The 106,584-nt window shown below is 39.7% G+C and overlaps 5 protein-coding genes and 2 long non-coding RNA genes across 10 annotated transcripts in view; 3 read left to right on the forward strand and 4 right to left on the reverse strand.

Annotated features, from left to right (window-relative positions):
- Positions 1 to 3,004, reverse strand: part of rtn1b (reticulon 1b) — a 32,177-nt gene extending 29,173 nt beyond the window's left edge. Inside the window, exon 1 of the mRNA XM_081717487.1 lies at positions 2,534 to 3,004. Coding sequence (XP_081573613.1) covers positions 2,534 to 2,747 — 214 coding nt within the window. The 5' untranslated portion in view covers positions 2,748 to 3,004. The remainder of the gene's footprint in view (positions 1 to 2,533) is intronic.
- Positions 3,005 to 12,565: 9,561 nt separating this feature from the next.
- On the forward strand, positions 12,566 to 24,887 carry ppm1ab (protein phosphatase, Mg2+/Mn2+ dependent, 1Ab). Of its 3 annotated transcripts, none has more exons than XM_081717839.1 (6): positions 12,566 to 12,632; positions 13,637 to 14,530; positions 14,687 to 14,804; positions 20,300 to 20,411; positions 21,344 to 21,401; positions 22,144 to 24,887. In XM_081717839.1, the coding sequence occupies exons 2-6, from the start codon at positions 13,652 to 13,654 to the stop codon at positions 22,189 to 22,191; spliced, it is 1,215 nt and encodes a 404-aa protein (XP_081573965.1). In that variant the 5' UTR covers positions 12,566 to 12,632; positions 13,637 to 13,651; the 3' UTR covers positions 22,192 to 24,887. The 3 variants fall into 3 exon arrangements, with proteins under 3 accessions (XP_081573965.1, XP_026858754.1, XP_081573966.1); XM_027002953.3 differs by having other exon boundaries at positions 12,580 to 12,995; XM_081717840.1 differs by lacking the exon at positions 20,300 to 20,411 and having other exon boundaries at positions 12,580 to 12,995.
- Positions 24,888 to 46,865: 21,978 nt separating this feature from the next.
- six6b (SIX homeobox 6b) lies at positions 46,866 to 51,815 on the forward strand. Its single transcript, XM_027002973.2, has 2 exons — positions 46,866 to 48,216; positions 49,318 to 51,815. The coding sequence occupies exons 1-2, from the start codon at positions 47,645 to 47,647 to the stop codon at positions 49,472 to 49,474; spliced, it is 729 nt and encodes a 242-aa protein (XP_026858774.1). The 5' UTR covers positions 46,866 to 47,644; the 3' UTR covers positions 49,475 to 51,815.
- An 18,909-nt stretch (positions 51,816 to 70,724) lies between these two features.
- Positions 70,725 to 72,900, reverse strand: six1b (SIX homeobox 1b). The gene is made up of 2 exons (XM_027002939.3): positions 72,140 to 72,900; positions 70,725 to 71,289 (listed from the first exon to the last, which is right to left on the reverse strand). Exons 1-2 carry the CDS (start codon positions 72,697 to 72,699, stop codon positions 70,995 to 70,997), a joined length of 855 nt encoding a protein of 284 aa, XP_026858740.1. The 5' UTR covers positions 72,700 to 72,900; the 3' UTR covers positions 70,725 to 70,994.
- A 6,395-nt stretch (positions 72,901 to 79,295) lies between these two features.
- On the reverse strand, positions 79,296 to 85,993 carry six4b (SIX homeobox 4b). Its single transcript, XM_027003009.3, has 3 exons — positions 84,881 to 85,993; positions 82,269 to 82,900; positions 79,296 to 80,440 (listed from the first exon to the last, which is right to left on the reverse strand). The coding sequence occupies exons 1-3, from the start codon at positions 85,663 to 85,665 to the stop codon at positions 79,944 to 79,946; spliced, it is 1,914 nt and encodes a 637-aa protein (XP_026858810.2). The 5' UTR covers positions 85,666 to 85,993; the 3' UTR covers positions 79,296 to 79,943.
- Positions 85,994 to 86,756: 763 nt separating this feature from the next.
- On the forward strand, positions 86,757 to 89,319 carry LOC145658780 (uncharacterized). Of its 2 annotated transcripts, none has more exons than XR_014124645.1 (3): positions 86,757 to 87,294; positions 87,745 to 87,933; positions 88,392 to 89,319. It is a non-coding gene; the product is annotated as an uncharacterized LOC145658780 (long non-coding RNA). The 2 variants fall into 2 exon arrangements; XR_014124646.1 differs by having other exon boundaries at positions 88,395 to 89,319.
- Positions 89,320 to 92,509: 3,190 nt separating this feature from the next.
- LOC145658683 (uncharacterized) lies at positions 92,510 to 93,819 on the reverse strand. The gene is made up of 3 exons (XR_014124399.1): positions 93,727 to 93,819; positions 93,163 to 93,300; positions 92,510 to 92,914 (listed from the first exon to the last, which is right to left on the reverse strand). It is a non-coding gene; the product is annotated as an uncharacterized LOC145658683 (long non-coding RNA).
- Positions 93,820 to 106,584: the final 12,765 nt, after the last annotated feature.

Consider the following 106,584-nt stretch of genomic DNA (forward strand, 5'->3'; position numbering starts at 1 on the left):
GAGTCATCAGAGACAGAACGATATGTTTATTGGAACACAAAACAAAGACCGCGCAGCACACTGGCTAGCGGTAGATCAAACACAGACCAGGCAGCAACGTTACCACAAGACCTCATATACACGTACATTAATGAACTAGGAACAGGTGTAATACACAGGGGGGCGTGGCCATACACACGAACACACACAGAGAGGCGTCTAGGAAGTGGGGGCCATACCGTGACAATATGGATGCCAATAAGAAGCATTTAAAATTAGCACTGAAGCAGTTACTTTTGCTTGTGGTTTGAACTGCTTTATACAAATTTGGCAGCAGCTCAGCAGCCAATTCTAGAACTCTCCTTTTCCATGTAAAACAGCCATTTCCATGTAAAAGACCCAAGTTGAAAGGGCATTGCATAATCTTCCTGGCAATTGGTAGTGCTCTAGCCTAATAGCCAACTGAAATTGAAGGTCACTATACTATAAATGGTTCTTAAGATAGTTCCATTTATATCAAAATAGCAGAAGCAGGTGTTATTCCTGGACAACTGTAGACCCAAATAGATTTCTTAAATCCACCGGTTTATTATGATCTGCTTTTTCTACATTACTCCAAAGCAGCATTAGTCACTGTGTAGAATCTCTACACTGTGCTGAAGACCCTGATTCAACTCATTCAACAGCATGATAACGACTTGACTTAGCTATGTAATAAAAACTAACATGGGTTGAGCTACATATAACAAAATTATATTTGTAATATGTAATGATAATTTAAAATACTTACAACAAAATCCTTTATTACTCCTTTAAAATAATCGATTTCATATCATAACGACAGCCTTCAATTGCACATGAAGCAGGATATGATTATTTAATGAGTAATCAATATTACCAGTTGGAGTCACTTCCTATGAACACCATCTTGAAGGAAGAGAGGCAAACCATAAGTTTAAATTCATGGTCTTTAGTTTCCCATTAGCCACTCTTATAATAAAACCAATACAAATCAATCAGCACAGCCTACGACACAGAAAAGCAGCGAGAGGATGAGAGGATGTCCTAAACATACTAACTCAAACGCAAGGACCTCTAGTGTCTTTTTTGTATCTGTGAAAAACCTTTAAGACTTCTGTAGGCAAACGTACAAAAGCCATTAGCTTTATTTTTTTATGGACAATATTATCATTAGCAATTAACGGCTCAAGATATGCAAGATATTAGCGGCCCCTTATAGCAAAGCTATTTCAGCTAATTCCACCATAAAAGTCAGTTCTGGTAAGAGCCTATGTAAACTTTGAGTAAACGTATTATGCGTTTGAAAGAAGCTTTAGAAATGAAGTGTCAATCGTTACAAAGCGATGCAGATACACGTATGCACCTGTATGATATGAAAAGGCGGCTATCTTAACCTCGATTGAACGGTAAAGGAGAAAAAAGTCACGGTACTTTACAAAGAAAAGACTCAAAAATGAACATGTTCTCTCGCTTTCTGAGCTCGACTAATTCTCTTTAAATATTTGCTTTCGTATTCTTGCTCTTAATTTTCGGAAAGACAAATAAGTACACTTGAAATATAGGAAACATAGTATCATAGTATACTGACATTTCTTTTCATACAGGGAAGGCCAGATTTTTTTTAACCATTAACTAATTCTTAATAGAATTTATGGATTGGGAGACGTTCAAGTTCAAGTTCGGTTTATTCGTCACATACATAGTCATACACAGTATAACTCGCAGTGAAATACACGTTGAACATGTATCAGCTAGACTCAAGAAATACATTAATACGGTTAGCACCCATTAATGAATAAATGTTGAATCTTAATGAATGTTAATGAATGCATGTTGTTCGATTACAAATTTAAAGGATGGTTTACGCGTTACTTTAATGTATCCCCCAAAAAGCACGATGAACTGATGCAGACAAACCCCTATTCACTAACTTAGCAATCGAGTAAGCTAACCCTAGGTTACCTAGGTTGATGTTATAACGTTAGTCAACGTTATCAGATGCGTTACTCAGAATAACACAAATCAAGACGCGTTACTCCCAATAACATCTATGGACTCTAAACTTGCAGATTTCAGTATTACGCTATTGTGCGGCATAACGTAATAGGTTATAACGTCCTGATATCGGCTATCTAGTTAAGTATCTAGCTAACCTAGGTTACCTAACTTAGGACGACCTAAAACCGGGTTGTGCAGACAAAAAGAAAAAGAAAACTCTTAGCTCGTTACTTTTAAAGTTATATAACGCTAACTTAACTTATTTAACCTAGCTGTCTTAGATAGGTTAGCTAGTTTATGTAACTAACAACCTAACTTGCTAGCGTTAATGGAGTCCTGTCCATGGGCCTTAGGCGAAAGACAAACTTAAGACAGCAAGCAAACCACTGTTATTCACCGTAGTTCTACATAAACTATCGCAAGTTTTGGCATTTGCGAAACGCTGCTATTAGCTACAGCTAGTTCTGTTACATGACCAACTAAAACAGAAACATAACTTAAGATAGCCAGGTTATCCATCTTACTAGTCGGTTACCTGTAGATGCAGTTTCCATGGCAACGGGGAGCGGCTGCCGGTTGCTCTCGGAATTGTTGAAGTGTTTCTGCTCTCCTGACTCGCCTTTCAGCTGCCGCTCACCCTCCAGATCCTGAAACCGGCCTGCGGTATTCCCAAATCGACCCACCTTCTGGAAATCGTCTCCGTACCACCCTCCGTCTAAACCCGGCTCCTCAGTTGGCTTCACGGACATGCTGCTGGAGTTGCTAGTGAAAGTGTATCGCTGCTAGCAAAACACCTCAGACGCACTGTTTTATTGGAGCAGACGACAAACACACAAAGGACGGTTTCCAAGACGAGCTGGCTACCTATGTCGCCGTCGCCAGTGTTTTTCAGAGCTCTCTCTCTCTCTCTCTCTCTCTCTCTCTCTCTCTCTCTCTCTCTCTCTCTCTCTCTCTCTCTCTCTCTCTCTCTCTCTCTCTCTCTCTCAGAAGCTCAAGGAGGTGAAAACGGCGTGTTTAGTTCAGGGTTTCGCACTGACGTAATCCTGTCTAAGGATGGGCAGTGGGGCACGGATTTAGGATGGAAACACATTCCGTTAACTGTTTGCAAACGGAAAATTGTTAGCTAGTAGCCTACAACTTTCTTTCCATTTTAAGTGTCTCTTTGTTTATGTTTTTGTTTCTCTTACATTTTCCAAAAAACGAATTACAGAGGAGAGGAACGCTAATAAAAGTATACTCAAATATACGACAAATGGGCTTTTGTAGCGATCTATTTGCCGACTTAATCAAGTATCAAGATAATTATATTTCAAACTGAAGCCAAAATGATCGTTAATTTAGGATTTTTTTTCCTAATCATAATGCAGTCGCTCTTATATTAGTATATTTTTATAGTTGGAAGTTAAAGTTGAAAGTCATTGAGGGAATGGCGCCATCTTGTGATTACGTGCAAACAATAGCATTGCTTTTGGAAATAATCCTGGTTATATTTCTTAATTTTAGACTATATTTAAAAGCTTCAGTCCTTACGAACCACAACATAGTTTGTAGTCTCACCAGCTAGTTATCAAGTCTTTCACTAGCTGAACCACATTTCTTAGAGCAGAAAAAATATAACCTGTGCAGAACTATCACTTTCAAGAGCTATAGCCGGAGAACCCTATAAGAAGATATATTAAACAAACTGTAGTGTCTGGATGTTTTCCAGGTTCACTATAGTGAACATGACAGACATGGGGTGTGTTTACACCAAAATGTGTCAATAAACATTTGTTCTGTTAGCCTAATTATATAAAATGCCTTTTAACAAATTATAGTGTTTTTATGCTTTAAATGTTCACTGTATTTTTACACTACAGTGTTTTTACACTAGATTGCTTGTACATGTCTATGTACATGTTTGTTCTGTTAGCCTATTTTATTAAACCACAGCCAAAATTGTGCCTTACTTCACAAAGTGTCAAGGTTATGAAATCCATTAACATAGCTGTCACGGAACGCTCCCCTCGCCACTGGTCACGTGGTACGGCCCGCCGCGTCTTTGTCACCAGGCCCCCATGATAGCACACACCTGCACCTGATTTAATGTGTGTCTGTGGGCATCGGTGTTGGTTATTGTTCGTGTCGATGTGTATCCATGTATATATGTTCGTGTCGCATTGTTAATATCTACATTGTTCTAGCTAGTTATGCGTATCCATGTTCACTGATTACGTTACGTGTGAGTGCCACCGTTGTCTGCGTTATATGTCAATACACGTCTGTTTACGTCGAAGGAGTCTGCGTCCTGCACCCAATAGCTTGTACAAGTGAGTGGTTTCAGTTTTAAGATAAGCTCGGAAATGGAATTTAGTGAGTGAACATTTATGCCTTCCTGACAGCCAGTTACTTGTTTAGAATAATCAGGAAATTAAAGTAGTAATCACCTTACCACTAGGCTCTACCTTTGACTTCAGCAGCAAACACATTGGACTGTGGACTATTCTCATATGTACTGCCTTTTTGTATAATTGACAAGCATACAGCAAACACACATGTTATTGATCTCCAAGTCAGTGTACCCATAGGTACATTATAATTCTAAATATAATGCTATTCTCCATTGTCAGTCACATGTTTTCAGGATCTAAACGAACCCTTGGCGAACTCACCTCTTCTGAGCGAATACACTTCCCTGACTCTCATCATGCTAGTGTTTTGGCCCAACCTATATTATCAGGACGTCACGATTTCGTTCTCTGCATCATGGCTCCCATGGCACTCATGCCACTTGTGTGTTTTTGTTTTAGTTTAATCTCCGCCCTGTCTGGTGGTATGTAGGCTGCTCTGTGCCCTTTTGGGTCCTCTTCTTAGCCCCTCGTTAGTTCATTTCTACCTCTGGTGTCCCTTTTATTGTAAACGCAGGCAGGGTTTTTTGTTTTTTGTTTTTTTAGTTTGGATTGTTTTCATGTGTCTACCTTTTGGTTTGTTTGATTTTTCTTGTTTTTGGCTCAATCCTTAGATGTTTTTTTGCTTCCTTGCCATGTACTGGCTTTGAATCTTGCTTTGGATTTCTCTCCCTGTTGCTCAAACACTTGCATCCTGTATGTCATCATTAGGTATTTTCATGTTTGTTGTCCTCAGGCCTATCAGAGCATTAATACTCCATTCATTATCTTTGTCTTTTTCCTAATTTCCTCATAGTTTATTTAAGGGGTATTTCAGGTTCATTTAAAACATTTATTGTTTTAATCTGTGATGCTTGTGGCTTGATATTTATGCTAAATCAGTGGCATTAAGCAATTAGAAAATCTGTTCTCTTATTATTAAGGATTCTCAAAATTTTTCATGTTTGTACTCTAATACCAGGGTTGGAGTATGGAATGAGTTCACCAACTGATGTTTTCATTGATGCTTCTTGCCTTTAGGCAATGATTTGTCGGCCTGTTCCCAGATCCAGCCAAAGATGCCGTCAGAGTTTAACCTTTTAAAAACCACTGGACACTCACTTTTTAAACCTGGACACCCACTTTTTCGATGCTGACACCTTATGCTCATTACATGACATCATCTCAAATGGAACTTGTGAACCTCAACTCCACATACACATATCAGTATTTTGAGACACCACTCTTTTGAGAGCAATACTGAAAAAAGATCGGACAAGTGGGAGCTCTATGGTGGTGCTACGATTGTAGACAGTGCTATAATTCTAGACAGCTTTTCTTTCAAAAAGTTCACTTTTTTTCAAAAGTGAATACATTTGCATATTCAATTGTTGAATCCCATGTCTGTCTGACTGGACATCAGTAACACTAATTAAACTGATGCTGGGACCTTTCACCTCCTCCTCAAGAGTGTTGATGTTGCTGTCTGAGTCATGTTCAGCAAAATACTGCTCGTAGGCTTTCTCTTGTCTTTCCTTCTGTATAAAAGTATCAGATCTATTATTTAATCTAGTTATTAAATTCGTTCCTGTAGGTCCAGTGATTGGACTACTAAGACAGGGAGCTAGCTGTTTGGTCCAGTGGTCAGATCTCACGTCTACCTCCCTGGGTTCGAGCCCTGGGTAGGGTGGCTGCCTTCAGCCTTTGTTACATATGGTGTCACGCGGGTTGGCAGTAAGAGCATTGGTAGTGTGCCCCAGGTTGATGAACTGTGAGAGGATGATGTAGCCAAGTGTGAGGACCCCTGATGAGGGGCATGCGAATGGCCCTGATGGAAAGGGCAGTTGTGTGTGGAGGAACATGTGGACTTCTGTCTGATCAAGTGACCATCTAACAAGTATATAATCCAGCTTTAGTACATCTCTCTTGGGACAGATGCAATTCTGTCTGTATTCCTATGAGAGCATAATCTGAAATGATATTAACATGGATTAGCAGAACCACTTTAATCCCTGCCCATGTTCAATCCCTCGGCCCAATAATATGTAGCACTGATGATCACATGATGATTTTAAACATGAGAATGAATCAGCAAAAACACTATTATTATAGCATAAAAAGCTATATGTGATGAATTGCAGCATTGCAATAGTTGATAGTTAATTAGGTTGATTGGAAAAATGTTGAGACAAACCATAAAAATATATAAAATGTTTTTATAAAACGTAAAAATCATATTAATGATTCATTAATTATTAATAATAAGTAATTACTAATTTGTACAGAAACGTAACGTTTTGCTGACCTATATAGGTATTTTGTAAGCACACTGCTATTAGGAGGTATTAGTACTACTCTACAAATTTAGATTTTCAGACAACAGTGCAGAAACGTAAATGTCCACTAGGTGGCCCTCTTACATGACCTTGAAGAATGCCATAGCGTTCAACAATTATGAATCAAAGAGCAAACTGTTTCCCGAGGAGGTCATGCTGGTATTTACTCATTTTTGTGATGTACAGCATGATTGAGTTTTTTAATAAGCAAATTCTCTGCACTTTGTAATTAAAAATTCCTATATTCTAAAAAAAAAAAAACCTCATGCAAAGGCATTAGTCCAACATTGCTTGTATAGTGTATATTCTTAAAAGTGTCAGAAAGATTTACATTAGAAAAATGATGATTAATGGGAATAAGATGTTGCTTATGCATCAAGGGGCATCAGTGTAAGTGCACATACACACATACCCACACCTTCTAACTTAATTTGCATTTAACTCTCTTGAAATAACCACACTAGCTAATAACAGAGAGCACATTTATTTCACATTAGTGGAAATGAGCAGACAGCACATTTTCTGGTCTGCAGTCAAGAGTTTCCCTGTTTAGTTAGAGCAATGATAACCCATCTTAGAAGGGGCTGCAGCCAGAGCTAATGACCAATCAAGTGAGAGGGCTCTGAATTAATTCATGCATGTATGCCTACACTTATGCAATTTCATGCTAAGAGTGTTCATGTGGAATTGTATGTTGTATAGCTACTGGTTTTACCTGATTTAAATACCATTTGCATCTAGAGTCTGAACAGCTCACTCATCAGTGCCCACAGCGCAACAACGGTGCTCTTTCTCTGCCTCTCCATCTCAACCTCCCGATTGCACAGTGTTAAGGACAGGGATCATCAAGATACATTTAATGATAAGGAATGTGCCAGGCCATATTTACATTTCCTTGACCCCGGAGGTCAGAGGGAGAAAAAAAGAGAATTTGGAAGGAACAAATATAAATGCAAGAATGAACCTCTTCAAAGGTGACTGAAATATTTGATGATGTACCGATTTACACACACAAACCTTCTTTTTCAGAATATCTAAGCACACTTAATTAAGTACAAATTGTGTGTTTAATTCTGTCCTTGATGGTTAAACAGTAAAAAGCGCTTCCAACCAAATCCTTTCAAAACTTATTTGAATGACAAAAAGAAAGGCAAACCTGTGAATGAAGAAAGTAAAGCCTGATGTCTAAAATTAAGGTTAAAGCAGTAATGGTAAACATTGTTCCATCATTTGTTTCACCTAATGATGAAAAACAGCTTTGTTAAAACAGCTTTGTTAAATGTGAATAAAATTTGTATGTCAAAAAATCCTGTTAAATCAATTTGAAGGATTTAGTTAAACTACATTTCCCATTACATATTGTCCTAAATAGACTAGATCCTCTAAATCCATTGTTGAAAATGTTTTTTTTTTCACTGAAGCTGGTCTAATGGAACAAATGACAAAAAACTTTATTTGATGTGTAGGCTATTACAACAATTAAAAAATAAAATCGAGCACCAGTTAGGAAGAGTGAGCTGTTTTTGGAATTAAGGGGACTTTGGGGAAATGACATGAGGGAAAGATAGAAAATGATTAGATGACATCGTGACAGCTCTGTCCCATATAATAGTAGTCTCATACAGGAAGTGATGCTCCATTGTTTTTTTTTCCCCACAAGGTAGAAAAACAAGAGCTTAGATGTCTATTTTTGATTGGGCCTTTAATCTTAAAAGGAATTCAAATTGCAATATTAGCAATACATTTGGAATTATTATTTTGCTGCTATTGCTTATCATCCAGCATGGTCTGCTGAGAACAGGTTACAGCATTTGACAGTCATTATGAGAACAGGTTACAGCATTTGACAATCATTATGAGTTAAAAGCAATGTGTGTGGTTTTATATGTGATATGTAATGCATCTGAGTACATGCTGGTGCTAATTCTGACCATAAACCCATAACTTGTTTGTTGTCAATTTCCCATAAACACAATTTATGCATTTAATCCATACCTAAAGTAACTTTATAACCTATAGTTATTGGAGAAAATGACAGCATGTACATGCTCAACAGAAATACATAATAAAGAAACAGAATAAAGCATGCTCCCATATTTTGCTAAAAAATATCTAGATGACATAAAAGCCCAACTCCCACATTATGAACTTATGAACCTAAAATCTCAAGTCTGCATTATGAATTGAATGCCAGACACAAATGTTCTTCTGAACCAGAAGGTCCTCCTACAGGGACAAGTTGAAAAACAAAAGTGTTTGTGTTTGTGCGAGACTTGTGTATGAGAATGTGTGGGTGAGTGCACAGTTGAACCAGCTGTGTATTAAAGCACTATGGCCTAAATCCATAGATTCATCTAAAACAGATAAGAGCGCAACAAGATTGCTCATAATGATTCAGTCCATAATAATCTATGCTAACTGAGAGGCAGCCCACAGAAAAGCACAGCCACGACATAATGACAGGATGTACCCAAAAGCTTAAGAGTACAGGAATCGAGGGGAAAGAGATCAGTCTTCATGAGTCTTTGTCATGTTAGAATGTTCTGGTACATTTTCTCTGCTGCTATATGCAATTATGCAATATTTTTTATTAACTACTTTTTATTGCTAGTATTTACTGCTAAATTTCTAGAGCCAGAGTTTCAATGTCTACAGTGCTTGTGGCTCACCTGGCCTACCTAACAAACTGAATTGGTTGTCTGTGTTGTTGGGGTAGATATTTTTGCCTCAGACAGGTCAAGTCAAAATACAGGGAATTTTAGCAAGAAGGTGAGAGGAATTAATTGGCATCATGGCATAATAAGTACATAATAAATAAAATATTGAATACTTAAAAGAAATATATTTGGATGACAGTAGTAATATGGATTGAAAATATGCTTGAGTAAAGGTAGAAATCTAAGAAAAATATCAAAATGTATGCATACAATTGTAACTTGTTATTTTTGATTTATTATTCTTTGCCAATATTCTATGTTTTCTGTTCTTTGATTTTGTTTTGTTTTGTGTTTATAAGAAACAGAAAGACAGAGAGAGAAAGAGGGAGCGAGCTAGAGATGGCCTTGGGGCTTTATAGTATATGCTTTATTACAGCAGAAATGTGAACAATGATCTCCGAAGAAGTCTAGCTATAACAATTTCTCTCATTTGGTATAATGCATATGCTCAGAGCAACAAGTATTTATTCCAAGTGCAGACACGATTACAAAACACACTTTCATGACACCCTGTAGACAGTACATTTTTTAATATAAGACTCTTCATTCGAATCTTCAGCTCAGAATTAATGAATTAATTTTGTAATCAACGTATAAGTAAAGTACAGCCAAGCAGGACACAAAAACATACAGTCTGTGAAAGTAGCTGATCATTATGCACAGTTGTTCCGAATTCTAATTCTAGGTAAGCCTGCCAAACCATTGTGCCCAGGTGCTCTGCCAGCATGCTTATCCACTCTTCCTGTAGCCTCCACCTCTCTGAAAGCAGTCATATAGCAGATAATGCTGTCACAGGCTGTGCAAAATGTCACCGGAGTGCTGTGGTCAGTGCTGTGTCATCATGCTGCTCTGGCAGCAGATCCACAAGCACTTGCACTCCCTCCCCTTCCAGGGCCAGACGTGGCTGCACCCCGGTAACAGCTGCCACCCAGTCCTTATGCTGAGCAACCCTTGCAGCTGGGCAGAGTATAGCCCTGAGTACTTTTACCATTGTAGTGTGGTAGGTGGTTGTACTTTGTCTCTTCCATCACTGTCATCTCTCTTTCAGCAGACACTAGCTGGGCTCTGCTGGGCTTCTTGCTATCTTCCTTTAGCCTCCTCATCTTTGCCATCCACTCTAAAGTTCTTCAATGCGCAGTTTGTTAAGCTCCCAATATATATAAAAAATGCTTCCATCGCATGGGACTCGAATAGTCTCTGACACCTAAGCCCATCTCCTAGCCTTCTCCTCCTAGCTTATATAAGCCTGGGGAACAGTTGCTTCAGGCAGGTGGGGTTCATTAGACTGCCAAAGCGGCTCATATAGGAGAGAGAAAGCTTAGATTTGAAACCTCTGATGCCTTGTGGCCATACCCATCTATAGGAAAGACTTCAGGAGTAATACAGAGAAAGAATCTGAACCTGGGGCCCATAAGGCAGTCTGCTCTTGAACACCAACACCTTTCTGGCAGCTTCTGCAACTCTACAATTGCCAAATTGTATTGGCACTCTGACAGTGAGAGGGGCCATTTTGCCTCATTGGACAACTACTGCCTGCCTAAGCTGTTCTGCCACAGTTCGTTTGATTCACCGGGTGCATGGAGCTCAGGGCTCAACAGCCTGAATGGCAAACTAATCCTTGCACCAGCCAACAAAAAGATGAAAAGAGAGAGATCAGTACTCAAATTAGCCTGATGGAATTTACAAACAATGACAACAGTTATATTAGAAGACCTTCAGAAGTTAGGTGATGCATGCAAGACAAGACGGTAATAAATAACAAACTGCTGCTGCTCTAAGTGGACTTAACAGGGTCAGGTTGTATGCATGAATGAGACTCCACTTTCTTCTGGCAAGGGAAAGACACAAGCAAACCAAGAGAACCTGTCCTGGCTCCCAGATGGAGGAACTTATGCTGCATAGCTGGACTGCTTGTCTTGAAATGCAGACTGACAACTCATCTATTTGTGGAGTATTTAAATGAACTTTAATCCCACACCTTATTTGATGGTATTATTTGGTATTTCACTTACTATTTTGATATAGAATTTATGCTTATTTTGCATTTCTTCTAGGTATCAGCATTTATTCCTGTATTTTAGCAGTATTCTAATTCAATGGTATCTTTGATTCTAACCTACTGTACTGGCTAGGATAAATTCCATGAGGAAATGACAAAGCACTTTTGCAAATTGCTGTGGATAAGAGTATCTGCTAAATGCTGAAAATGTAAATGTAAAATGAGAGAATATGATGTTAGCTTCTCCATAAAAAACTTGCTTTTGAAAATAATAAAGTCTCTTGAAAAAAGGACAGAAAGAATCCTTTCCTTTACCAGACTCCAAATGCCTGAGGGGTCTGTCAGTCTTGTAAATGCGTGAGTGCCCCACCATAGAGGAACAGAGAAAGGCTACTGACTGCCTACCTACCGGAAAGGCCCTGGGGCTGGATGGAATCCCAGGGGCGGTCCTCTAACGCAGAAAAAGTGTTATGTGGAGGGAGAAGTATCTCAGGATATGAGGGATTGCAACATTGTCACCTTGTATAAGAGCAAGGATGATAGAAGTGACTGCCACCACCATTGCGAGATCCATATCCCTCTGAGACTGATGGATACAAGGATGTATTTGAGGACCTTTTTTGTTTTTTTGTTTATGCCATTACATGTGCTGGGATTCTAAAGATTCTCTCTCATTATTGCTGTTGTTAAATGTATTTATTATTTTTGTTGTTGCTAGCTGTCAAAGTAAATAAGAATAGTTGTAGTTCTAGTTGTAGTTCTGTTTGGGGAAGAAAAAAAAGAAACTCCGGGCACACTAGGTTTATTTGTTTTCAAAATAGTTTTCCATGTGCAATACTATTATGTCTCACATTTCCATGCACTGTCAAAGCAAGGATCAGACTCTGTTGGTTTTAAATAATTACCAATACAATAGCCTATGTACATACATTTGGAAGCCCCAGAAGCGATTTTAAAAGTCATGGTGTTAGCCGCTAACTTTTTTTTTTTCAATCTCAATTATTAAGTAAAGAGAATTTCGTAATTTAAAAACATGATATATGATAAGACTTTTTCCCCCCTGAAATAAACCCATTTGCACACGTCCACACCCGATGATGTAATTGAAGCATATGCAGCTTTGCAGCCTGCAGCCGCTGGATTCGCACATCCGGGGACTGGCCGTCGTTGTCAAACTAGGTTTCAGAGATGTGCTGGCGTGAGTTCGGAGTCAGCGGTAAGGTTCCCTTCCCTTAGCGCAGCCAACAACCAAATCAAATACAAACGCTGAGATGGACCTCATTATAGTTACTCTTATTAGACTCCAGTGATAACATCGCTTGAATTTTTTTTTTTTTTAGCATTTTATCTTTTCTCGATACAAAGAGAGCTCGAGTTTCCACATAGCGAAGACAGCTAGCTAATGAGGTATCTTGTAAGCTGGTTTCCAGCTTTGCCGTGTACTTTTAAAAATAGCTACTGGCTGTCCAACCTAATAGATACTTTAAAAGCTGGTTTGCGAACTAACGTTACTATTAACTAAGAGTATTTGCTAGTTAAACCGTTGTCTTTCGGCATCTTCTCATTCCTAAGGACACTGGTAAGTAATGTATAACTGTTGGCTAGTTAGCTCACCTAGCTAGGTTATTTGATTAAAATGCTGCTTTTAAAAAGTTAACCTAGCTAGGTTAGCTTTAGGTTAGGTTAATCAGCAAGATTTGCTTTCAAACGCTAACCTAGCTCGGTTATCCTTGTATTGGCGTGTTGGCTATGTAGTTTAACTGTTAGCTAGCTTGGCTGGCTCGCCAGCTAGCTAACATCATTAGCTAAAAAGTTAGCTAACGAAAGGTACGAACACGTTTGAACAGTGCCTTGTGTTTCTTTAGTGTGCTTTTATTGAGCTTTTTACTTGCTGGGGACAAAGTTCGTTAAAATACGTTAGTGAAACATTTGAAGCGTTTGTGGTTGTTAATTACTACCTATAATGACCTTATTTATGCCTAGTCTTGTTACTAGGCAACATATTTTGGGCGTGGTAGTTGTATGACAGGTATGACAGGTGTTGAATGTTGTTATTTGAAGTGTTCCTTTTTGCTTATTTGACGTCGGTACATTGTTTAGTTCCGAACATTTATGGAGAGAAATACTGTAAAGTAAGCCAGCTATTGTACATTAACGTTCTAAAAAGGGTTTTCTCTCTTTTTTTTTTCTTTTCTTTTTTTTTTTTTTGTGCTGAAACAGGTGAAAACTAAGCAAATGGGTGCTTTCTTGGACAAGCCAAAGATGGAGAAGTATAATGCCCATGGGGAGGGAAATGGCGTATGTTATGGCCTTAGCAGTATGCAGGGCTGGCGGGTAGAGATGGAGGATGCACACACTGCTGTTGTTGGCCTACCTCATGGCCTTGGCTCATGGTCATTCTTTGCCGTTTATGATGGACATGCAGGCTCTCAGGTGGCTCGCTACTGTTGTGAACACCTCTTGGAGCACATCACCAGCAACCCTGACTTCAGGGGTGGGGGCCCGGGCGGAGGCGGTGAAGATGGGTCAGAAGCTGCAGTCAGTCCGCCTGAGCCCTCGGTGGAGAGTGTTAAGAACGGCATTCGCACAGGCTTCCTGCAGATCGATGAGCACATGCGGGCGATTTCAGAACGCAAGCACAGCTCCGACCGCAGTGGCTCCACGGCCGTGGGCATCATGGTCTCACCAAGCCACTTTTACTTCATCAACTGTGGTGACTCTCGGGCACTGCTGAGCCGGGGAGGGCGGGTTCACTTCTTCACCCAGGACCACAAGCCCAGTAACCCTCTGGAGAAGGAGAGGATTCAGAACGCAGGTGGAGCTGTCATGATTCAGCGGGTTAATGGCTCTCTGGCTGTGTCTCGCGCCCTTGGAGACTTTGACTATAAATGTGTACATGGCAAGGGCCCCACAGAGCAGCTGGTGTCCCCTGAGCCAGAGGTTTATGAGATTGAGAGGGTGGATGCGGAAGATGAGTTTGTAGTGCTAGCCTGTGATGGCATCTGGGATGTCATGACCAATGAGGAACTATGTGATTTTGTGCGCTCACGGCTGGAGGTGACTGAGGACCTGGAGAGGGTGTGTAATGACATAGTGGACACCTGTTTGTACAAGGTGAGGCCTATTGCTTAATAGCATAATGGGTTTGATATTCAAACAAAACTCAAACTCTCGTGTGTGTGTTTTACAGTTCTGTTTATATATTGTTAAGCATTGTGTGTAGCTGGACCTGTGTGATTTATTTCCCTTTCTTTCTTTCTTTCTGAACAGGGTAGCCGTGACAACATGAGCGTGATACTGGTATGTTTTCCAGGTGCACCTAAGATCAACCCGGAAGCTGTGAAAAGAGAGGCGGAGCTGGATAAGTACCTGCAGAACAGAGTAGAAGGTGGAGCATCTAAAAAGGCTAATAAATAATATTACAGTAATAAGCTATTGATTATAGAGAGACAAAGAAATAAACAGAGTGAGCAGTTACACTCTTGTTGGATTTTCTAAATGGCATTGTATAATTGCTAAAAAGATGTTTTTAAAGTTCCAGTCAAAAAAATCCCCATATTTTGAAGAGAAATACAGGTTAGTATTTTAATAAACCCACATAATTGGACAGTATCTGGTTTCCCAAAACTGCCATGCCACAAATATCATTGTAAGATGATCCTTACACATTGATGCTTTTGGGAAGTCCAACCCTAACAAGGCTCATCTAACAGGGTCGATAAAACATTGTGAGAGTAGAAGCTCTTCATAGAGGCCTTTGATTATTTGTTGCCAAAAGCACTCTTAACAATTGAAACGTATTATCTTACCAAATGATTTTACTATAGTATGTAGAGTAGTGTGTCTTCATGACTCCGTATAATGATCATCATGACTCTTCACTGAGGAAATTGTATGAGAGGATTACAGAAGGTTGATTCACCTTTCAGTTCAGTACTAAATTATGAATGCTGCTATATTTAGAAGTATCTAATATAAAAAAAAACAAACCAAATTTGGAACTACCATTCTTGTGTTGACTGTCTTTAAAACTGGAAGTATAGTAATACATTCTGTTAATGTTAGCAAACTCTCTTGGCCTTATCATGTAATTCATGTTCACTTGTATAAGCATGTGTTTGAATTTTGAACCAAGTTCATTTGCACGTTCCAGAGATTTTGCAGCCATAAACTAAATGTGCCGAGAACGCTGAAACAGAATGTCTGAGATTCACTGATGTAGTGTATATAATTATTACTGACACAGTATGATATGTGAGGTTTAGCAGTGCATCTGTAGCTGTGACTCCTCTGGGTTGCCTTGATATTCATTTTCTGCATGATTTCTGTTTTGCACCTATAACGAAGAATGCCGTTGCCTTACCCTCAACTTTTGGAGCTGACTGGCTAGCCCTTAGCACCCAGCCCCAAATATAATGCTTTAAAGAGTTTATTGAATACCATTGCAGCGTAGTCCACAGGCATGTTCAGATACCAATAGCATGATGATTTTGTATGTAGTCCTGCATGCAAAGCAGATTTTTTTGGTAAACAAACACAGGGACTATTCTTGGTCATGAATTGCTTTTGGGGAAAATTCAAATTTACACTAATTTTTCACTTACCTCAAATGTAGACGATCAGCCGCATCATGTTTGATGTGCAAATTTTGATTCCTTACATAGTTGCACTGGGGCTATGAAGCTAATGTAGCTAACAAGTAATGAAAGTTTATGACCACTTATTAGCATTATGCGTAGTGCTTGCATTTAATTTTCCCCACACATTTACTTTTTTTGTTAGATGAGTCTAGTAGTACTTGTTGCTCTGACTGATGTCTACTATAAGTGTTTTTAAACATGAGAAATTCTGAGTTGAACTCAGTATTTGAAAGATCATAGATGTTTTACAGTTCTTCTATACAGGGGTGGAAAAAGTACACAAATATCTTTCGTTAGTAAAAGTAAAAATAACTATGTAATATTACTGTCTTAAAAGTTTGGCATTCAAAAATACACTTGAGTATTAAGGTACTTGCACTAAAATTTACCTAAGTATCAAAAATAAAAATAAAGCTTAAAGTTAACCTGCAAGATATATGTAATGTTTCCTCAAGTGAGAGTGTAAATTTAATTACAGACAATGGAAAAAAAAATAAAATAAAATATATATATATATATATATATATATATATATATATATATGTGTGTGTATGTGAGATGTGTATATGAACATTTAATTTATTATCAAAAGTAAAAATTTAATTAGTGGTGTTCTGTCTGTACATACTCTTTGGACTCTTCAAAATAACTAGTTGTTAGACTAATATTACAGAGTCATAAATAGGCTTAATCTTTAAAGGTATAGAAAAAAATAAACATGTCTCCACATGTGTAAAAATACATAAACAAGAATACCCAAAATTGAGTAAAAATATTCAAAAATGGTACTTGTGTACAGTAGTGGAGTACTTGGCTCTGTTACCCTCTGCTCCTGCTGGTAGAATAACAAATGTTTACTACTTATTGCCTCAAACTGACATTTTGTTGGTCATTCTGTTTTTTTCGTAATGTAGCTATATAGAGAAAGTTTTGAAGCCACTAAAGGGTTTTGGCATATATCATGTAGGTTGTAAATGAATGTATTTGTGTTTCATGTTTTTCATTTGGTAAAATTTAACATGGGTTGCGCAATCATTCAATGCAACCAGATGGATAACTTTATATTTGAACTTTACCTGGCCAGTCCCTGATGCAATCTTCCTGTTTCCATGTTGTGCCATTCACAAGAACATTAAAGCTTTGCATGATTTTCAACAGCATTAAGTCATATTTAGTAGCACCTGCACAGGTTGAGGTCTTTTCCAGGCAAACTTGGCCTTCCAAACTAAAGCTATTGTCTATTATTATTTTGTTTGTATGTCTTCATTTGGGTACCTTTTAGTTCACAGGACTGTGCAATTAGATTAGAATTTATTTTACTTTCCTTATTGAAATTATTGACAAAGCAATGTGGCTGCTCTTAGAATGTTCTTGTGCATGTAACTGTGTCCACGGCATTGAGTTATTCTAACATGTAGAATCTGTGTTTCAAATTTGATCTGATTTGTTTTATTTTCTCTTTTCATCTCCCCCCCGCCCCCCCCAAATAGAAAGGCTACATGCAAAGTTAATTTAAGTTGCAGACATTATTCTTCAGAGTTACCAGCTTTGTGAAGCTGGCCTAGATGCTTATGCTATGTATGCATGTGGTATGCACATGTGTGTTTGAGTGTGCATAGATTTACTTGACAATAGCTATAGGTCCACCGTTGTGCATGAGACGATGCACTGAGCAGAAAGATGGTGACTCAATTGCCAAGCATGTGTGGATGCTTACAAAAAGTAAAGACTAAGTAGTTACTTGCATCAAGAACACTAAAATAAAATGAAAATTTTAATGTTATGCCGCCCTTCTCCACGTTGTGTCTGTTGTGTTTTGTTTTGCTTTTGTTTTTTGTTTTTTTTTTGTAGAAATGTGCTAAATAGGAGCGAGATTGTCTGGCTTGTTATAGATGTGGTGGTGCTCATAACAGCTTTGAGTGCAGTCAGGTGTCCTCGTTTGCATCGTCAGATATGAATGAATATATGATTACTAATTTTTTCAGATTTATTTTTGTGAGATTACAGCATAATTATATTTCATGGCAGCTCATGCAGTATTGAGTACAAATGTGCTGGTATAATGTATTTGAAGTAAATAAAGTAGTTTCATTATTACATTTAACTTGGGTTGCAGATGCATAGTTTAAGTTGCAATAGTTTAAATAGTAAATTGTACTCTGTGGCTTATTGCTTGTACCATCATTAAATTCATTTAATAAAATATTTGCCACAAAGTGCAGTTGCTCTGCCCAAAGATATATTTCAGCAAACCCATCAAATCCTAACTCGGCTTTAGTTTAGTTTAGTTGTTGTGAGGATAAAATGGTTAAACACATGCCACATCAGTTATGTTAGTAAAGCTCCTATGACTTAAAAAGCATTATTACTATTCTTTTTAATGTTGTACATGTACCCATAGTTCGTTCGTTCGTTTGTTCTTTTCATTCCCACCCCTGTCATCTCTCTAGTGATCCTGGCTACAATTATGTCCCTTAATTTTTTATTTTTTATTTTTGTAAATGGATTTTGTTACTGGCGTGTGCATATGGTAATTGGACAATATGCCCATGCATCGTGCTCAGGTGCGATTTATCAACTGACAAGGCCATTTCCGCACAAATCAGAGTTTTATATGGCTTTGATAAACCCCACTTTAAGATTCTGAACTCTTTTTATACTGACATGTACACTCCCATTTGGTAGTTATTGAGAAATGAAACCCATTGTCTTTTTGGTTTTCTGAGTTACTCAGTTTGCTAATATTTGTATTTATTGTGGCTGTCATGCCACCGTTTTGTTAGGTGTGTCAGATGTTAAAGCAGCTTCTGTTCATCCTGGAACCCTAGTGTTGACTTATTTTGACAGTTTCTGAAGTTGTTTGGTTACCTTTATCTATAAAGCATACCTGTTGTATTAACTTAAAAAAACATTATTTGATGGAACAATTAAGTTCAGGGTAGAGACATTATTGACACTGCATGGAGAGAGAAAAAATTCGCATTAAGCAGAATAGTAGACCCACTCATCCTTTGTGTACATCTCAGGTTATGCTCATGAGCAACTGAAGACACGTCTTCTTATATTTATCTGTATTATTTATTCTTACATAAATATTTACCTTTTTCGAAGAGAAACCATCAATGCATTCCGTTTTATTTAGCCAAATAAGCACTACTAATGCAAATGAACCAAGTTACTTTTTCCCTGTGTTTTTATTATTTCTAAATTATGGAACGGTGTCTTGAGTCTAGTTCATGTAATTTTAATCTAAAGGTTTTGTGAGTTGGAAGAAGCATTTAAGTGTTGTCAATCTGCACAGAGTAAATTTCACATACTACATTTCTTGTGAATCCCATATCATTATTTTCTATTTAGAGTTATCCATAGGTTGTGACAAGGGTTAAAGTCTATGGTTGGTCCTTTCTTAGTCCAACAGTCCATGTGTCTGTATTAGATCAGTCCCCCCCCCAATAGGTAGCTGTTTTATAGTGCTCATTTTACATGATTTTACAGAACACTTTCATAGAAAAGTATTTCACTATTAGTGGGTCAAGCACCCTATGCTTTATTTGTTTAATTTTAATTTTTGTACATTAGCACCCAAGTCTTGGTAATGTAGAGACAAACTGTGATGTTATTCTTAGATGTTAATGATCGTTCAAATAAAATTTATTTACTGAACCCTTGAGATTGTCAGCTCTTTTATTTAGTCGAAAAACTTTTGCAGTTTTGTTGTACCAACGATTAGCCTATTGTTTGGTTTTTGTGTGTGTGTGCACGTGTTGTTGTTTTTTTTGGGGGGGGCGACATTGAAACAATTTTTGATGCATTAACATCTATAGTAAGCTCTAGTTTTATAGGGTCATGACATCAAACCTGAATGACCTCTAAACAAAAGAGGGACAATCTTTTCTTCTGTTAGAACCAAATGCTTTTGCTACGAAAGCACGGATAAGTAAAAAAGGGGATGAAAAACCTTTATGAAGAGCGTTTATTCATAGCACTGTAAAAGCAGGTCGAGGGTAACATGAGTCATAGATGGCAATCTTTTATAGGCTTCCTGCAATGATTAGACTGAGTGGTGACTCATCCACTAAAGCATAGGCTATACATGCTATTTCTTGCAGTCCTGCATTCTGATTATATGATATTTACATATGAGTGAATGCATTTTTTTCAATTTTGGAATATATGTAAAGATTTATAATTTTACATGCCTTCCCCCAACAAGTCTTACCCAAAAGTCCTTGTGATTCCTCAGAGCTCATTCAGAAGCAGGGTGTGGAGAGCATTCCAGACTTAGCCCATGTGATGTGTGTGTTAGCCACGGAGAGCATCCCGAACCTCCCACCGGGGGGAGAGCTGGCTAGCAAGTGAGTGCTTGAACTTAAACAGACACAAACTCACACAATTTTGACTTTCTGTGCGAGTGCATGCACCTGATGGCCTAAAAATGTGCTCAGCATTTTTGTTAACTCCTGTCTTTAACCCATTTCAATACAGTTCTGTAAAGACCTGTGGTGAAAAGAGGTGAAATGGTAAAATCTGAGCTTGCACATTGTGCCTGTTTACACTGAAGTACCATGAAACACAGCAGAGGAATTCGGATACTAATAGAACTGTAGATTTAAAGGTTTTCTCAAATGCATGGGCAAATATAAATGTCCATCAAAATAAATACAAAGATCACTTTACTGGCCTGTTTCCTTTTTACTTCTACTCAGCTCTTCCTCTCTCCTTGTTAACTCCCTAACTTAATTATTCATGTTCAGCTGATGCATTTTTAAACTCTTGCTGGATGGAGCTGTCTTTTATATCTATACTAAATAGACAAATGACAGCCCACCTCACAGTGTAGTCCTCAGTCTGCTTGACTTTCTCTTCCCATGAGTACAGTATATATGATATATAGAAACCCTGGTGAGATTAAAAAAAAAAAAAAAAAAGCTCTGTAAATTTTGTGAGGCTTGCATTCGGACTGTGTCCAAAGTAGTAGGAATTCTCCTCTCATCTTTCATCCACAGCAGGTTCTTTGTGAGTATCAGCTAAATCCATGCAGGACAGTACTCTTTCAGGACACACCAGGAATCTTTACACTGCAAAGCGTGGAAACAGCTGTAGCTGAGAAAATTAGTGCTCACAGCACTCAAAAATAGTCCAACTGCTTTTGAAATGTTTTAAATCTAGGAGTCTCCCCATACTTTTTTCATTATAACTACAGTTAAGATTTTTAGCTTTGAAAGTTTAAAAAAAAAATGCTTTGCATGTTCTGTAACTCATGCCCTTTCCTGTTATGTCCCCTTAGACGCAACGTTGTGGAGGAAATGTACAATAAACTCAACCCCTACCAAAGTGACAGCACAGTGAGTACCTCCAAGGCCAGTTCATCGGCTTCAGCGCAGGACAAATAAATATCTGCCTATATTTTGCACTTTTGGTGGTTTGTTTTTATTTTGTTTTTTTTTATCATGGCATTCAGTAATAACTATTTGCCAACATCACAAAGGGATCTAATAGAATATAGTTGTTTCAGGATGTAGTTGCTTGAATGTAATCGCTAGTATTGTCATTTTAATCATTATCATCATCATAATTAGCTAGCAGTGCTTTTATCAGAGGAGCTTTCCCTAAATGTTTACAGTTTGCCATCCATTCAGTCATATTTTATTGAGAGATTTGTTAATGTAATGCTGCACTACATTTGGGAAGCGTAATTTGAAATTGTGCCTAGAATATAATAATAATAATAATAATAATAATAATAATAATAGAAATTCTATATAGAAAATGTTGCCAAAGAAATTATCTTAACGTCAGTCCTTTGTCCTAAATGTTTACTGTTGCCTCTAGTGCCCAGTTTTCCTGCTCTAACGCATAATGATTTAACAGTAAGCCAGAGAAAAGCATGGGTTAGTGATCACAAAATGTACTAAATGTATTAGTACAGAAAACCCAATAAATGTTGTGCATTGTAAGCTTCCCCTGCAATAAGCCTGTCTATTCAAAATGTCAATCACTAAATCCTTTATGCTTACTGCTGGCCACACATAACCAGCCATTCACAAGCATACCCAGAACTTACTGCTCTTAACCATGCTTTTTCAGTGTGGAGCCACCAACTGGGGCAATGTATGTGGATCCTCCAGGCTCTAAGCAGGACCCCTTAACCCTTCCTTCCTCACATCTTTTGATGAAGAAAATTCCATATTGACTCATGAAACAATAACTCCGGGGACATCCAGTTTTAAACTCAGATAATTGACCAGTCCATCAAGACAGACTGCTACCTCTAACCATGCACCTCACGCACTGCCTTAAATGCTGTCAGTTGCAAAGATAGTAAAATATATACAAGATCAAGAAAGAGGACAGTGGAAGAAGAGGCAACTTATAAACACAAACACCAGCTGGGTAGCTACTATGTCTTTTTATCTACCTGAGAAACTTTAATTTAGCCTTAGCCATAATGAGTATTTCCTGTTGGTTCCATCTATTTTGGTGGAGTTATTTTCTGGAAATTAGTGGTGGAGATGGTGTTTTCTGTTTTTGTGGTTATGGTGAGGGGAATATAAAATGGTTAATGCTGCTGTAAGTGATTTTATTCTTACAACACTAGTTAACTGCAGTTACATCCTGATGGATATCACTAAAATTGTTCCTTTGAGAATATAAAATGTCACTGTGACTGCCTTCTGGCTCAACAATCAACAGGTAAAAAGTTCAGACATGGTCTGGTATTAACCAGCTGGACCGGGAGACTTCTTCATGGAGGCAGTCCTACCGGCCTGTCACTTTTGGGGTTTATGTGCACACACCACGTAGAATTGAAGGCTAACTGCATGGCTATAGAGGGAGAGGCTTCGGAGAAAGGTTTGGACAGATCAAAGGAGATTGGGTTTGAAGGGGGCTGGTACATCTTTGGTGCCTAAATTTGGCAAAAATTATCAAGAACAGTAAAATCAATTACAGCAGCTCTAAATGGGAGCTCCTGGACACGGTTGCTACCTTGCCAGCATTTGATTCTTAATAACATAGTATGCACTGAATCTACTAAACCCTTTTTTTGTTTATTTTCCATTGTTTGATGAATAGTATAGCCATGAACATTATGCTGCATAAGCATTTAAATACTGTAATTAATCTCTTGGATTATCCCTCCCTTTAAGGAGGAGTGTTTAGTCTGTGATCTGTGTTTGCTAGGGGGTCCTTGGAGTCCATAAACTTGAGCAAATATTTGACCCCATGCTGAAAGCAATTCTGTATAGTTCTTGTTCATGTAAATATGACTTTGCATTATTGAATTGGCTTTCTGATCCTGTGTGTGGATGTTAATGAGAAATCCCCTCACTCGTGTATAACAGTTCCCATTGCATGCTGTAAATACAGTGAGACGTATGTGTGTTGGGACAGTGAAGTGAAAATGGTTATGTTTGGTGCTCATTCGCAGTTTTTATTTCTGGGTAATCAGATTAGAGAAATGTAAAAATACAGGTTTTTAATCTTGCCCGTTTTAGCTGTTTTGTTTTTGTTTTTTTAATGTTTTTCCAATTTTACTTTACTGTCCCAATATTTTTGCTTTTCATTGTATGTTTATTTTAAAGTTTTTCTGTATAAAAGTCTAGGTGTTTGAGGACTTGTAGGAAATTTATATTCATTTAACCTTCTTATTTAAAATAACTGACTCCTTTCTCTTCAGTGTGATGCAACAGTTCCTCCTGTTAGAGCATAAATGTGAGTAAATCAAAGTCATTTAAAAGGGAGGGAACCTGATGCAGTGCCAGATACAGGCATAATATAACAGTATATTACCTCCCCATACAAGTGCTGCTGTCAAGAAAAGAGCAAGCATTTGTCAACACAATTACTAACTGTCTACTCTTTATGAAATTTCTACCTCTCAAATTGTCTCTATGTTCTTATTTTGTCAGCATTCTTGGTTTACTAAATGCAAATCTTTTGGTTGATGTCTTTTTAAACAAACAAGCAGTTTTCTAAATGTTCAGTAAACAGCAGTGTCACTGGTTGTACTTGCTAGTGCATTTGTTGCTGACTCTTATTTGACAATGATATAAATTATGCAGGTGAGAATTGGTCAGATGGAAGAGACACAAGGATCATACTGAGTCTGTTTACTTACCCTTTGCTTTGAACATCAAAGGAAGGAACTTTGACTCACAGTGGATAAAACAAGCTCAGCTTCCCTTTGAGTGTTTGTCAAAGATGTACAACCCTAATTGACACTGACAGTGTTCTTCACACTGCCTAATAATGTATGGGCTCCAACTGCTTATTGGGGGAAAAATAGCAGTCATAAATGTATTTGACTTCTTGTAAATATACAGGTATTAGGCCAATCAGCATGTATAACTATATGCAGATTTTTCACTTAATTTTCAGCATTTGGTTGCACATATTTTATGAGTAAAATGTCCTACAGTAATTCATTAGATGGGGTAAATAACTCTTGCTTTCTGTCTTCCTTATGAACTAATTTCAGTGCACTACAATCTTCAGTATATCTGTGTAAAGTACTTTATGAGCACAACTGCTCCCCAGTGCACATGCCACCTGAAACAGTGATCTCAGTAGACATGTATTTATCAAATGGAATTGTGATTGCATTTTGGTACACTTATGCAGTATATCTGTGTGGATGTGTTTAATGGAAATGAATATTGGGTGAAGAATTTATATAATTAACAGCATGACATTTATTTAAATACATAAATCTTTCTCTTCTATGTATTTGGCTGTTTGCTTTCATAATTATTCCTGTATACAAATACATAAGGTTTCTTGCTAAGTAGTGTGTCACGATTATAAATGGACAATAGAAAAGGAGTTTGCAGCCATAACTATAAAGGAGCATTTCAGCCAAAATCAGTAATGTTATGTAATTATGTACTGTATAGTCAGTTTGGACGTAGCTACTTATAAAGGCAACATTCTGAAAGAATTTTATTATTTCCAGTCCTTTGAACCTCTTGGAAAACTTTCTGACCTTGATTTGAATAAGTTAAAACAAAACTGAATTCCTAGTCTTTTCATCTCTCTATCTTTTTAATGCATCTGTGTGATTTGCTGCAAAATTCCAGATTTCCTCCTATGCACTGTTGATTAAAAGAGGTTTTGCTAAGGTCATGTCAGTTTTTTTTTTTGTTTTTTTTTTGCAAAAGCTGGCTTTGGGAATGAATGGTTCAGATAACCTATTACGCATTAGCCACTTATAATTAATAAAATGGTAAAATTAAAATGTTTTTAAAAAACTAATTTAACTGTCTTGTTCTTTTTACATGAATTCTTTTTTCTTTAGACGTGCACAGCTTTCATTTGTGTAACTTAGTGACTGATAGTGCTGGTTGCCTTTGCCTCATATCAAGATATCCACTCTTACATTGTTACAAGTTAAATTATGAGTTACATGTCAGGAGTTAAATTACCATAAACCAAGACTGTTTGATTAGTGTGGTACTTCATACGATCCAGGTTCTTCAGTTCTTCATTAGCTGACAATTATTATTTGGTAGAAACAATTAGTTAAAAAAGAAACTATTAATGCTGTGGATGACCTTTTTTAATTTCTAAATTGTTAAGAAAAAATAAATGGTTGTTCAATGTGTATGCATCCATTGTATTCTGTGCTGTAAGCATCACTCATGAGGCTGCAGCATCACTCGAAGTCTGAGCCCAGCAGGTCAGCTGACCTGGCCCTGCCTGTCTAATTACAGCATTAGTGGCCTCACTGATCACCCATGCATGAGGGCGTGCACTATCTGGAGCAGTGAGCTGCTACTGTTTGCTGCAGCCATATGGTGGCTTAGTACTGAGCAGCCCTGCCCTGGAGCACCTGCAGTAGGGAACAGAACAAAAGGGAGCGATGTCAGCTCTAGCTCACGCACATGCACAAACATTACCATACGAACATGCTCAAACACATCTGGTGAGCTTGAAGGGTGTGACCAGTGCAAGAATATTCGAGAAGAGATTCTAGACTGTAAATGCAGTTTATCAGAAGTGTGGGTGTGTATTAATTTTTTTAAAAATCATACGCAAAAGCCACTCACAAGGTGTGCCTACCTTGTAGTTACACATACTACCTTTATTAGTTTATTAGATTCATGTTTCTTACATTTATTGGTGTTCAAACTGTTACCCATCTGTTGGCATGCACTGTCAGTCATCCTCTACCCTGTTCATCGCTGGTCTACAACCACAGGTATACTGCTGATAGTATATTATTTAGATGATGGTGTCATTCGCATGAAAAGCATTGACCCATAGTAGTTTCACTGTTGGGTTAGTATAAACAGGTGCAAATCAATCTCCTTAATACAGTAGGTGTGTACACACTGTGTGTGTGTGTGTGTGTGTGTGTGTGTGTGTGTGTATATATATATATATATATATAAACTGAGTAGGTGTGTACACACTGTGTGTATGTACATATATATATATAAATGCATAGTATACATGCATACTGTATTCTAGATATTGATCTACATCTGTGTGTGTTTCCATTTTCTACAGCTACACCTCAGGCTTACTGTACTACTGTAGCCTGCCATGGCTAGAGGGCGCCAGAGCTTTTCTCATTGTTCCGCCTTTCTCTGAGGGTGCTCTCTCTAGCTCTCTCTAGCTCTCTCTAGCTCTCTAGCTCTCTCTAGCTCTCTCTAGCTCTCTCTCGCTCTCTCTAGCTCTCTCTAGCTCTCTAGCTCTCTCTAGCTCTCTCTTGCTCTCTCTAACTCTCTAGCTCTAGCTCTCTCTAGCTCTCTAGCTCTCTAGCTCTCTCTAGCTCTCTCTTGCTCTCTCTAGCTCTCTCTTACTCTCTCTAGCTCTCTCTAGCTCTCTCTAGCTCTCTCTTGCTCTCTCTTGCTCTCTCTAGCTCTCTCTAGCTCTCTCTTGCTTGTTCGCTTACAGTATTTCTACTGCATTGACCTTTACTTTGGGTTCCTGTCTTGCCCTTAGGGTAGTCTTTGAATTACTGATCTCAAGAGTTGTTTAATTGAATGCACTTATTCAGTCCTCTTTCTGTTTACTCTTGACAAAGTAGTCAGTGATTTCAAATTTTGCCCTTAATACTGTAAAAAACAGACCACGGGACCCAAATGTATTGTTTGGCTTTGGAAGTGTTGCTTTTAACCAAACCACAGTAGAGTCTTGACTATGACGCTGTAATTAAACCAGAACAGGAAGAGTACATGAACGATAAAGCTATACTGACACAATTCTTTCCTTTGCAGTCTCTCTGGTTCTCTGCCAATCACATAACAGTACATAAAAATGCTCTTTCACTCATAGTTTTTCTTAGGGTGAAACACTTGTTGAGGAAGTTGGTGAGAGGCTGATGTACTATAATTAATGTTTATAGTTGTGACTATCGATGGTGTTTAAAGGCAGGCTGGTTGAGGCTGTCCATTTTCCACAGGCATTTGAATTGATATCAACAAAAGAACAGCTAACAAATGTCTCCAGTGTGCTCTTCTTACTGTACTCCTCAGCCTTGGTGCCTACCAGTTAGATTCATACAGCAATAGCTTATCCATTCTAATATTTATATACCAAACAATTTTTTTTTTGTTTTTAAGGCACATGTTTGTTGATTACTCTATACTAGAATATAATTTCTATCAAATATAATTTCCTGTTCATACTATAATACTGATGGTTAAGTTGAAGTTGATTTGAGATTTCACATTCTACGGAGATTCTACCTGTGAAGGACATTTTATAGCTGTTTCACATACAAAGATATTGTTAAAAGAAAAATGTGCAATTTAATAAGCCTAATAATGGCCCTTGTTATGTTCTGCAGCAAGTCGTCCACTTGACACTGCCAAATTAGGATCATGCACATTATTTTCTACATTTCTCATTTGACGCATTCTTGGAAAACTTTCCTTTACTCTACAAAATGCATTGAGACCAATTACCAGTACAAATGAACAATTGTACTATGGTAGCACTTTTACCCAGAGGTCTGAGATGAATACAGTAAAGATGTGCTCTTCCCCAGTCTGCACTCGAACCCTCCCCCCTCACACTGTGCTCTGTAAAACCAGCTGGATCAGCAGGGCTCAAGCCTATCCTCTGCAGCCTGTGTCATCTAGCCCATGTCATCATGCTCTGTTTGTCTCGTTGAGACCATTAAGTGTGACTAACGAGGCCATGCAGCAGTTATCCTGCTCCACCCTGGGGGGCCCTGGGATCTGATGTCAGTCCTCATCGTGGCGGTCCACTTCCAGTCTCAGGATACGTTAAATCTTTTTTTAATTTAAGACAAGGAGAACAGAGCTCTGTGAATTTGTGCATCCTCTCACTGTGTGTGTGTGTGTGTGTGTGTGTGTGTGTATCAGGTAAATTCAATACCATCACATTCTTCTAACGCTGGGTTTATTCAGCTTGCATCCATTTGCACCCAGTCCTTTAAGTCAGGTTCTGATGAGTTGACCTGCACTGCATTGTGTGTGTGTGTGTGTGTGTGTGTGTGTGTGTGTTTGAGAGACAGACAATAAGAAAGAACTACTGTTCATGCATGTTTTTGACCCTTAGGTCACTGCATGAAGAGAGGACTGACTTGTGTTAATTTACCACAACTATGCCAATGTTGGTTTTACCTAATGGCATGACAAGCTTTACCCAGTGGATAGAAGTTGTTCTGGTCACTCTAAGCAAAGGTTATTGTTGTGGTTGAGGAAAGCTGTCTTTACTCCGCTATTCACTTGAATGCCATTCCCATTGCTCATTTACTCAAGCTTCAACATTTGACGGCATGCTAACAGCAGGTATTGGTCCGAATGATGGGCTGCTCACCTTTGATTTGGCTGAATGATGTGGAACCTCTGTAACCCAATTTCCTCAACAACACTCCTTTACTCACCGTATTCCAACCTAAAATAGTGGCCTAATGGTGAGGTGTGACCTTCTCTAGTGCTCTGCACATCAGTTGTGCCAGGCCCTCTGACTCTCACTCTCCGCCACTGATGGACAGCTCTGGGGAGGCAGCTGGTCTGCTGACACCAGCGCAAGCTCTCATTGCAGATCATTATCCACTCTCTTTCCTCCTGTGAGACACCGAACTCCTGTTAAGAGCACAAGAGAAAGCGAGAGAGGAAGAACAAGATAGCGCCGGGGCAGCTTGCATACCACTGGGCGAAACTGTGGCACAGGCAGCTGACTACACCACTTAGTGCATGCTCCACAGAGCCGCAGCTGAGCTCCATCTGCATTGCAGAGGCTAGAGTCACCTGTACCACCTGGACTGAAAACTTAAAGGTATGGAGAATGAAATGGAGTTGCAGATCTCTGTGTGATGGATCGTCCAAACAATGGTAATGCTATCCTATTCTGTTTTTTCTCTAACAATGTCCCAGTTATAAAATAGTCCCAGAAATAAAATCTACAAGCTGCTTGTTGGTCTAAATAGAGAACATTTAGTGTTGCACTCTCCCAGTTTGAGGGTAACAACCCAGTTACCCAGTTTGGTAACAGCCCTGATCCCATGAGCGACTCTCAGCTAGCCTTTAAAGAATTTAGCTGCTAAGCAGCTCAACTTCACTTAGAACTCACTTGGTCATGTTTAGCTGATTTGTGCATGAAACTGGCAAAATTATTTTTTCCTACATTCATATCACTATACTCTCCTCTACCCTATTTTGTCTCACTTTACATTAGCTCTGTGTTTTCATCTGTTGTAAAAGCTGATGCTGCTGGCTGATGAAGATGCTCTAAGCCATTTTGTATCAAACACACACCTTTTGATAAACAATACTGTTAAAGCCAAGCCCAACTTCTAAAAAAATCAAGTGATTCTTTACACTCCTGTTCACTGTATGGGACTATTTCTAGTACATGTGCGACCCATGTATTGATGCTTTTTAATTGGGGACCGTGCACCATTGACCCCTGTCTGGTGCTACCACTGCAAGAAGCATTGCACTAATTCCTTTCTCTGCCAAAATAATTCAGTCAGACCCCCTTTGATTGGTTCTGGTTGGCTGCACAGGTTAAAGTGGGAAGGGCACATCAAGGGTCTTAACTCTGCACAGTGACAAAGACAACTTTACTAGAAAACCACTAGTTTATTCTTGACAGCACAGACTTCTCATGCATTCACTTACTACTGCATGGGTTGGCAAAGATCTCAGACTAATCCAGAACCAGTAAGGCATTTAATCCTAATCCTGGACTGGGAAGCATGCCACTAACCTAGGCACACACACACACACACACACACACACACACACACATATATATATATATATATATATATATATATATATATATATATATATATATAGAGAGAGAGAGAGAGAGAGAGAGAGAGAGAGAGAGAGAGAGAGAGAATTTACCATCGTCATATAAGTATGACATAAGTATGACACACGTACACACACGTACACACAGTGTAAGTGTCGGACTGAACAAGCCAAATCATAATTCAATTTAAATATGCGCGGTTTGCGTAGATATGTTTTTGTGTGCACTATCGTGTGCATGTATGTTTGTGGATTGTATCGTGATGGACGAGATGAGATATCGCCAAGCATTTCTTACTGTGCTTGGCAGACATATGCTATTGTTTAGTTTACTACTATAAATCAAATGCATGACCAAACTCATTCACAAAAAGTTTATATTATCAGCAACAATAGAGATTTTTTTGCGTAAGTATGGATGTAATCTACAATTTCTATTGTAGCCATTTCTATCTTTACAGCTGTTCAGGTTTTTTTTGGATAAAATTATATATAAAGCATCTGAAGAGATCAGTTTCATTTTCAAATAATTCATTTTCAAATAGTGCTTCTGTAAAACAGGTAAAAAGAGTTAAAAACGGTCCAGGCGGTGTCATTCGTCCACGGTGGGATGTGCGATGTATCAAAGGTAAGAGAGCCTCCGGTTGCATTTGTGGCTCATTTTAGCCTTGACAGTACTGAAATAAAATCGAATGAATTATATCTGAAATCGTAGCATAGAAATCTCCATTTTAAATTAGTGAGGAACTCCTTTGTTCTTTCATTCACTTTTTGTACCCTATACTGATTATTTTTCGTCTCTTGTTCGAGTCTTTGAGGTACCAAATAAACATTTCATAGCTAAGAATAATTTAAGAACAATTTTAAAGATAGTCCTATTCACCAAAAAAATCAAGGCAATAGGCCTACGCAAATGAAATAGGTTGCCACGTCGCTGTAGTCTAAAACTTTACAGCTCGATTGTTTCGCTTATTTCACGTGAAAATTCAACACAATTATTCCCTGAAAACATTTGTATTTTTTAGTCTAAATCGACGTTCTCCGGATAATATTATTCAGTCAGGGTGTACAACGACACACACACACACACACACACACACACACACACACACACACACACACACTGCTTCTACGATAAGCATATTATCTCGATAAGCAAAAACGAGGAAAAGAAAATTAAGACATCTTTAATAATTATATTAATTAATATAAGTAATTTATTTACTATGCATGAAAATACATATAAACAAGTCTTAATTGCCGTTGTGTTTGGATTTCTCGTTAACCATAGGCCTCTATTTACTACCTAAAGACTTGAGACATTTCCGATCAAAGAAAAAGATAATATATTCATATTATATTATACTGTACAGTGGGAATTGGGTGGATGTATGAATGTTGTTCCTGAATTAATAAGACGTTGTGAGTCAATTCTAAAATTACTTAAGAACGTTCGTGTAGGTATAACTTTTCTTCTAGACATTTAACGCGTGAAACATTACGATATTTTGACTAGTATATTGAAAGACGTCTACAGTCAAATTATTATACATATCTCTGTAGATAAGTTCAAAAAGCTTAGTATATCTGTGGTTCTTCTGTAGACTGTATAAACCAGGAAACTGGGAATTTGTCTCCTCTGAATGTGGAAAATTAAGTGGAAAAGTGGAAGTTAGTTACTACTGGAATAAGATATTTCATATATTTTATGCTTTTTAATGTGCACTTTATGCATAAACTTTCATCATGAAATTTGCTGAAATGTTTTTTCTTATGTAAATATTTTTTCCTTTATGAAAAGTACATCCATTTCAAAATCCAACAAAAATGGTTAATAATAATTACTTTGTAATAACCATCCCTAACGTGTATTGAAAAAATTTAATAGATATTTCCAAAATATATTACAATTACACCTTTACTGTTGTACTTTCTGTTGGAAGGTTGTACTCACAATTCAACCTTAAATGTTTTCATTAAATTTTAGTGAAAGGGTCTATAAACTGTTCAAGAAATATGTTCAGAAAAGAAACTAAATTAGCACAGAACCCTGAGCTTCAGTGAATGTGGCCTTTGGCAGTAAACAGTGCACCTGGCTCTTGGCTGCCCATTGAGGTATGAGTGCTGGACACGATGGAGCATCCGGAGGTCCAGCATAAAGACACTTCCCTAGGGGTGGATTTGACTTGTTGCTTTCAGCAGCTGGCTGGCCACTCTTAAATAGAGGACAGGAAGTGGCCCTTTATTCACCAACCCAAAGTAACAAAGGAGGGGTTTGTGTAAGCAGACATCTTAGAGGTGCCAATCCCACATAATGCTGCACTGTGTCTCTGAATTTTAAACATCTGTAAAAGGTTTCTGGTACTAGGAGGTTTTCTTGTGGCCTACCTTTTCACATCCTTGTCCTTTTGTTTCTTGGTGTGTCGTGCTTCACTTTGAGGTGGTTTGCACAAGTCAAATGTTTTGGCTTGGTTTGAGAATATTTGTGAAAATAATACTCTGGGTATTGTTCTTCATCTTTTCTGCAGCTCTGAAGCAGAAGCAAAAAGGGATTACCCAAACCTTATCACTGCATAGATTATGACAAATACAGTATTGGCATGGGAAAATTGAACTGTGCTGCTGAAGTGAATGGCCTTCAGGAAAGGAAAAGTAAAACTAGGAAGTACCCCTGTAGCGCATGGTTTAATGTGTGTCCATCTGCTTCTCACAGATTCCTGTAATAACTGTTTTACACAGCATACTGTGAAGGATTGTAACATTTATCCATAATGAAAATTGATCAACAGTATACCTGAAAACTCAACAGGATTCTCATGCTGATTATTAAGAGCTATTTGAAATGTCTGGTTTTGAAAACCTTTATGTTGTAAGAACATAATAATTATTCATTGTTGTTTTTGGCCTGCATAATTGGTTTTAATGAAAAACAAAATGAACTCAAATTAAGAGATCTGTACTTTTATGATTTTAAAAGTTCCAAACAAAAAAATATAATGTTTTAGTAACTGTAATTTTTTATTTACTGACAAAATTGTTTTTCAAAGTATATATCAACCATTTAATAATTCTTAATTTCTCTTAAAAGCTACAACTTCAGACCCTCAAATACCCATGTAACAACATCAATATTCCATTTTGGTTTAAGATAATAAAAACACCGTTTATATCTAGAGTTTGACAGTCAGTGCTGCATGAAATTACATAGCAATAAAACAAAAACAAATGTTATATGGTACCAGAATTGTGTGTGTGTGCGTGCGTGCGTGAGTTAGAGAGAGAGAGAGAGAGAGAGAGAGAGAGAGAGAGAGAGAGAGAGAGAGAGAGAGAGAGAAGAGTGAGTGAGTGAGTGAGTGAGTGAGCGTGAGCTTTTTCTAATGTTTTTTTCTTCATTTATTATTTTGGAGAAAGGATGGCATGTACATCTTTTCCTCGTTCTCTTATGATCAAAATCATATTTCAAGCCATAAAGCAATTTGCTGTCAGAAAAAATGACCTTGGCATGTATAACTGTATGTACTAGGTTTATGTTGTGTTAATGAATAATGTCTATTCAAAATAAACACAATGAAACAGTTGCTTGTGGTAGGATTCATGTGATTGATGTAGATACCTTACTGTATTTCCACACACTACAATAATTACATATGCACCCTTTCAGTCTCTGAGGCTAATGACACAAACCAGTGTGCTTTAACGTTTGGGCTGGTTAAAACCTTCTCAAGAGAGCACAGAGTGTCTGGGAGATCACACTGTATCCTTATTACCTGGAATCTGGTGACCTTTTCATGTATGATCACCGGTGTGGGAGACTTCAGCTCACTTTTTAAACCAAAATGGCATCTTTTTAATTAGCATCAGCCAGGGACTTTTTTGCAGCAGAGGAACACAGCGAGGAGTTTGGAGTTTGTCGCATCTCTGTCACCTTCCTGCTCAGGCTCCAGAGAACTGTCATCAATCGAGCCCCTGTGACCTTTCCATCTCTGTCACCCACCTCTGCGGATCATGACCTTTTGATCATTCAAAGCTCCCTCTTAACCAAGTCAACCGCAGATTACTGGAGCCACTGCAGATGCTGGTTATTATTAATAATCATGCAACGTGTGCAGTCTGTTTGCCTACAGTTATCTTCCAGACACAAATTAGTCATGGTCCTTTCAATGAAAAAAGCAGAATTTCATCTAATAGTCTAATTAAGTCCAAGATGGACGCATGTAGTGCATACTCTGGTACCTTTGCAAGAAATGAAAAATAAACAGAAATGGAAATTCCAGCCTTAAAATAGTGCAAGGAAATAAATAAAGAAATGTGCGAAAAGGAATGTCATTTAAAGGAATGTCTCCATGGTCTAAACATTTCAGAGACTAGGGTACACTAGCAAAGCCCACTACATATTGACCTTGTTTGGGTAAATGAGTTTTTGTCAGAGCAAAAGCCTTAATAATCATTAAATAATTGTCAAGATTGCTCTTAAGCCAGTATACAAAATCATTTTGGGGGGGCCAAAGGCATGATCTTAGGAAACATTCTGTTTGTGTAGGAACATTTTTTTCAGGTGTTAAGTACTTCCGTGCAGAAGTTTAAAATTGTTCTCACTTACTTATTACCACTTCAGCTAAGATTGTTACCCACTCTCCTCAAAAATGTTGAGGATGTTTTCACTGACATATTTAATATTTTGAGACATTTTTCAGTTATCCTAGATATGTTCTTGCATGTGGTTGCTTTCTTGTTTCTTCTGACCACAGGTTAAGTATCTTAATGTGAAATCTCAACTGTTTCAATCTCCAACTGATCAGAGACACAAAAGGTTTGAGGAAAAAAAAAAAAAGATTAATTAAACTATGATATCTTTTTACCTATTCATCTTTTTAGGGACTTGACCATAAGTAAAGACTTCTCTGCCTGCCACCATTCAAACATATACTGCAGAGAGCCAGTCCTTTCAAAAGTAGCTTTGAGGATGGAATCAATGCTTTTCATTTTAAAATGTTCATTTTAAAGCTTTCATTTGCTTCTTCTTATTAAATTGCATTGCTCCACACCTAAGGAGAATCTCAGCTAATCTGGTTCAAAGTGAAAAATTCCTGAGACCAAAGAGCTCAATGCATGCCCATATAGCATACTGTACATTTCCCATATGAGCCCCCATTAGTGCATGATGTGTCTGCTGTACACCTCCGCGCCTGGCCTTTATGTGCAGCGTATTGCCTTCTCTGGATGCCCAGAGGTGCGGGACAAAGGGGAGACACGGCACACACAGCCCACTGATAGAGGTGAGAAGAGAACAGTCGCCAAGGTGATCCTGAAATTGGAAAGCAGTGAAAACAAGTCGACCTTCGAGGGGGGCATGAATGTCGCCCATGAGGCCCACCAGGGTGGGAATTTGATGGCAAATGCCTCAGATTTGCTGTTCTGAAAGTCTGAATTGAAGCCTTGCTGGAGGCAGAAAGTGGCATTTGGTGTGTAGGCAATTCTTCTATGTGTGCACACAAACATACACACATACACACACACACACACACACACACGCACACACACACATAAGCACATACCACTCATTCAAACTTCAAAATATTACAGATCTCCTCAAATGAGTACTTGTACACTATCAAACTTCAATATTTTCTTCAGTCCTGGCGTGCAGCTTAGAGTGAAGTTAAGGAAGTCTCCCAAATACTCCATCTGTGTGTGTGTATGTGTGTGTGTATGTGTGTGTGTGTATGTGTGTGTGTGTATATGTGTGTGTGTGTGTATGTGTGTGTGTGTGTGTGTGTGTATGTGTGTGTGTATGTGTGTGTATGTGTGTGTGTATGTGTGTGTGTGTGTATGTGTGTGTGTGTATGTGTGTGTGTGTGTATGTGTGTGTGTATGTGTGTGTATGTGTGTGTGTATGTGTGTGTGTGTATGTGTGTGTGTGTGTGTGTATGTGTGTGTGTCAGCTTGCACATCTCCCCCTCCCTGTGTCATTCAGTCTGCCTGGCTTCTTTCATTTGTTTCCCCACAACTGCCTGCTTCTCTCGGACGCTAAGTGTGAGATGGGTGAGATCCTGCTGCATTTTTGTCCTCGTTGTAGAAACACTTGAGGAGGCGCTTCGAGCTGCTCCTGGAGCGATCTCAATATTTGCCCCTCTTCCCAGCAGGAACGCTTTCTCCTCATTACAAGGTGACAAAGTGCAGGCTTTAACAAGCATCTCTCTGCCCCTCCCCAGCGTTTAGAGCCCCCCTGCGAAAAAAAAGAACATCATTTTAATTATGCAGTCAATCACAATTACAAGCAAATGTTTTCCCTGTTGGGCCAGCCCCTCTTTTCAGGGCTTTGTCCCCGGCCGCATTGTGCTCTGGGAGAAAGGCCTCGGCGGTCAATGGGGCGGCTGAGTGCTTATGCGTAAGGTGGAGGCCTGTGTCCTTCAGTCGACCTCACAGCGCGCTTTGTCAGGGGCAAGCGATGTGGGGGCAGGGGGGAGGAGGGGCGTACATCCGCCGCACATTTGCTGAATTAAGGAGCACAGTGGGGAGACTTTGGAAGAGAGGCTGCCGGAGCGTGTGTGTGTATTTGGGGAGGGGGGGGGGCTGATGGAGGACTTGTTGCTAGGTGACTAACAACTGCTGCGTGTCATTTTTCCCTTGCCTATTTTTACCCTTCAATTCTGCTTCTTTTTGCTTCTAGCGAGTTGGGTGGCTTTGTTCCACCCCTTTCCTTCGCCGCACACCCCACAGATGCCACTTATTCTGAAATAAAAAGGTGCAGAGGGGGAAGAAATTGTTTTAACATTCCCTTCTCTCCACCGCGTTCCCAGCAGAATGAGCTACAATAGAATTCTGAACTGTAGCGCCCTTTACATATGAAGCTTTCAGAGACGTCGTTCTAACAATCACAGTCGCAGCTGTGTGAAGACTGAGCGGTACGGCACACGTCCTTCTTTCTTGCTAACGCTTCAGGTTGATATACATTTTAACGAGTATTATTAGAAGGGTCCTGCAAGCATTATTCAGGCAATCTGTGACAAATACTTTTGCGCAAATATGGACGCTAACCTCATTCAGCCTAAAGTGTGCACAGCTTATTATTACCTTAATGCTCATCTTCTATTTTGCTTGCCTTTATGTGTTTCATTTCATTCCGCCAATTTAGGCCCTTCACTTGAAGTGTTACCCAAAATTTTAATGACATAATAACACAATAACATGGTAGGACTCATAAAAATTCTAATAATTTCTGAGAGAAAGTATGTTTTACAGCCAAGATAAAGCACTACTGTTAATCATGATATCAGACTTGTGGCACTGTCTCCAAGCTGATGGCATGACCTCACATCCTTACGGCCAGCATTGTGTGTGTAGCCCACTCATGTGCTGTCTTATTTACAGAGCTCCCCATGCACCCTCTGCAAAAATCTAGAAGACATGCTGTTACTGTACTTTATACAATAGGGAGCAGCAAGATACACACAACAAAGGGCATCTTATTAGGGACGCAGCTGTTGGATAGCCCATCCCTTTGGGTCATACATCTGTAACTTGGTCACTGTGATTTTGTATTGTCAGGCCAGCAGCAGGATATGCTGGTCATGCTGTACGCTGTTACATGCTGATGTTAAGACAGAGTCCAGAGGGATTTCTGACTTCTCCAAGCAGTGTGACGGCATCCGACAGCCAGCATATGATTGGCAAGCTCAGGCCTGGGGTGAAGCCAGTCATGTAGCACTACGGGAGCATCCCAGCTCTCTTGGTGTAGCATACATTCCTATGATGTTTGCTCCTGATGTGCCCAGTCATGCACAGGTCAGTGACTTCACTGCAAACAGTGTTTAAAGGATCGAAGTTTGTTCTAGGTTAGTTGAAGCGAATCCTGTGTCTGCATGTTCACATACAACTGGCCACTCTGCCTTGTTGAGCACCCCAAAACACTTGGAGAAAATCACTTGATTCCACCATACATTCATACAGACAATTTGTATGTCTCTAAAAGAGGAGAGAGGGGCCATAGTCAGATGCACTGCAGAGTTACTCTGAGTCACAACACAATAACAGAAGGTTCAAGATGATTAATTATCTGGTCTGGAGGCACTATTTGTGTTGGAGTTTCCTAATTAAGAAGATGCCCAATAGATTGACCAAGCACTCTGTGAGACCTATTCACACATCCATAACAACAGAAGAGTACAGTGGGGTTTTTTCTGGAGTATAGCTGCCATAAGGTCATGGCCGTTCACATGGCGATTAAAAAAAATGCCTGGGTGTGTAGGCTAAAGGTGTGGAGAACACTGGCAGCTACACTATCAAGGTGAGTGACTGCCTGCTGCACGCACAAATGGAATACTGACACATCTTATTAGTAAAAGCAGAGCAATATAACTGTAAAACAAGTGCACAACTCCTTATTCATTTGTTAAACTTTGTTGCTGTGTTCATGTTCTTTTAGTTACGATAAGATGGCAAACACTCACGCACATGCACAATGCTGAAGTTTCCTCTTGCCCCGTTCCCCCTATGCATGCTGTGTCTGCCAGTGTTGATTAGTCACCCTCCATTAGCCTAGCCTAGTGCATGTCATCCAAAAGCACACAGATCTGTCCCTGCCAGGTGAAGTTTCTCCCTCCAGAAAGAGCCATCTCTTAAGAGTAGGACCATAAAACAGGACAGAGGACATCCTGGCATCATGCCAGGAAATACATCCTGACCTGGAACGACCTGACACATCCCGCTGGACTAGAGAGTGTGTGTTTGTTTGTGCCTGTGTGTGTGTTTGGGTGGGGGTATGGGGTGTTTATTAGACAATAATGGCTTGTTTATGGGTCTATTCGCACATATGTCTGGTTAAGATCTTCTGATCATATTAACCAGCACCCAGTCCTTGCATAACCTGCAATGCCTGTGTCTAACAGAGTGTTCTGTAAAACTGCAATTCACCTGTTCCAGTTGCACTAGAAAAATTTCCACTCAAAAACGGGGTCACCTCCCTTTTTATGTGTGCATCTATTGCTTCTCTGATAGGCCAAATCGATTTGCTCTGTTTATTGTTTGCTTGTAGCTCATTTAACTTAAAATCCATAAAGCCTGTTATCGGTGTTCAAGCTGCTACATGAGAGGCACGCTGAATAGCAGTGAAGACACAGGCTTTTGTTCCTTTGTGTTGCTGTTTTCTTTGTTCTTCCACTTCACTTCAAGGTAAACATACACACATTTGTACCTGAACTGTCAGAAAAACTATTTAAAAAAAGAAAAGAAATACAGCTATGTACTTTATTCTTTTTATGTCATGCCACGTGTGTATGTCTATTGTAACATTTTGCATATTCATAAATCAGTTTTTTTTCTTCTATTTTTACTTGTGGCAGATATGTTTTGTAGGTTCTTTATCCTGAAATCACCTGGTCACCTTTGATTCCCATCTATACTTTAGCCTGGTCTTTTGAGAAGCACATGTCACTCATAAGAGGCTCAGCTGCAGTAAGATGGCACTATTGTCCTTTTTGGCAGACTGGGGTGGGGGGCTCCAAGTCACCCAGAGATCAGTGCAGGTGGTTGAACTGGCAGCCGCAAACAACAGATTACACACTCGCATAGAGGGCTCCACTTTCACAGTCCACCCTCACAAACTCACACACCTGGGGTGGGCAGTGTGGCCCAGTTTGGGTTTTCAATGAATAACAACACACTACAACAGGTACATTTGGCATTCATGAGTTAGATCTGCTTGTTATGCTGTTTCAGATATTCCTGATTGGAACTTCAAGACATTAAATCTGCCAGTAAAGTAAAATAAGATAAACCCAGGCTGCTACCAAAATAGCCTCTTCTCTGCATGTCCAAGCCTGCAATAACTGCACTCCACCTGTGCCCAGTGCCATGTTTGAATCATTGTCAGGCTGAGGTAGCTTTTACAACCATAGGAAAGAGAATCAACTAATCAACTCTCTGTCTGAGAATTCTCCTGTATACAAGATGAGATGTTTACATGATGCTAACAACATCCCTTGGAGCATTCACATAATGTCAAATGGCTCAGGTACAGTCTGAACAGATACCAATGCGCTCTTTAGCTCTTGTGTTTGAACATGGCATGTGTGACAGGCAGACGTTCCATTGCTTTGAGAATATACCTGAATGCTTGTTTCTTTTAAAAGGCCCTGTCCTTGGCTTTTGAAACTCTACTTAGCACATGTAGTATACAAACATTTATTTCTGACTGGCAAACAAGATGCAATTCCACACATTTCTTATTTAGTCAACATTGCCTTAGACATAATTAAAACATTTTTTTAAAGGCAGAATTTTCTATGAGCATCATATGCATAACAGCCATATACTATAGCTGTGCATTTCCTCCATAGTACTAAATCACTTATAATCCTGGGTCCTCGTAAGCTTTGCTTTGCTATTTTTACTGTTGCTTTGCTAAGGCCTAACTCTCCATGCATTAACTGGAACACCTCCAGCTTGACTTCCCAAAGCTTTTCAGGGATGTCAGACTGCATACGACAATCTCATCAGCTAAGCTCATACGTTTAATGCCTTGGCTCATTAAAACTGAGTCATGAAGCAGAAGAGGATACTACCAAGCATGTTTATAGTACAGAGCCATGTAGCTATGCATCTGGCTCATGTGCGTGTGTGCGTGTGTGCGTGTGTGCGTGTGTGTGTGTGTGTGTGTGTGTGAGTGACTATGAGGGCAGGAGGACTTGGGGTCGTTTTGCCAGAAACGAGAAAGTGCTTGTGTCCTTTGTCTGACAAGCTGGCACCAATAAGGTTGCATTCCAGTGCCGAGTGCGGCTCAGCTGAGCGGGCATCATGAATCATGTAGGCTTACCCCCCACAGCACACCCTCCATTATTCAGGGGTCTCATAGCCTCGCTGCACTTTCCACCTCCTATTAAACTTGCATAGCAGATTTTCTTAGTGGGAAGAGATGACATAGAAAGGGCAGATGCACATTTAAAGTAGAGGTACTCATCTCAAGATGGCAGGACAGAAGAGCTGAAGATCTTTTGGCAAGAAACAATTTTTCTGTGTTTCTCATCGTGTAAATGTATTGGAGTGTGTTTCCCAACCATCTATTCTCCAGTTCAAAGTAAAACTTTGTTTGTCATTCACTGACTGAGTCATAAATGGAGGTTGAAGAATTCCCTTGATGCTTATATGGTACACACTGGTAATCTTTCAGAAATGGTTGGGAATGGCCAGAAATAGTTAGTCTCTTTACAAACATCCAGCCACACAACCCTTGTGATGCTTGGCCCACCAAAGTCAGGAAGTGACCCTCTCTATTTCTGCCTCTACTTTGCTACATTTTCTCCTCTGCTTTCTGCTATATATATATATTGATGTAATAGCAGATGTATATAATTGGTACAATATAGCATGCTACAATATATTTTAATGTTCTTTGCTTCATGAATTTGCCCTTAAAATTGAACTACTTCATACTTCTTTCAAAATACACTGATAGGACTAGTAACTGTCTCTTGAAGCCACCCAGGACCAATACAGCATAATCCAAATGAAAACACTTTTCAGAAATGACTAATGTCCTCCCATGAGTCTTGACCAGCCAGAGAACTGGTCAGCCATGCACAGATACATTTCGTAGTTCCCTGGTATCTGAACGCTTGTAGGATATATATCGTTGTCTCTGCCTCTAACTGAAGTGGATGTAGGAGTGGACTGAAACAGCACTGCTTCTACCGTGTCCCTTCGTCTCAGGCACACACTCGCACTACTCCAGAATCTAATCAGTGGGGCACATGTGTTTACAGGCAGTAGACAGCATGGGTCAAGACTGAGTGTGAGCTCAATTCTGCATGCCATTAAGCTCTAGGGTGACTTTGTATGCTTCTTGAGTGGCTGGAGCTCACAACGTCATGGCTTCACAGCACCAGTGCCCTTAGCGACTGCTATTATCTATCACTTCTTATGCATTACATTTTCCAGAAGCATCCTCTACAGCTAGGGCATATAGACTATGCTATGTGAAGTATTTTGTATTTATGCATTTACTTTATATTTGATTGCAGTACTGCTACATATCTTACGCTACTAGTTCTTTTGCGATCGTGGTTTTCCTGAATATACTGTGGAAGGAAGAATTCTGGCATACCTATTTGTTACAAAAAGAAGTATGAAGGTCTCCAGAATCCTGAACTGAGCTTCAGATCTATAGAGTGATTGCAGGTTGTCAGTAGAAGTGCCTGTGCTGTGGTAGCTCAGCTGGTCATAAGACATAAGAAAAGGATTATTCTTTTACTTGCAGTTGTCCTTGTGAGAGATAAACTGGGGAGTCTTAGAACTAGTCAAGCTGTCAGTCTGTAGAGAAGTCAGAAGATCACATCAAGGTTCAATATTCTTTGACCCACCAAACCCACTTTTTTTTTTTCCATAGCCAAACTAATAATACCCCTATACTCATGACATGTCATATGTTCATAGCTTTCAAGAGGTCCAGCATGTGCATGTGCATGTGTGTGCATCAGTGATTTTATTGTGGGTGGGAATGTAGTCAGAATTTTGTGGAGACCAAATGTTTCCAGTATGTATTTCAGTATGATTTACAGAAAAACGAAAAAAAAAGTAATATTGCAAATGCATTTGTTTAACCTTTTTTAGCTTCTGACTTTAAGATTTTAATTAAATATTTTCACTGCATAATTTAGCTATTGCACAAGTAAATAGAACCTGCACACAAAGCAATAGTATGAGTGTATGCACCCACATGTAGACAATGTACCTAAAAGATAAATGTTGTGTTCTATACAAACACCATTGAAATATAAAGCAATCTATCAGTAATGACGGATGTTCTTCAGTTCTTTAGAACCCAATGTAACAATTTTCAGAATATAAACTTGCAAGGAAAAATGACTGACACTTATAGACATAAAGGATGAATACAGACATTGATACACTACCTGTGTACTTTTGTGCATGTTTAACAATGTGTTGTATGTGTGTGTGCACTTGCCTGCAAGAGTTGTACTCTCTTACGACCAATCTGTTGATTATAATGCATGATAGAGCCTAGCATAAGAGTCTTATAGAGTTGAGTGACACCATTATCTCCATTATCATCCTTTCTGTACAAATGACCATGGGATTTATGTCACTTAAATGCCCGTTCACAGCTTACGCACTGCAAGTCCTTAAAACAAATGCTAGCATGATACATTAATTACAAGCCACAGCAAATCCACCTATAGCATGGTCACTAAGAATGTAGATTATGAACTGACACTGTGTCATTCATAGCAATCCAAAGCCAAAAATCTAAAAATCTGAGTAAAAATGCACATTTGCTTAATCTACTCCCTTGCATCAGATTCTGTTTAGCTGGTTTAATGGGGTCTGATGTGACCTCTTTGATAAAGAGTATTGAATCATTTATTTCTGAATTCAAACAGCCAGACATGAGAATAGATAAATATTTGATATGATATTATGGGCTGGCCAGCATACAATGACAGGTTGGCTCCAATGAAAGAATAAATACATGACGACCACCCAGGAAGGTGGTGATGGTGGCTCACTAGCCTGCCTTCTCTATTGGCTGTTCTGCAGATCCAGGAGAAGCTGGGCCAACTAATGGCCCCTCACCCACTAGCCCCACACTTTCCCCTGGCCACCCTGGGACGTGGTGTGGGAATCTGTTTCCCACCACAAAAGGGGAAAAAAAAAGAAGGGGTAAAGGTTTGTTTGTTTTTTTTCTTAATTTTGCAGTACAACACAACCTTGCATGGATTTTGGAGCTATATTTTAAAGATTAAATCATTTTGGCTTATGACGTTAGTCAAACTTGGTTAATGAAGATTTACAGAACACCTGTCAATAAGTTGACAGTTTGGTGACAGTCATTTTTCAGAGACATAAAACTCGCTATGTAAAAAGAACATCATTGAACTAAATGTATTTGCTAAATTAGTTGGTTATCACCTCTTCTGTAATCAACATATTATTTGTATTTAATCTAGCATTCTTTTCCAAACATTTAAACATTTCACGACTATATAGCCACCTGCAGTGTGTGTGTGTGTGTGTGTCCGTGTGTGTGTGTGTGCGTGTGTGTATTTGTATTTCCTGTTTCGTCAAAAAATAAATAAATTATTAAAAAAAAAACAAACAAAAAAAAAAACAGGCTGTCTACAGTGAATTCAATGCTCTTGAGGGTTTTAAGGCGTTGTGTTTTAGGTTATATCTGTATGCTAAACCCGAGCCCAGCGTGCAGAATGGACACATTCCTCATAAAATTGCTTCAGACAGAACAACTTTTTAAACTAAAAATAATACTCGAGGGAACTTTACTTCCTTTTAGTAAAGCCTATATATTCCATTAACTAGGCTACACATTTGGTTGGAAACTTCAGTTAAGCTTTTTATTGGCTACGTTTTGGACACTTTTATATGGATTTGAAATAATGTTCGTGCTGGATTTATATTCATATACTAATGGGCAGTTTACTTTAAAAGGTGAGGTTCAACGTTCGAAAGGTCGAAATGGACTGTATGGACAACCATACAGTAGTTATGATTAGCGTTCATGGACATTTTGTAGTCTATCAGCGCGCTTGGGTTATTCTTAATGATAGTGAAATAATCGTTAGTCTTCATTCATTTTTATAGGCCTTAAATTATTATAATGACGGCCTACAACTCTAGCCGTGCTGATGTGTTCCGCGGTACATATTAAAAGTAAAATCAAATTCATTAATTTGAATACATGAAAAAGAAAGAAAGAAATATTACAGCTTTATTACAGCAATTACAGCATAAAAGGATATATACATGAAACTGGTTTCATGTTTGGTTAACGGTTGCAGTCCAAAGGCCTACAAAAGCCCGGTTATTTTGTTGTAAGGCTACCGCGGCGTATTCTTCTTTCCTTTGGCGTGGTTACTTCAAATGTAGGTTATAAGACATCTTATGAATTATTAGTATGAACAGGCGTTTAAATGTTTAAAATCTGAGTTACGTTAAACACTTGACACTCCTCAAGTCATAACCTTTCGTTGGGCTCTACAGTCTGTGTTTATTTTGTGGGCTAGTGTACTTGATTTCTTTATATAACAAGATACAATCTTAGCCCCGTTACAATGCGACTTCCTTTCGGTAGGCTACTTTGTCCTTTCTTAAAAAAATATATGCGTATGTTAATATTGTTATCTCATTCTCGTAATATAGGCTACACTGCACAAAATGTAAAATATTAACCCATAGAGTGACGAATAAATTAATCTTTGCTCGAAAAGATCATCTGAAATCGCATCCCACCATAGAACTATATTTTGAGTAGCCTCTGCAGCAGATTCAGTTTAGGAACATGTCATCTTTAGTTTTCTGCAAATTAACAAGAACAACAGCAATAGCCGGAGCAACGACATGTTGTTGTTGTTGTTGATGATGATGATGATGATGATGATGATGATGATGGTGGTGGTGGTGATGCTATCCTAATCGTAATAGTCTGAGTAATATTTTACTGTTAATTTTAGGCATGTACATGTTTAAGACTCGTAGAGCTAGAAGATTTACTGGCCTGTAGCGGTGCTGAAATGGTCCCTGCAGGCTTATGACAGTCTGTTATTCGACTATCACGTGATTATATTTTAGGCAAAGGCAAAGTCAGCTCGCCTTAAAACTTGGTCAACGTAGCGTGAAATGTCAAAATCATCTATACTAATAAAATGACTAGAGATTTCGTTATTGTACCCCAAACAGTGGTCCAAAATAAAAACCACCAGAATAAATATGGCGCATGAAAATGAGCATTTTCTATGCACACAGTTTGATATCAGGAGTTATAGTTCATATATCATGCAAAAAAAAATGGTCGAAGGGCTTTCTTCAGTTGTGGATTCGTTCGTGAAAATAATATCATGGGCTTTCCGTCAGAATGAACTTTTCCACTGTGGCTAACCGTTAAATAATCTGACCAGACACATTAAATCATGTGTGCCATCTATCCGCTGTCTTACTTACCCTTAATCTTGCACACAAAGATAACGGTGGCTGATATTAAAACTGCTGAGCAGTGGCTGGTCAGTGATGTTCTCACAAGACGCGCCGACATCCGTTTTCATTCTATATTTTCAGTCTACAGAACTGACCAAATACGTACACCAGAAAAAGATGACAAATATATACACAGTATAACAAAGCTGCACGATTAGACCTATGTGGATATTTACTCACACGTGTTCGATTGCACTAAACGAACGAAGAAATGTATTTCAGAGCGTATCGTGTGGAACCACAGAAAGGTCGAGTGTGTGTGTGTTGTGTATCTAAAACAGTCAACAACTTGTATCTAATAACTGGTATTGTAAGCGGTTCTATACGCAGCTGGAAAATAACAAGGCAGAATGACTGATCTTCTTACAAACTAGATCCATGTTCCGTGCTGTAGCCTACAGTACTTTATTAAATTTGACCGACCAATGAATCGTTGCGCTTGACGGTCAGACGTCTGCTGCTCATTTTGTTTAATGCATAATTGAACGAATCTCATTTTATTTGTTTTCAGCCTCAGTCGGTCACTGTTATTCATTTTCAAGCATCGTTGATGCCTGCCTGGACAATTAAACAACAACAACAACAACAACAACAACAGCAAAAATGAATGACTTATTCTCATTGCCTACATCAGTTTTAATTTCGCAACTTTTCCTTGCCAATGTATTTTACTCAGTATGTATACTGCAAAAACGCTTCTACGCATGTATCATTTTGAGTGACAAATTGGCCATCGCTATGTCGTGTCAGTTATGAACTAGACTACCTTACATGACAGCTGAGCTCTACTTTTGATAGATAGGCTACTGTGTTGATGAAACAAGACGATTTATTCCGAAAACGGTTCTCGACAAAATTGTCCCTGAACGATTTTAGATAAACATTTAGGGTGTTCACAAAACGCAACCGAACACAATTAAATGAGAAGCAAACACAAAAAAACGTTGGTCGGAAATGTTTTCATTCTAAAAAGCGCTGTTGAGATCTGGGAGGTGCTGAAATCTATTTGCACTCCATTTCGCGTGATTCGCACACTTGACAGTGATTGACAGTAGTCCATGGAATCCACGCAGCCAATCTGCCAGGTCCAATAGAAAATCAGCCTTGGATAGGACGTCTTTTCCCTCCTCGAAATATCTCCGTTCTTGTGCTATATTCTCGTTCACTCGAGCTCTCGATATCGTCTACCAAGGCTGCTACGGTCAGTTAGAGCATCGTTTAACGGTTCATCTGCTGTCTCTGGGATTGTCTTTCCGCCTGGATTCGAGAGGGGGAGAGAAGACGAAACAAATCGCAAAATTGTGAGAACGAGACATAGCGAGGACTGGGAGAGGGAAACAGAAGCCTTCATGTTTCAGTTGCCAATACTGAATTTCAGTCCCCAGCAGGTAGCGGGGGTATGCGAGACATTGGAGGAAAGCGGGGACATCGAGCGACTCGGCCGATTCCTCTGGTCGCTTCCCGTCGCCCCCGCTGCCTGCGAGGTCCTTAACCGAAATGAATCGGTACTACGCGCCCGTGCAATCGTGGCCTTCCACACTGGGAATTTTCGTGAGCTTTACCATATTCTGGAAAACCACAAGTTCACCAAAGAATCCCATTCTAAACTGCAAGCGCTTTGGCTAGAGTCGCACTATCAGGAGGCAGAAAAGCTTCGAGGCCGCCCGCTAGGTCCAGTGGACAAGTACAGAGTGCGAAAGAAGTTTCCTCTTCCCAAAACTATCTGGGATGGAGAACAAAAAACTCATTGTTTCAAAGAAAGGACCAGACATTTGCTTCGGGAATGGTACCTCCAGGACCCTTATCCGAACCCGAGCAAAAAGAGAGAGCTTGCACAAGCTACGGGACTCACTCCCACCCAGGTGGGGAACTGGTTTAAAAACCGAAGACAAAGGGACAGAGCAGCAGCAGCTAAAAACAGGTGCGTTCTTAAAATGCGAAGTAATATGCCTTTTGTTCAGATGTTATTTCATGAACCATTTCACACGTTACATAATAAAAGCCGCTAAGCTTTGTTCACGTTGGAAGCGAGCTATAGCCATGTTTTCCAACAGATTGCACTCTTTTAGAGTGGTTACTATACTATCCATAGTTTCATGCTGCAGTAAACTACTCATATTTATTAAAAAAAAAAAAAAAACCGTAAATGAACAGTCGTTGTAGTTTGAAAGTCCAGGGTCTCCGTAACATCCAATTACTAAAATTTGCGCATTTTACGTTACTTTCAGAGCCTTATAATTAGGTATATGTGTGGACTACATTATAATATAGAAGCTTAGGCTAACTACGGAGTACATTTTGTTTCATAAAGTAGAATGCAACAAAAATAAATAAGCCAGTACCTATAACTGTATCTTAAATAAACAATTAACACTTTTTATGCTCTGGTGAGATACTAATCTGTTCGTGCTTTGGACCGATTACATCTGTATTAAGGTCATTCTACCGGAAGGTTAAGCGCCTGTTTTGTTTGCGGTGTGTCAGCTATGGAGATGCTATAGAGAGGTTAAGAAGGGGTTTCTCTGGAGTTATAAATCTACCCAATCTCCGAATAGTCCATTTTGCTCCAATAAATAGGCTAACTTAAACGAGGTATAATAAAAAGCCCCACATTAACATCCCCCCCCCCCCCCCCAAAAAAAACCCAAAACCACTAAGCACTGTTCACTATTTTTGGTTGCGCCAAGTAATGTGTAGCTGAACATTTTATGAACCAGGTTATGCGATTATTTCGCATGCTAAAGGTGGAAATTCATTGGCTTGTGCTGATGAAATTCTTCTGATGCTCTCGGTCTGTTACACTGTGTTCTTCCGGGGCATTCTGCTTATCTTATGATGAAGGCTGATGCTTTTTCATCACACAATGTTATGTTAGCATTGCACATATAGACAATACCCGAAACATCAAATAGATTTTGAAATTTATAGGCAATTGTTTTAACATTTGGATGGGGCCACCCAGGTATAGGCACTGACATTGATGTAAACCTTGTTACCAACCTCCCCACCCCCATTCCCAAAGATTACAACAACAGGTGCTGTCCAATGGCTCGGTTACTGGAGAGGACGGCGCCATGGATCGACTCGGAAACACATCTAGCCCAGAAGCTAGCCTCTCTAGCAAAGCTGCTGCCTCGGCCATCTCCATCACATCGAGTGACAGCGAATGTGATATCTAACGTCGCACCACGAGTCAGGAAAACGACGAGAAAATTAACACGTTACGAAGGAATTCGAGACAGACAATCCACAAGACAAACACGCACATCAGTGCCTGCCTTAACGTATCAAAGGCCGTGGTTTTTGTTATTAGATGATGGCTTCACACCAGCCAGGGATCTATGGGATGCTCTATCTTTAAAATGTATTCATCTTTTTCATAGCCAAGTATGAAACATACGAAGATGTGACACTGGAAAAATAGATAGCCGTCCTATCTGTGTTCAGATTACTTTTCTATGACGAAAAACCGGATGACTCAAGGAAATAAAAAAGTCAAAACATCTTTTTCGCTTTGCAAAGGACTTCATATTGAATCGACATTTTACCTCCCACGTTTTCTAAGATGTTTACGTATTAAAAATCGATGGTCTAATAGAAAAAGTTTGATTTGCTTGCTCATTTCAAGTCCGGTCATTGTTGATGTACATCGATGGACTTTTAGACTTCGCGGAGTAGTGGACGCAATGAATTAAGGACTTTAATAAAATGATTGATGATCAGCGACCTATTCTCATTAATACTCAAAATTATTATTATTATTATTATTATTATTATTATTATTATTATTATTATTATTATTATTGATGTTATTGTTGTTGTTGTTGTTGTTGGCATATACCTTTTTGGTATTCCTGCTCGCCCTAAAATATAAAATCGAAAGAAAAGGAAGTTTTTTTTTCCTGCTTGAGAGAATCTTTTCTTTTATCATTTTGAGGCTGAGCACTCAAGCGATTGAGTTCTTGTCTCCAGCAGCAAAGGCGTGAGATTAGCCTATGGAAACCGAGAGTCATTTGAGTTGCCTTATAGCCCTCGTCTACCTTAAAACCCGAAAGCACTTGCGGGGCATGTTGAAAATTGTGAACGCATTAAACCTGACACACATGGCTAAATCGCTTGAACCTTTGGCTCAGAGTTACTGAAAACAATGTTTAAATAGTGTATGGTTCAAGCACAGGACTGAATGGGTAAATGTGAGCTATAATCGCGTGTTCAACATGATAGCTTGCTGCGTGTCCGATTGCGTTGATTGCAGTGGTGTCAGCCTTGCGTTTCTTAATGTTCTCTGACAGCACAAGGTCAAGTAAAGGGCGGAGCGCCTTGATTTCAAAACGAGCAAGATACAAAAAGCCCTAGATATCCTATAATATTCACATGTAAATAGTATATCACACTGGTAGGCTATATATGGATACTATTTTTATGCTATGCTGATTTGATTGTATTGAACCAATTAATGCGTAATTTTTTTTAGAAATGCTAATTTTTCTAGAAATATCATTACACACGTAATTGCTCGAATTCATTTACTAATCATTTCTGTAATGCATTTAGGACTATGTGATAAGTGTTAAACAGTATTAGCTGCAACGTCTTTGCATAGCTTGTTATATAAGTCCGTTAAGTGCTACACTAATATACAATGGTTTTTGTTTTCTTTTTCCATGGTCAGGCTGGTAGCCTAACTTTAAAAATAAAATTGTTTTTAAATAACACCATCTTTACGCCCCACATCCGTGGCATACTGCAATTTACCCTAGATATTCAATGGGTCTATCCTAAACAGTTTTCTTCAAACTGCAGCCTTTTGTTTGCGCTATAAAGGCAATAAACGATCCCATAAGTGCACACGTAAGCAAACTCTGAAGATTTCCTGAAACCTGTAATTTTCGAAACTGGAAAGTTTCCACTTTAGCAGTATACACGCTGATAGAATATACAGCAGCAAGTATCATCAACCCAGAGCAGGCAAGATCACGCAGACTGCGGGTTAAATGTGTTCAAATCATGCAGACGTTTGCTTCTTTGTGTCGAATGCCCTAGAAGCCCTTATTGCAAAAGTTCCGTAACAATCCTTTGTATTTGTATATTGTTTTAATTTTTGTTATCTGTTAATTTAGCTCTGTCATTAGTCACTGCACGCCGAGAGCTTCATTTATGTTACCTTTGTTACTGGAATTGATGGCAGGCTGTGCACTTAAAATATTCTAACAAGTGGTAAACTAATTGTCAGTGCGACAATAGAGGAACGGTTCATTCGAAGTGGGAGAAGGAAGAAAGACGCTCCGTGAATTTGTACATGGACAAAAGCGAAGAGGTTAGCGGGAAAGAATGTTTCTGGCAGTCAATAAGGTTGTCAAACTGCTCAGCGCTAATCAACGGTAATGACGGGCTCTCGGGCCCCGCGAGAACAATAGCAAGCCCCTCGAAGTTCTGGGCGGATTAGGAGGAGGGTAGTCCCAATATTCTTTTAAACAGCGTATTGTGAAATCTAGTCTACACGACTAACTGTTCCAGTTTAAAAGATCCTGCTCCTAAATAATAATAATAATAATAATAATAATAATAATAATAATAATAATAATAATAATAATAATGATAATAATAATAATAATAATAATAATAATAATCTTCATCATCATCATATGTTTCTACCATTTTCCCTTAAACATTTGGAAATGATCAGCCCTGGAGATTCTCAAAAGGTACCGTAAAGTTAAAATAATCTTAAATGGCGGAGTCTTCAATGTAATACTTGTTCTACCATTTAAAGATCATCTGTGAGTTGCGATGCTTGTCGGAAACCCAGCCCAGGTCGGATAATTAGATTCATGTTGCTCATTAGCAGTTTCTTCGCCGTTTCTTTTTGTACTGATAGAAAATAATATCCAATAAAGTAATAATAATAGCACCGACAGCCTGCAAGAGACCTCACCAGTGCTAAACCATTTCTGGAATCATTATTTTCTATAAAAATATTTTTAGGTCTATTTTGACGCAAAAAACAATAGTTGCGAATATGACATTTTGTGCGAAGTGGAAACTAAATTTCAATTGTCCTGTTTTTTTTTTTTTTTTTTTACCTTTGTTTTTAGCTAATAAAAGGTATTTCTAAGTTCTCTGTTGTGGCCTGAACTGAAAGACCAGGGTATGATGAGAAAGTGTGCACTTATATTACAACGTTGAATTTCCAGATATTGATTAACGAGCCATTAACGATGAAGGCGCGAAAAATATGTAGACCTACTACTTTTCTGAAAACCATTGTTGCAGAACCTATTCGATTTTTTCCCTTAAATTCATCTAATAATCGATTAAGCATATTTTGGCCGCAACTATAGGCTAGAAACAATATTATAATTTTAAGTAACTATAAAGCTAATGCAGAAAGCACTGTACGTATTGCGATGTTTTAATGCTGCACCACGAGTTAGAAAACACTGGACACAAAGTCCAAAATTACTGTACATGTTTAAATTAAATGAAACACTGATTTTGTATTATTTTATAAGTGTTTATATACTGGTATTTCCCTCTTGTGTTAATATTACTGGTGTATTAAGGTGTCTTTTTCTAGAAAAGGTAACCATAATAAACACTGAACTATCTGAAGTTTCATAAAGACTAGTCTATATAATGATACACTATAAGCAATCATAAGCCTACAATGACCTACATCATATTTTAAAAGAATAAGAACTGCAATAATAATAATAATAATAATAATAATTATTATTATTATTATTATTATTATTATTATTATTATTATTATTATTATACTAGTAATAATTATTACTATTATTGGTGGTGGTGGTAGTAGTAGTAGCAGTACTGTTTATTTATTCGAATGAAACAAAAACGTAATTTCAAGGGTTAAGAGTCATGACAAACGAGGCACCTGTTTGTCAGCAAGAGCAGAGCACATGTGATTGAGAAGTGTCTCAGGAAACGTTCGTACCTTAACGTATAGCCGTAGTTTAAAACGTAGTTAACGGAGCTTTCGTCAAACTCACTCCTGTGACTGAACATAACCTATTATTTATTTGATATAACTATTAGACGATTTATTACACCGGTGTACTTAGTGTAGTTTTACACTATTTAGGTCCTAGTGTCAGCGGGAAGGCAAGTTTATAAGTACAAACATACACAGAGGTTATTCAAACTCCTAACACAGCTTTGATTACACTATTGAACTACCGATGGGGTCAGTGGTCTTCTACTGGAAATTGGCAGTCATATGATACCTGGATAAGCACAACCTTTTTTATACAAGTGTGCTAACATGAGACCCTTTCAGTAAGAGAACATTTGGAAACCATGGAAAATAGGCTACTTTTCTTGGAGCAGGCTAGATATAAATTAAGTTTCATTGTCTTTTTATGTTCATAAAAAGGGTACCTTTATGCCGACCTGTCAGTTTTAAACGGCACAGTTTTGAGCTTAATATCTGAATATGGGCCTAGTACATATTTGCTTCAATCTACATTAGGCCTACTAGGAGTTGTTCGTTCTCACTCCAGGAAATAATGCCTTCCAAATGTATCCGATTATTAAGCGCGTGAACAGACAACTGTCTTTTGCAGCAGGGTGACAGATTTGAACGTAATTACAATAGCCTAGTTTGCAACCCTCAGGTTCTCAAGTTGACCCATGGAGCCCTATTGCTTATATCTTCTCATCTTGGCAATCACATGACAAGCTGGCTGCTATAAGGCTTCACAAAGGCTTTTAAATGAGTATTAAATTTTGCCAGAAAAACTCATAACCTCACGAAAGAGTTTGAAATGTATAATAAATATAGTCAAACTATAGGCCCCTAGTGCTACATACACTTTCTTATGGCTTAATCTTTTGAAGAACATAAAAGGTTTATGGCCTTCCTGTAAGTGCCTCAGGTGTGCATAAGATAGCAGGCTCCACAAAAACGGTGTTTCACAATAAAAGGAGGAAAACCTTGAGTCGTTAGCATCATTGAAACTTACACCTGTTTAATTAATTCTGCACAGTTTAAGAATTCAGATCCTAATCACAAACATCAAGCATTAGATGAAGATGAAAAGCTAATTTCGACAAAATTTAAAACAGGCATTTCACAAGTAACGGAGATTGTATAAAATGGAGTGCTATCTTAATTAGGATATCTACGATCGTCCTTACAGAAGCTTGATAATAGAATACGTATATTGTGAGTATCAGAATTGTTGCTAAGATTTAACAGAACACGGAAAATGTTGGGTTGTTTTTAAATGGATGCAGGTTTTGTCAGTTGCATGTTGTTAACCAACCATTGTGGTCAAAAGCTGGCAGACTCGTGGACCTTAGAGAAACAAGTAATTCTCGACATCTACGCACAGAAATTAGGGTACCTGAAACCGAGACTAAGCTATTGGGTAAAAGAGAATTTTCTAAAGATTAAACAAACCAATTGCACTTCGTGATTATACGGCTTTTCTGCTCCGGTTAGAGTGCTATTATTCTACGTAACCTTTGTCAGGATGTGCAAGCTGTAAATCGGACAGGAATACGAAGACACGTCGGGCTCGCATGCTGTACAATTGTATTGTCAAAGTGCGCTCTCTGCTGTTGAAACTCATATTACCAGAACATAATTCTGGGTTTCTAATGGAAGTTTAGTTAAAATTCAAGCAGGCCTAAGTGACGTTTGCGAATGACACATTGCGATGTAATCTTAGGTAAGCACAAACGTGAGACATTTCGAAATGAACCTGAGTAGGTTTATATCGTACTTGTAGCTGTTATAATAATAATAATAATAATAATAATAATAATAATAATAATAATAATATTAATTTCGTAGTAGTTGTTGTTGTTGTTGTAGCAGTAGTAGTATATCGTCATAGCCATGACCTTAAATGTTAATTATTTGAATAGTTTAAATTCTGAAGTATATATGGTATATAAGGGGTCCTAATTGGGAGATTAGATTTCTTTAATTTACAGACATATACAGCTAATAACGCAAAGAGTAACCATCTCTATTTCAGCACCACGGCCAGAGTCAATGGAACATCGGCGTGAATGCCGTTCTGTATTATTGTATTCAGAAGGCAACAGCGTCTTATGACGCAACGTAGTCAGATCGTACTACACTTGGAGATTAAAAAAAAGCTTATGTAGCATCCTGTGTGTTAAAGCTAAGATGTGATTCGCTGCCTACATTCGAATTTTGTTGCCTACGATCCAGAATAGTTCACTATAAAAGGCGTTACGCTGTTTTTCAGGTTTTTAACGCTGTAAAGCTCTTGGGCGTTAGAATGACAAACGAATAGGCTTCCGTAGTCTAGCGACAGACGAATACTAGTGAATGGTGAGGGAGTACCTTTTTACTTTAGTCCAGCTATCTTTTATAAAGATATAATCACTGAACTGTTTAACTACATGTGAACTTATGGGAGTTGTCAAAAGAGCTTGAACGTAGAACTTGGAGGCTACAAATGTTTTGAGTGGCTTAGCCTAGTGCTCGTACATACACGGCTGCACCGAAGTATTTCTCAACAGAGGTCACCAAAGCCAAGCAGAAACCATGTCGAGAGCACCCAAAAGCTCACCATAATAACTTACTTCCTACATTATTTATGTAATACTGTTTTATGTGCTATGATATAAGACTTCCTACCACAAAGTGTACTATATTATTCATAGGTTACACTGAGTTGTAAATTTATTATGTAGACTTTCAGTATATGTCAGGGGCCATTTTACCCACTCTTATTATACTATACTCTTATTTTTGAATTCAACAGATTGTAAATTGGATAAATATTAAACATCAAGGTAAGATTCATTGAAATACACAATACACACCAAAATAACTAAATGAGTTCTGCATCTGACAACAATGAGACAGACCACAGCATATAACAACACTTTAAGGAAATGCCCATGTCATCCGACAACAGCGATTACGACCCTGTAGCAGTAGTATAATAGAACGTGAGTCGTCATAGGGATAGCGTGTGTAACCACTGAGTGTAATGCGTGGTGGCCCGAATGCCGAAGGGCGAGGGGCAGGACGCACAGACTTGAGCGACGTGGACGAACATTTATTTACACAAAACGACAACGGCACTCACACGTATTACAAACGCAGAACATGAACATATAATGGTTTATATTAAACAAACACGATGAACACGCAAATATTTAACAATGACGAATAGACCATTAACCTTACATTAACACGTTACATCAACAATGACCGACACTCTGCACACTTCGACATGGGTTTAAATACATATAAACAAACAAGGCGCAGGTGTGGCCACAAACAAACATCCTCCCACTACACGTGGCTGGCAAAACCACGTGACTCGCGGGAGCCGTGACACTGAGCCACCATTACCCAATGAAAAGTTGTGTAGAAATGAAGAAGAAATTCACATCTATCTGAACAGCTAGTTAGAGTGAAGAGGAAATGTTTGGGGTCAGAAATATGGGCCATCCCCTATTGCCATCTGTGAGAAACTCTTGGCAGATTAAGTTACTTTAGGTTAAAGCAACTAAAAGCAGGCCACTTTTACGTAACATTTCCTTGGTAGCTGTTCTGTTTACCTTGTGTCTCAACATCATTGTAATTCTCAAATGTTTAAAAGGTGTAACTTAACAGGCGCAACCTACTGCACTAAAAGAACGTGAAGTAGACTACTGGCTGCATTTCCGACTTTGTCTTCCTTGCACAGTTAGATTACAAGGACAATTCACTGACCTCATTACAAGCAACGTAATTAATTTGCCTGGCTTTAGGATGTATTTTGCATGCAGCCATTTATTAGCAAGAGTATGCAACACATCCACATAACCAAAATGATACACTTAATTGATGCACTTAGTTAGCACTAGTGCTGTTGACTAGCTATCTTAATAATGTTTATGAAACGCAGCCTTTTGTCTGTGTGTACATTTGTGATGTAATCTGCTGAAAGGATATAGCATTACTAAAGACTTCATTATGAGTCAACAGCTATTCTGTCACTTTAGAAAATATCTAACTTAATTAACAATATCCAACTATTAACTATATGTTAATTAACCAGCATGTGTTTGATATATCCAATGCTCCACCATCAGTCAACACTTACTCTGTAACGTTAGAGAAGCTTTAACTTTACTTGGGAAAATATGGATTGTGGAAAAGCTGAGATGAAAAACGGGGGCTGACGCTCCACCAAAAAAGGTCTAGAACTGCCCCTGGTATATGGCTAAATGAATGTAGCCACCTGACCATCACAACTTTATGAACTTGGAAGACACACCAATCTAAAGCCATGGGCGATAATGTGGCATTGGTCCCCGTTTACAGCAGTAACAGCCAACACTCTTCTGAGGAGGCTTTCCACAAGATTTTGATCTATGAGAATTCTTGCCCATTCAGTCAAAAGAGCACTTGTAAGTTCATGCACTGATGTTGGAAGGCCTGGTTTGCAATTGTTGTTCCAGTTCATCACATAGTGTCCAGTGGGGTTGAGGCCAGGGCTCTGTGTGTTCTACCAAACCAAACCCAGCTATCCACGAACAGGAAAGGACCTTCCACAAACAGTTGTCACAATGTTGAAAACATGAGTTTTCTAAAATGTCTTTATATGCTGTAGCATTAACATTACCCATCACTGGAGCTAAGGGACCTAACCCAAATCCTGAAAAATGGGTGCATTTCCTGATAACAATTAATCTTAGCAATTTATGAACAGCTTTAAGAACAACATAATTTACTAAGTCCAATTTTGCCAGTGTTTCCGAAAAGCCTTCTTAGTCTCCACATTTACAAAGGAGTTTTAAATAGTTCATTGTTGACTTCACTTTTGCATTTGTGCTGGAAAAGTGCAGCCCGTCCAAAACCAAACCATCGATTTACATGCATTTTCTCATTATTGTACCAGAAAATTATCATTAGGAAAATAATTATTATAAAAACTAATAAGTAATATTTATTTAAATTACTGTATTTAAATTTAAAACAGTATTTAAATTATGGGTATAAAAAATTACACTTGCAATTCCTACCTATCACATATCAAAGCTTATAAATGGGCGCACTATTCACCTTTCATGCATCAGTCAAGATGTTGGAAAGAACAATTGTTTTTTTCCTAAGCTACATACATGGTATAGGAGATAAAAGGATGCAAGCACAACATTTTTTTTAATTATTGTTGTATTTCATTATATACATTGATTTCTTGGGCATAAATACATTTTAGTAAAACTGGCACCCCAATAAATGCTTTGAAGTCTGTATTATGTTTATAAGAAAATCCCAACAACAACCACAGGTCACTTATCCCAAATAAATGTTCATGTATGTCACGGAACACTCCCCTCTCACAGTCACGTGGTACAGCCCGTCACGTGCAGTGGGAGTTTCTTGTTTGGAATCACACCCATGTTTGCACACACATGCACCTAGTTAGTGTTTGCTCTGTGTTTTATGTATTTAAACCCCTTTGGGTGTGTGAAACACTGTCGGTGATTGCCTCTGTTCACAGAACCATTGTTTGTGCCTTTGTTCAGTTTTAGTGTTAGTGTTTGCCGTTTACATTATATGTGAGTGCCACTGTTGTGTGTTAATAAACGTTTGTCACTGTCGAGGGAGCCTGTGCATCCTGCTCTGTGCCCTGCGGCACTCGGGCCGTTACAATTTAGTCAAAACCATTTCTTATCAATCGCCTTTGTGTTTCTAAGCCAGCCTGGTGAAATCCTTGCTTCCTTTTCCCCTGTTAATTAATGACAGGAGTGAGTAAGTAGCTTCAATGTGGATACCTGCTATCACCTGGTACAGCCACCCACAAATGCACCATCCCCTGCCACCCAACACACTCTAGAATTGGCCAAGATGTCATGAACACTGCCAGATCACTTCACCACAATGTTTGTAAAGAGGCCTTGGTGGTTACATATGACTTGCACATTCAACACAGAGAAGCCTTTATGGCAGATGTAATTAGAACTCAAGAGGCTAGAAGAGTGTGTGGGGATCAGTGTTCTGTCCACTGCACCACCAATTCCAGGAATGTTTCCAACTGTATGGAAACCTATTCTGATTTCATGTAGTGCATCCCTGGTGTATGTAGATGTTATGTTGTTGCATGGCACAGTAGTGCTTTATTGATAGCATACAAACATTTGGATACAGTATCTTAAATCCATCAGGGGCATTAATCTTATTTGTGTAAATGATTACTAACTAGGCTAACTGCAGGCATTTATTTGCAAAGAATACATTTATTAATGTACTACTACTATTACTACTACTACTACTAGAAAAATACATTTAATTTAAATTATTTCATTTAAATGTGTACATTAACAAATAATCTGTACTTCAATAAAGTTATGTTATATGTTTCACATGAATTAATTGATTTAAACCCTAGAATAAATTGAACCAAATTTATAATCTCAGAATTGAACTAAAAGATCTTCATAGTGGGAGGTTGTGACACCACCCAATAAACCATGATATAGACAACCAAGATAATTTAATACTAAGAACATACTAACTACATAATTCAAGCTAGTAGCTTTGAGGTTTCTGACATTGGATGTAGTGTAAGCGATGCAATAAATCAATATTAACTTCATGATTTTGTGTTTGCAAAGACAAATGCGCTGTTGCTGAGTTTAGAACCATTGCAAACCAGCACAAAATTGGTGTCCTCTGTCCTTTTTGAGGTAGAACTGCACATGAACATCAAGTTAAGAAGTACTCAGTGAGTTACAAATGGGTCAGAATACTCTTAAGTTATGAATGAGCTCTACATTAGCTACAAGGTGTTTGGGGAAATGCTCGTAAATTTAAGAATGTTCTTAAAGTATAAGGTTGCGAAGAACTTAGTGTTAGGAATGTTTTGCAAAACCCACCCAGACCCATATCTGTATCCCTCCGCCACCAAACATCACTGTTAGCAATGTGCATTCTTGTAGGTAGTGTTCTCCTAGTGTTTACCTAAGCGCAGATTTGTCCATCAGACTGCCAATAGTGAAGGGTAATTTATTACTCCAAATAACACATTTCCACTGCTCCAGAGTCCTGAGGCAGCAACAGTTATACAAGTACTATACAAGTAAGAATTGAGAAATATAAGAATTCCTACTGCTCATTTCTCCCAGATAACCTCAAACATCATTTCATATACTTAATTAATGGACACAATTTAAACAGGTTGGAAGCTGGGACATTACATTTGGTTTTTCCCTTCAAATCTTATTTCTCCAGGACCAGTTCCTTCATATTTTTCACCCTTTTCTTAAAATACAGATGTGTTGCCACAATGGGCAAGCAGATTAATTAATTGCGCCGTGAATACAAAAACCTAGACCTGACAATGTTTGCATTTTTTAGAATTTAACCGATGTATTAGGGTGGTGGTGGAATAAATGGTGATTAGGTAAATAACTTGCCACTAGAGGGCAGCAAATTCTACAAATAATTTAAAAAGATATGCTGCGTTGTTTGGAAAGTCATTGCAATACTTATTATAACCAGCAGGAGGTAGTCTAATCGTGATTTATTCTAGTATGACAACGTGCCTGGTTACTCAATCTCATAGCCATATTAGTTGGTGCTTTTTCTGATTTTATATTATTTTCATTCAAAGTTAATTTCATTTCAGAATTCAGTTCATAATTAATTTCATAGTGTACCATTAATAAAATTAATTTTTTATATATATATATATATATAATCCTGGAACACATCCATGTGCAGTCATATGTATTCCATAAAGAAAACAATATTTCATATAGCCTTGCAAATCTCCTCAGCAGACTGTTCTTTTTTCAGAGTGCAGGCCTCCTGTGTGCGCACAAATGTACATGCAGAGAGAATGCATATTAGTCTACCTTTGGAATAAAGGTAAGGTAACCAGGGTCCTTTAGATAGGTGACCTAGGGGCAATAATAACCTGTGCAGATAACAGCATGGAGCTGCTAGTCTAGGTGGCCTGTGTCTGTCCCTACCCAGGGTGTATGGCAGCACATGAACGATGCAGCGACCAAATCCTGGTGATGAAACTGACTGCTTTATCCTCCACTGCTATTGTTAGGTTGCTGTAGCAAATTTGAACTTTAGCTCTTTAAGAGAAGCACATAAAACATTTTAGACTTTCATAACATATAAACTGACCAGTTTTCTTATTAATCTGATAGTTTCAAAATGTCTAATCTAATTTACATACAGATTGATGTAACAATGGTGTTATTATTGATTAATAAATACAGTTAGAACATCATTTTTATTGTTCATTTACACATGTATAATGGTGTTTAATTACAAATTTATAAACCCAATAAAATGACACTATTTTAGAGGTACTTATATGTGTTCAGAGTGAACAAAACAAAGGAGTTATATTAGGGTTCTTACTAGGGTTATTACTAGGGTTATACTAGGGTTATTACTAGGGGTATACTGGAGTTATTACTAGGGTTATTACTAGGGGTATACTGGGGTTATTACTAGGGTTATACTGGGGTTATTACTAGGGTTATTACTAGGGTTATACTAGGGTTATTACTAGGGGTATACTGGGGTTATTACTAGGGTTAATACTAGGGTTATACTGGGGTTATTACTAGGGTTATTACTAGTGGTATTACTAAGGTTGACTACTATCTTTCTCAGGTTTTTGCACCCGACACGCAGAGGTCCTACCACCTTGCAAACAGACATGATGCAAAGTGATCAATGTGTCAATATTTTTAACTTATAGCATAATAATGGGCCTGAGTGAGATCAAGACATCCATATCTGTTATCCATAAGTGTAGCTATAGTAAAGTTACTTTAGAAATGTCTGTGCATCACTGTTGAATTAATAGTCTTCATGCTTGCATTGTTCTGTCATAGTCTATAGCAAAAGTGGTCCTCGTGGCAAAAGAAAAAGTCTAAATCGTGTTTCTTTGACTGGCCCTGTAATTTCATGTGCATGTATGACGAAGGATGCTGACCCGAAGTATTGCAGCAGAGGTCTTATAAATAACTCTGGTCTCTGGTTACTGCAGCTGCCGCCGTGGATAATACGTGCTCCTTGCGCCTCTGTGAGGGCGCTTGGTAAAACCCAGCAGGGCTTGGTGAACTCTTGCCCAGCCAAGCCATTCGTCACAGACCAGACTAGAACATACCACATTTCTGAAGAAAAAAAACACAGTTCCAGGCTATAGCGTTATGTTGTTGTAAGTTGTTGCAGCAATATAATTTAAGGATTCTTATCAAATGTTCTAACTTACAAATCAGGGTGAGGTATAGTAATTAGATTACTGTGTGTTTCAGCAAGACAAACCAAGTGATAAACTTCATCAGCTTCATTTTCTACCCTATATTTGTGCCTCAGCTTTTTGCTTGCTAGATGTGACCACTCATTTTTTGTAAAGAATGCTTGCCGCTTCACAACGGAATGTTTTCCCATGTCCCCGAAATTGAAGCTTAGCCTACAGTGTGCCTCGGATGTTGGCCAGGGTGTGCTAAACCCCAACCGCCTTCCAGTAATTGCGGTAGGGGGCTCTAGTAAATGTAGGCCGAGCTGCTGAAACTCTTCACTTGCCCCCGTGATCCCTGGCATCAGATGAGCAGAGAGTGCGACGCAAGCAAAGGCAGCTAAAGATGGGACCTTTCCAGCCAGGCCTTGAACGCTACAAGTTGTCAGTAGCTCAGAGGTTTATCCCTGAAATCTTGCAGGATTGGCTCCCATAAGAACACCTGCCAGAGATTCAGTTTACATGAAAATGCCAGACAAAACTTGATGTAGTGACTCAAAGTGTCCCGTGTTGCCTAAGATTACAATGTGATGCCGGGAGGAAGGAGATTTGTTCTTTGTTATCAAGAGGTGCCTGGACCTGTTATAACTAAGAAAACACAAAAGACATCAAAGGTGTTGGCTTTTTTAACCTCATCCTGTGATTCTGTGCTGCCACTCACCCTGTCTCTACCCTCCCTTTAGCCAGACGTGCTTCAGTGGAGCATGAGCACTGCTGTCAAGTCCTGAGTGACTACACAGAACAACAAAGTATGGGGAAGGGGGCAGGTGTGTGTGTTTAAGTGTATGTACGTAAGTGTGTGCATGTGTGTGTGGAGGTGGAGCGGGGTGAAGTAGCCTGGATGCTGCCCTGGGCATGCATCCTGCTTGTGCTCGTACCTACTCTTCCTACCCTGGTAGCATGTTTTAATCAACTTGTTTTGAGATCTCTCTCTCTCTCTCTCTCTCTCTTTCTCTCTGTTTCACCCTTCATTTTTCCATCCGTCATCTGCAAGGTAAAAAAGACTCTAAGCTGGTTTGAGAACTGCTTTTGTTTCAGTGCAAGCGTGGGGGTGGGGGTGGTGGGGTTGGTGCAGCAGGATCGTGTTTCAAACTTTCATTTCCTGAAATGTTTGAGGGAACATCCAGGGTTTTATCAGTGCCCGTTACACTGAGACTGGGAGAGAGAGGGCAGGACTCAAGTTACCTGGTCCGTCACTCAGCTATCAATAGACTAGCAATGTTCTCATAGCTGAGACCTGGGAGATGGTATTCATCTATAACTACTAAAATTCCTCCTTTCCAGATGCACACTTGCACACACACGGATGCACATAATATTCACATAATATAGTTTGTATTATTGACATAATGCATATTCTATTCAGGTTCTGCTCCAGTCCAAAATACTAATGCAGATTTTGCAGATATGAACAGATTATATAAACATGTCTCAGCACCTGCATACAGCACTGTGCATATTCTGAGCTCTTTAGAGCAAAATCATATCTGCACTGTTATGTTAGGCATGGCAACTTGTGTACAGTGACTATACACAGTGTAAGATATTATGACAAACCAGCTCTATGAAATGTGTCTTCTCCCACAATGCACCTCTTCATTTGTTTTAATCATGCGTGTCTGCACCTCAGCTCTGCACAGGAAGAGCTGTCACAGCTACATGACTAGTGGAATCCCATCATACCTTTGTGGGTTTTAGGGTTGTCTGTCCACATCCAAAACTGAATAATGAGGTACTATGACCAGTAAGTATACTAATAAAACATTTTTGTTTAATTGATAGCAAATTGAATAAAAATATATATAATTTAATATTATATAATAATAGCAGTAGTACCTGTATGTTAATAGCTATAATAATACTGAAGGACTATAGTAGCCAATAATAATAATAATAATAATAATAATGTTCTGCTATATTATTGTAAAAGACCCACCTATTTAAATGCAGAGAATGGCAACATATGGTAAAATAATGCAGAATTATTCTAATGATCTCTACATAAACAATGTTTTTCTCTGTGTGAATGCCAATGAATGAATGCTTGAAAGAAGTATATGACTGATCTCTCCTTCTGTGTCCTTCAGAGCTGGTAGAAGGGGTTGCAGCAATACACCTTCATTCAGTAGAAGGGAAAAACCATAAACACTGGTGTTAGATCTCAGTATACCTATTATTACTGAACCATAAATGTGAATTCCCTAACTGGTTAACTGGGATTTTCAGATGGTACATTGAGCACAAAATATGTTTTATTTATACATGATGTGCGTGTTTGTGGAGAAGGAGTCAGGTTTCAGTGATGCACACAGAAAAGACATGGCTCTTGGAGGTCAATTCCTTGCTAAGTGATGAAAGGTAATTGTTTATAAGATCAAGCTTGCAATGCATCACTTATTGTAGTACACTGGCTACTATTACTTCATATAGTAGAGCTGGTTCAAACACACAAACACACAATTGGCCTTAAAGTGTACACAAACCATATCATCTCCTTTCTCTTTTATACCCGAAAATGACATTTATCTTAATGGCTTATCTGGCTTCAATTATAGAGTTACAGCGCTCTTCAACCTGTTGTGCCACGATAGCAGGCTTTTTTCTTTTTTTAAAAAATTCCACCAGAAAATTATTTATATATTTTTAAAAATAGGTTGTGTTAGGAAATATTAAGATATGCTGAAATCTGCCCAAATCGCTACCCTATAGACACGAATTGTCACATGCTTAGCCGACGCAATGATTTTATAGCCTTTTAAAGATACCTTGTTAACGTATGAGTCATTGCTTCTGACTTTGAAAAGGTTATGGATACATTTTTAACTTAAGACGGTTCTGATACCGATACAGCACAGTTTTGCAGCGAAGAAAAGAAAACTAGATCGGTGAGCATATGGTTCAGTGACGAGTACATGAAATATGAATTTTGGAGATGTCAGCGCTTTGTACAATGACTGTGGGGAGAAACTATCGTGCCATGCCATGGTTCCTACTAAACATCAAACACAATATCACGACTGAACATCCCTTATTTGTGCGTTTGAAAGAGCGAACTAAGAAGTGAGCGAATTTTCTAAGAATAATAATATGTCTGTACGAGCTCTCGAAGCTGGCTGTCGAGTTGCTCAACTTGATGCTAAAGCGAAAAAGCCACATACACTGGTTGAATCACTGATCTTGCAGGCAAAGCAATCCTGAGCACCATATAAGATGTGGATGCTGGAAAAGAAAAAAAACAGCTAAAGTACCAGTACGTTGTGCTGGAAAATGAATACCAGCGAAATTTTCAGTGCAGCTCGGCGAATTACCAGCCTTAGGCGGGTATACTTAAGATACTAGCTAATGTAATTTTGTGGATGGTGAGATAATTAGGGAAAACTTTCTATTTTGCCTACAAAAATGTCTAACTAAACCCAGGTTTCTCACTAAAGGTATGAATGTATGCTATAATATTAGTAAGCCATCATGTTTGATATGAAGGTTTTTGTTAGTATTAATGGTGTAATGGGTTTTTATATGCACCATGACAAAAACACTGGTATAGAATATTATTGTTTTATTATTTTATTTTTCCGTTTTTAAAATTTAAGAGGACTTTCCTGTGACTATGCTGTAGCATACTTTAGTTGGATCCACACTGGGACATAAAATATCAAAATCCATACTCTCTGCCTGGGATGTCGTGTTGTTTTAGAATTTTGCTTCAAGCCAGCTGTAGTTTGATTTTTGTTTTGTGGTTATTCATCAGTATATCAGTAAAATGTACATGTCACATTTTATGTAGTAAAGGTGATTGTAAAACCTGAATGTAAAACACTTAACTGAGCAAGTAAGAGAAATAAGTCTAAGTACAGTTTGATTTGTTAGAAAGTTGTTTTTGTGTTTGTGTAGGTGTGTGTATGTGTGTTTGTATCTGTGTTTGGTATGTGTTTGTGTGTGTGTGTGTGTGTGTGTGTGTGTGTGTATGTGTGTGTTTGTATACAGGCAGCAGTATTTGTGTGTAAGTGTACCAATCTCTTCGGCTCTTGCTCTAGTGCTGCTCCTTGGTCACCAACCGCACATACCTGCTGCGTGAGCCCAGCAAGGGTCCGACGCCAGGCGGGCGGAGAGAGACGAGGGGTGGGAGTCGGGGGGGGGGAATCCGCAAGACCCTCCGGCGCCCGCTGATGGAGGGCTCCTGGCCTGCGGGACAACTGCCTCTGCTCGTCCATCAGTCCAACCTCGCTTTGAAACCCGAGCCCCTGTGACTGCCACATGGTAAACCGTTCTTCAGCCCCACGCCAGCGGCCACAATGGGCAAGCATGGGGATAAGTGTGTGATCCTCCACTCCTGACCATTAGAGGCACATGGGGACACCAAGCTGCAGACACGAAGTGTGATTTCCTGTGCACACATCTTGAGGTGATGGACTGAAGGACAGCTTTTGAAATCAGCTGTCATTATAGCGGAGAGTGTAGTCAGAGCAGCAGGTGTGCACCAGGGGCCGAGCCTGTGGCTGTTTGTACCAGGCTCTTTGTGTTGGCTATGCCTATGTGTCTGCCGGCTGTTTACATTTGTATAAGAAACATGATTTGTTTTTTGCTCTAAACTATTTTGCTCCAAACTGCTTTGTTTGTGTAAAGCTGTGTGTAAATTTCTAACATGGTTAGTTTTACGTATCCTCTGTATTAGCATAAATATAATGAAATTGTAGATGTAATGTCAGCTTACAAAACATTGTTTTTGTTGTTCTAATGGCCAGTGCTATGAATTGGACAGATGCTGAGCGATGCAGGCACAGTGATGACAACATCAGTCATTATGCCTGTAAGCTGATATGATATGCTATATTGTTCTCACTCATCTGTCTTGATTTCTTGTCAGGGCCCTTTCAAGGCACTCTGCTCAAATCAAAATTGTTCATAACTTCTAATTGTGGTAATCTTTCCATGATTTGTAAGGGCATTCATAAATATCCTCCTGATCACCTTTATCATTTTGGTAATCTATTTGATTCATAATTCTTTCTTTACAATGTGTAACTCAAAGTACTAATAGTTAGTCCATCAGGTTACTAAAATCCACTGCAGTCTGTCTGGCACTTCTAATGTCTCCCAAAGGTCAAACCCTTTCATGCACCTTCAAGTGGAAAACTACTTTAACATACCCCTTTTAAAATGCCTAACCTATTCCCTGCAGTCTAATAACTCATAATCAGCTGCTAAACTATACTAAAGGTTAATGTTTTTGCACAGGCATTATATCCCCAATGTTTTTAAAAGCCTAATTGTGTAAATCTGAAAACGTGCTAATGAAATAAGATTTTCATCACTATTCATGCATGTGCTGTAAAAACCTGACCATATTTCAGTTATACAGACAATTTGGCTGTTCTCCTGGGCTCTCAGTCCATTGTTTGTCTCAATATTATTCCCAGCCTGAAATCTCCTGATGCCTCTGTGAGTCAAAGCTTGAGGCAAGGAACAATGTGATATCAGGTTAAAGAAGGTGAGGGTGGAGGTGCAGTACTGAGAGGGTGGGGGTGAAGTATGAAGCCCACCTGTTCTATTCCTGCACCCTACGCACACACACACACACACACACACACATTATGAGTGGAGAGAATGGTACTCTCTTGTACCCCCGCTTCACCCCCACAGGGACTGCTCAGATTACAGCCAAACCCTTTTCTTCCCACAGAAGAAACTCCCTATTTGTCTTATTCACCTCCAGCACAGGCCCGAGCTTTGTGCGCTCACCTTGATTTAGTAATGCAGGAGAGAGTTGGCCCTGAGAGGCTGCGCCGGAACAGAAACACAAACCACTTTAAAAGCAGCCTTGGCACGCCACCAAACTTTGGTACCAAATCCCTTTGCTTTCCAAAAGCAAAATAGTGGTTCAGCTGAAGAAATGTTGGAGTGAAAATGTTATTTTGAAAGTTCATTTCATGTCTAACATTGGCATTTTATACCGACCATGCTTACTGATATATTTGGCTTTCTATATTCTTTGTTGGCTATTGGTGACAGCTAATGTTATCAGTAACAAATAAGTCTACATTTTTGTTCTGTTTAAAAAATGGGTACATGTGCCTAATATGCAACTGGTTATATTTTATAAATACAATTATCAGGTTTTGATAATAACAATAATGGCCAATGTTAAATCATTGTTAAATACTCAGTGAAAAATTAATAATAGTCTTCCCCAAACTCCAGACTATTATTCCAGCACTACACTATCCCTATATCAAATACACAAATATGTATATTGAATCAGAGTACACTGTATTACATTTTAGACATAGGGTTTTTTGGGGGGGGAGGGGGGGGGCAGGCCTAATTTATAATTTACGTCACTGAGAATAACTGGGTGACCTCAGCAATGCCATTTCTGCTTAGTTCCTACTGAATTTGATATGAAGTGTTGGCATTTTAGGAATCTTGTAATTATTGACATGTATATGAAGACTGCGCAAAGCGATATTATACATTTACAGAAAATAGCACATTGCGTATATCTGCTTACATTGCGTATATCTGCATTTTCTTATATTTGAGATCATTCCATGAGGAATGTATTTAAGAGAGTTTTAGTCTTAGCACTCCTTCAGTGCAAGCAACAACCTGGTTCCGATTATCCCTCGGAAATCCGGAAATCCTCTGTGCTCTCTGTTGAAAACTATTACGCTGATAGGCACGCGTGGGGATGTTTGGGAGGCCGTAGTGCCGAAACGTTTCGTCCGGCGGAGGAACAGATGGGCCTATCCCGTCACGCACGTTTTGCCAGTTAGGTAGTCCAGCATTTATTCTCAGTATGTTAGCTAAACGTGACGATTCCTATTGAAATGGGCGGGGCAATACTTGCATTAAAAAAGAATCTGCTTTGATGAACATTTCCTTGCCAGGTTATGGCTAGGATTTTCACATCCACTTTGTTTGCGTAGAGGTAAATTATTTTTCAGAGGAAGGAGATATACATCAACATACAATGTCACTTTAGAGTATTATTGTATAAACTAATTCACTATGCAAACATTCCACCAAACATTTGGCAAGCTATTGAACTGTCATTTGTGGACAAGCGTTTTAGACTGGACATTTCATATGATGACTTACTTTTGATTTATATATTTATAGTTATTTAAGATATATATTCTTGATGACAAACGATCAGTGAAAGCCCATGTCCAGTTTAATTAGTGTGGCAGCACATTATGAGCGAAGAAATAGACTGGAATACAAAGTTTTCTAACTACAATAAACTAGGCCAGAAGTCAGCTGTATCTTAAATTTATGTTTGCATTTTTTCCACAGAAACTTATGAATGAAGCCACGTGGGCGCGCCTACTGCAGCTGGTGTCTTCTCTTTGGCCCAGAACCGCCAGAACAAACACTGAGAGAGCGCAAAGCAAACACCCCACTATGAACCTAACGATGCACCGCGACCACAAAAGCACGACGCGCCTCCCGAGGCTTCAGTAAAGTCAACAACTCTCAGCGCTCTGTTGACCTAAATTATGAAGGCATATTATGTAAGACCAACTCGATATAAACATCATCATTATATTAATAATAATAATATTATTATTATATAACATACATAATATTTGCCTATTATTATTTAATAATGTAATTTTGTTATTATTGGTTTATATTTTACCAACAAAAACATAACACACAATAATAATAATAATAATAATAATAATAATAGCAGCAATCGTTTTTGATTTTTGTCTCAGGTTATAGTCATCTGAACTCTAAAAATCGAGAAAGATATTGGATCATCTTATCGATCAGACCATGCAAAAACACCTGAGTCACGCAACTACAGCTTTTTCAAATGACTTTCGTAGAAAAAAAAATGAACTTGTTTCCGTAATCTTCGTTTTAAAATAATTTTCTGTGTAAAATAAAGTTGTTCATGCTAGGTGCTGTGGTACCACTTAGGGCAGATTAATTTAATTTATTTGCAAGCTCATCCACTAATTTGTCTTATTTCTTGTTTGTACTACTAAAGCAGACCAAATTCTCCTATAGGAATATTAGCTATACAATATTTCTATCCATTCATATCTTTAAAAAAGATTACGACCGGCAATTTCCATCTCATATTTAGTCATCACGCAAGTCTAACCGGGTATTTTAAAAATCAAATACTGGAATACAGGCGTCCTGAAGGTTTGATGAAGAGCATTAGGTTTATTAAATGCTTTTGGTTCGTCCTTTGTCCAGTTTAACGACTTGGCAAATGTCAGTCCATGTGGCTATTAGTCCACCATGGTAAAACCTACTGTGAACTCTTACCAGAAAAAAAATGTCTACGGATTTTGCGTTCAGCCTTATACTGTTCATTGTTCATATCTATAGTAAAGTGGCAGATCTCTTTCTACTATTCCGTACAAAATAAACAAAAATAAATAAATAAAATCTCAGTCTTAATGGCTTAAGAACCGAGGTCCACTAGACTTGATGTCAACGGTCCCAGTAATGAATCCTGGAGCTGGTGTGGGTGTCCTTGCATGCCGTGTACCGACTGTGTGGCGCCGAGGCCAGTCATGGGGTACGCGGACGCGCCGGGGTGGCTCATGTTACCCTGAAGCAGAAGTGCGGAGTTCTGGTCAGGGCTCTGCGGAGGCGAGAAGTCGTCTTCCGAGCTGGACATGAGGGACTTCCCACCGTCCAACGGTGACAGCTGGTTCTGTTTGTTAGCGCCTGAATTGTTGTTCTCGCTGTTCTCTCTGCCAAAGATTGTGAAAAACACAAAGTGTGTGTTGTCTTTTTTAATTCCAAGTTCCAGTTATATATACTAATTTATTCTATATTTTTGAACCATTTAATACAATATAATTAATTCAAGGCTTGTTTAAATAGGGAATATAATCGACAAAACATTACATGTAAACACCCTAGACAATCTATAATGCATAGCAAAATTAATTAACTGCCTATCAAAATGTTAATTTGACATTTTCTTGTCTGTAAAGATCAGTTAGAAACTGTCAAGAGGGTTGCACTGTCAAGAGGGTTGCAAATTGCAAATGAACCTCTGAGGGTTTTTTTCAGTTGGTTATATTATGCCTTTAAGGTATGAGGAAAAAAAGTAGCCTGGTTGTTTATATCTCCCCGAGCGATATTAAATGTGTAGCTGGGACAGCTCCTGACAACAATATAGCATATTACCTGGGTAATATTAGAGCATAATTAGCTTTGCTTTTACCTGCATACTGCACAAGGACTGCACATCAGTGAATTAACTCTTGACAGTTTTGAATCGAGGCTACACCACGCAAAAGTTAAATAGCCTGCTCAAATAAATAACGTCGGTGTTAATCCAAGTTCAGAATCAGTAATATAAAAAGACTGCTAAGCTTATACTAAAGTCTATAATTCAAATATTATCGTTAGTGAGCATTAGTTTATTTGCTACTTGTAAACTAAACCGTTTCTCAGGGATGAATTTTACTCAACAACTTAAAGTCGATCGTAATACAAATGCTTAAAACGTCTGGCGTGAAGCTGAAGTCGACATGTGTTCCGTTTGTTGATGTAGCAAGCTAAATTGTGTTCTCAGGCGGAAGCGTAACTTACCTTTCTTTTGCTTCGGCGGCTCGATCTCGCTGTCGCCTGTTTTTAAACCAGTTGCTCACTTGCGTGGTGGTCAGCCCCGTTGCCTCAGCCAGCTCCCTTTTCTCGCGGGGAGAAGGATACGGATTGTGTGTGTACCACTCTCGTAGAACGCCTCGGGACTTCTCTTTGAAACAGTAGCTTGTCTCCTCTCCGTCCCATATCGTGCGCGGCAAAGGAAATTTCCTCCGTACCCGGTACTTCCCTACGGCGCCCAGTGGTCGTCCCCTTAGTTTCTCGGCCTCGATATAGTGGGCCTTGAGCCACAGCTGCTGCAATTTGGGGTGGTTGTGTGGGGAAAACTGATGGCTCTCTAGTATTTTATAAAGCTCCCTGAAGTTTCCGCGGTGAAAAGCTACCACAGCCTTGGCCTTGAGAACGCTCTCGTTTTTGTGGAGATGGTCGCAGGCTGGCAGGGACCACAAAAAGCGTCCCAGGCGCTCGAGGTTCCCCCCTTGTTGTAGCACCTCACACACGCACGCCACTTGCTCCTGGGTAAACCCGAAAGAGGGCAACATTGACATGACGTCCTGATTGCGCGCGTACTCCTAATTGCCAAACCGCTCTCTTTTGACTTTCAGAAAAGAGCGGAATGGGGACTGCGGCCGACCGAGTCCGAGACTGAAGACGTGTTGTGAAAAGGTTCTTTTGGCAAGCCAACGCGTTGGAGGTGTCCACTGCATGTGCTATGAAGTTTGGAACGTTCGTTAGAGACAGTTCGCTCCCTATCCAGTCGTGTCGCGCTAAAAGAGAACTGCGCGCTCGCTGATTGGCTCTCCACCTACCCTATCCTAACAGCAGTGCAGAAAACGCTGCGCTCCCATTTCCTCCCTCGGGAACGTGGTGGTCTGAAACTGGATCCCCTGTCTCCAGTTTTACCTGAGGGACCGGCGTACCTTGATACTAATCAATTACAGCGGGTCTCTGAAGACTACGCATACTCTCATCCCACCTTAAGCTTAGTTGTCCATTCACAGATCCTACATTTAACTTAAACAAATTTAAAACCGTTGAATTATTAATTGAACAAGTAATTGAGTGATTAATATATAAATACTGCTACTTTTTTTATTAGGCAGCTTGCTGATAAGAAACCAGTCTGAATGTAGTGAACCTTATTAGGCCCAGATGGAAAACTGTTTTAGGAAATAGGTGCTGAATATGAAAGCAACAATGGATTCTCATTTGTTTTACACATAAGGCGCACAGGTTCCTCTAGGTTAGGCTAATGCATGACTAGTGTTCATTGTCAAGGTACACGCTGTGCGCCGTGCGTGGGGTCCCAGTGCACACGTGGTGATGAGATACTTAAGAGTTCATTTAAAAAACAGTTAAGATCTAAAGCTGAGGAGATAAGTGCAGTAACGAGATAAGGAGTAGCCTACCCCAGACGTGCTGAGTCCGTTCTTCATCTAACTAAATTGGCATTAGCCAAACAAGTTAAATGCATCACATAATTCCTAATCTTACAAAAAGAGTAAAAATAGTGCAAAAAACCCCCAAAACAAATGTAGTTGAATACACAATTTATTTTTATGCAGTTGTACTACATGCATCAATAAAGTTAGAATGATTTTTTGATTACATTGATTTTTTAGTGGTCTCCGCGTCTCAAATTTGACAAATTATACTTCGTATTCTGGACGCTTTATCAGATGAATGTTAATACATTATTTTGATGAAGCGTCCAGAGGCGAAGTTTAACCACGTGCAGAGTCTATATGTAGAGTAATTTGTTTTGTTTTGGCACAAAGAAAAAGTATTTACCCCATGTTTCTTTCTCCCCCCTTTCCCCGTACAGTGAAATATAAAACCGGTGCATTAGTAAATGAGTTCTGTGTTCCTCGAGCTCTTTGCTACCCAGACGCTGTTTTAAGGAATAGATCGCATTTCTTTATCTACGCCGAAATCTGCAATATGACACCATGGCGACGCAAAGCTCACAATCACTCACCCGGAATGGAGCACCTCTTTATAATTTAATTTGAGATGGGGCGTCCATTTTCAAGACAACCACTGAGCCCACTCGGGGGCGTGAGCCCCGTGGACCATGCTGTCGATACCCTACTATGTTGCATTAGAATTTGGATTGTCGTGTGACTTTGGTCTTACTGGGGGCCCCTTGGACAGTAATTTGAAATAAGGAGTTAATTAGTTTTAACTGCCAATCCTGGCACCTGTGAAAACAACTTTCTTTGCCCAATGTCTCCAGAGAGGAGAAAAGAAGACGGTTTGAAAGATGGTCCATCCATCTGTCCAGAAGAATGATTCAATATACTATGCCTCTCGGCGACACTAAATTTCTTCAGCATGAGCTTCAGCAAAATAGTAGACAAGTATATAAATGTAAGAGCCAGACTGTGTGACCGAGTCGTTAATCTTAGAGTAGTGCTGCACAGGACATTGTAAGAAAAAGTGTAATGATTTGTTAGGGCTTTTTAAAAGATGAAACAAGCCCAGTTTACCCAATATTTTTTATACACACACATACTAACATACGCAGCCTATATTTGATACTTCAGTGATGTTTCAAATAATTCACAAAACTCATATCTAAATTATCTTAAACTAGAATTCAAATTGTAGTCGTTTATGTGTGATATGGGACTATGGATTTTAATAGATCTAACGGCATATATAGGCTCCTACATCATCTTGGTCGAGAATACTTTTTTTTTTTTTTCAGTACAACGGCACACTGACCCGTGATTGACGTCTCTGGGTGTCGTAATGTCTTCACCGCACTGAGGCGCGCCTCGCTCCTAGACCTTTAAAGCGGAAAGGCCCTGCCCGTTCTCAGACCCTGATCATTTCAAGATGTGCTTCTCTATGGCCCAAAGGCGAGGGCTGGAAACTACAACGCTACATATCGATGGTCGACACCCTATAAAGTACTATTAGTGAAAACACACAGAGGTTATTAGAATCCCATTAGAATCCTCGACGCAAATTCATGTAGCTGTTGATAGCTTCTATGTCAGTATATTCCTATACTTTTTGCTTAAATTATATTATACTTTTACTACAGTCCCCATTTAATCGCTTCATTTAAGATTTAAATTGATAATTTAAACGGCCTATTACAAAGGTCGACTTATGTCAGGGAGCTGAGTAACTGCTGTGTATGCAATAGCCAGTTATTCTTGTGCTCTTACAATAACAGTTCCACGCAGGAGACACGCGTAGTCGCGGGCAAGTATCCAAAGCACAACAAACAACTGCTTAACTAAATTAGGTGCAATATGAGATGCACCAATCGACAAGTAATATCCTGTCATATATACAAAGCATTTTGTTAGGCTTATTATTTGTTCGCCATTCTAGTATCTTTTAATTTTTTAAATTAGAATAATTCAGCTTATACATTCATTAAATGATTAAACATTCGTTAAAAGAAATTCGATGATGCTGGTGAAAATGATAATTAATAGGTTACTGGGCTACTGTAATTACACTGAAAATGTATTATGACTAATTACCTTGCGCGATGTTAGACTTCGGCTTACACAAATTACTAATTTCTGCAATTATTAAAAGTACATTTGGGAATTAAAATAATTAGCACAGTTTTATAGGGAGTCAAGGCTCGCTCCCAGTAAACTCGCAAAGCAAAGCGGCGCTGCATGAACATCAATACATAGGTTTAGTTCCGTGTGCGTTTTATGCTCATGTATTATCTTTTTCGATGTAAATTTATTTGCTTGTTTAGCCTATGAACTTTGTTAATGCTTCGTAGGTTAAATGTAATTACTATATATATATATATATATATATATATATATATATATATATATATATATATATATATATATATATATATATATATATATATATATATATATATATATATATGTTAAATTACATCTCATACTACCAGCCTGTTTATTAGTATACATAAATCATGATAATTTTATTTGCTATATAGCCTACATCTAACGAATGTTTAAACAGGAATTTGATAAACTGGAATTGCAAGTATCATTCTATTATTACGCTGTGTCATTCACGTGAACGGATGTGACGCGCAGTTTTGACATACCCGGACTGGCAGTAATTAATACTCACCTTACTGCCAACACCTTTATTAAGTAAACAGTAACCACAACGTTTGTAGGATTATGAGAAAAATCTTGGTGCAACTTGGCAAAGCATCACATAAATATTGCAATTATTAACAACTGGGGACGTAAAAACAATAGTGTTATTAGGCTACTTGCTTGGCCGTTTTTTTTTCTTAATTAGGATGTTAGCACGTCTAGTGCATCTAGTATTAACTGTCATCTATATTTATCAGCTTTTTGTATGATTATTTTGGTAATTGTATTGAGAGGTTAGGTAGCCCTATATAGCTAGATACGTCAGTCATGCCTATTAAAATTATTAATTTGTATGTATTATTCTCCTTTTCAAGTTATGGCATCACGACAAATTAAAATTACGGTAAAAGTGAATTTTTAAAAAACTCAGACTGCAGAGTTGTAATATGTTGCAGCACTGAATCTCTAATTCAGCTGTCTTGAAAGCCGATAAACAATAACAATTATATTCACAATATCTTTGGTCCTGTTTATGAATCTAGCCTACATTATTTATATGGCCAAAAACATACCACACTGACCTCTATTGGCCTTCTCTTTTTATGAACTTCCTACTTCCATTATTTCACTGCTGCTTACTATTCATCCTATTTGATATTTTTACGCGTGCTTCACATTTTGGGGAGCGCTGACATGGCTGACAACTGTGGGGGCTTTGTGTATTCATGCATGTGTTTGTGTGCACATTTAAAAGAGTGAGAGAGCGTGAGAGAGAAGAGAGAAAAAGAAAGAGAGTCAGTCCTCCTCTCTTGGATACCGACACCTTTCCGTTGATTTGCTGACATGCAGAATTTCAGGGGCACATAAGGATTTATTCAAATGAGCCCAACACACCCCTCTTTCTATGCGTTCCTGAACATGTGCTTCATCATCTCTGTGCTTTTATTGCATAGGCCTATCTGTGAGTGTGTGTGTCTGTGTGTTTGTGTGTGGGGGAGGTCTGTGCGTGTATTATGTGTGTGTGTGTGTGAAGTGGTGGGTCTGTGAGTCATACAGACCCAGTTGGCCTCTGACCTCACATTAGCACAGTGTGTAGGGCTGGGGCAGGCTGGGCTCCGGCTCAAGTTACCCGCGCCTCACAGGCTGCAGCGGCACACTAAATGTCACGCTTTGAAACAGCCTGCAAAAGTCAGGGGTCAGCTTCTTTAATAAGCCCACTTCTGCAGGGTTCCCTCTTTTTTTATGGCCTGCCATGGCCAGCATTTATGTGCCTGCCACTGCATTTGAGAGCGTCCACAAGGGCGAGCTGATGGCAGCGTCCCTCCGGCCGTCTGAATCTTTGAACCGCAGGATAATGGGCAGCCTTTTGACATCAAACTTACATCTCCCAGAATTCAGAATGATTTTCCCCTTACCTCATGCTTATTGTGAAATTGGAGACTGGACTGATGTGAAGGTTCTTTCTGCTCCTCTGTGCTGTACTTATGTCCTAGGAGATGATAAGCTCTCTATAAGGGTTCACAAAAAGCCACACCATTCACCGCATATGGAGACGCTGTGACGTCTGTGTCTGAACAATAGGGCGAAGCAACAAGATCCCCTTGCCTTGCACACACCGGCTGACACACAGTCAGCCCAAGGGAAATGGGGTACACGAAGCACACATGTCCCTTTGGTTGTGGCCACTGGTTCTTAGCTCAAAAGCTCCAAACAAAAGTGCTTTCTTACCCTTCAATATTCCAGGAGGTGCCATTCGATACCTAGCAATCAGCTAATCTTCTGCCCTAGGCGACAGGGTCACCATTGCACAGGTAACAATAGACTCTTTACCTGTGCATTTTTTTCCTTTGTGTGTGGGAGCCAGTCCTACCTGGATGCCATTCAATTAGCTTAGACTCACATGGCCTGGTGTCACAAGAAGGAAATGTTCCCACGATAGGGCACAGACCTAAGCCTATTCCTTTCCCAGAAGGTTGACATGCACCTAACTTTGACCAAGGTTTTCTTCCTTCCTTCAAAGTGAAAATATCTGATGAAACGTTCTATTACATGCACATACATGTGAATGTGTCAGAAAAATAGTGTCTTGCATAATTTGTAAAGATATTTCTGCACGATAGTATCTGAGATTTTATCTTGAGCTGCAATCCATCACACAGTTTTTGTGCCATTGTATAAACTACCAAATAACAAGCAATGGCTTAGCTTGAGCTTGGAGCAAAATGCCTGTTCCTGTTCGGTCATGTGCAGGAGCATCGGGGAAATCCAATAAGGGTGTACACTTCTTCGCATCCACTCTGCCTTTTTGGGTGACCTCCACTTCGGGCTATGACAGGTACCATATTACATTTGAAGAGTGAAGTGGGATGCGCAGCTGCCAGGCATTGGCAAACGATCACAGAGGACCCTGTAGTGAGAACATGAGCTTGACCTCCATCATACTACATATGCATACATTCATGCATTAGTAATGTGTGAGGATCACGGCCAGCTGTCCTGGAGGCCCAAGTCCTAGCCTAATTTTGTTAAATGGAGAGTCTTGGATATCCACGGTACTGATGTCATGCCTCAAGATTAAAGCACCAACTTACCTACAGCTCAAAGTAATATGTGATTCATCTGAAATTATGTCATTATTTTTTTGGTTATTCTGTTGTCAAGACTGAATTGTTGGGGTTCAGGACTCTAATGTGAAAAACTGGTCTTGATGACAGAAAACCCATTCACCATGCATTATGCATGTATAAATATACAGATTTAATCAGGTGAAGGGTTTAGAAAAATAAGTTTCATTTCTAAATGAGAGGCTGATGCTTAAAGCCTTATAATCATTTAAAGTATGTGCATTGTTTCTGTTTGCTAGCTGTATCTGCAAGTTATACACTAAGGTTTTATATTTATCAGGATGGCAGCATCTCTGAATGTAATATTTTTTCAATAGCAAAGCAAATCTGAAAACTTATTTTCTTTAGAACTTAAGTAATTTTCTCTGCATCATGATTCCATTTCTCTAAGGACGGCGCAAGGGACCAGGTGCCAAAGACCCAAGAATAAGATAATTGAATTTCAAGAAGGACAAAAGGTTGCCACATGTGTTTAAATCAAAAAGTAATTGCTGAATGGAAATTTAAAAAGCAAACCAACAAAATATTGTTGTCCACATTAGTAGTTCACACTCAAAAATTTAAATACAAAAGACCAAACAACAACAAAAAATTAAACATCTGTGCTTTGATAAAATATTGCAGAGGAAAACAGAATCAGTATAAAGCTGCAATGATTGTGCAGAGACATTTGCAAGACATTTTATAGTGTGCTTTTTATCACATCTCTATCTTTCACTCCATTGCTCTCTCTCTTTCTTTCACTCTATCTCTCCCTCTCTCACTCTCCTGACAAGAGTCCCTTACTATAAGATAGAGGAGAGAGAAGACAGTGCTGAGACATAATCTTCTTAAGGTCAGTGCATCAACAAGTACATTCTGCAGCCGTCTGAGTACGAGGTTAGCTCAGGCTAGGTTTGTGAGGAGAAGATGAAGGCACTGCTCACTGAGTTCCACCATTTGCACACATCTTGCATACATTATTCAAGAAACAAGAAAATATTAGAGTTTGGGACTGACATGTGCATAGGAGACCTCATGAATAGGCCGCAATAGCATTAAAAAAAAAACAACAACCAAGCACTCATGAAATACAGAGCTTCACTTCAGGTGATGTGATCAGCAGGGTCAGAGGTCACCATCATCCTCATCCATCTGCACAGTCTGCAGTTTCGCCAGCTCCTTGCCCTCCATCTCCAGATCTCCACAAACCGGTCCCTCCCCAGGTCCTGCCGGGGTCTCCAGCGGGTCAGACAGGGGCAGCTGAGCCTCCTGGGCCCTGTAGTCTGAGGGCAGAGCTCCCCCGCCCTCCTGGAGGCTGCGGGCAGTGTGAGTCAGCGTGGAGTGACCCTCTGTGCTAGAGAGGACCGATGTGACGGCAGCCGTTGCAGCAGGGGCGAGGGGGCCCCCGCCGTCGGCAGAGTGGCCGAGGCTTGAGGAGAGGAAGAGGGAGGCGGTGTAGCCCAGGTTGCCAGTTTGATCCAGGGGCATGCTGGGGGGATACGTGTAGCCCACACCAATGTCCAAGGGCTCCTGCTTGACGGCCTGGCTGAGGGTGTAGAGCAGGGGCTGACCCGAATGCTGGGAAGAGTCGCTAACGACACCATCCAGGGGAGAAGAGTCTCCTGGGAAAGAGACATGAACAGAGACAAGGTCGGTGAGCTGAAGCCGACCACCCCACCCTGTCTGGCCACAGGCTAACCCCATAAACTCCTTAGTGCCTAACCTCACTTTCTTCTCACAGCTCATAAATACTGTACAAGTGAAGGAAGTACAGACAGGAGTAGAGAAGGGATATGCTCTCCTATTTTGTGTTTTTTGTAGATTTTCTACATATGTCATCATCGCCATTCTTTTTTTTCCCCCACTTCTCTTCCCTTCTCCCTCTTCTCACTCTATTTCTCACTCTTTCTCCATTTGTACCTCTCTTTGACACCACTTCCCTCTTTTGAAAGTACATTTTTGTGAAATATAAAATGAAACACCTTTTTCATTTTCTGTTTGTGGTCACATTCACTTTGATTTCCTTGTAACTCTAGAATGTGGCACATAACTCTCAGAACGACAGACTTGGCCCTGCGCCAGATCCATTCCTTCCATTAGGCTTGCTGAAATATCTGATAAATAATCAGGCCACCCCCCCCCCCACCTCCTCACACTCACTTACTGGAGGTAGAACCACATTTTTCTACAGGCTTCCCGTAGAGCTTTAGCCAATATTTGTTGGAATTGGTATCACATGGGACTCGGACCATGGACAACTTCCCTTACATTAGAATGTGAAAGTCAACACACCACCAATACTGATGAGGTAAAAGTATTCTAACATATGCATATATTTGCACATTGAATTATAATTTATATGAGTGTGTCTGTTCACTATGCTATAATAGGAAAAGGGGTTTGGGCCCAAGCTTTACCTCAGACACCACTAAACTGGAAAAAAAAACAATTTTTTCATTGCATTTCTGCAGCATTGAACGTCAAACCCAGTGGGTTTTATGAATACATATTTTGTTGGATTGCCTTTAAAATTATGGGCACAGGGAAAGAAGGTTTTGGCTAAACATTTTTAATATTGTCTCGTGCTTTTCTTCCTTCTGGTTTTGTTTTTTATTTTTGTTGGTTTTTTTGACTGACTGTTTGGGCTCAACTGTTTTGCTTCTAAATCAAAAGTTCAGCCAGGGGTGGGTTTGTTTTTATGTGGCTCTTAAACTGCATATTAAAGGATGAAAAAGATGAGGATTGTAGGGAGAGAGCAGCAGCACCCGACAAGCCTTGCTGTTATTGATGTGGCTATAAAATATTCATGGAAAGAACCATTAGTGCGTGGTTAGAGCCATGGAGAGGAGGTGGGGATAATGTCATTGAGGCCTTTTATTTGGTACAATCCTGAAGTCATCACAAGCTTGACCTGCTCTCACTCCCTCCCATTATTTTATCCACAATATACGCACCCCTGCAGTTCCAGAGCCACAAGCTTGCCCTAAAAACCATGAAACTCTGGCATCTGGACAGAGCAAAGCATGATGGCCGGTTTTTGAACAGCAAGCACCACAAAATATTCTGTTGTACTCCAAAGTAGTGATGCAAATATCTAGGACAACAAGACGTGTGGACTAACATGGGGGTGGAGAGTTTGGCAGAGGTTTAATGTCTAAATTGATCATTTTTACCAATGCTTGCACTGTTGAAGTGATGATGTAAATCATCTGTACCCAACACTGCACTAGAGATTTACTGCACAAAAGAGTTTGGTTCCAACCATAACTTAACACACCTGCTTCTACCATATAAATGCTCATACAGACTCTGATGAACTGGATTAGGTGATATCTTTATATACTGGTTCATTGAGTCAGACATTTTATAATGTTAATGTTATAATTAATAATGACTGTTAATGTGCTGTAGTTAGTCATCTGTAGACAAGATAAACAACACTTCTCCTACCATGAGATGGAACTGTAGAGGATGAGGGTAACAATAAAGGAGGGAGACCGAGGCTGTTCTCCACCCCAGGGAGATTGGCCATGCTGTAGCTGCTTAGATGAGGAGCCCCCGAGCTAGAGGAGGATGAAGATGGGGTGGTGGCGAAGGTGACTACCGAGGGTGCCGCTCCATCTTCTGAGTGGGTGACCAGAGACTGCATGGCCTCCAGCTTTCCAACTGTGGTTTCTGTAGCCCCCATGGAGTAAGAGGTGTATGACATGGAAGAACCTCCCAGAAGCCTGTCCTGGCCATGGGAGACCCTCTGGGGTTCAAAGGCCAAAAAGTGGGCTCCCGCAGCTCCAAGTCCATTCAGAAGGCTGCTGTTGCCATGTGACTGGACATAGGTTGCACCATTGAGATACTGGGAGTTGGCACTCGCCAGGTCGCCATTGAAACCCATTCCAGCTGGAAGAGGAGACATTTTGACGTCCCCAATTTGCTGAATGACAGTGGTGGCACCATCAGTGTACACGAGAGCAGGACTAGCACCATGGACAACTGAGCCGGCAGAGCCGCTGGACAGTGGACGAGGAGACAGGTCATCCTGGCCCTTACTGGACTCATCCTCTGTGCTGTGATTGCCATCTGACTCACTGCAAGACAGAAGAGTACTTTTAAAAAATATATTTAAATTAACATTTAACTGCATAATGTAATTCTGTAGAAAAATTAAATATAAAGGGAAAATCCTCTTATGACTGTAGTTTCAGCGGGTGTGCTCTGGCTACCAAAAAAATGTTACCTTGGCAGGTTAGAGTGCTTGTTAAGGCCATAGAAATAGGCCACTGACAGTACATGCAGTCAGCAAACATGCATAATATTTACACAGTAAATAAGTACAGTGTACTCCTCTGAGGTTTATAGGTGCTATAAATTTATATTGACCAGGATGTCAGCCAATTTTGCACAAATTAAGATTCATTCACTCCTTTCATTTATTGTTTCCTGTGTCCATTAAGGATTTCACTTGTTCATTCTTAATTACTGAAAAACAATGGATTTCTATTATTTTTAGCATTTTTCTTTTACTTCACAAATGATATATTTTTCCATGTTTCAGCTTACACTCCTTCCATTAAACTGAAATGTGAAACAAACTGTAAGCAGGCCAAGGCTGACATAAGTCCTAGAGACAAAACTAGAAAGCCATGCTTATTGTGGTGTCCTTGCTTCTAATAGACCCATTCTTTCTCCTGATAGAGGCTTATATTCCCTTAAATAATTGATGCGCATCCCAACTAATTATCTCTGTCTGATACACTGTGGTATCTTTCATAAGACCAAAACCATGTAAACCCTTCGAGAGATGTAATAACGCACAAATAAATATTATTTAACAAAATTATTCTGTTATTGCCAACTTAAACGGTCGACAGTTGTTTAATTAGCTTTATATTATAAATAACATCGTTCTCTCAAAATTATAAGCCCTCAAAATACTTCAACATTTAGGCCATGTTTGGACGTAACGTCTAAAAGTGACTGGCCTTTATGGTCAGTTAGAAACGCACTGAGCACTTGGCGGCCTTGTGAGTCTCCTTACTGACTGGGACAGCTGTGGATGTACCGTTTAGAACGGCCAAGCCACACAAAGGATCTTACTGACACGACAGACCACGGGACTTTTTTTTTTCTCCATGGAGGGCACGTATGGAGTGAATTCAGGTAGCCAGAAATATTTTTTTGGCCAAGTGACAAGACGCCTATATATGCTACAACAGTCGCAACATCATTGCCACTTCTCACCGCTGACGCAGACGGAAAAAGTTAGACCTCCCTTATTTACGAGACTTTGGATTTATTATTTATGATAAAAGCAACCTATAACATTGAGATGAAAAAATAAGCTATTTTTGTTGCAGGTCGTTTAAGTGTCAATAAATCATCGCAGCCAGGTGGGCAGGGATTGCGTGTGTGGCTAGTTTACAAATATATATCAACTTCTTATCTGTCTCAAAACGCCTCAAGCCGTGAATGGCGCTTTGTCCACGTCAGGAGATCTCCTTGACTGATTAATTATCAGGGTGGAGACAATGGGTTTAAAATCCACAAGCAAACACAAACAATAGGTATTTTAATTAAATGACTGATCACCAAGGTAAACGGAGTGTCTTTTATCGCATGTTTGAAAGTTTTAAAACAATACCGTTTGTTTGTCGATTAACGTTAATAATAATACCGTCCCGTAATTTTAGAAGAATGTATCAATCTAAGAAAATGACTTAAAGTTTCTTGTAGGATTACTGTTTGTTTGCCCTTGAGGGAGGCATGCGCTCCGCCATTCTTAAAAACGACACCTCATTTAAACGGCCAAAGCTTCGTATTTCAAAACATTGAGAAAGCGTGCCCCCATTCAACGAACCAACTCCCGCGGTTAAATCCATATGAATTCTTACATAATACGTTATCACTAAAATGAAAATATCACCTTTAAATAACATAGATAAGAAACTGAAAACTACTATCTCTCCAGGTACACTGTCTTTCACTGGTAGTGAAATCCTAATCAGAAAGTTGAAGCACAGTTCTAAGTATGCTCTACAATTACCTTTACAATTCCAAATTTTCCTCACCTTTTTGACTGCGCTTCCGATGGATTCCTGTCTCTCTGTCTTCTGTTTTTGAACCAGTTGCTGACTTGTGTCAAAGAAAGTCCTGTGATTTTCGCGAGATTCCTTTTCTCTGCCGGAGACGGGTACCGATTCCGCTTATACATGTCCTTGAGCGCATTCCTGGACCTCTCTTTGAAACAATACACAGTCTCCTCTCCGTCCCAGATAGTCCGTGGTAGAGGGTATTTTCTGCGCAAGCGATACTTGTCCACAGCTCCCAGCGGTCTGCCCCGTGCCTTTTCTGCCTCGGTGTATCGCGCCTTGTACCACATGTCCTGTAGAGAAGAGTGGTTGGCCGGGCTGAAATTGTGGTTCTCCAGGATGCAATAGAGCTCCTGGTAGCGGGCTTGGTGAAAAGCAACTATTGCCTGGGCTTTCAGGATGCTTTCGTTGCCGCGCAGGAGGTCACTCTGCGGCAGTGACCAGAGGAATCTGGCCAGGCGCTCCACGTTTCCCCCCTGTAGCAGTGCTTCGCACACGCACGCCACTTGCTCCGGGGAGAAGGCCAGGGAGGCCGGTGCGCAGTCCAGAAGTTCGGCGCGGACCGCATCGACAGCTGCGACTGAAGTTGCATTCTCCATAGACAACTCCGCAGGGTCCAGCACTGACAGCTTGACACTCCCCCGGTTCTCCAGCGTCCTTGAGTTCTCCCTCTTGATCTCATCGGCGCTAATGACCTCACTTGAGGAAGAAGACATTTTTAACGCGTCCTGGTAAGTCACTCCTCTGGGTTTCGGGCAGCACATCAGACGATCGGGTTTCACCCCGCCATCCAAGCGCGATCAGGTATCTGGCCGCTGTGTGAAGTGGATAAGATCTTGATTCTCCGGTCCAGCGCAAGTTTAACTCCGCAGTCCATGCAGGAAGGGGGTCCAAATACTATACGCTTGACGATTGGACGACTTAGCTTTGCGGGGGGAGGAGCGTGTGAATCCCAAGACAAATGTTAGTACTGGGAATGTCTTTCAAGCGTGTAGTTAAACCGCGGGTACCTGCGCTAGGTGAGCGCGAAGGCATGCAAGCTTCTTTATATACGCAGTCATTCAAACTTGGTAGAAAAGATGTTTCGATGAATGTCCCACTATTCTCATAATACATAATTAACCAAAAATCTTCTCTATCCTAATGTCTCAATCTCTTGTCTAACTGTATTCGATCACACTGGAATGCAAAATAACTTACCTAAAATGTTTTTTTTCGCTCTGTGGGAGTGCATCTGTAAGTCCAACTACCCATATGTCAAAGAAGCAGGCACTTTCTTTCTTTTGGCCACAATCTTTTTTTCTTTAGTGAGTCTTGCTGTTTACTGGAAACTTAGCAACTGCATGGGAGCCATCAACCGCAACAGCTGACAGAGCCCCTAGAAGCCCCTAGTAGAAGACACGGCCATCTAAAATTAACCCTAGCATGCAGCGAATACCTGGCGTTGGCTTTGTTTGCTGCGAGGTATCTACATGCTTTTTGATATGGTGGCTGAGGCTCGAGGTCTGATGCTGGTCAGTGGTTTACTTCCCAAGGTATAGGGTTAGCCATGCGTGTGAGGGGGGCAGAGAATGCTGCATGGACCTCTGTCTATAGATGCTGGACAGCCATCCAGGAACCTTGTGCGTATCCTCGAAACTATTCAGTAGTTCTAGCCCACTGGATCATGCAGCTGTTTAGACAGGCATGCTGCCACTGCACCACGATGGCCAGGCATACTTCATTCACCCAGCACTGACTTTTTAGGCCAAATCAAATAAATCATGAGTTGCTCTTGTGAGGTTGCCTCGCTTAGCATTGACAGATTCATAAGGCCTTCACCACACTCAAAATTATTCTGTTTCCTTTATATATTTGCCATTATCTTTCACTTAGTCCAGTCGTGGGAGTAATATATGTGGTTAGTATTGCAAGTGTACATTAGCACTAAAATGATCTTTTGCATTTGGCTTCCAAGGACATTTTATTGTCCTTATTTCAAGCTAATTTTATCTTTGCTCAAGCCATGAAACAATATGAGCATTACCAAGTGATCTATGTCATGGGAGCATCCTGACCAGCACACACACACACAAAGCACAGCTATCAAATCAACTATGAAAGTGCTCACAGCAAGACATTTCATTTTCATTCACTTTTGTTGAGTCTTGAACTGAGTAATCTCACTGCCTGAGGAAGCTGTTGGAACCCATGTTTATATGTGAGTAAATCTTGCTGTTGAAGACCTGTGACATTTAGAGGTGTTTGTCTGTGGGGAGGGCATTTGTGTGATGTAGGGCTGGTGAGTTGGTGGTATGCTTTGTGTGTGCCCGGCACTGAAGGACCTTACCACCCCAGTTCCTGTGTGTGCCCAGTACTGTCTGAGGATCAGCAGATGAGCCAAAGCATATGCTGTGAGTTCATCACAATGAGTCTGTTCTATGTGGGACAAGAGAGGCGGAAAGAGAGGGAGAGAGAAACAGAAAAAAAAAAAAGGAGACGAGCAGGCCTGTTTTTAAGTGCATCAGCAAATTCTGACTGCCCAAGCAATTTTGGAACATGCGTGATAATGAGTTATTTAGCTTTTTCTATATAGAATGGTGGGAAACACTTTTTAAAAACCAACTAGGCCCTCGTATCTGACCGTCATCATTGCCTTTAGTTCCGTCTTAGGACTTGAGCTTATGTGCCTGCATTGAGTTTCCACAGCTGTTGCCAAGTCATTCACATGCATGTTCACGCTGGACACTTTCCCCCTTCTTCTGCAACATGCACATAAATGTTGCAGAGTGCGTGTTTTATTGCTATCAGCATCTCCACATGTCCAACACCATGGCTCCATGAATGGTCTCTTTGTGTAGCAGCCAGCACAGAGCAGTGTGCGTCCTCAGCCCCAGCACAACCTCGACCCTTCACTCCATATGTTCCCCATCCATCTGAACCTGGGGCCTGAGGGCCACCATCAAACACCTGCCCCTGCTCACCCACAATGGAGGGCTTTCTTCATCACAGAGGGGCAAGCCAACATTGACGATGGTTGATGGTCTGAGGCGGTATGACTTGCATGAATCTCGTTAGTAAACACTGTCAAAATATTAAAAATTCAGCTCTTTGAAGTTGAAGGCGTGTGTGTGTGTGTGCGTGTGCGTGCATGCATGCATGTGCGTGTGTTTGTGCATGTGCACATGGAAACACCTTTTTACTTTTTTAGTTTCTTTTTCTGTGGCTGGTTTTACCAGTCTTTGAATGGGGATTTGTCATTCTTTCCTTTTCTCATGTAGTATCAGAATGTTATCTAACCTATCTGTGTCTAACCAATAGATGTTGTGAAATGCCATTTACTTTAATGTAATGCTAAAGTTAAGAGAGAATGTAAGCAAGGCAAGCTTGTGCAGGAAATACTTTTCAGATTTTTGTTTTCAGAATAACTGCCACATGTTGAACTTCCACTTACAATGCTTATGCCTATAAAACTGAAATATCTTTCTGAGTTATTCTTTTATCATTTCAGCAGAGGATATTTCTTGTGGGGTTACCTGTGCAGAATTCTAAGTTCCTGAAGGTGTTGCATCCTAGAGTATTGAACTGCGCTGACCTGTCATAGTATGTATACGACATGGAAGGTTGAATACTAAAGACCTGGAAGGGTAGCAAAATGGACTTTAACCTTCTCAATACAAACTGTGTAAAAACTCTATTTAGGAACTTCCTTTCAGTGTGACGGCAGCTCTCTCCAGCTTTCGCTGCACACATTAATAGAGGCGAATGGTTCATGCTCTGTCTGAAGCCATTGCTTTGTTCTGTTAGGCATGAGAGTTGAACTGTTAAAATCAGACTGTTATGTTTTCTGTTCACTTTTAACACACTGTACATGCAACTGCTTAGTCAAAAACCATAATGTGTTATTAGGTCTCCTGTGAACCAACTCTTCTGTTTCCTGTCAACTTAAAAGTAGGATTTCAGATTTAAAGCCTGTATGGCAGGCATATGTGTTTAATCTGGCCATCACTCATCGCTGGAGGGAGAGGCTGACTTTAGCCCTCTCTCAATGATTGACATTTGGAATGATGGCTGTGTTGCCTCAAAGAATGAACCATTGTTTTTAACTGCAGAAAGATTACCCTTCTTGGTTGGTAGCACTAATCATTATCTCCTATTGTGCCTTTTGATATCTGTCAAAAAGACCTCCCGTTGTTGTTGGCTTTTTTGAATGTCATTGTGAATTCTTTTACCACTTCAACTTACTTCTTCAAACAAATTTCATTATCACAATGATTGTGTAAGTCCATCTAAAAAAAAATAATTGTAAGAAAATGTGCTTGGCTATGGATGTAAAGCAGTAACAAGCTATATTCATCATGACATGATAGTATACATGTATCACACGTACACATGTAGCAGTTCATGCCAGACTCTATAAACAGTCCGTGCTCTATAAACTATTCAAATGGACAAGTAATCCACAGTACACCTACACTGCATTTTAACACCCCCCCCCCCCCCCCCCCACTAGGTCACCTTTGGCTTGATGACAATGCTGTGTTTTGTAGTGCCAACAAACCTTTCATTCCCAGGCCCCTCAGTGCTGGGTGTGTCTCAGTCATGTGTACTGTCAACAACAGGAGAGGGTCCACCTCTCTCACTCCCACAGCATGTATTCAGCAACTAAGCCCTGTTTGTGCCATCTGCACACATCAGATCACACGACAGACAGACTGACACATCAGAAGGAAATAAAAAAAGGCTGTGGTTATCAGTTGATGATGACTGTGATGGGTTTTTTTCCTTATTAATAATGTGCTGATGTTGAGTTTTATAGACTTGTTTGTTGATGTTTTTGTGTATGCTGTGTTTCTGTGAAAATATCCTTAGTCTTAGCTGTTTTTTTTACTGTTAAGATGTAAACAAATGTATTTGACAGGTGATCTTCTAATATGTTTCATGTTTTGTTCTGTTAGATTGTGTCTAACTTAGTAAATTCCTCAAACTAGGTAAAGTAACATTAATGAGGATACAAATTGATTAGTACACAGACGAGACACTAAAATTTAAAATGATGAGACACTAAAGATTGACTATGGATGTGTCAGCAACAGCTGCAAATATAGATTTCACTGAATGTAGTTTTAAAGCAATAGTTTTATATATTACTATAACCTATAAAGGCTTTGATGAATTAACAGAAAAAGAGAAATTCACTTCTTTTGCTAAGAAATCAAATTAAATTAATTAATTTGTAATAAAATAGGATGCAAATGTGAACTGCTATACAGGTCCTGTCATAATATTTCCTGATAATGACATATTATTGCATGCTTAGTTTCAAGTGAAACACACACTCATATCAGTAAATACATGCACACATCCTTAAACACACACACATACATGCACATGTGCCCACATATGCACACACACACGCACACACACACACACACACACACACACACACACACACACACACACACACACACACACACACACACGCTCATGCTTATTTGTGCACTAACACTGTGGATAAAGAGACCTTTGTGGTCCTTGTTGTCTCTTATAATTACTTTCAAACAGATGTCAGTTTTGCTCGGTGAGGGGTCTTTAGTGTGAGCAGAGAGCTTCACTCTCTGTTATGTTTGCAAGTGTAATGCTTCACTGACAGTAGAGCTTCAACCAGGAGAATGGATGACAGAAACCTAGGGCAATGAAAACAAGACAGAAAGAGGGATGGAGAGGCAGATAAACAGCTGACCCTTGTTTTTCCTCTTAAAGAGCATCAGCCTTATGGCACATGCTGACTGGAAATGGCATAAAAACAATTCTGCTCTTGTGATAGGTGCATACAATAGTTTTCTTCTTTGCCTCCTCAAATGTGGGAACCCTCACCTTATCTTATCAGCATGTGTGAATAGAGGTTTCTGCTGAGGCTTCACTGGTGAGAAGTTTGCATAGTCAGGGGTTTAGCTTTTAGTAGCACACTCACTCTCCTCTGCCTTGGTGTTCAGAAACGCCTGTGAGCTCACTATTTGGCAACAGGCCACTTTCTTTCACAGGTGTTTGCTCTTCAATGTCCCAGTCATACATAGTTTTGGGAGATTTTATCAGTGGAAAAGGGGGCTGCAGTGACGTGCTTTTCAGACCTTCCTGCTGATATTATTTGTGGCTTATTCCAAGACACCAAAAATATGTTTCGTGGGAGATGCGGCATGCATCTTAGTTACAGTAGAAAAGATGGCTGTCCAAAATTCCTGAATAGCTCAGAGTAAGATAATATACATATTTTCATGAGCAACATGGCATATGAACCCCACATGTTGGACAGAAACAAAGAACTTATACAGCTGCAAACATGTCCATCCTTTTTTAGACCATTCCTCAACTCTCTCTCTCCCCATAGTGTTGTCTGTCTCTGTGGCTCCCTTCTTCTCCACCAGATTTTTAGGAAATACTCATATAAACATCAGGTAGAAAGTCTAGCATTAAGACATCAGTTGGTGCCTTTTCAGAGTAGACTGTAAGACATAAAGGGGCCGCAGACTGATTTTTAAGTTGATATTTATATATGAATGTGAATGGCTGAATTTCATAAAGGTTAGTCACTTTTTATCATACTTGTCCTATATATATATATATATATATATATATATATATATATATATATATATATATATATATTCATATAGTGCTTAAACCATCATAAGGAGGGAGAATAAATGGAGTTCACGTGAGATACCGAACTGAGGTTCAGTGCAGCCACTGTTTTACAGTGCCTTTACATTGTGTGTTGCACTTCAGGTTATCTGTCACTGCAGCAATGATAAAAGGAAAATCAACATGTGTGGTCATCCAAGATGGAAAAGAGAAATTGCAAGTGGAATTGAGTCCACAAAGTGTACCTGTGCTCACAAGCCACCATCTGGGCCCCAACCTGAGGCCCTGTACATGTCTGGCTTTAAATGTGCTTTCTTACCTCTCTTCTCTCCATGTACCTAAAACGTGGATGTGAATCTTTGATAAGAAAAGCCTTACCATATAGGAAGTCTCCACTTTATCGATATTCACAACTTGCCTTTGTTCCTGTTTATCTATGTGCATCAGATCAATATTATTTTCAAGGGGGTTAAAGTAATCGTTGGAGTGTGAGAGAGTGCTTTCATGCTATTAGCTCTCCTTCGAGCCACTCTTTTTCTCTTACCAGGCTTGATGGATAGGGAGCTTTTCTCGCTGCTGATTCTGTCATCTCAGAGGCATCAAGCACTGGAGTTTTTTTTGTCAGACATTTTATAAGCTAGCTTTGGTGGAAGTGTGGGGACCTCCCCATGCTCTGACCAGCTAAGCTTAAATCACACTGTATATTTTTTTTCTGAATATGGAGCTTGAACTTGAGATCCGGCCAAGCCAGTCTGCATTACCCAGTTGTCTGGTGTGTATGCTGTCTCTGCCAAGAGTATAGGCACAGTGCTCGTCTGCTAAGAGAACAGTGAAATTAAGTGAAATTCTGAAGGTCAAGGGTTACACACTAACTAGTCTGAATCAGAAAGGTTTACATCATAAAATAAGAGCCAGTAGTGGCTGCATTTAGGGATTTTATTTTGAGAGGTTTTGTCATGTTTCAACTTAGAGATCATGTTAGCTTTGTGAAAGTGAAATTACTCTTTGTGAAAGAGTAATAATTGCATATCTAATTCTTGAATTTTTAAACACTAAATATCTGAAAGGTATATTGTACAGATTGATGGCAGAGTATTGCGTTGGTGAAGATCAGGAAGACTCCCAGACAGATCAATATATAGTAAGATGTTATTATACATAGTTGTGGGGGACCGGGGAATTCATAATGTCTAAGGTAAGGTTTGCGGGGTTGGGGGGCATGTAGGTGTGGATATGGTTGAGTGTAGGTGTAAGTATAGTTTAGGTGTGGGTGTGGGTGGATGTGGGTGGATGTGTGTGGGTGGCAGTTACACAAGATATTTCACAACATGAGGTTGGAAAAGTGGGAAAGTGATGGGACTTCATTGTGTAGTTACTCAAATCCATCAAGTGCTGACAGAAAAAGAGAAAGATAAGTAGTGAGTGACAGAGAGAAAGAGGTAGAGGTGGGGAGAGACAGAGAGTGAAAGAAAGAAAGATAGAGGTGGGGGAGAAAGAGAGAGAGAGGGAGAGTCAGGGGAAGGGTTATTTCTGTTGGCTCTGCACACAGAAATGGTTTAGTTCAACAGAGTTTCAGTCTTTTCTGCATTAAGTGTCAATCAATAAAACATTCCAGACTCATTCCACACACGCATGTGTACCTTCTGGTTAATTGGTGGTAAAAGCAAACTATTTTCTTTTCTTTTTTCCAGGGTTCAGTCATCTCTCATCATTAAGATGAAGGAGGAAAGCGATGAGTGCTGTTTAGTCTGCTCGGTTCTCTCCACCTCTCACTATGACTATAGAGATACAGAGCAGGAACTTCAGCACAGAAGGGTGAAGAAGGTCATTATTATAATTAACAACCAAATGTTTGTTTCATGTTAATCATTTAGGCCCTTGGTTCACTAACGCAGGAAATCCTGTCTCAACTTTCCCAATTTTCAGTGGTACTATGTACATAAACATTATCGTGTGTGTGTGTGTGTGTGTGTGTGTGTGTGTGTGTGTGTGTGTGTGTGTGTGTGTGTGTGTGTGTGTGTGTGAATTTTCATAACAAATTATTGTGACTTTAAAGCACAGAAAAAAACAACAACAAACCTTTGGCCAGCAAAAGGTAAAGTGCTATTTACAAAATCACTTAATTACAAAAAAAAAGTTTATTTTAAAAAACCTTTTAACTGAAAAATCTTTTTTGGGGGGGCGGGGGTTGCTCAGTTTCTTACCCTGACAAGCAGAAGCCCACTCCATCACTTGCGTCCTGGGGGCACTGCCATCACCATGGAAATGATTGCGTAAACACCGGACCAGGAGCTTGTGCCAGGATAATGTTTGCAAGTGGGGGAAGAGAGGTATGGATGGTGGGTAGGGGAGACAGCTAGAGGGGGAGGCGTATGGGGTGGGGCTACCATTCCTTACTGGGCTCAGTTTATTTCGATCCAAGGTCAGAGATATTTGCCACCCAATGAGTATGGTTTCTTACTGGGAAGGTTCTGCTTTCTGTCATATAAGCACACAAAATCTAGCATGAGAGCAAATTATGGGTGGTCCACACAATTGTCCAGTCAGCACTGATTGAAGCTGGAGTTGGAGTTCCTCTCAAAGTGTGTGGTTATTTTTCAGTCTTCATTACCAGTTCCCACTGGTTATGGCTTCCTATTCAAGCTTGGCTTTGAAGAAGCATGTGCCTCTTGTTTCCGATGCTATTTTGGTTGTTTGTTCTGAACTTTGAGGCTCTTGTCACACCTTCTCCTCAGTTTCCCTTCTGCACCCCTGTCACCTTCCTCCACCACACACAGTCCACTACAGCTGGAGGAGGCAAGATCAGGTTTCTGTCTGCGTGTGCAAAGGGGCAAGAGCTGCTGTTTCTCATTACATATGCCTGAGGAGGTCTGGAGGTTAGGTCACCAGGTAGCTCCCTAACTCCAAACACCGTAAAGAAGAGTTGGCATTACACTAGGCAGACAGCTTCACTTAAGTGTACTCTTCCAACTTGTCATCTTTTAAACCAGAATTGCAGACAAATAATAAAACGATCAAAAATGTGTTGGTCAGAATTCACATTAAAAATGGTGACATCTTGCATGTACAGAATTCAGCAATGATTTTATGCATTTATGTTGCAAGTTAAATGCTAAATTAATGTCAATAAATGTAGTGTATAACCTTTTTTTCCCCCCCACAGAATGATACTTGCAACACTACCATGAAAATTGATAGTTTATTTAAAAATACTTTGTTGTAAAATTGCCTCTTTCTGATATTAAATTCATTACGCATTATAGACTAATCATCTGTTTTATTAAGGAGAGCTGCAGATTAGGACAACCTAGAGGGCATGAGATGTCCTAGTTTGCTGATGCTAAATTATGATATGAGGAACCATGTCATTACTCCTCCAATCAAGTACAATTACTGCAATTAGTCAAGTAATTCCTTAGGCACTATGGATGCCATAACACCCAGTCAGTCCAGTCAAGTAGGATTTTCCCACACCTTAGAACATTTCTATCATTGTGTGATGCCATCCTAGCCCTAAACCAGATGATTCCTTCCCCTTACATCAGCTACCCTAACCCCCCTCTCACGGCTGGAATCAAATCTGTAGAATCTCAACAAATTCAGGTCTATCGTCGCTGAGGAGTGGTAGAGGAAATGACCCCATCAAAACTTCCTGTTGGTGACAGACAAATGAGCTTAACCCCCATGAATGGGCTAAGCAATGTGGAGCTCCTGTGTGGTGTGCAAAAACAAGACCTCAAAACAGATCCAGCCACTGCTGATTAGGCTTCACCGTGAAGATCACTTTATTGCCGTCACTGATGTCCAAATGTTGACTGAGTATGAGGCTTAAATAGACAGTGTTAATGCAAAGAAAACCAGCAGACCTGGACTAGTCTTTTGTGTGTCCCTGTGGCTATCTTATCCATGTATACATTTTCATAATTGAATGTTTGCTTGAATCTATGTAAGCACTTAGGATTTATATGAGTTTGTGCTGGTCCACTTATACGCCCCCCCCCCCCCCACACACACACACACACACACATACAGACCTGTAAGCAGAGCTGTGTGTGGAATGCTGGGGGTGTTTGTGGGGAGAAGAGGGGAGGGGAGAGGTGATTAGTAGGGGGCAGCTGAGATCTGTCCCCCAGCTGTAATGACAGATTACCCAGCAGGTGTGCCACTCATCCCTCACACTGCAGCCAGCCCCAAGCTCAACCCTGCCCATGCAGAGGCCAGCCCCACCCCCTTACCACCTATTACCCACACCTCAACCATGAGGGCCAGAGAACTTTTGCTGTGTTAGGTAAGGATCACTGCGTGAAATGTGAGGTCCACAATTGCCTTCTACACCAAAAGGCATTTCTCAAAACCAATATAAATGTACTAAAGTACAGAAAGTGCGGTTTGTTTTAAGAACTTGTATGTAAAAGTGAATGTAGGAAAAGTAAGCCAAATCAAGGCAAACTTATTTATGCAGCACCTTTCATACACTGAGGGCTTTATAAATGAAAAAATACAAAAATAATTTAAACAAATATGGTACATACATATATATATATATATATATAACTTATAAAACACCTAGTTCCTGGCTCTAACCTACACTTCCTGTAGGCTTTCATTTCATTTGTTGCTTTGACCTCATCCCTACATAGATATTGTTTCCTCAAGAGTGACATGAAGTATAATGGAATATGCTGACAGCAGATGACAGCAGAGGTTGCAGTGGTCACTCATGGCACAGTGCACTGGCAGGCTAGCAGGCTTTGTGAGACTGGATGCTCACTACAGAGCCTTTACCTAAATGAGCAAGCTGTAGCCCTTTCACATGGTGGAAGCCATTTGTAGGGGTGTGTGAATGAGAATGAGCTGCCTGCTGTTTTCACTCCACTTGGCCACCTTGACTAATGACACTGGACTATCCCAAAAGGCTGGTCAGCAGGGGAAACCTCAGCCCCTTCTCGTCTCCTATAGCGGCGCACCCGCTCTCTGCCTAGGACCGAGAGTGAGAGTGGGGTTAGATCAGCTCCTCTACTTTATGTTTGCACGCATGCCTATATTTGTCTGTGTGTGTGTGTGTGTGTGTGTGTGTGTGTGCGCGCGCGCTTGTGTCTGGACTCTCTCCAGCCCCTCATATACCCATTACGGGCCGTTCAGCGTGTCACACTTTCGTTTGATGGCTCTTTACAGCAGGGCAGGTCTGGCTGCAGGGGGGAGCTGAGCCTTTGATTGCCTTTATGTGGAACACATGTGGTAGAGGACCTGCAGCCGCCCTGCTGAGAGCACCTCTTTCTCCCAAAGCTACAAAGCGCCTCTACACTCTCTTCACTTCCAAAACCTTCAACTCTCTCCTCTACCAAAGCTTCAGGCTCTCTCCTCACCTAAGGCCTCTTACGTTTTACCACAACACTTTCACCAGCACTACCACTATCTTATTCATCACTTCCTTTTACACTTTTTCCATGTTCGATTTCTCTGTTTCTCTCTTTCATCAGAAACACCTTTGTTCTGTAGAATTTTCCTAATTTATTTCACCTTCTTAAAATATATGACGCAGCTATGCTGCATCTTTCCAGAATTTGATGCCCTCAGAGTTGAGAGAGTGCTTGTCTGTATGAGAGCTCTGCATACCCTCTTCTGTGCGCCAGGAGCATGTGATTGGCTGAGAGTGAATGCGCGCTGAATGGGATTAGACCGATCGGTATCTTCGTTATGGTTCTAATGGTGCTGAGAATACACCTCTTCATGGGGAGCTGGCTCTCTCCCTCCACTTCTCTGACAGTTAGGGAGCGAAATCCAGTATACACAGGATAATGTGCTTTCAGGTTAAACTGGAACAGCTTTTGGCAGTCTCTGTGTGTTTCTTTCAAAATGGTGTGACAGCGACGTCATGCCTGTTGCTATGTCTGTTCAAGCAAATATCAAGAATATTAGCTACCATATCACTCTCCGTGCGTTCCTGGCCATAGCAAGCTCAGAAGAATATAATTATCTCTCCTCTTGCGCCCCCTGTTGGTGGCAGAGATGTTCACACCTTCAGCTCTACAGCTGCCCTGTATTTACCTAATAACAAAGCTCTGTTTGAGGGCCCAGATCGAATTGCAGCTAATGCTTTAGCAAGGACCTGCTGCTGAAAGATGTTGCTATTTGAGGCAGCTTGGGTTTCAAGGTGGCTAACAAAGCAGAGCCGTGGCCTGTGCAAAAGGAAATGGGACAGAGCGAGGGATGGAGGAAGAAAGGAAGGGGAAAAATGGGGTGGTGAGGAGGAAGGAGAAGAAGGAGGGGAACGAGACTGAAGAGGGAAGAAAATAAAAGGAGAAGAGATAGATGAAATGATTGTACATGGGAATACGTGTGGGAAGAAAAGACAGAGAGAGAGTCAGGGGAGAAAAACTGAGTGAATAGACCCCAAAAGTTAGGACAAAGGCCTCTCTAGATGAAAAGGTGACCACAGCGGTATCTGTTGTCCTATCTTTTGTTAGCGCGGACTTCATTTTAGGCTGTATATGAGGATATTGCATTGGCACTGTAACAGCAGGCTGCTTAATAAGGCAACACATCCCTTCTAACTGTATAGTGGCTAAGAAAATGTAACAATTATTTAGAAGAGAAACAGAACTGCCCTTCCTCTATTTCTTTTCCCCTCACTTCTGCTGCATGGAAGCATACACATATCACACACACACACACACACACACACACACACACACACACACACACACACACACACATACACACACACACATTTGGTACTTCAGGGGCCTCTGGTGGTGTTTGGTTACATACAGCTCTCCATTTTCTGGAAGGAATGACCGCATCGGTTGCCTAGGGGATCAAACCAGGAAGGACAGCCGCCAGAGCCGGGCTCAAAATAGCCCTGAGCAATAGGCGAGCAAATCAATACACGGCTGCTCTCTCACTAATGAAATATCGGGGCACCCTGACTTAAAACTTTCGTGCATGCCCATATGAAACAACATTCTGTGCATCCGTGTATGGACGGCAAACTGTTACAATGTTCTCCAGTCATAGGGCCTTCAAGAGGCTGAGGGCTGTTGTCATAAGGAAGTGGAAGTATTAGTGAAATTTGGGGTCAGGGGTTAGCTGTTCAGCTGCTATTGCACTGTCTGGTTTGGAATATGTAAACCTTTAGCTTAAGGTGAACCATGTGGGGTCCACAGAGTAAAATAGCCTCAAACTGACAAACTGACATGTTAATAATGAATTTTTCAATCAATGTCAATTTAATATATATATATATATATATATATATATATATATATATATATATATATATATATATATATATATATATATATATATTGGAATATTATGAACATTATGTGTATGTCATTATATCTTATAGTTGAAATAAAGTGAACAGTTTATAGTTAGATACAGGAGAATATGGTAAATTATCATATAGTAGTGTTAAAATAAAATTATTCATTCATAAAATAATGATGGTGCTGTACGTTTGCTGAACCAACCATGGTCAGCATTTATGTATTTGTTGTAAGTATTTGTTGTAAGTATTTTTTTGTTTGTGTGAATGTCACAGACCTCACCTCTAGGAACAGGCTCATGATTTAATGGAAGCTTTGAGTGAAGATTGGCATTTGTCCTTAAAAGCCATTTAGTCTTTTATTTGTTTGTTTTACCAGTGTTTATTTTCTACCAGATGTTTATTAGACTGCAGTGTTTTTTCTCTTGACAGCTTCTTTGCTCATGCTCTGTCACTGTCTTCCCAGTCTGACATCTTATCTTTAGCTTCCTCTGCGTTAAACAAACTTAAGTCAAACTTAAGTACTGTTTAAAATTGGCTGGTTTGTACAGAATTTTAAAGGAAGCCACACGCGTCTATTGAATTATATTCTTACAGCTACTTTTCAGTGTTTAAGGTATATAGTGTAAAGATAGCTCCTTTTGGTGCATGCATTAAGCTATGCAGAAGAGACAGTATATGAAATACTGAGAGCCACCTCACCCTCTCTGCATCGCTGCCAACTCCATTTATGCTGTGCCATGCTCTTCTCATCTTACCCTTGCAGGCCTGGCATGGCACGTCATTATTTCTCTGTCCTCTTTCCCCTTCCAATGTCCTTCACAAGGACATTTGCATGCAAGTTCACCGGCGCACGCCCTCAGCTGTCTCATGTTCGAAAGGGCAGTCTCCACAAACTTGGCCTCAACACCAGCAGGCCTCTTCCTATAACAAAGCTACTGCTGAACCCTGCACACTCCTGCAGGTTACAGACATGCTGTTCTTCTATCTGTCAGAACATGCACCAACTAATTCCACCAACAAAGGTAAGAGTGAAACCCTTTTAACTTAATTACTTTATGTTTACTGACCCAAGATTGCCTTACAAGTGCTGACTGAGCAGCCAAATTTCAAAATCTCAAAACATCTCTATAATTTACTATAAACCTGAACCATCACACTGTATATCAGAGAGACTGGCTGAAACTGAGGCATTCCATTCCATGTAACTTGATGTCCTTCTGGACTCCAGGACAGAAGGAAAGCTCATCAATCCCTTGAGCAGGCCACGGCTTCAGCCCAGCAGGAGCAGAGGCCATGGGCTACCTTTGGCCTTTTCTGCCAACTTCCCATAACATGGTCACCCCAGTACAGAACATCAAAGCATGACCTTACCGAACATAATAAGACAAGGAGGGGAGCAAAGTGAGAAAAATATGGAAAAATCTGTGTTTGGTTACTACAGTTTTTACAGTTTTTTCCCCCAAACTGTTTCCTTAAAGACACTGAAAGTGAAAGAGGGAAAAAAAAACCAACCATATTTAGTCACTCTGTGGTCATCGAAATTTTTAATATGATTCATTTGCTGACTAACAGAAAAACAAAACACTGACCCTTGAAAATCCTGGAGCCGAGAATGCAGGATAGCGTATTGTTCAGTGAGTGAGCTCTACTGGTCCTTAGTTCTACTTCCCTTTAGTGTAACTGCTATTGTTTAACATCGTCCCCATTGTATTTATTCTCTTAATAGCATAATAGTGTAGTGTGTAGTTAAATAATAACTGAGGTTTGCAGAAGCTGGAAGCACATAATCAGCACATCCCAGACCCCACACCGTCCACAGCGGAGTACTCACTCCCAGGGCCTTTAATATCAAGCTTGGCCAATGTGGGCCATGCCAGGCTGAGCAGGTGCTGTGAATGGTCCGGATCTCTCCAGTTAGAGGAGGATCACTGAGCCATTCCACCCCAATCAAGCAGGACAGCTGCAGGGGGGCTTGGACCCAGGCTTGGCCCCACAGCTGTCACTGTGTGCTGGGTAAGGAGAGTCTTCCCTACCCATCATTATAATCAGTCTAACATGTTCTGAATACAGTGGGACAGGCTTGGTCCCACTGTATCAAAGTTGGTATTTTGGTTGGTATTTTAACTTTGATATGCAAAACATCTTGTATGGCCAATAGCCTCATTTTACAAATCTTATATATCTTATAAAGCTGGTAGACTTCCCTTTCCTTTAGAGCTAGCTCTGGGTGAAATCTCTTGCGCCTGTTTTCAACACACTAAATATGAACACTTTGGAATGTCTGATCTCCCATCAGGTTCTTTGGTGCTATAGAGAGAGGGTTATATACCCTAGAGTAGGAACTTGAATGGAGTACTGTGGAACCGTCAAGTGGGCCCTGAAGACCCACTGGCCTGGAACATGGGGGAGGAGCCGGCGGGAAGGAGACCTCAACAGAGTGGAATTCTCAAGCTGCACTTCCCTGCCCTGAGGGACCACATCATTAGCACAGGTAATCCTCAACAGCCTCAGTGCACAACCCTAGCAAACCTATCTCAAACATTCAAATAACAAACAATCCTATATCCCTCTATTTACCAGACATGCCATCTGCCAAACAATTAGCCCATGTTGAGTAAACACCACTTAACCCAGTCTAAAGTTGACGAGCTAATTGGCTGTAATTCTAGTCCTGTTGTTATGGGAATGATAGCTTGAGGGCGGACATTTTTCTTAATTAAGAAAGTAAGTGCTGTTTCCAGTGATCTTTAACGTGACTGGGTTTTTATGTTGTTTTGTGACATTCAGGGCTTAATACAGTAATATATGGCTAATATTTTGTCATATGCCTCTGCATCGTGCTATATGGTAGCTCGCACTCAGTCCTTCACAATCTATGTGAAATTATTTATGTGAAAGCATGGTAGTTCACAATATCACACTTACTCCACAAGATGCCTGACTCTTGCCTTACATATTTCTGTTATATGTTTACATTCTTATTAGCATTCTTTCCTGGATGTTTATCTTGGGACTGAATGCGAAGCCATGCTGGAGTATTTTTGAATGCATAGTGCTAAGGCTCTATTTTCCTTGACCCACTTCCACTGTGGGTGTTGGTCTTGTTATTCCAGAAAGATCCGAGCATAGCCTTGAAATCCAGACCAGGTCCCGATTGCCTGTGCTGCATGGCTCTGTGACTGATGAGATCCAGAGGTAAGAGCAGGGGCCGAGGAACCACCCAGGTTCGACTTACAGTGGCAGCTGGACTGCTGGGCTGTGTGAGGGGGAGGCAGAGCTGAATGACACCATGGAGCAGAAACAACGTGCTGTCTCAGGCCCAGAGATTACAATGCCTGAAGAATGGGAACAGAATCCAATGCCCTTGAGTGGTGTTTAGAGAGTGCTCAGGGCAGAGGTGCCAAACAATATGGACAGCATGTAGACCATGGCATATGACAGGATGGAACAATGGTTTCCTTCTAGATCTTGAAGAGATATTTGTTTGTCTTGCTGATCTCTCTCTCCCTCTCTCTCTCTCTCTCTCTCTCTCTCTCTCTCTCTCTGTCTGTCTCTCTCTCTCTCTTCTCTCTGCTCTCCCTCCTGTCTCTCGCTCTCCAATACCCCTCCTATCTCTCAGCTGGAGGGGGTGGAAAATGGAGGCTTGAACCCTGAGCTGTGGTGCATCCGGCCAAAGCCTGGAGTCTAATACTCCTGGCTTTCCAAGAGATTTCCTGGGCCTGCTGGACCACTTTGTCAATAAAGAGCAAAAAAAACCCGACCTTGGCTCATATCCAGATTGTTTATTTTGATTTGTTATGCTCTACTGTGGTATTTTTCCTTTAAGCGAGGCAAGGTTATTGCTTACACAAAAGTGAGCTTGTATAAGAGTAGACGGTTCATATAGTTTAGTGCTTGCTGATCACAATGTTTCTAAATTCTCCCACATACAGTATAAACTTCAGTAGCTGAGGTTTTTCCTAAAAATAAATCCTGATTTCAGGGTATTTCTAAAAGCAGTATTTCTCAATTATCACTTAATAACTAAACATCCAATGGACAGGCATTCTACTAAGAAATGCTTCATTGTGAAACATCTGCAAGGTTGTTGGCACCCTTCACCTGCAAGGTTGTTGGCAATGACCGAGAGACAGCTATAAACTCAGTGTATCTGAGGTATCTATGGGGTAGTTATTTTAGGGGTACTTAGATGTCTGTGACTGGTGAGAGAGTTTGGGTTGATTAATGATATGTGGTATTGCAATAGAAATTGTGACTATAATTTGGTATACAGGGTGAACAGTTTTGGCTTTAAGTTTAAATTTACATTTATTTAAGACATTAGGAAAAAAATCATTTAGAATGTGACATCTGATTATAGTTGGATATTCAGTTTGTTCTCCCATGTGTAGTTTTGGTATAAAGCATAGACTGACTTGAGTTCAAGTTTGGTTGGGTTAAAATGTTTTGGGGGGAGGGACATTTCCTGTAATAAATCTCTAATATCATTCCAAATCATCCACAGCAGAACCAAATGCCAAATCTTAGCCTAATTAATATCTATCCATGTCAGAAACAATGCTCCAGGCATCATCCATTATACCAAAGCCAACCATGAACTCAGGCCAGGATTATATGAGGCTTTCAAGCCCATTCTGAGAAAGTGAAAACATCTATTTGAAGTTCACATACAGTCAAGGAGTGTATAGATTACATTTACATTTACATTTACATTTCGGCATTTAGCAGATGCTCTTATCCAGAGCGACTTACAAAGTGCTTTGTCATTTACTCATAGAATATCCTAGTATAGTAGGTTAGAGTCTAACATACCAGTGAACTAGAATACTGTAGAATATAGGGATAAATGCTGATACCTAGAAGTACAAAATACATAAGATCTATGATAAGTGCAATAAACAATAAGTGCTAGAGTTTGTTAAACAACATAGACAATACCCTAGAATAAGTACTAATTTAGTCAGTCAATATGGGAGCAGGGTCAGTTGTTCTTTAAATACTCTGCAAATAGATGGGTCTTCAGATCACACTTTTACTGAAACCTGCACGAAGGGGACTGCTCTGCCTTATTGAGATGTTTCTAGGATGAGAACATGTGATGTGTTGCGCTGATTTTCTCCCCTTCATTCATGGCAGCTCTATCTGCGCAGTGGCCGATGCACAGCTGGACGGAATTAAGCATAGGCGGGGTGAATGGTTCCCACGTGTTTCCCAGTCAGTGGCATACAGCTTCATCTCAGTCCACGTGTGGAAATCATGGCAAGCACTTCAAAAACAAAACATGACTTTTAGAAATAAGAATGTCATCGCACAGACTTGTGCATGGAAGGCTTTACAGCCTGACTAAATAAGAATCCTACATGGGATATTTTACAAGAGTTTTGAATGTATTGGAGGAATTTGTTTCAAGCAATCAGATAATTGAGTTTGAAGTATGTGTAAGGTCATATCACAAATGTTACCATGCTATTCTCAAGATGCTGCTCACAAAATTAGAAACTAGTTGGTTGGATTTGTGAGTTTTGCTGAGACCATCATGTCAAAAAGTGGCAAATAGCCAGGTAGACAATGAAACCATATCTTGTATTTATCATATAGACAGAGCGAACTTATGTGTGAGTGGCGTCACATATTTGTTCTTAATGACTTCTTGCTTTCTTGAAAAGGCATAATACATAACATCTTTACTGGTGTTGAATGAACGCAGAACGTTCTAATTTGATCATACTTTCCTTTCTCTGTCACACACACACACACACACACACACACACACACACACACACACACACACACACACACACACACACACACACACACACCTTTAAAGAAAATAGATATGGTTGGGAAGCTGGGTTATTTACTTTATTTCATACAGTAAATCCCACCAGATTCATAAGATTTTTCACCCTTCCGAAGAGAACTGTCAGGTCTTGTAGAATAAGTTCCAAGATTAGGTAAATAGCTTTCTTTTTTCTATCAAGAGCTCTCTGTTTATTGCAATGTACTGCAAAGTGCACAAGCAATTAAATAGATGTCAATGAACTTACAGCTTGACTTTGCAAATCAAATCAAGTTGTAAGATATTTGCTATAAATATAAGTGGACATCAAAAACCAAATAAATGGGCAATTAATAATACCATTGCTGTAAATACAGGATTTCATTTTTATAATTTTACAATCTGTCAAAAGAACATTTGGTACATATTTGACAGAATGACTTGGCAGCTATCTTTATAGGTGTTGTAGGCATACTCTGTGACAGCTTGCAGATGGATACACTGAAAGACTATCTCTCAAATAACAGTCAAGACATGAATGCACTTTTTAAATTCAAGAATCAGTTTCATGGACCATATGTCATATTGATACGGGCAAAATGGCACGCTCAAATGACAGTAAACTGGCAGAACAAACTTTTTCATGTTACTTTGCCAATAAAAAGAGATACCTGGCCATTAATGAACTGTAAATATTTGAGAGAAGCTTAGTAAATCAGGGGTCTATATTCTTGTGCAGCTGTTCATGGTACACACATTCCCTGGGGTTCTTTATAGAGCATGATGAATGAGGTGCTGCCTGCTGTCTGAGAGCTGACTCGTCCGTCTGCCAATATAGTAACTCAGTAGCCCAGACGCTGACATTCAGGGGTCACATTGCAGTGGCTGTGATCACAGAGCAGGTGTTGCTCACTTGCGTGTGTGTGTGTGTGTGTGTGTGTGTGTGTGTGTGTGTGTGTGTGTGTGTGTGTGTGTGTGTTTTTCTCATTTTGTGCTAAATATGCTGCCTCTACCCACCACTTTCACCATCTGTCCCCATTGCAGACTTGGTTTCCTTTGTAGGTCCTCCTGAGAGAGTTCCTCCTGACCAGTGTCCTTAGATCAGTCTTCTTCCTGCATATATTTAATGAACGTAGCACCGCATAAATGCACATTTTCAAGGGAAGAACAGCAGTGTGAGGGTTAAACTCAACTGAAACAGTGTGAGGGGAAAGGGGAATTGCGATAGTGGACTCAGTCCAATTCAGGACACACCACTGAATGCAATTGTCCTAGGCTAAGGCATCTGACCATGAACTCAGGCAACACAATGAGACTTTTCTTTTCTAAAGCTACAGTGACATCTAGTGGTTTCTCACTATGAGTTTCTTTTCTACCATTATGCTCCGCAGTCACTCATACAAATACTACTAATTCCAGACAACTTTCTATATGACTTTCTATATCTACTTTCTATATTTTTTGTAAGTAAATTCATTTCAAAATTGCCTATCAACAATTTTAAACAGGGCTATAGACTAACTAGCATTTCAATGTCCTAGAGAGTGGGGTTCTGAATGATGAGCGTTAGCAGCCACTTCTGTTCACCTGTCTACAATTTACCTCAGTACATAAGTCTCATCTTAGCACAAATAAATGATATAGAACATCTCGTGGTGTTTATTTGGCAGGTACACACAAATACACACATAAGCTTTGCAGACGCTACCAGTCTAGCCCTTACCTGGGTGGAGAACAAAGAATCTGGAGACTGGAATCTAGAATATTGTAGAAGAGAGCATCAATAGTTCTTACACACCTCTGCATACCCACCATTTCTCTCATAAGCTAGAGGTGCTTAAGCTGCTGAGTCACTTGCCTACACACCTCATCCTGGATACCACTATCTAGTTCCAAGTGTCAATAATGCAGAATGAACAACAAGGATCAATAGGAAAGGTCTAAAATATTCACCTCAGTGTACACTCCAGAACTTTAGCAGGTCTCATTTCACATCTTTTCCTTAATGTA

Source organism: Electrophorus electricus, chromosome 7 (genome assembly GCF_041902795.1).
Source record: "Electrophorus electricus isolate QZ-2024a chromosome 7, ASM4190279v1, whole genome shotgun sequence".
NCBI classification, from domain to species: Eukaryota; Metazoa; Chordata; class Actinopteri; order Gymnotiformes; family Gymnotidae; genus Electrophorus; species Electrophorus electricus.

Bases quoted from the DNA above. Each gene is read 5' to 3' on its own strand.
- ppm1ab (XM_081717839.1), top strand. From the start codon at position 13,652: ATGGGTGCTTTCTTGGACAAGCCAAAGATGGAGAAGTATAATGCCCAT. The intron at 14,531-14,686 runs GTGAGGCCTATT...CTTTCTGAACAG, and splicing joins TGGACACCTGTTTGTACAAG to GGTAGCCGTGACAACATGAG. The intron at 20,412-21,343 runs GTGAGTGCTTGA...ATGTCCCCTTAG, and splicing joins GGGGGAGAGCTGGCTAGCAA to ACGCAACGTTGTGGAGGAAA.
- six6b (XM_027002973.2), top strand. From the start codon at position 47,645: ATGTTTCAGTTGCCAATACTGAATTTCAGTCCCCAGCAGGTAGCGGGG. The intron at 48,217-49,317 runs GTGCGTTCTTAA...CCATTCCCAAAG, and splicing joins GCAGCAGCAGCTAAAAACAG to ATTACAACAACAGGTGCTGT.
- six1b (XM_027002939.3), bottom strand. From the start codon at position 72,699: ATGTCAATGTTGCCCTCTTTCGGGTTTACCCAGGAGCAAGTGGCGTGC. The intron at 71,290-72,139 runs GTAAGTTACGCT...AATCTTTGGCAG, and splicing joins GCCGCCGAAGCAAAAGAAAG to AGAGAACAGCGAGAACAACA.
- six4b (XM_027003009.3), bottom strand. From the start codon at position 85,665: ATGTGCTGCCCGAAACCCAGAGGAGTGACTTACCAGGACGCGTTAAAA. The intron at 82,901-84,880 runs GTGAGGAAAATT...TCTGTCTTGCAG, and splicing joins TCGGAAGCGCAGTCAAAAAG to TGAGTCAGATGGCAATCACA. The intron at 80,441-82,268 runs GTAGGAGAAGTG...TCTCTTTCCCAG, and splicing joins CTCTACAGTTCCATCTCATG to GAGACTCTTCTCCCCTGGAT.